Here is a 144179-nt window from a genome sequence, read left to right as displayed (position 1 = left end):
TCCAAAGTAAACCCAGAGAATGTGACTTGGTTTCTGCTTACAGCTTATAGCAAAATGCTAGACGAGAGATATATACTGAGGAGTGAACTGACAGGCACAAAGAAAACAGAAACTGATTCTGGAAATTCCAAGCTTCCAGAAATCAAAATCCCAGATGAAAGTGTCCCAGTGGAGGACTTAACTAAACTTGGAACTGGTAAATCAAAATTGAAGATGTAGTTATCTAGGAAAGACTTGTGGAAAGTCTTACTGTCTGATGGTTTGGACCCCTGCTTCCTGCATGCTAAACCAACAAGGTTTTTGAGAGAGCTGTATGAGGAAAACCACTGTCAGCCTGGAATAAAAAGGACATGGAAAAGAGAGATTGAAGGAGAAACAGCTTTAAGAAGAAAATCATGGAAGCTGAGATCTGGAATTAGAGCATCACTTCAGGCCAAGAGAGGAACCCAACTCATATTGTGAACAGAGAGGGTGAGTTTGCCCCAGCAGTTGAAGAGAGTGGATGTTCCTGTTCAATGTTCTGAGCGAGTTTTGCTGCCCCAGGGTATAGAGAGGGTGGAGCAAGAACATTCCCTGAGGATACGGTCAGCACCCCAAAGGTCTGAGAGGGGTGGACCTGTCCCCAAAGGTTAGAGAAGGCCAGATGGTCAACTCGATGCTCTGAGAGGGTTGAATCTGTATGCCAAAGGTTAGGGGGAATGTTGTCTTCACATCACTGTACTAGGGAGGTAAGACTCTAACCCAAAGATTGGGTAAGGTGTGACAATCACCCCAACACTCTTGGAGGGAGAGGTCTGGAGCTTGGTCAACACCCAGATACTTGATGAGGGTGGAACCAAGAAAATGGCCATTGGGCAAGCAGGTGGAAAGGGTACGTCCCCAGGAGAAGAAATCATCATCTTAAGCATTATTCTCAGACTGAAATCTAATGAAGGATGCCCTGCAGGTTTACTGAACAGTAGAGGACCAATGACTCATGTTTCCCCCCCAATTTATCCTTATTATAATGAAAATGTTTATCCTTTGTCTGTCCATTTGTGTATTGGAAACAGATAAATGGCTTTATAAATTTCAGAGATCTAAGGCAGACAGGACTTTGCCCCAAGACAAACTGTATGTCTCTAAATTGATTGTGATATGCTTTAGTACTTGCATTGTAACTGATTTAAGTTTTTTTTTAGTATTGTAATGTCTTTTTGGAATTCAGAGGATGGAGTATAGCAGTTTGATATTATTGATGAATTCCAAAAAGAAATATTGGATTATGTTTGTAAACTGGTCTTTTCCACTGGGCATATGCAATTATATTGGATTCAGAGGTTTACTTAATTAAGTAACCTCTTGTGTCAGTAGGCATTGAGTACTCACCCCTTGGTGGATGGGGACTCTCAGATAAAGACATGGCAAAGGAAAGAGTTGAGCATTTTTGATGTTGGCATTTTGATGTTGGAGTTTGGTGCTGAAGTCTTAAGCTCGAGCCCCAGGAAGAGAGGAACCCTAAACCTGGAAAGAAGCAAGCCCTGGGAAAAGAGGAACCCAGGAAGCCAGAACCTACATAGATGTTGGTAACCATCTTGCTCCAACATGTGAAAATAGACTTTGGTGAGGGAAGTAACTTATGCATACAGCCTGGTATCTGTAAGCTCCTACCCCAAATAAATACCCTTTATAAAAACCAACCAATTTCTGGTATTTTGCATCAGCACCCCTTTGGCTGACTAATACAGTTACCAAAAGAGCAGAGAGATCCTAAAGGGAGGGATGCTGCCTGAAAAGAAAAATTTGGAGAAGAGTTTAGAAATGAAGATTATTAGGAAGAATAAACTAAAAGATAAGAAGAAAGACAATAAAATGATATGATAACAGAAAGCTAAATGACAAACTGGATGAAATAAATAATGCCTTTATAGTAATAACATTGACTGTTAATGGCTTGAACTCCTCAATCATAGGACATAGATGATAGAATGGATGAAAAAATATGAGCAGTCTATATGCTGTCTACAAGAGACCAAACTCAGATGCATGGACACAACCAGGAAAAAAAAAAATGAAAGGATGGAAAAAGGTATTCCATGCAAATAGTAACCAAGAAAGAACTGTAGTAGTGATTCTAATATTGAAAAAATAGATTTCAAATGCAAAACTGTTATAAGAAATGAATAAGGACATTACATATTAATAAAAGGGTCAATTCACCAAGAAGAAATAACTATGTTAAATATTTATGCACCTATCCTATGTGACCCAAATACATGAGGCACACACTGGCAAAACTGAAGGGAGAAATAGATTTCTCTACAACAATAGTTGGAGACATCAATACACCACTTTCAGTATTGGATAGAACATCTGGACAGAGGATAAATAAATAGAAAACTTGAATAATGTGATAAATGAACTAGACTTAATAGAATCTATAGAGCATCACACCCAAAAAGCAGGATATACCTTATTTTCAAGTGCTCCTGGAGCTTTTTCTAAGATAGCTCATATGTTTGGTCACAAGACAAGTCTCAATACATTTAAAAAGATTGAAATTATACAAAACACTTTCTCTGATGATAGCAGAATGAAGGTGGAAATCAATATGGATGAAAAAAGGGAAAATTCATTAAAAAATGGAGATTTAAACAACAGATGCAAATAATCAGTGAGTCAAAGAGGAAATTGCAAGAGAATTCAACAAATATCTTGAGATGAATGAAAATGAGAGAACACAGCATGTCAAAACCTATGGGACTGCAAAGTCAGTGCTGAGATTGAAGTTTATAGCACTCAATGCTTACATAAACAAAGAAGAAGAGGTGAAATCTAAGATCTAAGTGCACACCTGGAAGAACAGGAAAAGAACAGCAAAGTAATCCCAAAACAAGCCAAAGGAAAGAAACAGTAAAGATCGGAACAGAAATAAATGAAATTGAGACTAAAAATCAATAGACAGAATCAACAAAACCAAAAGTTGAATCAGAGGAGATCAACAAAATCAACAAATCCTTAGCTAGACTGACAAAAAAAAAAAGAGAAAAGACTCAAATAAATAAATTAAAAATGAGAGGGTGTCATTACCACTAACCCTGCAGAAATAAAAGAGCTTATAAGAGGATACTATAATCAACTGTATGCCAAAACTCAAGACAATGTAAAGGAGATTGGCAAATTCCCAGAAACAACCAAACCACCTACACTGACCCTAGAAGAAACAGAAGAACTCAGCAAACCAATCACAAGTTAAGAGATTGAAACAGTTATCTAAAACCTCTCAAAGATGAAAACCCACTACCTGATGGCCTCCTAGGTGAATTTTACCATTCAAAGATGGTCTAACACCAGTCTTACTCAAGCACTTCAAAAAAGTTGAAAAGGAAAGAATACTATAAAACTCATTCCATGAAGCCAACATTACCTTACTACCAAAACCAGATTAACCACACTCCCTCCCCACAAATTAAGACCAATATCTCTAATGAATAGAGATGAAAGAAACCTCAGCAAAATACTTGGAAACATAATTCAAGAGCACATTAAAATAATTATACACCTCAATCAAGGGAGTTTTCTCCCAAGTTATGCAAGGATTGCTCAACACAAGAACATCAATTAGTTTAAGAAACCATACTAATAAATTGAAGAAGAAAAATCACATGATCATTTCAATTGATGCAGAAAAGGCATTTTACAAAGTACAGCACCCTTTCTTGACAAAATCACTTAAAAGGATAGGAATAGAAGGAAACTTTCTCAATATGGTAAAGTGCATATATGAAACACCTACAGCTAGTATCGTACTTAATGGTGAAAGACTGAAAGCTTTCCTGCGGAGATCAGGAAGAAGACAAGAATGCTCGATGTCACCACAGTTATTCAGTATTGTGCTAGAGGTTCTAGTTAGAGCAATTAGGCAACATAAAGAAATAAAAGACAACCAAACAGGAAAGGGAGAAGTAAAACTTTCACTATTCACTGCTAATATGATCCTATACTCAGAATCTCCTGAAAATTCCACAAAAAAAGCTGTTTGAACTAATAGACAAGTTCAGTAAAGTGGCTGGATTCAAGTTTAATAAGCAAAAAACAATAGTGTTTCTATACACTATTGATGTGCAATCTGAGGAGGAAATTTTAAAAAAATTTTATTTGTAATAGCAAATAAAAGAATCAAATATTTAGGAATAAACTTAACCAAGGATATAAAGGGTCTGTATTCAGAGAACTATAAAACATTGCTAAAAGAAACTGAAGAACTAAACAAATGGAAGAACATTCTGTGTCCATGGGTTGGAAGACTAAATATTTTAAGATGTTAATTTTATCCAAACTGATTTATAAATTCAATGCTATCCAGAAAAAAATCCCAACAGCCTTTTTTGCAGAAGTAGAAAAACAAATGATTAAATTTATTTGGTAGGATAAGTGGCCCCAAATTGCCAAAAAGATCTTAAAATAGAACAACAAATTTGGAGGACTCTCACTCCTGGACTTTAAAGCATACCACTTAACTACATTGTAAAAAAGCATGGTACTGGCATAAAGAGACACACTGACCAATAAAATCGGATTGAGAACTCAAAAATAGACTCTCACATCTATAGTCAAATGATTTTTGACAAGGCTGTCAAGGCTTCCAGCTAAGTCAGAACAGTCTTTTTAACAAATGTTGCTGGGAGTATAGGATATCCAAATCTAAAAGAAAGAAAGGGGGCACCTATCTTACACCTTATACAAAAATTAACTCAAAATGGATCAAGGTCCTAAATATAAAAGTAACAACAATAAAGTTAGAAAAAAATATAAGGAAACATCTTCAAGATCTTGTGGTAGGCAGTAGTTTCTTAAACCCTACACAAAAAGTACCAACAACAGAAGAGAAAATAGATTCATGGGATCTCCTCAAAATTAAACACTTTTGCACCTCAAAAGACTTTGTCAAAGGGATGAAAAGGCAGTCAGCTCAGTGGGAGAAAATATTTGGCAATCACATGTCCAATAAAGGTTTAATATTCATGATTTACAAAGACATCATAAAACTCAACAACAAAAAGAAAAACTACCTGATTAAAAAAATGGACAAAAGATGCAAATCAAAATTACAATGAGATGTCATCTCACACCTATTAGACTGGCTGCTATTATAAAGTTGGAAAGCTATAAATGTTGGGGAAAATGTGGATAGATAGGATAACTGTTTATTGTTGGTGGGAATGTAGATTGAATGGTACAGCCACTGCGGAGAACTGTTTGGCAGTTCTTGGAAGTGAATATAGACTTGCAATGTGACCAGGCAATACCATTACTAGGTATATACCCAGAAGAACTGAGAAGAGAGACATGAGCAGACATCTGTACACCAATGTTCATAGCAGCATTATTCATGTTTGCCAAAAGCTGGAAATAATCCAGGTGCCCATCAACTGATGAATGGATAAATAAATTGTGCTGTATACACATGATGGAATATTATGCAGGAGTAAGAAGAAATGAAGTCATGAAGCATATGACAACATGGATGAACCTGGAGAACATTATGTTGAGTGAAGCAAGCCAGACACAAAAGGACAAATACTGTACTTGTGCTATTATGAACTAAATATATTGTGTAAGTTCATGGAGTAACTATTAGAATATAGGTTACCAGAAAACAGAAGCAGGGTAGGGAATGGGAAGCAAAGGGTTAATCTGTGCATAATTGGTGGAATGTTTGTAAATTTTGGAAATGAATAGACATAGCAAAGCATATCATGGTGTTTGTATCTAACAGTGCTATTGTATGAGTATGACAGCGGTTGAAAGGGAAAGCCTAAGGTCATATATATTACTAGAAGGAAAGCTAAAAACTAATATGGGACTGTATAAAATCTTAAAATCTCATTTAAAACACGAATATGGATGATATTGCATATTTAAGACTGTTTTGACAAAATGTAAATACAAATACACTGGAGAGAAAGAGAAAGAATAGCAGCTATTATGGCAGAGGAAGGATCAAGAAATTGAGAAGTATCAATTTTGTTTATTTATTATTATTATTGGAATAGTGAAAATACTTTAAGAATGATTGAAGTTAATGAATGCAGAAACATGATTACACCAATACCATTAATTTTAAACTTTGGATGGATTTAAGCTTTATTTTTTAAAGATTTACTTATTTATTTATTTCTCTCCCCTTCTCCCCCCTCCCCCCGCCCTGGTTGTCTGTTCTTCTGTGTCTATTTACTTCATCTTCTTCTTTGTCCACTTCTGTTGTCAGTGGTACGGGAATCTGTGTTTCTTTTTTTGTTGCGTCATCTTGTGTCAGCTCTCCATGTGGGCGGCGCCATTCTTAGGCAGGCTGCACTTTCTTTCGAACTGGGCGGCTCTCCTTACGGTGAACACTCCTTGCACGTGGGAGTCCCCTACGTGGGGGACACCCCTGTGTGGCATAGCACTCCTTGCGTGCATCAGCACTGCATGTGGGCCAGCTCCACACGGGTCAAGGAGGCCCGGTTTTTGAACTGCAGACCTCTTATGTGGTAGACAGACGCCCTAACCACCGGGCCAAGTTCGCTTCCCTGCTTTATTAATATATGTCAATAAAACTGATTTGTTAAGGAAAAAAATAGCAAAATAAAAGGGAGTTACGCAAGTTAAAAAAAAATTTACCCCATCATACAATAAGTTTACAGGTTAGGGAATACATTTGCTTTAAGAACAGGATTTTCTGGGGACCACTGAAGTCTCAAACCCAGACATGAGGTACACCAACAGAAACACAGAACTGTAAAAATAACCAAATAAAAATACTGAAGGGTAATACAATAGCTGAAATGAAAAATTCACCAGATATAATTATTAGGAGATGAGAAGTAACAGAAGAAAACATTGAATTTGAAGAAATTGAAATTATACAATTGGAGTAATAGAAATACCAAGCACTCCAGTATAGGTTTCATTGGACTTATATAAGCAGAGTACAAAGAAAATTGACCAGAACATTATTTAAACATATATTATCACCCCAAATTCACAAATCTGAATACAAAATACAAAAGTATAGCTAGAAGAACTTGAACTAACTTCAAACAGTGTAAACATAGAAAAAATAACACATAGGAACTTAATAGTCTAACTAAAAATACCAAAAGACAAAGGGGGCGGGGGGAAGGAGAGAGACCTTAAATGGCACATTTCAATCAGGCGATCAGGAAGTAGAAAACTTCTGACTTCTGATTAGGAAAAATTGAGGCTAGGTCACAGGGAAAACAAAATATAAATGTGTTGAAGAAAAGAAAAGGAATAATTTTAACATGGAATGCTCTACCCTGCAAAATAATCTTTAAATATGAAAGCAAAAGGAGACATTTTAGATAAACCAAAACTTAAAAATGCTAATTGCCAGGGGACCTGAATACAAGAGATAATAAAGGAAGTTATTCATGATGAAGGGAAATACTACCATATGTTATGTTGAATATGCATGGGGAGTAGGGATGTTAAATGTGAAAAAATATAAAAGATTATATTGGCTTCCAGTGAAGGTAGAGTAAAAGAGCACAAATTTGCCCCATTACCTGAAATAACTAAAAATCCAGAAAAAATAAATTAAAAAAATGTATCACATAAATTAATGAGGAAATTATCCCTAAGAGATAGGCAAGGAATGGGGTGAGCCATAGTATTGCCCAGCTTACTGAAAAACTCAGTTATCTCTCTACAGGAGATGAATCTAATTTGGAGTCCAGGTAGACCAAGTAGTAAAGTTCACAGAGCAGAGTGTGGGAGGAGAGTGTGTTATAAAGCAAGAACTTCAGGGCTAATCAGATCAGCAGAATATTGGGCAGTGAAGTCATGTGAGGAAAATAGTGGAGTCCAAGAAAAGAACCACCCAAAATGATAGCAGTCTTCAAAGATCAATCTAGTGAGGAATGGTGCTGTTCACAAAAGCCAAAGTGGAGAACTGTGTAATTCATGGGGTAATACACAGAGCTAAGAAGGGTTTTCTTCAATGGTTTATAAAATTAACACTAGACTAAACACTGCTCTGCTCCCAACTAACAAAGCTTAAAGAAAATATCCACATGGGTCAAATTGTTTTCAAGTAACTTAATCAAGACTCAAAAGTAAGTTTAAGAATATTTATAGGACTACAGAAAATATCCAGGACATATTTACAAAGTCTAGCATGCATTCAAAAATTACCATGCATCAAGAAGCAGGAATATACTTCCCATAATGAAAAGCAAAACATTCCACCAAAGCAGATCCAGAAACAACACGGAGGATAGAGTTAGTAGATAAGGATGTTGAATACATAGTAATAGACAATACCCAAAATTAAAAACAGAATGAAAATAAGGCAAAATATTGAATAAAGCATCAATGAGATGTGATACAAATTCCAGTGACTTAATATACTTATATATTTCTGACAAAGGAGATGATTTTATAACTACAAAGGGTCAATTTCACAAGCAGAATCCTCAACATTTTCATTAAACTTATCAAATAATAGAATCTCAAAATTCTTGAAGAAGCAACTTAAAAGATAAATATACAAATTAACAATTAAAGTTGGAGATGCTCATACCCCTCTCTTCAAGGTAGTAAGTATATAGAATGCTAGTTTTTTTGTTTGTTTTTGTTGTTGTTAAATAATAAACCTTCCTTCCTTCCTTCCTTCCTTCCTTCCTTCCTTCCTTCCTTCCTTCCTTCCTTCCTTCCTTCCTTCCTTCCTTCCTTCCTTCCTTTTCTTTATTTATTAGCATAGAATCTTGCATTAGTGTGGTACATTTGCTAAATTTGCTGAACCAATATAGATAAAGTATTAGTAACTAAAGTCCTTAGATTATATTATTGTTCATTCTTTGTGTGTCTTGTTCTATGAGTTTTGACAAACACATAATGTCTTTTATCCACAATTAGAATACTATTCAGAATAGTTTCACTGCTCTAAAAATGTGATAGTTTTCTTAACATGTTAAACGTACAGATCTGTAAGATTCAGACATTCCACTCCTATATATTTTTCCTGAAATAAAAGTAAATATATATCCATATAAATACATCTACGTAAATGTTCATAGGATTGTTATTTCTAATAGGCCCAAATTTGAAACAATCCAGATGTCCATTGTGAAAATTTGAGATTATTTTTGTGAATACCCCCATAAATGAGAAGATTATATTTTTAAACTGGCCTCTTCCTCAGGATGTGATACCTTTGATTGTAATGAATTGAAAGCTTTTAAGTTTGCTTAATAAAATCAATTTACGGCCTTTGAGTCAGCCTCATTAGTGGGGCTTGACTCAGGGTTGAGTACCTGTCCCCTTGGGGGACTGATATAAACAGACACTCACTCAAGAAGACATACGGAAGAGGACAGAACTTGGTCATTTCCGACCTGCCATGTGACAGAGAGGAGAAGACTCAACCAGCTAAAGCCCTGGAAAGAGATATGAGTCATTTGCCTGATAGTTTGCAGTCAAAGAAAACAATGCAGCTGAATAGCTGAGAAGGCCTGGGAATAAACAAGCACTATGCCAAAGACTAAATATAGGAAGGCCTGAGAGATCAGGCAGCGAGAGACCAGGCAGCGATAGCCCACCATCTTACTTCAACATGTGGCAACTGACTTTGGTGAGAAAGCAAACCTGAATTGGACTCTTTAGGGCCTTGTAACTGTAAGCTCTTACCCTAAATACCCTTTATAAAAACCAACAGATTTCTGGTACTTTGCATCAGCACCCCTTTGGCTGACTAATACATCCATCAACAGTTAAATTGTTAAGAAAAAAAAAAGTGTGCAATAGCTATAAAATGGAGTACCATTCAGCAATAAAAATGAATAACTTATTGAGAGAACAACATAGATGAATGTTAAGATAATTATGCTCAATTGAAGAAGCTAGACAATATACATAAATACTGTATGAATTTATTTATACAAAAGTTTTAAAAAATAAACTATTCTGTAGTGTCAGAAAGCAGATCAGTGGTTGTTTATTTTGCTCTGGAAACTTGTGTGAGGATAAAATAACAAAGAGATGGGGAATCTCATGGAAGTGATGGATATGTTCATTATCTTAACATTTTTAATGGTTTTGTGGATGTATAAATATATCAAATCATACCAAACTATTAATTTTAAATATATCAATTTACTGTATATAAATTATACCCCAATAAAGGTGTTGAAGACATGACCAAACAGAAAGAGAGCAGAAATATATATATATATATATTTAATTTCTTGGAAAGCATCTTTTGTTTAAAGCATGAAAAAACAAATAACACACTTTTGGGGTTTGGACTACACATTGACATTATGTATATTATATAATAACAAAATAAATTGGCCAGAAAATGTATATAATCACGAAGTTCCTTTGTTTCATACAGAGTAATATAAATTTTAAATCTAAATGTGCATTGTGATATATTAAAGATGTATATTATAATCCCTATAGTGAGAACTGAAAACAAATGCACAGTATTCAGTAGAAAGATCAGAGAAAAGACTGTGCGATATTGGTTTAAGAATAGGCAGATAGGCCAATGAAAATCATTTAAAATCCAGAAATACATCCATACATAAATGGATATGTTTGAAAAATGGTACTGGGCCAATAGATATACTCAATGGTAAGCAATGAAATAGAACTCTTACCTTATACAATACATGTATATTAAAACAAGATGGATAGTAGACATAACCATAAAATCTAAAGCCATAAATTTAGAAGTAATTATACAAGGATATTTTCATGACATATCATTAGTCCTTAGAGAAATATAAATTAAATTCACAATGCCATACCACTAGCCATCCCAGAAAAGCTAAAATTATAAAGGCTGACAACACTCAACTGTCAATAATGATGTGGAGCCACCAGAACTCTCATATTTTACTGATGGAAATGCAAATGGTACACTCTTTGGGAAATAAATGGTTGGAAGTTTCTCACAAGTATAAAACGTTTAGTCTAGTAATTCTGTTTTACTTATAGATATTTAACCAAGAAAAATGTATACAATTTTTTCCGCAAAATAAAACCCAAAACAAACCTATACTCAATGTTCCCAGCAGCTTCATTCATAACAGCCAAAAAACTGGCATAGTCCTGTAGTGGAATAATATTATGCAACAAAACAACAAATTTCCAATACATAAAACAACATGGATGAAATTCGCAGACATTATGCTCAGTCAAATATGCTGGACTTAAAAAATACATAATTTATGATGAAATTTACATGAATTTCTAGAACAAGCAAAACTAATTGATGGTGGAAAAGATCCGAATCATGGAGCAAGTGATATGAGGCTGTATCTGGGGTAATGAAAATGTTCTGTATCTTGGTAGGAACTTGGGCTACATGTTTATCGAAATTATATTTTTAAGATTTATGCATTTGAATATATGCCAATTTTATCTGAAAAATTGAGTGAGAGGCTAAGGAGTGGTGGAGGTGTAGATTAAACAAGGATGTTGATGATGAAAGTTGATGCTTTGGAATGAAGTGATGGATGCATGATTGTTCATTATACTATTTTCTTTACTTTTAAATTCTCCATGTTAAAGTGTTTAAAAGGATTAAAGCACATGTGTTGCAAAACAGAGTGCCTGTGTGTTTGTATGAGGAAGTGGGTGTCAGTGATAATTATTTCAGAAAATTAAGGCTAAGTAAGGTTACCTCTATGGAGACTAAAACTGGAAACCTTGGGGGAAAAAAGAGCATACAAAATTATTATCTCTTATTTAATACAAGATGCTAATCAGGAGGAACATCACTGCGAATGTAAAGAGCCAGATAGATTTAAATATTATATAGATATGTTTTTTCCTCCTTATTAGCTTTGCTATTTTGTACAAATCAATTAGCATTTCTGAGCCACAGTTCATTTGATGCTAAAATGAGATTAATTATCTCTACCTCATAAAGTGGCAGTGAGATTTTGGCAACTTTCATATACTGTAACCATTTATTGCATTGCAATAAATTTAGTACATATTAAAGAAAATGTTGTTTTCCTCATTCTCCAGCCTACCCTTTGACCCCATCCTCAGCCCTCTTAAAGAAGCTAGTAGAAATTGGAATTTACATTTAATTATTTTAATTATTCCATTAATGCTTCCAGTCTTGGAAAACAAGGGCTGCGGATAGAAAAGAATAATGTGATAAAAAGAAAATGGAATTTAAAGTCAGACTGGAGTTGTCTTAATTACTTCTAGCTGTGCTGCTTTATATAAGACTTATTTCCTCTACTGTAAATGAATATTAAAGTGAAATTGCAGGACTAAAAGTATTATTGCATGTAAAATTCCTTGAACAATGCTCATTTGTGTATATTTGATACTCAAAATGGAAGGTTTCATTATTAACATCAAGTAAATGCTAAGACATTGTGCTTAGTTTACTATTCCATTCCTTGTGCTCTAAACAAATTCTAGAGGGGAAGCATAGTTTCATTGAATAGTCTGTTGAAGAGTTTTTAAACTGAGGAACTGAGACCTAGGGTTTGGTTGAGAACCATATATAAATATATGTCTGTAATTTTGAATAGATGAAGCTCTCTTTTGCTCATATAAGGACAGAATATACTTTTTGTCAGTTCTTCAGCCACTGAATCTTAGGAGTTACAAAATTTGGCCAGCCCATTTGTTCACATAGTTTAAACATAGCAAAGGCAGCAAAGCTATCTGCTATGTAAGGAGATTTAAATGATTGAGCATGTTAGCAGTTTAATATTATTAATGAATTTCAAAAAGAAATATTGAATTGTTTGTAAACTGGTTTTTTCCTCTAAGCATATGAGATTATACTGGATTCAGAGGTTTACTTGATTAAGTAATTGTGTCAGTAGGATATTGAATGCCCCACTCCTTGGTGGGTGGGGACTCAAAGATTAAGGTTGAAGGCTTAAACTGAAGCCCCAGGAAGAGAGGAACCCTGAACCCAGAGGGAAGCAAGACCCTAGAAGGAAGGAACCTAGGAAGCCTGAACCATCACAGACGTCAGCAGCCATCTTGCTCCAACATGTGAAAATAGACTTTGGTGAGGGAAGTAACTGTAAGCTCCTATGCCAAATAAATATCCTTTATAAAAACCAACCAATTACTGGTATTTTGTCTCAGCACCCCATTTGGCTGACTAATACAAGCATATCTAGTAAAACAGGAGTCTGAGATTAAAGAAATTTGTCCTGATGAAGAATGCAGTTGTGGAGAGTTAAGAAATGCCACTGAAAGCAATACATGAGGAAGAAGACTTTTGAACTATCATTTAGGATTAAGTTGGGACAAAATCATAAATGGGTGAGAAGAACATTAGGGTAGTACACATGTCATTTTGTTGATGCATTTTGTGCCATCTTTAATAATAAAGTTTATTTTTACCTTTTGTAATATTTATCTATTTAGATAGCAGCACTTGATTTTGATTTAACCACATCTTTTCAGGATTGAATGAAAACCTAATATCTGAAATATTTTTGGCTTTTCTATCCTCAAAAATTCATTTCTTTCAACTTTCACAGCATGAAAAATAAGTATTTTTATTAAGCTTATAATAATTCAGATGACCATACTTTTAGTTCATTGGGAATGTCTGTCAGATTTCTAGGGATAAATGGGACTCCATTAGATACTAAATAAATAATTTTAAAAATTAGCAACTACAAGAGCACCACAGTTGAGAAACAGAAGACACATGAGTATCTTGAAATGTGGAAAAAGATCTCTAGGTATCACTTTTTTAATACTCATAAGAAAAGGAGGAAATATGACTCATGTTTAAAGCATACACATACACAGAAAAACACACACATGCAAAGCACACACACAAATCAATATATGCAACAATAAACATCACAATAAAAAAACAAAAGAACAAAATGAAATTTCATTTCAATGCACATGATCAGTTATTTTTAATTAATTAATTATTAATTATCTTTATTTAGAGAATTAGTGGTTGTACCGAAAAATCATATATAAAATTCAGGACTCCTATACACCCACCCACCAGCAGCACCTTTCATTGGTGTGGAACCTTTGTTACAACTGATGATACAACATTTTTATAATTGTACCATGGTTTAACTTAGGGTTCACTGTTTGCATAGTAAACAGGATTTTAAAAAGATTTTTATTCTGTTATCACACATATAATCTAATATTTCTTTTTAAAATCCCATTTAGATATATATAATTCAGTGCTGTTAATTACATTAACATTATTGTGCTACCATCCCCACCATCCATTACCGAAATGTTTCCATCATTCCAAACTTTGTACATTATGAGCCTTAACTTCCCATTTCCTATCCCCACCCCATTCTCTAGTAACCTATTCTCAAATGTGACACTATGAGTTCACTTATTCTAATTGTTTCAAGTTAGTGAATTCATACAATATTTGTCCTCTTGTGTCTGGCTTATTTCACTGAACATGATGTCTTCAAGATTTATCCATGTTATTGCATGTATCAGGACTTCACTCCTTTTTAGGGCTGAAAAATATTGCATTGTATGGAATTGAAGGACAATTTGGAAGCTTCCATCTTCTGGTAATTGTGAATAATGCCACTATGAACATCAGTGTGCAAATATCTGTTTGAGTCCCTGTTTCATTCTGAGGTCTAAGCTGAGAAAGTCTAACTAATTTATATGTTCTGCAAATTCCATTTAATAATATGCCTTTACATGAGGGCAGGGTGTGATTCTCATTTACTATTTTATTCTGCAACTCACACCATAGCATATCGAGGAATGTCAATGTCTGTTACTAATGGGGTAGTATATGCTCAAATATGTACATGCATTTTTGTGTTCTATTAATTTCTTGAAAGTATATTGTCATTTGATAATTATTCTTATTTTTAGAAAGCCTTTGCTAAATTTTTTCTCTACCATGTTCGGTCTCTAAAACATCATTTTTAATTGTGACTTTCAATAGAGAATATCAGCTCATTAACAAGCTATTCAGAATTGCAGCTGTGCCTACATGGGATTCTGAAGCACAAACACAAATGCACACATACATACACACACTGATATTACGTGTATATGATGGCAAACTATTAAATACTGTTGCCTTGGAAATTACCCTTTTCAAAATATAAGCATTAATAGAAACAACTGAGAGTTATGTTCTGTTGGTTAATTAGTACCAGCAATTTTGATACTAACTATGGCCAAAGAAACAACTTGAAACTTTCATAAAGAAATTTAATCTCTCTGTGGCTCATTTTCATCTGCTGATAACATAATGAAAAATAATGTTAGCCACATGTTTGCCAAGTTTGGATGGAGATATGAGGTTTTTAGGAAACTTAAAAATCTTTCGGAAAAAAATGATAAAATAAAATGTATTTTTATTATAATAAAGGAAACTAAAGGCATAGAATATATTTTCATTCAACAGAGTTTTCAAATTTGCTCTATTATTAAGTAAGACTTGATATTGCTAAGTTATATTGAGATGGTGTGGTGACAGTGTGTAAAATATTCGGCTAGGAGTTGAAGAATTAATGTTAGCTCTACATTCAACGTAGAATTTCATAACTTGGGGAAAGACATTTCCACCTCTTTGGATTTCAACTTTCTTCAACAGTGCCTTTTAGTCCTACATTTCTATTATTTCAAAACTATGAGTACTGAAGGAAATAAGTTAAAAATTCCTAGAATTTTTAATCCATGAAAATTAGCCTAGAACAGCCTATGCTCAAGTATTCAGAAAATGGGTTGATAAATAGACAGGTGATTAGATAGACAGCGTTATATGACAAATGTTAAAATCTGTGCATCTGTTTATCTGGGGGGAGTGAAGGTGTATGCTGGAATTCTCTGTATAGGGCCTATATTATTTTTGTAACTGTCCTGTGAGTAATTCAAAAGAAAAACTTAAAATTATTGGACTAGAAAATTAGATTGCCACTAAAATGTGAAGGTTTGGGAATGCATATACAATATTGTGATAGACATTTTTGTGTTATTTGCACTTTTCATGATGAAACTACCCACTCTGGAAACTCCTCCACTTCCTAGGCTTATATGTATAGGCCCCAGAAACTGCATTGGTAAATGACACAAATGATTCTACACCTTGATTAAGAATCCTAGGACCCAGGGTGGACACCTGGGCCAAGTGAGAACGATAAGATTTTTAAATGAACTTTTTAGGTCTGAGACACTTCCTTTGCTGAGGAGATAGGACTATATAACATGCAAGCCTGGGAATCTTGGAAGATCATAGTTCATTGTCTCAGCTGGAGAGCACAGCAAATTAAGAGAGAGACAGTGAGGAAGAGAGTGAGAGGAAAGGAAGAAGAGGAAGAAGAAGAGGGGAAGAGAGGTAGAAGGAGGAGGTGGAAGAGGAGGAAGAGGAGGAGGAGGAAAAGGAGAAGTAAACAAACAGAGACAACAGTCAGGAGACTGAGAAAAGATATTTCTTGGGCTCTCTTACCTTTCTATTTTCAGTTCCTGTTATTCTCAAAGGCTGGCTGCATTCTTTTCTTCGGATTCAATGCTTTATCTGTGTGCCCTTCTAATAAACTCACTTTATATTTTGTTTGATTTTTGCTTACTGGTTTGTTAACTGCTGCTGTCTTTGGTGTTGTTTTGAGAAATTATATATAAAGAACGAGGGCCAACTAAAATTAGACAAAAAGAAAAATCACTTGAAAAGTATTTAGGGTAGAATTGGCAAAATTAAAATTATTTATTTTTGTAAATATATACCTAAATCTTAGAAAGAGAGTATAAAAGAGGTATTTCATTTATCTCTAGAGGCTAGTGCTAAAACAAAGCTAAAAATACATATTTCTTAATCCCAGGTTTAGGATTATCTGGTAAAGTAAATGTAAAATCCAGCCTTCAAAGATATATTTAAATCTTAAGTTAAAATATTACTTTAAAATCATAGCCTTTTAACTGAGAAGGAACTTTCATATTTATTTTAAAGTGTCCACTTTATCTTCAAAGAAACAAGTTTTAACCAATGTCATATCTTTTTTTGTGCATTAAAGTGTAGTTCTATGATTGAGTTTTCTTTTCAGAATTCAAGAATTCAGTATGGTCAACAATTCAAATGCAATTATATTATTATGAAAATAGAAAAATATAAAGCCATATTTCAATTGTATTGGTTATTTCTGTATATAATATAGGAAAATATTGCAAGGGTAAATTTCACTTTCTCTTTAAAGCAGGCATTATATATACCTATTTTCAAATTTTGAGGTTTATGTTACTCCATAATTAATTAAAATTGCATTTAGAACAAAGACACACAATCTTCTTTGAAGGTGGTTTTATTGCTGGCCTGTTTCTTTTCATAAACCTGTGTAATAGATTAGATTCCAGAATGCTACTGGAACCTTTCTATGTGACTACTTTAAGTATTTCCACTTTCCTTAATTCCACAAGTATTTATTATGTGCCTATTAATTGTCAGTAGGGTGAAATTACTTAACATCTTTGTATATACAATATAGAGGTTTCACACAGAGAACTGAAAGTGATATTTTCACAAAGGTTGTCTAGTTCCAGAGTCTGTGGTCTTAACCATTATTCTACACCTAATCTCAAATGAAAGAACAGATCTCACAATGGCTTAGAATGACCCCATCATCTCCTGCTTTCTTAAGTACTGTACAATATTGATCATGAATTTCTTTTGCTTTCTTTGCATATTTTCCCACTTTACTCAACTCTTGCTAAAGACATTTAGACGTGATCTAGCCTCCTTTAACTTAATAATATAATTCCCTCCATTCCACTTACCCTTTTATATAAATGCTATTGTCACCTTTATTTCCTCTTCTTCATAGCAAAACTTATCAAGAAAATTGCCTACACTTATTCACACTTTTACCTTAGGGCTATTTATTCTCCAAACACATTACAACCTGTAAAATATTGGTGAAACTCCTTCCCAAATTTTCCTTATAAGCTAATTTTTGCTTTTTTGTTACTGAATATGATGATATTTTTAAAAAGTTTTTCTAATTTGACGCCTCAGTAGTTTTTAAATCAGTAAAGACTTTTGTTCTCTTAACTAAAATTTTTTTGTCTATTTTTTTTGGCAACTCCTTTTCTATTAATATCATTTTGCTGGTTTATCACTCTTAAGCATTTACATCTGGAGCCAAATGCATTTTGGGCATTATATGTGTTAAAATTTATTGCCATTTAAAATGTCTTGAGATTATCCTGTGGCTCTGCATTAAAGCAAAAAGGATGCTGTGAATGGAGAAATGAGTGGGAATATTACTGTACCAGGAATTTGATAGTGCACCAAGTTCTACGAAATGACTGCAACTCCACACTCACCTGCAAAGCAACACTGAATTTATGATACTTGAAAAATAATTTTACTGATAGATAAATGAAGATGGGTTATATTTTGTTACCAAGCTATGTGCACAAGGATTGCCTCTCGCATGCTAAGCTGGGATCAAAATTGCAGAATGAATTTCAGTGGCCTGAAAGAAAACGTAGGATGCATAAACAGTACATGTTAAAGCAATGTTACAAAATTAACATTTTTGAGAGCACAGAGAATGTTAGTTTATGTGTTGGTGGCAGGGATGAAGCCAGCATGACTAAGACGAGCTTGATTGTAAATACAAAAAAGAGTCAAGAAAATATTATCAGTTTCATTTCATTTATGTATTTTTCTATGTTTGACAAAGAGTGATATGTGATGAAAATATGTCTAAATAAAACTTTAGAAACAAAATATTTTAAAAATCTAAGTGGTAAGAAAGCATTGTTTAATTGACAGTGTTTTTTTAGGTGCAAAATAATACATCTTACAATTAATGACATTTCAGATTTAATGAAATACAATATTATAATATACATAATGTATGTGATTATTTTATTGCTATCCATCTTTTCCACTAGATTATAAATTCCATGAGGGTATAGATTCTTTTTTATTTACAGTTCTGTCACAGAGACTGTCACAATGTTGGGCACGTAAAATGGGTGAACTTCCCATTGTACAAAAGTACAAATAAGGATGGCCTCAGCTATTTCATTATTTTAATTTTTAAATCTAAATATTCTCATGGTTAAAACCCACTACCCCAGTGTGTAAATAATTATGCTTTTTAGAGTGAGTTGGTCTCTTGAGGCTTCTATTGACCATACAGTCCCCTGAGTCAGGCAAATTATGAGGTTTTTGCTCTTGATACCTGTAGCCCATTTCAAGTACTAGGCATAGTGACATTAACAGATACTTCCTGAATTTAAGAAGTAAGTGTTCTTGCAGTCCACATTTCTGGGTTAAGTCATATCATAAGCCAATTCTTCTGACTACTGTTTACTCACAATCCTTCAGGCACTTTTAAATGTGTATATTACTCTCTTCACTGTTCATTTGGCTTTTGTATTTCTTTGACTTTCTTGAAATATTTAAAATATTTTCCCACCAGCCTCTAAAGACCTCTTAATGCCATTTAATTGGATACTTTATATTCCTATTTAATTCCGCTCTACCTCTTTATTTGTTGATAAAATCATGTACTCTTCTCATACTTATTTTTATTTCTTGCATGCCAGAACCACAGCTATGATAGATATTACAATTACTAATTACTGATTGGATTCTGGATATTTTTCCATAACATGATTTTGTCTAACTCTGTAATATTGAGATCATACTGATAATACATGGTATGGCACGGACTTGTCACAACATAGCTCCTGAAGAGAATGGGTTGGGGTAGCTGCAAGACCAAAGAACGCACTCAGCAAAGTTTAAGACATGAGTTTTATTTATTGGGACTGAAAGACAGGTGAGATGTTCTCTGGTGGCTGTGGTCCAGAGAATGAAGATAAGCGCTCTGCAAAGAGGCAGGAAAATGAGGGGCAATATATAGGTTCTCAGAACAAAGACATTTCATAACAGAGTTTCTGCTAGAGTCACATGAGGCACATAAATGGGGTTTGGTGAAGTTACTGTAGGAAGAAATTGTACAATCTGGAAAATATTACAGTCTACTATACTACCTGCGCATCGTTTTCCTGTGAGGAGTTCTGTTACATTTTAACTTGCGTCCTGGGGTATGTAGGCAGCTGTGTATTGCAGGCTGAATTTCCTTGCCAGGGCTAGGGACTCACTGGACCTCCACGCTTTTTAAGTAAAGTCAAAATCAGAAGTTGTAAATCTCAAATGCATGCAAATGCAGATAACTTCTAAATATTACAGCTAAATGGAAACCAGTGACAAGACTTATTCTATCAGTCTGGGGATAAGGAATCACAAGGGCTGTTTACCCCTAGAGCAGATGGAAGAATGTTACTTTCCATGAAAGTCCCTGGCCCGGCATTTCGGAGAGTGTTTTGCATTTTCTTCAAAACAATTCTGCTCCCACCAACTGCCACCACTGCTGCTGCTTCTGACTCCCTCTGGGCATTGGCACTGCCTTATTCACCTTTATGTCATCCTTTTGAGTCTCTGTTAATGTACTGATGCTTTCCTGGGTACCACAATCTTCTGCCATGAGCTGAAGTCATTCTGCCAAATGCTCCTGCTTATGTACTGAAGTCTTAGTGCCAAATGAGCAACATGCTCTGTGGGAAGCTGGGAGAGAACACGGTGCTATTCTCTCAGCTACACTGTGTTGGTGCCCAGAGGAGCCATGCTACTAATCTCTTAATGATGTAGCATTGCCTTCTTAATGTATTGTTCCATGTTCTTCACAGAACATGTAAGGCACTGAGATAGAGAACTGTATCAGAGGGGTTACTATTCCAGAATCACCCACTGTTTAATGAGAAAGCTGGCTCATTTCTCATTTAATGAGAAAGAGGGTCTAGCTCTCTTTGATGGCTCTTTTTTCATGTAGGACCCACCTACATGAAGCCAGCCCCACCTGTTCCCTGGAACACCTTTATTTCTTAGACTCATGCTGGGATCCTGCTCATAACTTATGACAAGGAACACTCACAATGCTGACTGACCAGGGGACACAAAACAGTCTGTTTACCTTTGTTTAGTGGCTTAAATTCTACATGGATAAATTATCTTAAAAACAATTCTGAAGAATTCATACAACGTTTATGCTTTTGTTTTCACCAGGAAATGCGGTTTACTTTTGATTTGGTGGTTGGGTTTGGCCTAGAAATTTCTTTTTTTAAAAAATGCTCTTAATAGCTAAGAATGTCACTCCACATCAGTTAAGACTGGCATAGGCTAGTGTTTTGAGCACAGGTTTGTTGTGTTAGAATTCCCTTAAATTCGACTGCCATTTCTCATATAGATTCTTATTGTGATCTTAGACCATCTGGTCTCCCTCTCTGTGATGTACCTGAGGCTTAATTATTTACTTTTCATGCAGAGCTTAGAAGTAGTCCAGAAGATCTTATGTGCTCAACAATATCATCTCCTTGTTCCATGGAGAGGCTATTTTCTGGAGTTAAAACAAACACAATCAAGCCTGAGATGAACTCTCCCTTAGCAATTTTTCCTGCAATACTTTGGCACTTCTGTGCCAAGTAAAAGCATGCAGCTTAGCAGAGTGAAGAGCAAGCAGCCAGGGGAAAATGATCCCTGCCTTCTGTATGGCAAGGATTCCTTACTATAGTTTCCAGATTAATTGTTCCTATTAAGTGAGAGTTTGTCTCTTCAGAACAATGAAGAGGTTTTTGGAAAATTATTATTTTTTCTGTTATCTGACATGAAAGAACATTGAAGGTGAATATGTGTCCTGCGAGAATGAAGTTATATAACTACTAACAATTAACTTTATCTGCTTATATGCAATACATGGAGATGGAGAACCTTTAATACATTAAAGACATCTCATTCAAATTTTTCCAGGATTTTAACATAGATTTCCAGAAATTCTCAAAATGCATAGAAAAATAATTAACATTTAAATGTTCTTCTCAAGAATCTTACAGTCAGAATAAAGAAATATACAATGTAAATTTAAAAAGAAGATAAGCGTATACATATACACAAAGATGCAAAGTGTTATGGAAGCTAAGAAGCACAAAACACTATTTCTGCAGAAATTTCAAAAGGGAGGTAATTTTAAAATGTTTTTAATGACTTGGGCTGATTGATAAGATTTTAAGAGATGGGGAAGCAACTTCCAAGCATTGAATTCAGTTTTGGCAAAGATATGCCAAAAGAAAAAAACAAAAACAAAAACACTTGGAGAAGAATTGAAAGAAGGAATTCAGATTAAGTGGAGGGTTTCCTGAAGAGGCTGGGTGGCTGTCTAAAAGCTTCACAGGTGAATCTGCTGAGATTCCCAACGTGGGTGTCATATTGCAGATTCAGATAGCTTGATGCTCATGAGAATGTCTTTTTGGTTAAATTCATATTTTCTGAACCCAGATTAAAAAAACAGAATGTTGACTTACTAATTTACAATGAGAAGTGTAAAAGTCACATCAATAACATGACCTCTATAGTCTCTACTCATAGGCAAATCTATGCAATTAGCCAAATTTTATTTAGAAGTTTGCTTATTTATTACAGAATCATGGGAGTTAGGGGTGACCTTCAAAAATGAGTCTATTAGCAGCAAGCTAAGAGAGAGATGGCCTTACCAGTGTGCTGTAATACTGAAGTGCTTGGCCAAAATTTTCACTCCCCTGGACAATGGTTGGCAGAGATAATGAGCTTAAGGCGTTTGCCTCTGTGACAAATTTCCTCATTTGTTCTTTCACATTTTTATTCTTGAATGACCTGCTATTTCTTTAGTTCTATCAATTAATTCTATCAAAATTTATAGAGACCCACAACCCCTCTATTCCTTTTACTTGATTCTGCTTTTACTCATTTTCTAGCTTGTCATTTGGGAGACATTTATTTCCTTTTCCTCCCCTTTTTCCTTTTCCAGTTTGATGGTAGTACTTTTTACATGTAAGTGTTCAACACATGTCTTTGAATGAAGGTAACTTTATTAATGTTCTAGTTTGCAGGTACTACAACTCCTTTAATCAATTCAAATTCATATATTCTGAGTTTTTCACTGTTACTTCCTAACAAATAGCTGCTGGGAATCTATGTTCTCAATTAATTTCCAAACACTTAAAATATGACAAAATAATTTTATAGAGGTAAAGGTAAAATGTGTGTCTGTTTAAACCAATATAACACATTATTTCAACTTGTATTTTTAACATGTTACATATATGCAAAATTTCGTTGGGACGTTGACCTAACACAGTGATGGAAGCTGATTTAGAGAAGAATGATAAGTTCAATCCTAAAAACTTCAAGCTGGACGTTTCTACCCTTTTCCTTTGGCAAAACTGTAGAGTGATTATTTTTTAAAATTTTTATTATGGCAACATATATACAACATGATTTGTCCCATTTTAACCTCTTTCAGGTATGTATGAATTACATTCACAATGTTGTGCTACCATCCATTACCAAAACATTTTCATCACCACAAACAGAAACTCTGCATCTATTAAGCAATAACTCCATACCCTACCCCCTTTCCCCAAGCCTCTGGTAAATTGTAATCTATTTTCTGTCTCTATGAATGTGCTTATTTCAGTTATTTCATATTAGTGAAATCATTCATTAATTTGTACTTTTGTGTCTGGCTTATTTCATTCAACATAATGATTTCAAGTTTTATCCATGCTGTAGCATGAATCGGAATTTTATTCTTTTTATGTGTGAATAACATGTCATTTTGTTTATCCATTCACCTGTTGACAGAAAATTGGGTTGCTTCTACCTTTTGACTGTTGTAAATGATGCTGTTATGAATATTGTTGCACAAATACCTTTTGAGCCTCTGCTTCCAATTCTTTTGGGTATATGCTTATATTTCCAGGGCCCTCAACTGTTTCTCTATCAGAGAATTTCTCTCTGTAAACATTTCTAATCCTCTTCACCCATCATTTTCTAATAGCATCTATCATACTGACTGCCTTCTATGTGCCAGATGTTACATGATAGCCTTACAAAAACTGTATATCAACCAAGTTTCAAGATTTGCATTATGAACAAACACACCAGTGCAGCTCTTATTCAGGATATCTGTACAACTATCATGCTGCCTGAAATGCTCTCTCCCAAAATATTCTCACGGCTTATTCTGTCTGTCATTTCATATGGGCATATGGGTTTTTTTTTTTTTTCCAAATGCTACCTTCACTGAGAGAATTTGTCTGATCACACTATTTAAATTAATTCTCTTTCCCACTGCCCAACACTCTCTATATCCTTGCCAAGCTATGTTTAACATTGACGGCTATCTGTATTTTATTAATTTTTTAGTCTGCTCTCCCTCCTCATCCAAGAATGTAAATGCTGTGATGGTAGGTGTTCAGAATGTTTTGGTCTCTATCTTCAGTGTCTTATCAGGATCTGGTACACAGTAAGTTCCAACAAGTATTTGTTAAATGAACAAATGAATGAGTAAATCCCTAATTAAAATGAAAGAAGTTAGTTATCCCAGATTATGGAATAGTTACTGTTTATTACTGTGTTACTTCCCCATATAAAATATATACATTTTAATAGGGCCTTCTGTATATAATAATTCATTACTTCAAAAAAAGTAGGCCAGAAAGTCCAAATTCTTCCATTTTCATCACATAATAATAAAGAATACAAATAATAATCATGATAACTGAAATAAAAGTAAAGATAAAATATTTGAGTGATTTCTCTGGGCTGGGCACTATGTGCCTCTCTCTCTATTTTCTCTTAATCTGTCTCTCAGTTGAATCTTCCCAATATTCTTATAAGCAACATTATGCAGATGAGAAAACTGAGGGGCAAAAGTGAGATTTCCCAAAATATATAGCTAATGAGTGGTGGGCAGGAATTGAACCACAACAATTGGATTCAAGAGCCTGAGTTCTGACACTCTGCCAGGGCTTTTTTTTTTTTTTTTTTTTTAATTGTTATCTACAGTTGAAGTGGTTTCTGTTTTTGTTTTTATGCCAATCCATTCTGTTTGTCTTGTAGAGGAACTCCTTAATTTTTTAGTTACATGAAGAAATCAGAGAGAGAGAGAAAGAGAGAGAAGAGAATCAGTGTTTTGGTGCTTTCTTTATCTTTAAGTTAAAGGAAACACTCTATTCATAACAATGCAGAGTAAAATGTTTAATTATTTCCTATAAAGAAGATATATTGGTATCATAGCTTAAATTGCCTGTGGAATCCAAATAATAGCCACCCTATATTGAGATTTATACTAGTAATTTTGTAATTAAACTCCCTTACATAGGCTTGAAAATGGACCCAGTTTATTTGAAAATCCCAGATTTACATTATGATACAGTTTTATTTTCCAATTGTTCTGAAATTATTCTAATGAAGATAAATGACTTTGACTGTTATTTTATAAATTCATGACAGAAAATCCTCTTCTCTGGATGACTGGGCTTTCCTATAAGGAATTTCATCAAAGACCTCATAATCTTGTTGCAAACCTACCTATACTTTTATGTATTTTCTATATGCAAGCATAAAATATTTTAATTATATACTTGTGTTCTTCATTTATGATGGATGTTCCATAATGACATAAATTATAGAAATATCATTTTCAGGGCATGCTTACCAAAAGCTTTATTTCCTCTTACCATCTTGTGTTATTTCACTGTAAGGCAAATAAACAGTAAATTTCTTTTCGAATATTCTCTTCTACACAGAGTAAATTTAAAACTGCTTTCATAATTAATGTACATTCAACATGCCTGCTTCTTCAGGAATTTGATTTTTCCCTCAATATAAGCTTATCATTGTGTTATTAGATAGAAGTAGAATTCTAGAATGGCTTTCTTTGGGAACTAATATTTCCATGAGGACTTAGGAGAGCAAAACCATTATATCTAATATATAGCTTAACTCTGAGACTTTAATTTGACTATATTTTATACTACTTTATCTACTTGTATAACAAGGAAAAAAGCAGATTAAAATACTTGAGAAATTGGACTTATGTTTAAACATTATACATTTGAGTGTTATGATCGAATTGATAAAACTGACTGCATAATTCATAGACTCTAATAACTTTTAAAATTTCATGGTATTAATTTATTTTCCATATAGGTAGGATGATATTTAGTTGCTAACTGATCAATCACAGTTGAAAAATACTCATATTTAGTATCTGTGATGAAAGACATAGACAGAAAAAGAAAATCGCAAAAGATAATTTTTTCTATAACGAGTTAATTATATAGTGAAGGAAATAAACACACAGATAGGAGGCCTCAGTCAATATGGTAAACTGAACTGCGGTAGATTCACCTCTGAGCAATCAGAATCTTAAGCCTCATCTGGAAAGAGTTGCTGTTTCCAATTGACACTACCCTCAGTGGACTGACATCCCCATCCAAAATATAAATGGTCTGGCATTAGTAAAACGTGGGGATCTAGCAGAATGTAGCGTAAAACTGCTGCACAAAATGCCTGTAAAACTTTGTGTATTTGAGCTTCCCAAGAAATAATTACTGAGAATAAGCTCATGATTAAAAATTACAAAATGATTATCAAGAGAAAAAAATTATCAAGGGAGACAGAGTTCAAAGATACAACAAAATAGAGAAAATACATTAAAATAAGTCTGTCAAATTGGAAATAATATTGTTGTTATGCAAAAACAACAGGTACATGTAAAAAATTGAAATTTTTAGAATTGAAAATCATAGTAATTTAAAAAATGGATTAGAGTGGGTTAACTGGTATTTACTATAGAATTATTGTGACTCTAAACAATGGAAGAAATTATATCATTGAATCTGAGCCTCCTCTTGACATAGAGGTGCAATGGACACAACCAATCCAATGTCCACATAGAAGAGGTGGCATTGGATTGGGAAAAGTGGACATGGTGGACGATGGGTATGGGGAAAGGCAGGAAGAGATGAGAGGTGGAGGCGTCTTTGGGACATGGAGCTGCCCTGGATGGTGCCTCAGAGGTAATCACCGGACATTGTAAATCCTCACAGGGCCCACTGGATGGAATGGAGGAGAGTATGGGCCATGATGTGGACCATTGTCTATGAGGTGCAGAGGTGCCCAAAGATGTACTTACCAAATCCAATGGATGTGTCATGATGATGGGAACGAGTGTTGTTGGGGGGGGGAGAGGGGGGGTGGGGGGGTGGGGTTGAATGGGACCTCACATATATATATATTTTTAATGTAATATTATTACAAAGTCAATTAAAAAAAATTATATCATTGATGTGGAGACTGTGGGCACAGGAGTTGCTGAACGTAGGGAGAGGGAAAAGGAGGAGTGGTATGGGGGTGTTTTCGGGAGTTGAAGTTCTCCTAAATGATATTGCAGGGACAGATGCAGCATATTATATATCCTGCCATAACCCACTGAATGGACTGGGAGAGAGTGTAAACTACAATGTAAACTATAATCCATGCATGTAGCAGTGTTCCAAATGTATTCATCAAATGTAATGAATGTGCCACACTGATGAAAGAAGTTGGTGATGTGGGAAAAGTAGGGGGTGTGTGGAGTAGGGTATATGGGAACCTCTTATATTTTTTAATGTAACACTCTGTGTGATCTATGTATCTTTTAAAAATAAATAAAAAATATATTATTACCAAAAAAATGACTGGTGAAGAGTAAACTAGCATAGTTAAAGAAAAACATTAGGACCTTCAAAAATCTGAGTAAGTTCTCAGAATACAACATAGGAAAGTAAGGAACATATAAAGAGAATTTACTATCTGCATTTATTAGGTGTTCAAGGAGGCAGAGAATGAGGAAGAAGTACAATTCAAAAATGAATGGCAAAAGACAGGGACATGAATCTTTAGATTGAAAAATTATCTCTAATTCTAAGTAGGAACAATAAAACCAAACCCTATGTGCATATGTTGTAATAAAACTTCAGAATATCAAAGTCAAATATGTTTGATTTGTTCTTTTTAAATTACAAGGAGGAAAAGCAGAGTCCTTAGAAAGGAATGACTCTGTTTGATGGCAGGTTTCTCATAATCAACAGATGCCAGAGGTGTCTGGAAGATATTATGAGTAAACCCAGAATTCTAAACTTTCATTGAAAGGAACAGTGAATTTTCAGATATATAAGACCAGTAGATTTTGTTACTCACAGAAAAGAAGCACTAAATGATGTCTGTAACCAAAAAGAACAAGGCAAACGGAAGGATGTGTGAGCAAAAAGCAAGGGTATGCAAATAAAGAAATAAAATACTTGGTAAACAGAATTGCTAGTTATTATTTTTAGTAGCAGTAATAGTAATAACAATAATTTAAGACAAAAGTTAGTGGATCTAAAATAATAAGAAATAAAGACCTGGAGAATATAAAAGGAGTATTTGTAATACTCTTATTATTATTATTTCTGGCTCTCTGACATGATCTCCTGCTAAGTCTTTATTATCTAGAAACTTGTCTCAAAATTCATAACTATCAAAGCTTTGCACTTGATTTTGAAGTTGCTGTCTTGTTACTGCTTGTCAAGGCACTATTTCTGTAATTGTTGCCCAGTGATTTCTGCCCAAAGAGTTACAGATAAATGACATCATCTTTTCTGATGTGTTTTTATGTCAGATGCCTGTCTTTTGTGTCTGAACCCTATAGAATTATTTAAAATTACCCAGAAGCTACTGAGATGGTCCTGTTTTACAGAACTGAATATTATAAATTTTGTAGATGCGAATAAAGCTACAAAAAGAGAGTCAACATGATAGATAATATTAGCTATTGCTTTAATCTGTATACCATGAAATTATTAATTAATGGACTTAAGAATAGCATTTTGGACCTAACCTTTTAGCAAACTAATAAATAAGTATTGTTAATATTAAAAAGCAGCACTAGTGAATGCTTCATATATATTAGGTATGGTACTGGATAATTTTCCTGAATTGAGTAATTTATTCTTCACAATATACTAATATTATTCTAACTAAGCAAAATAAAAATTAAGTAAACCTCTCAAATGTTGCTGTTAGTGAGTGATAAATTCAGTATACAAATACAGGAAAATGGTCCCAGAAACCAGTTTCTTAAACATCATACTTCTTTATTTTTTGTGGACTTCTTTCTGCTCACTGAATAATATGTTACAAAGCAGTGCTTATTCGATCCCATGTTGACACTAGCTCTTGATTTTTTCCACAGATTTAGCCTCCTTATCCCACTTAGATCAAAATTCAAATACTTGGCATTGACCTAAGACTTCCTCTCTGGTCTTACCCTTATTTGCCTCATAAATTCCTCCCTTCACTCATTCTACTTATTAGTGTCCTATTTTGCTATTTTTTCTACCTAGATAAACTTCACTTGATTCCAGCCCTTTTCAGCCATTACCTCGTCATAAAGGCATCCCAATTTAACCTCACCTTAATCACTGATTTCTGTCCCTTTTCTATTCTCTTCCCATGCTTTGTTTCCTATAGCAATTGTTTATTACTGATTTTATGTATGTAACCATATGTGCAACTGTGCCCCTCCATCCATGTAAGCTCTTTCAGGGTATGTCACAGTAGGCCCTTAGTTGTTCTGTTCTGTTTTGTTTTGACTGATTCACTACATACCTGAATCTAGAACGGTGCCTAACACATGTAGAATATAAAGAAAAAATTTTTGAATAAATGAGTTTCATTGAATGAACTTTATGGGAGTTTCCTTAAGTATTATCTGATCTGATAATGTGCTCAAGATACACAATGTCTTTCTCCTTCCTATTAGCTTCTGAGTTTTGACTTTCTTCTCTTTGGAGGAGTTCTGTCCATGGAAGAAACCACATAATGCAAACGGGAACTTGATACACAGACCCTGTACTCATGTCCAGACAAGTCTGATTATAGGTCTAGCAGACCTTAGGTTCATGTTAAGTTTCTGCTTGGTCAAGCTGAGGTAGACTCAGAAAATTTGATCCTCACTTTTGTACACTTTTGAAAATTTTCCTTTGAAATGGCTGTGAGAACTTGTCATTTGTCAGTCTTAGTTCATTTAGAATTGTATTTAAGGCAAGTTCATTATCTACTTCCTGAATTTAAGTAAGAATGAGTGGTACACTGGTCCATGCATTAAACTCTTCTTCCTTTCCATTTGGCTCCTGGTTTTAGTTATAAAAATCCTTCTTTTGTTTGTTGTTGTTTTAATTTAATTTAATTTTTCCTTTCTTTCTCTCCATGTATTTTCTGATTTATTTCTTTGGAGGAGAAAACATACAAGGAATTTTCTCTGTGCTACTTCTATAAGTGTTTTCCTCATCCTTTTAAGGTGATGATAGAAACTTCATATTTGAAGGAGAATGAGCAACCTACTGGGTTTAACCTACAGTTCTTGAGGAAGCCTAATCTAGATCTTATTCCTAGCTATCTCCAACAATGGAAGGAAAATCAGAGTTGAATATTAATATCTAATTTTATTTTCACTTAGTCAAACCTGTCCAGTGTTATTATTAGATTTTCTCAAAATTTGATCTGCAGATGAGAATAATTTGAGGTTCTTGTTTTTAAGCCCCATTCAAGACATAGCAAATCAGAAGAAACTCTGGATATTAGATGCAGAAATTTGTATTTTAACAAGCTTCCTAGGAATCTCTCTATCACACTAAATTTGGGAATTATTGATCTATAGACATTTTACTATGACAAGATTTTAAACACATATTTTTATAAATCAATTTTATTGATACATATTAATAAAACATACAATTCATCCTAAGTGTACAAACAATGGTATGTGGTATAATTACATAGTTGTGAGTTCATCACTTCAGTCATTTTTAGAGCATTTTCATTATTTTGATAATAATAATACTAATTAAGAAAAAACAGACAGAAAATTCCTCACCTCTCTACATGTTTTTTATACATTAAACAGTTTCTCTGTAAATGGCAATAAGAAAGAGAATCATAGTGTCTTAGTTTGCCAGGGTTGTTATGACAAATAACGAAAACTTGTTGGCTTAAAAAACATGAGTGTATTGGCTCACAGTTATGTAGCTTAGAAGTCCATAATCAAGTTATTGGTAGGCCATGCTTTCTCTGAAGTCTGTAGCATTCTGGTGTTGGCTTGGTGGCAAACTTCGGCGCTCTGTGATTTGTAAATGCATCTCCAACTCGATCATATGAAAATCTGTCTCTTTCTGTTTCCTCCCCTGGCTTCCACTGACTGCGTATGAATTTCCTCTGCTTATATGGACTTCCGTCATATTGGATTAAGGCCCATACTAGTGCAAATTTGATCTCATTTAAATACAATTTCTGATGCTCCCATTTACATGTGAGTTCATGTGTACAGGAATGGGGATTAGGATGAACATACCTAGTGGGTAACATAATTCAATCACCAAAACATGGTTTGTAAATACTCCATTACCTTCACATCAGATTATTTTTTTAAAAAAGTATTTAGTTGGTGCTTGAAGAAATGTACATACTAAAATTCAAATTTCTTTTCAGCATTTGCATATTTTAAGTTTTGAACTCAAAAGGCTTTATTCCCAAACTGGCATATTGGATTTTAATTGTTATGATTCCATGCTATCTATGTGCCTTAGTTACATGAAGTTGTCCATACTTTGTGGTATAGCTCTGTAAACTGTTGCTATTTTAAGCTCTATGTGGGAGTATGGAAAAATTATATATGGATTTTTATGACACTGTGTTGTATTATTTTAGGCTACAAAACACACTTCCTGTGGAACAATAAATCAAGAAGCATCAATCATTGATCGTAAAAAATCCAATGTATCAATCAAGAAGATGATGCTTTTGTTTGGATGGTAGAGTCCAAGGATAATCTTTCCTCATTTATCATCTTGAGAAAAATATTGCAAACCCATGTCCTTCATTCCATCTATAAAATGTAACTGCATGTAAAAAAAAATCATTTCATTTTGGATGCCTATATATTCACATGTTTTGATATATTGAACTAATAATCTCTTTATTCATAAACGTATAGCTTGGAGGATTTTTGTAAATTTATTTGATTGTTTTATTGAATGAATTTCATTCAGCCTCGTTTAATATAAGAGTAGCAACTCTGGAATTCTCTTTACTACATTCATTTATATTGATATTTAAATTAGAGAATGATGGACATAAAATTATAAAAACAAATGACACTTTTGGGGATTGTATTGCTGATGAAAAAATATCTTGCATTTAAAAAAAATGAATGGTCAGTGGGTTGTAACATGCTCATTGCTGTGAACCTGCTCACTGCAGATGTTTCAGATGACTTGTTCCTTGCAATCAAATTCACATTGAACTTAGGTTGTGTTATTTGGGTTAAGTTACCTGGGAGGGCATTGACTATATCAAGGCCTAGGAATGCCAGTTAGAGAAAAAATTGTAGTAATAGATTTTAGATACCTGAGTGCTATAGTAGAGACTAGTTTTTCAACCCAAAAAGGGCACACTCTTTTCTTTTTTTCCTAGCAGTTGTAAAAATTGAGTACAAACTACCCCAAACTATCAATCTATTATTCTCCCTCCCTTTCCAGTTCATCTGTTCCCTAGGCACACAAGGAGAGATTTAAGGTTCTCATCCTCCTCTGTCACATCATTATCCTTGCTACTTTCTGAATGGTGAAGAAGTTGTTCTTTCCCAGCTCTAGGAATACCAGCTATCAAATATTTTGAGTTATTACATACTATTAATATATTACATTATATTGCATTATAATATATTGTTATATGATATGATACAATTTCTAACTTAACATTGAGTTATAGCAGATTTTAATAGAAATTTGATATATTAAAGAGAGCCCTTCATTAAGAGTCAGCACACTCTGACACCAATTCCATTTCCTTGGGAAAATATTGTAACATCTATAATAACTGTCTTGTCTACCTTCTGGGATTTTTTTGAGGTTCAAAATAGAGTATATATTGTACAGAACTATAGAATTAAAATACTTAGAGAATTCACAATAATAACATCATGCTGTAGTTTACTTATTAAACATTTGGACTGCACACTTTGAATGATTTCTTCCATAGTGTTGAAATATCCTGAGTGTTTATGAAAACCAGGCTAAAATTACATTTGGTTATCATGGACAGACTTAGTTATTACTAACAGAGTTAGGGTTTGAATCCTAATAGATTCAATTTAACAGTCTTGTGCTGTTTTATAAAGTGAGTTTCCTTGTTTATTTATGATTCAATCACTCTCAAGGATCTTAAAAGTGCTTTTGTAATTTTACATGAGACATTTCATGCTGACCCTTGAGTAAGACACACAATTTAAGAGCGGTAGCTTATATGAATAAAATGTAGCCTATAAAGTACCATCTCTGAGATAAATTTCCTGTCTCTGTTATGCTAATCAGTCCACACACACACACAAAATAGAAGCTACCACAACCTAGTAAAATAAATCATACTGAAGGGTGGCATGGTAACTATTTAAAAATGAGTCTTCGATCCATGACAATATAAGCAACATTTACCATGCCAATTGTATTTGAGATTATGAGAAAAAGAGGATGTTTCTCCAGCTTGATACCTATTGTAACAGGCAGAGGAATATGATTATTTCAAAACTGTAATTTAGAAATTCAAATAAAAGAAAGAAGGATGTTTTAATATGGGGGACACTGAAGTTAGGTGGTTTGGTGTGAACACAAGCAGAAGCAGATATAGAGATCCTCCGAGAACTCAGCACAAACAAACTAATCAAAAAATTTGTACCTTTGCATTAGAGTAGGGAGGGGGAAAGAAAAACATCACACATGGTGAAAAATGGCTCCAGATAAAAGTCTGTGGTCATTTGCTCTCGTGATCTTTTTCTTGGACACTTTTAAGTTTTGTCTTCCCCAGAAAAATTAGTTTAGGGTTCTTGGCACAATAAGGCTACTTTAGAGAAAGAACAGAAAAGTTCCAAAAATATATATCAGGAAAATGAAATCCTGGACATTATTTAGACAGGCAACAAGAATTCAAGAATTTGTCCAAATAATATTTCTATTATGCATAAAACAACGTTGTGCATCAAAGTAAAGACAAATTTTAAATATTATATTAAAAATAGAGGGTAACTAAATGTAAACAAGGTTAGATTAAGCGTCTTTAATTACTGTTTGGGCAGTACTCTCTCTTTTGGACCTAATTTTACACTGTATAATGATCCCCTGTGCCTATAACAGTTATTGGCTCATCATTAAGTATTCAATAAATATTTTCTGAATTGGTGAATTTATGAATAAAACAGGGAAATGAAAAAGAATACCTGGAGTAAAACAGTATTTTCAATGTGCTAATTGTAAAGATTCGATCTTATGAGCAGAGACTCAACATTTCCCAAGTACTTGTCCATACAACTTCACAGCAAGCATTTTCTATCTCCCTGGGATGGCTACCCCTCCAAAATAAAAAGAGATATGATAGATAGATAAATAGATAGATAGATGATACACAATAGAGATAGATTCATTTCATTATTCATTGCAGAATGAACCACTTATCTTATCTCTTTTGAATTCCTAAGAAGTGATTTAGTGAGTGATGCCCTTTTATTGTTTTCCGGTTTGAAAATTTACTTAATTATAGGAAATTCCCTTTAATAAAACCACATACTATGAAGAAATTATGCTATCTAAAGGATCATCACCTTGCTGAAATTGACAAATTCCATTAGTAATTACTTTCTGTTCACTTTGTTCCTACTTGACTGTGAAATAATAAAGGGTAGTTGTAGAAGCACAATCAAATTTACAAGATTGTTACCTAATAATAGAGGAATATTATATGGAAATTTATCATTTTTCCATGCTACATGTGGAATCCTAAATTTTACCTATTAAATTCCAAATATCTTTTAAGGGCTTTTACTGATTTAAATCCCAAACTAAGCACAATGCAATCTTCTGCTCACTGAAAAAAATTCCCTAATTCCAATTTACCTAGTTCTCACATGCTAAGTTATGGTCTTTATTGGAAACTGGTGGGAAAAGTGCTGAATATTTTTGTTTTAAATTTTAATTTTTAGGGTTATAATATACAACATAAGTTGGTGAACTTTTCTGTAAAGGACCAGGTAGTAAATATTTTAGGTTTTGCAGGTCATGTGGTCTCCTTACAACTACTCATCTCTATCCTTGTAGTACAAAAGCAACATACTCAAAACCTAAGTGACTGAACATGGCTATATTCCAAAAGCTTTATTTACAAAAACAGATGGAGATATGAATTTGACAATGAGTCATATTTTAATGACCCCGATCTACAGAATATTTAAATTTAAAATATGGAAGGCATTTCAATGTGTAGAAGTAAAAGGTACAAAATAGTTCTCTGAGCCCTAGAATTATTATCTCTTTGTTAGGCTCTTTTCTCCACTAGACTACGTATTCCTTGAGTGTTGACTATCAGTTCCTTGAGATTGAAGATGTTGCCACATTCTCCTCGATATTACTATAATCTACAAAATATTATTTCCTATTCTTAGCAATATATATCCTTTATTTACTTGGATTAGAATCTCTGTTTTGATAAAAACGTTCTTTATTTTAGATGTATTGTGTCTATTTTCTCTTTTCAGATGGCATCTCAAAGATTATCAACTGTTTGAGTAATAAGACATGGGGCCATAGAACTAAAAATGTTGGGATATTTTCTCATAATTTTAAATAAATATTTTTAGCAACCATCTATATTAGATTGCAAGCTATATTAGATTACACCATATCAAAATCCATCTCTTCATATATAAGTGTCAAGATAATTGAGCCAATTTATTTTCCCCTGTAGGATCTAAACATCTAGCTTCTACCCCGTAATCTTTAGGTTCCACAAATTGTGTTGCTCCTGGTCCAACCCTGCATACTATTCTTATATTAGGACTTTGGGGAATAAAATAACGCTATGGGTTCTTCTTCTTATTTTAAATTTAAACTTCTATTAAATTGCCTTCATTGACATGGAACTCTGCACCTTGTTTTATGAGCTATCATCCAAAATATTGAAGTCCTCACCTGTATCCATATTGCTAAATTGACCCTGCTATATTTGTGTAGGATTCCCAATTTTTAAAATGTATCTGGATTCATTATTTCCTTGTAAAGATACCTTAATGTTGGGCTATATGCATTTAGCAGTTTGATATTGCTTATGAATCCCCAAAATAGATATTGGGTTATGTTTATAAAGTGAACTGTCCCTCTGGGCATATTAGATTATATTGGATTCAGAGGTTTCACTTTTACTTGATTAAATAATGATTAGGGATTTGACTGGACCATGTCAGTAGGACATTGCATTTCTACCCCCTTAATGGCTGGGAACTCAGGAAAAAGACATGGTAAAGAACAGAGTTGGGAGTTTTTAATACTGGAGCTGAGGAAGTAAACACACAGGAGAAGAACACAGAGGAGACATCTCCATAGACACATCTCCACAGACAGGCAAAAGCCCTGGGAAGAGAGATAGCCATTCACCTGATAGTTTACAGCTGAGTTTGTGGAGAGAGGCAAGCCTGAGCCCTGGGGAGAGGGAGAAAGCCTAGGGAGCCTGATGGTCTACAACTGATACTGGAAGAAGCTGGGACCATGAAGCCTTAAGAGGAAGAGGAAGAGGAAGGCTGAATGTTGGCAGCCATCTTGCTCCAACAAGTGGCAACAGATTTTGGTGAGGGAAAGTAACTTATGCTTTATGGCCTGGTAACTGTAAGCCTCTACTCCAAATAAATACCCTTTTTAAAAGCCAACAGACTTCTGGTGTTTTGCATTGGCACCCCTCTGACTGACTAATAAAATGCCCAAAATCTATGAGTTGGTGCTTTTCAGTATGTGTATTTCTAGTCTTCACAACTCTCAGTAAGCTTATCTTGAGTCTTAGCCATAATTACAGGACAGTAGGAAAATACCCCTTTAGTCATCATTGTACAATAATAGGATTTATAGAATAATTTTCACAACTTACTTCCTCACTAAAGTCTATTTCCACATGTTGGAGCAAGATGGCTATTGACGTCTGTGAGGAAGGCTGGACTCTTGCAGACATCAGCAGCCATCTTGCTCTAACACATGGCAACAGACTTTGGTGAGGAAGTAACTTATGCCTTATGGCCTGGTCACTTTAAGATTCTACCCCAAATAAATACCCTTTATCAAAGTCAACAGATTTCTGGTATTTTGCATCAGCATCCCTTTGGCTGACTAATACCATGCATATATTGGAATATTTGCTATTTTATCTGAAATTCCCTAATGCTAACTTATTCATCTACACTTCATCTGAAGATTGTTGAAACTTTTAGATATTTTTCTTCTTGATCAGATCTTTTCTCATTTCAAGCACCAGGAGCAGGTTTAATTGAGGAATATATGTTTGATTCCAGGGGATCAATTGAGTGATAGATATTATCCTCTTGCTAGTATCTTTATTTGGTTATAAGTTAGTTATGAGTGTTTCTCTATGAGTCACAACATATTAAATAAAGTATGATTTATAATATCTTAATGACTTATGGCTTTATGTTATAACTCTGTCTTTACCTAGCCATGATAAGGTAAAATTATTTTACATATTTGTAAATAATAAATGAGAATTTTCTATTTTGGGAAAATACTTATACCAATTTGGATTATACTTCCTGCCAATTAGTACCAATGAACAACAATTTCCCATATTATAATGGGCTTTGACAGATATTACAACTAAAGATGAAAATGCAAATACATGATTTATGGTATGTGAAGGAATGGAAACAATTTCATCCTCATGTCTCATTCCTTTGTTCAACAGAATGTTTTATTTTTATTTATTATAAATTCTGAGATCAATCCACATTTATTAAGTTCTTTCAAAAATATGGATTTTATTGGTACAAACATTTATTTAACCAGACAAATTTAGGCTTAATTGGGATTAAGCAAAAAATTATCAATACTCTGAAGATGAATGAAAATATGTGAAGTGTAGCTCAAGGGAAATCCAAGGTGCAAAAGCCCATTTTTCAGGACTATGTTACCAGGTTTAAATTAACAGCAAAGTAACCTTGGTACTAGAACCATAATTTTGGGGACTAGACCCATTTAAATATATCTTGCCTTGAGTTGGGATTGGTGCTGGATAATGTGGAAGTTTAAATCTGCTGTTTGATATATGTAGAATATCTAATATGAACATATTCTAAATAAATAAAAACTCGGGAAATGTTTACCTTCTCTATTCTGCAGTTCTCTTTCCACAAATGGGGAAAATAAGTGGATAAATGTTTTGGTTTCTGAAAACTGACTTGGCTCAGTATTGTTTTATCAAAATGTCTTATAGCTGGGCTACATGGAAATGTTAGAACGTTTGCTTTTTCATCTGAAATTACTTCTTACTAATTTATGTGATTGCATGAGATGTTAAGATTCTATGAGATGTTACAGTTCCATGAAGTTATGTATGTATAGCCCTTAGCCAAAGTATCTGATTCATTCTAAGTGTTCAGTAGTTTTCATTATTAAATATTATTAACAGTAATTGTAGCTTAAGGGTCTCTTCTAGCAAGGAGAAAGATCTAGTTTGTAATGAGTATTTCAATGTTCCTTCATTGCTTCTTCAAGACATTTTTTCACAGTTTTAAAAGTATCTGGCAAGAAAATTTGTCAAGGTAATCATTTACTTAATAAAACACATATATTTAAGGAATTTACTTTCAAGACTTGAGATATTGAGTGAATGCATGACTAGATTTTGGCAATAGGTTAGACATCTTCAGAATAATTCACTCTAAGAAATATTTTAGTTATATAATTAATGTGCTTCCCATGTGAGGAAGAAGATGAAGATGAAGGATGAGGAAAAGAGGGCATGAAAGAGAAGAAAGAGAAAGAAAAAAAGCAGAAGGAGTAGAAAGAGAAGTGAAAAAGAGCAGGGAAAAGAATAAAAACAATACCAATAAGACGAATGGAAAATAAAACTTTGTCAGTGGGACATCAGCATGGTTTAAAGGATACTCTCCTGAACAGTCATTATGGTTGGTCTACTCTCTCTGACAATGTCTCTAAGACCTTTCAAAACAATTTTTTGAAAACGTTTTCATCATAATTGAAATAACCTTCTGATACTAACTTGGGTTCCCAAAATAATTTTCCTACAGAGACAGTGTTAAAAATATTCTGTCCTGCCATTATGATCTTTTCATGTGTTAATTTGGCTAGGCTACATTTCCTGGTTATTCAATCAAACTACTAATCTAAGTATTGATATAAAGATATTTTGTAGGTGTGATTAAAATTGATAATCAGTTGACTTTAAGTAAGGGAAATGATTGTAGGTAATCTGGGTGCACCTGATGCAACCAGTTCAAATGCATTAAATGCAGACCTGAGGCTACTTCTTGATGAAGAAGAAATTTCACCTGTGGACAGCAGCTTCAGTCCAAGGTCAAAAGTTCTACCTTGCCTCCGTGATGGCTTGCCTTATGGATTTCAGATGTATGCAGTCAGCCCCACTGTTTTAGATTCTTAGGTGCTTGAAGCAAATAAAATGAAATGGTTTTGCTTGAACAATAGAGGTTTATTAATGTACAGTTTTGAGACTGAGAAAATATCCAAATGAGAGTATCAGCAAGGTGATGCCATCTTTTCCAAGATTGACTGCTGGTGATCCCTGGCTCCTCTGCCACAAGACAAAGTGCATGGAAGCATTTTCTGATCTTTCCCTTCACTTTTGGATTTTGTTGATTTCAGTTTCTTGCTTCCATGGCTTTGTATCTCTATGTATTCATCCCATTTATAATGCACTAAGAGGATTAATAATCATCCTGAATATACCTTAACTGAAGTATCATCATCAAAAGGTCCTACTTACAGTGGATTAACACACAGACAAATGGATTAACATTAAGATCATGTTTTCCTGGCATACATACAGCTCCTGACCACCACAGTCCATCTTCAGGGCCCAAAAAAGGCATGTTCTTTCCACATAGAAAATACATTTATTCTATCATAAGGTCCCCAAAGCCTTAAATAATTTCAGTAACAAAGCTTAGTACAAAGTCTCATAAAACCAATTAGAGGTACACATTTCCCCATGTCTGTGGACATGTGAAACAAACAACAAAAGTTATCTGTTTCCAATACACAATGGAGGCACATGCACAAGATAAACATTCCCATTCCCATTGGGAAAAATTAGAAGAAAAAGATAGGTCACAGGTCCCAAACAATTCCAAAATGCATCAGGACATACTCCATTAGATTTCAAGGTCCAAAAGTCATCTATGGAATGATGTATTGTCCTCCCAGCCTGATTAGCAGCAGCCCCAACCCTTCCAAGTCATTGCACAGAGCCATGCTCTCCCCAGAACACAGGGGTGAAGGCTCCAAACTTTGCAAGCTTCGGGATAGTGGCCACGCTGTCTGCCATCTCCAGCATATAGGGTCTACCCTTGTCAAGCATTGGAGTGAACATCGAGAAAACTGGAGTCGTACACTTTTTTGAACAATGGGGCAGAAGGCCTATCTTATCCAAGTGCCAGGGCATACTGACTCTTACCACAGAGGGAGAGGTCTACTCTCTGCCCAAAAAGATGTCTTGTTCTAGAACTCAGCTGTCATAGTTCTTCCCTTGAAGTGACATTCACTTCAATCTGTCACTTTTCTGTCCTGTTTAGTCCAGACTGCTAGTGGTTCTGCTCATACAGAACTTTAAAAAACTTCCTGATTTTGCACATAGTACATAGGAGGTGAAACCAGAAGACAAGAAACATTCCACAGATCCTTTCTGGATAACTGCGTTTCCAATCCTAACTTACATTAAGGGCTGATTGGGTCCATGTTCAGTTAAACTCTTACATGGAGCACTATTCTCTGGGGTCTTGCTTTCTGGAAGCTCAGAGTTTTCCAAACAATCAATCTCTGCTTCCTTTGTGTCCAGGAGTGCAATTCTCAACTTATCCCTTTCTTCTTCTATTTTACTAGAAGTTGCAAGGAAAAACCAGGCAGCACTTTTCACATTTAGCTTGCAAATACCCTCAGTTATGTGTACAAGCTCATTGTTCTCAAATTCTGCCTTCATCCAACATCAAAATTCAATTTCAACAAGTCCTCTTCCAACTCAAAGCAAGGATCACCTTTCTTCCAGTTTCCAATAATACATCCATTATTTCAATCTAAGGCCTTAGCCAAAGTACCTTTATGATCTCTTTCAGTTTGCTAAAAGCTGCTGGGAGCAATATACCAGAAATGGGTTGGCTTTTATAATGGGAATTTATTAGGTTAAAAACTTACAATTCTGAGGCTGGGAAAATGTTCAGGAAAGGCATCATCTGCAATGCAGTCTCATTGAAGTTCAGCTGATTTCAATCTTGGAGTCCTGCCATGTAGCAAGACACAATGGCAACTCTCCAGTCTGGGACTCTGCCTTCACCACCATGCTTATTTCCTCCCTGAGCTCAGCTAGCTGTGAATGATCAGGCATATGACTCATCTATTCCCTCTCCCTAGATTTTGTCTCTGTAAGCCTCTTGGGGGTCTATTTCAATGCCTCTGAGCTCTGCTGATTCCAGCCTTTGGCCTCTGGAACCTCTCATCTTCTTGGGGTTTCCTGTTTCTTCCACTTCTTTCTGTATGTCTCTGACTTTTTCACTACCTTATTTATAAAGGACTCCTGCAAGAGGACCAAGATCCATCCTGGGTCATGCCTCACTGAAGTAATCCAATCAAAGACTTCCCAATTAGATTTAATCCAAACAAAGGGTCCCACACTCACAGTCATGGATTAGCTTTAAAAACATGATCTTTTCTGGGATCCACAAGATCCTCAAACTGTCACAGCATCCATATTTCTAAACACAATCTCTTCAAATAAATCTATTCCATATCTCTCAAGCACCTTACAATCCTTCCAGCCTTTAACCATTAAATATTAATAGTTCCAAAGCTGTTTCTACATTTTTGGCATTTGCATTAGCAGCACCCCACTCTTAAGGTTCCAAAATTAATTTTGGTTTCTTAGACTGCTTATAGTAAATACCATGAAATGGTTTGGCTTGAACAATGGAAGTTTATTAGCTTACAAATTTGAGCCCAAGAAACTGTCCAAATCAAGGCATCATCAATGTGATGGCTTCTTTCCCAAGACTGACTGCCAGTGATCCTTGACTCCATTGCCACGTGGCATGACACATGGTGGTATATGCCAGTATCTCTCTTCTCCTCCAGATTTTGTTGCTTTTGGTTTCTTGATTTCATGGCTTTCTCTCTCTCTCTGTATTCATTCCAATTATTGAAGATTCCATTTAAAGGATTAAGATCCATCTTGAGTAAGGCAGATCATACTTTATCTGAAGTAGCCTCATCAAATGTTCTACTTACAAGGGTTTACACTCACAGGAATGGCTTAACTTTAAGACCCTGTTTTTCTGAGTTACATACAGTTCTGAATGACCACACCCACAATGACACAGACAAACACCTCGAAATAAGTATCTTGATATATGTCTCCTACTAATTCTTTTTCTTTGGGTGAAAACTGATTCATACACCTGAGTAACATGTATAATTTATATTATGCAATAAATTGTCTGTGTGGAATACAGTTCAGTTGATTAAGAAATATATTAGTGTAATTGATCCTAGTGAACCAATCTGAACTCACAGACCTCAGAGGCATCATAAAACCAGTGACTTAAACTTCATATATTTCTTCATTCCCTTTATCTCTCTCCATCTGTCCCAATATTTTACTCTATCAAGGCAAGGGTAAGATAAGTTGCAAACTCAGCTGTGTCTAAAAGCATACAACTTCCATACATCATATGCATTTAAACTTCACTTCATGTAGTAATAATAAACACAATAAGGAAATAAAATATGTATTTACTGTACATATTGTTGATCTTACTCTCCTACATTTACTATCCTATTTCTCTGCTCCTCTTTAGAGGAAAAGATCTTGAAATAGAATTCTCTATTTGTCTATAATATCTGCATATACTGTCTTTTGAATAATTTCCTTCAGGCTTTTGCTGCCAACTTTCTACCAAAATTGCTCTTACTAAGGGTATAAGCAACTTCCACTTTACAAATTCAACAGTAAATCCCCATACTTCATACTACTTCAAGAATCAATGAAAAATTAAAAGTCTCAAAATAAAAATGAAAATGACAAGAAAAGTATATAACAAACAGCTAAGTATTTCAATAAATAATTTTACTAACAAAAAGAAAGAAAATTATAAACAGCCATAACAAGATTTTTTACTACTCAAAGTAGCAAAGTATTTGCTTTGCTTACTCAGTGATACCCCCCATTTTTTCCAAGGGTAAGCAATAACTATTACTGCCTGCCAGGGAAAAAAAAATGACTGAATGAAGGAATAATTTAAAGGATTTCATGTAAGTTTTTAAAGCCATTCTTAAAAATAAATAAAACAGGAATGAAGAATCTTTTTTAAATTTTATTATTTTTAAGTTTTTTTTATATCAAGTTACAAGCTACTGTGTTAATACAAGAAAACAATAACATTGATTTATTTATGGGCAGTTCAGTTTCTTCCATCTTTTGGTAATTTTGAATAATGCTGCTATGAATATTGGTGTGCATATATCTGTTCATGCGTCTGCTTTCAGTTCTTCTGGGTGTATTCCTAATAGTGAAATTGCCAGATCATATGGCAATTCTATACTTAGCTCTGTTCTGTGAGGAATGGCCAAACTGTCCTCCAAAGTGGCTGCAACATTCGTATTCTTGCCAACAGTGAATGAGTATTCCTATTTCTTCCTTTTCAACACTTGTCTTTTTAATAGCAGCCAGTCTAGTGAAATGACTGTAGTTTTGAGTGGTATTTTGATAATTTTGTTATTGAGTATCTTTTCATGTGCTTTTTAGCCATTTGTATTTCCTCTTTGGAAAAGTATCTGCTCAAGTCTTTTACCATTTTTAAAACTGGGTTGTCTTTTAATTATTGACTGGCAAGATTTCTTTACATATGCTGGGTATTAGACCCTTATCAGATATGTGGTTTCCAAATATTTTCTCCTATTGAGTTGGCTGCCTTTTCACTTACTTAATAAAACCCTTTGAAGCACAGAAGATTTTAATTTTGAGGAGGTCCCATTTATCAATTTTTTTTTTCATAGTTCACACTTTGGGTGTAAAGTTTATGAAATCATTGCTTACCACAAGATCTTGGAGTTGCTTCCCTACATGATCTTCTAAGAATTTTATGGTAATGGGTCTTATATTTAGATTTTTAATCCATGTTAAGTTAATTTTTGTATAGGACATGAGGTAGGGATCTTCTTTCATTCTTCTGGATATGGATATCGAGTTCTCCCAGCACTACTTATTTAAGAGGTCATACTGTCTCAGTTGAGTGGACTTGGAGCCTTTTTCAAATATCAGTTGATTATAGATGTATGGTCTATTTCTGAGTGTGAGTCTTCCAAATTTATTCTTTTCTTTCAAGGTGTTTTTGGCCCTCTGAGGCCTCTTAACATTCCAAATAAATTTGATAATTGACTTTTCCATTTCTGTAAAAAATGGTTTTGGAATTTTTATTTAGTTTGTATTGAATCTTTTAGTCAATGTGGGTAAAATTGACATCTTAATGATATTCAGTCTTCCAATCAATGAACATGGAATGTCCTTCCATTTATTTAAGCCTTATTTGATTTCTTTTAGCAACACTGTGTAGTTTGCTGTGTATGAAACCTTTACATCCTTATTTAAAATAATTCCTAGACATTTGATTTTTTTAGTTGCTATTGTAAACACAATTTTTTTCTTGATTTACTCCGTGGATTGCTCAGTTCCTAGTGTATAGAAAAACTACCCATTTTTGTATTTTGATCTTATATCCTGTCACTTTGTTTAACTAATTTATTAGCTCTAGTAGCTTTGTTGTAGATTTTTAAAGACCTTTTTGATAGGATCATGTCATCTTCAAATACTGAAAGTGTTACTTCTTTTCCAATTTGGAAGCTTTTTATTTCTTTTCTTGCCTAATTGAAAGAAACTTCTAGTACAATTTTGAATAAGAATTGTGACAGTGGGCACACTTGTCTTGCTCTAGATCTTAGAGGGAAAACTTTTTGCTTCTTATCTTTGGGTATGATTTTTTCTCTGGATTTCTTATTTTTGCACTTTATCCTGTTGAGAAAGTTTCCTTCTATTTCTGTCTTTCAAATATTTCTTTATTTTTTTTTTTACCAAGAAAGGATGCTGAAGTTTGTTGAATACCTTTTCTGCATTGATAGTTGTGATTATGCAATTTTTCTCCTTGATTTCTTAAGGTGGTGTATTACTTTAATGATTTTCTTATGTTGAACCATCCTTGCACACCTGGGATAAAGCCCACTTGCTTATGGTATATATTTGATTTAATGTGCTGTTTGATTCACTTTATATGTATTTTGTTGAGGCTATTTGCAATTTTGTTCATTAGGGAAATTGGTCTGTAATTTTCATTTCTTGTAGCATCTATATGTTGCTTTACCATTAGGATGATGTTGGCTTCATAGAATTAGGTAACGTTCCCACCTCTTTGATTTTTTGGAAGAGTTTGAGTAAGATTGGTATTAGTTCTATTTGGAATGATTGGTAGAATTCACTGTGAAGACATTGGTCTGGGCTTTTTGTGGGGAGAGGTTTTTGATGCATGATTCAATCTCATGAATATGTTTGTCTATTGAGGTCTTCTATTTCTTCTTCCATCAATGTAGGTTGTTTGAGTGTTTCCAGAAATTGGCCCATTTCATCTAAGTTGTCCAACTTGTTGGCTTACAGTTTTTCATAGTATCCTTTTATGATCTTTTTATTTCTGTGAGGTCAACAGTGATGTCCCATCTCTTGTTTGATTTTATTATTTATTTACATCTTTCTTTTTTTCTTTGTTAGTATACTAAGGATTAGTCAATTTTATTAATCTTTAACAAAAGCTTTTGGTTTTGATAATCTCTCTATTTTTTAGTATTCTCAATTTCATTTAATTCTGCTCTAATCTTTATTATTTCTTTCCTTCTGCTTGTTTTGGGATTAGTTTGCTGTTCTTTTTCTAGTTTCACCAAATATGCAGTTAAGTCTTTAATTTAGGTTTTTCTTTTCTATTAGTGTAGGTATTTAGGGGTATAAATTTCCCTCTCAGCATTGCTTTCATTGTGTCACATGAGTTTTGGTATGTTGTGTTCTCATTTTAATTTGTCTTGAATTATTTACTTATTTATCTTATAATTTACTACTTGAATCACTGATTGTTTAAGAGTTTATTGTTTAACTTCCATAGATTTATGATTTTTTCCAGTTCTCCACCCATTATTGTTTTCCAGTCACATTCTATTGAGTTCAGAGAAAGTACTTTGTATAATTTTAAACTTTGTAAATTCCTTGAGACTTGTTCTATGACCTCTCATTTGATCTATCCTGTAGAATGATCCATTACAACTTGATAAAAATATATTATCTGCTATTCTGTGTTACATGTTCTGTGTATGTCAGGTCTAGTTACTTTAAATTAATTATTCAAGATATCTGTTTCTTTATTGATCCTCTGTCTAGATATTCTATCTATTGCTGACAGTGATGTATTGATGCTCCTACTTTTATTGTAGAGGCATGTATCTTGTCCCTCAGTTTTGCAAAGTTTGCATCATGTATTTTGGGGCATCACTATAATTATTCTTTCTTCTTGGTAGATTGCCCCTTTTATTAATATATAGTATCCTTCATTATCCTTACAACACTTTTGCATTTAAAGTCTATTTTGTATGATATTAATATAGCTACTTCAGCTTTTTTTTTGGTTATTGTTTGTGTGGAAAATCATTTTCCTATCTTTCATTTGCAACCTATTTTGGTCCTTGTGTCTATGGCGAGTCTCTTGAGGACAGCATATAGATGAGTCATATTATTTTATCCATCCTGCTAGTCTGTGTTTCTTAATTGGGGAGTTTAATCCATTAACATTCAATGGTTTTGCTGTAAGGTAGTACTTATGCCAACCATTTTATCTTTAGGATTTAATGTCATATCTTATTTTTGTTCTCCTTTTTATCTTATCAGTTAACCTTCTTAATAATTTCCTTTATATACTGATCTAGACCTCTCTCTTCTGTCTTTTCCTTTCAACCAGCAGCATTCCCTTTTGTATTTCTTGAAGGGCAGGACTCTTGCAATTTATCTCAATTTCTGTTTTCCGTGAATATTTACTCTATCCCTAATTTTTGAGGACACTCTTGCTAGCTTCAGAATTCTTCACTGGTAATTTTTCTGTTTCATTGCACTAACTGTGATATACAACTGCCTGCTCACCCCTGTGGTTTCAGATGAGAAATCAGCACTTAATCTTATCAAACATCTCTTACATGTGATAGATCTCTTTTCTCTTGCTGCTTTCAGAATTCACTCATTATCATTGGTGTTTGACAATCTTACTAATATGTGTCTTGGAGTATATCTGTTAGGATTTATTCTCTTTGGAGTATGCTGTACTTCCTGGACAAGTGCATCTGTGAACTTTACAAGTGTTGGAAAATTTTTTGGCCATTCTTTCTTCAACTACTCCCCCTGCTCTTTATCTTCTCTTTAGAAAATAATTCAATTTTGAGTTGTCATTCAATTCCCTGAGACCCTGATCAATTTCTTTTCTCTAGCCATTCTTTTATACATGCAATTTCATGTGTTCTATCTTCTAATTTGCCATATCTTTCCTCTGTCTGTTAAAGTCTGCTCTTGTGTGATTCTACTTTATTTTTAATTTCTTCTAATGCTTTTCATTGCCCTAAGTTCTTTTTTATGCATATTTAAAATTTCTTCTATATAAGCACCCAGTGTCTTCTTGTTAGCCTTTATCTCTTTCTTCATCTCCTTAAATTTAATTAGAGTATTTGTGTGGATATATTTTGTGACAGTTTGAATTTTGTGAATCCCAGGAAAAGATTATGTCTTAAACACTCTGATTGCATAAGATTCACTTTAGATCACTTGGTCAGATTGTTTTGGATTGGACTACATTAGTCAGGCTTCAGCCAGCTTGGGTCTAGGCCCCTTTCTGGGTCTGATATAAACGGACACCCAGAGAAAGAAAGAAATAAAGAGGAAAAGGAAGCTGCCATGTTGATCCTGCCAAGTGAGACAGAGGACTGTGGAGCAGTTTTGAGGGTTGAGAGAGGTCCTGGATTCTGAAACCAGCAGAGCATAAATGCATGGAAAGAGGTCCTTGAGGGACTGGGCCCATGGAGCAGCTCAAGTGTCCAGATATGAGCCCCACCATATGCCTGTAGCTTACAACTAAACTTGAAAACAGAGCAGTAGAGATTGAGAGAGGAGGCTGGAAAGAGAACAGCCCTATGCCTGGTTGTTCATAGATGAGTTCCAGGAACTGGGCAACAAGAAACAGTGAGCCTGGAGGGGAAGACAGAGACCTAGGCAGAGATTGGCCTCCATCTTGCTTTATTATGTCCAGCTGACTTTGGTGAGAAAGCATCAGCATCTTTGCTGATGCTTTTATTTGGACATTTCATGACTTCAGAATTGTAAGATTTCCCCCTAATTAAAATTCTTATTATAATGCCAACCCATTTCTGGTACTTTCCATTGGCAGCCCTGTGGCAAAACTAAGATATTTTTTATTAGTTTTTCCAAATTCTGCTTCTCTTCTGGCTGTTTAGTTTGTTCTTTTGACTGGGCCATATCTTCATCTTTCTTAGTATGATTTGTAATTTATTGCTGATGTCTAGGCATCTGTTTATCTTAAGAGGTTTACTCTGTTGTTCATTTTCTCTCTCTTGTTTAGGGTTTTATTTTTATTTGGCTCTGTATTAAGGCTCTGTTTTTTTAATTTATTTTTTAATTGACTTTTTTTTTAAGATTCATAGATCACAAAAAATGTTACATTAAAATATATGAGGTTCCCATATACTCCAAACCCCCTCCCCTGCTCCTCCTACATCAACAACCTCTTTCATCATTGTGGCACATTCATCGCATTTCATGAATTCATTTTGGAGCTCTGCTGCACCAAATGGATTATAGTTTCATTGTAGTTTAAACTCTCCCTCAGTCCATTTAGTGGGTTATGGTAGGATATATAATGTCCAGCGTCTAACCCTGCGATTTAGGACAACTCCAAGTCCAGAAAATGCCCCAACATCATATCTCTTCTTTCCTCTCCCTACTACCATGCCACTGTCTCCACATCAACGATACAATTTCTTTGATTGTTAGAGTCACAATAGTTCTATAGTAGAAAACCAGTAAGTCCACCCTAATTCATATTCTATTCCTCCATCCTGTGGACCCTGGGATGGTGATGTCCACTCCACCTCTAAATCAAGAAGGGGCTTAGATCTCACATGGCTGATGGAAGTGATTCTCCTGTTTGCACTTGTAGGCACCCTCGGTTCCCTGGTGTGGTGGTTAACAATCTTCTCCTTCCTGTTAGCTGATCTGGGTAAGTCCAATGAACTGTAAAGGAGGATTTGCAACTCTCCTGAGGCTCAGGGCCCAGCTGGCAAATGGCCAGTTCAAAGATTCAAGTCTCCTGAGTATACACCAACCCGAGCACCAACCACAGTTTCAGTAAAAGTGACAGAAGAGGCATGTATAGAAAGGTCACATCTGAGTCCAACTCCATCATACTCAGGAGCACAAATTCCAAAGTAGGGCCCAATGACAAGGCACTGAACTCCAGAGTCATCTGCCATGACTGTCCTGTCGACCCTGTGTGTCTCCATAGCTTTCAGGAGCACAACTACCTGGGGTTGTATTTCCTTTGGCTATCTCTGGGATCCTGCTGAGATATGTGTAAGTGCAACCCCTTTGATGACCTCCTGACTCTTTTTTTTTCCTTAAAGATTTGTTTATTTATTTATTTTTCTCCCCTTCCCCGCCCCGGTTGTCTGTTTTCTGTGTCTATTTTCTGTGTCTTCTTCTTTGTCTGCTTCTGTTGTATTCAGCAGCACGGGAATCTATGTTTCTTTTTGTTGTGTCAGCTCTCCATGTGGGTGGCAACATTCTCGGGCAGGTTGCATTTTTTTCACGCTGGGTGGCTCTCCTTACGGGGGCACTCCCTGTGCGTGGGGCTCCCCTACGCGGGGGACACCCCTGCGTGGCACGGCACTCCTTGCACGCATCAGCACTGTGCATGGGCCAGCTCCACACAGGTCAAGGAGGCTCGGGGTTTGAATCGCAGACCTCTCATGTGCTAGACAGAAACCCTAACCACTGGGCCAAGTCTGCTTCCTCCTGACCCTTAGTCATCTAAGCTCATTTGTCTTTACCATTTCCCCCTTTCATTCAAGGCCTTTTTCTAGTTGCATCACCAGCTGGTGATTGGCAGTAATCCCTCGGCATCAGGGGTGCTCATTCCTGGGAGTCATGTCCCACACTGGGGCGGGGGGGGGGGGGGGGAGTAATGCATTTACATGTTGAGTTTGGCTTAGAGAGTGACCACATTTAAGCAACATGAAGGCTTTCAGGAGGTAACTCTTAGTCACCCTGCAACTCTAGGCCTAGTTGAAATTTCAGGCACACAGGTTCATAAGCATAGTCATCAGTATCAAGGACTCATCATTGAACCATCCTTCTTTACTGCTCTTTGCCCTTGCACTTGTGGGATTGTGGCTATTCCATTGGGGAATGTGACAGAGCTCTCCTGGTTAGGAACTCAGCACTTCCTCAGTTGTCATTTGTAATTTTAACTGCAATGAAAATACCCAACGAATATCCAAACATTTTTATGTCCTGTATACACAAGCCCTGGAGAGCTCCCTCCTAACCACATGTCCCCTGCAATAACATCCCATACCAGTGTTCCTCCCCTGCCATAGCTGAACCCCTCTGTGGTCCAAAACTTCTTAAAAAATGAAGCCTAATATATGTTAAGGCTCTTTTTTGATACTTGGTTCCTTTTATTCTAAATCTTTTGAATTGTCTGTGTTTAGCTGAAAAAAATAAAAGAAAGTAAAAAGAAACATGGGGGAAAAAAAAGAAAAGGCAAAAAGAGAAAAAGGAAGAGGAAAAAATGTAAGAAAAAACAAAAGAAGAATAGAAAAGAAAGGAAAGAAAAGGAAAAAAAAGAGGCTCCCTGTCAGGCCACTGGAGTCCATATAAATGCCTTTTTGCCAATCGTGCCTCGTGATTGCTCCACAGTCCTGCTTCTTCTCCCAGAAAATTAGAGAAAAAAAAATCCTGGGCTTCAATCTCAGGCCACTAGTACCTAGCTGGGTACCACTTTACCAGTTATCTGCTTCAATTGTCTTGTGGGCTGGCTATTTCCCCTATGTCCTGCAAGCCTGCCTTTCCTCTCTCAGCTTCTGGAGGATTAGTGCAGTTTGCCACTCCCTACTATGCTCAAGAATTGTAAACTATTGAAAATCTGTGATTTTAACTTAAGAAAAGGCAGAAATTATGTAATAGCTAATACGCACAATAATATTCATTGAACATTTTAAATAGCATATAATAATAATAAAATAATAAATAATAAAATTAAATGTATAACATATTCAGTTAACTTTTCAATGGGGACCAAAAATATAGTCTGAAAGAACAGCATTTCTTAGGTGGAAAGGAAATTGCTACTCTTCAGAAACTAAGTAAAGGTCAAAGTAGCTGAAAGGAAAAATGTTGTAACATGAAACTGATCATTCAGGAATTTTAATCCAAGTTTAAATGCTGGAATTTATCCAAAGAGCATGAGAAGTCATTGAAGAAATTTATACTGGAGATTATGGACTAAAATTACTTTTTTTTCAAAGATCATGCTGGTTTCTGTGAGAACTGATTATAGAATAAGAAGAGAGGATAAAGGGAGACAAAAAATATGATATTATTATTGTCCAGGTATGTGAACATTATTTTTGTTCATCAGTAACTTTTTTTCCTCTCTTGGGCACTTGTGTGGAAGACTAATTCTCAGCTTCTTACAGTTGAATGTTTCTGGACAATGTGTTATTCACAGAAGTGTGCATGGTGCTTTTAGGTTGAAGCATATATTTTCTGGTTTGAAAATTTTCAGTGATCATTTTTCCTACCATCATTATTGAGAAAGAAGGCCACACATTAAGATAATTGAGTTACAAGATTGAAGCATCCTGGATTAAAAATTTGCAGCCAGGAGCAAAGATGCTTAACAGTGTTGTCTTAATCCACAGTCAACTAACTTTGCATGAGCAAGAAATAAGTCTTTGCTTGGGAAGCCATAGAGCTAGAGTGCTGCCTGATTAACTTAGACTAGCCTAAAGTAATATATCAGGTGAAAAAGTGGTTTTCATTTCCGGTAATGGAAAATTATGGGAGAACATGAGACAAACCGGGGGAAAGTTTTTAAGGGGAAGAAAAGAGAATCTGGGACCCAGCCACCATGAATCTCTGTGAAGAACTACAAACTCAAATGCTTCTAGTGCCAGGCAAACTGTGGTAAGAACTGGAAATCAAATAGTTCATCTATATTTGGTATTTACTGAATAAACGCACGTTTTTGCCAGATAGAAAAACAGGGCCAAGATTAACCAATTCCTGATTTTCAAGGGAAGTTGTAGGTGCATATTTTTAAAATGATCTCTTAATTTTTAAGTTGCAAAATAATTTTATTAAAAATTAAAGAAAACCCCCCAAAAGTCAACATACGTTTGAATTTTTTATTGGATCAGACCACCATAAATAAAGCCTGTGGTCTAGTGATTGACAACATATGAACATATTCAAATATAATATTCGTGTTTATAGATTTATATACATACAGATATACACACATACATATATGTATTGCACACATATGCATTACATTATATATTTTATGTGTTAAGCTATTTCTATTTTTTGTGTGTGTGCTAGGTGGCACAAAAGAGCATAAGAAGAAAAGAAACAGAGAGAAAGAAAATTTTAGCATGTATTGTTCATGGACAAGTGGTAAAAAAAGTAACTGATTTCTTAAAGAACTTAGTGGTCCTTTATGCAGTCTAATCAGAAAGGCAGAGAAGGGGCTGAACTGATGCTGGTAGTGATACTTTCCCAAAATTATAGACATGTCACCTGAATTCTGGAATTGTTATGTGAAGTTGTAAATTAACTGTCTGAAAACGGTTTGTACATTCAGATAACTCACAGTGATTGTGTACGTAAGTGTGTATACATGTGAATGTGTGCAACTGCTCCATCAGAAACATGCAGTAATTTCATCATGTCATGTAGAAGGGATTCAAAAGAGAATGAATTAAGATGTAGAACCTTACCCCCAAGGCAAGATATACATTGGACAATATTTTTAATTGTTAAAATTATAGAAATAGAGCTTATTACAATTGAAATGAAAGTTTTTATATCTCAGCCATGGTTGAGTAAAGGATTAGAGTACTGGACAATGGAACAGATGGAACCTGCTGGCACAGCAAGAGACAAAAATTAAAGTGAAAAAGATGCTAAGAGTCATGAAGGATAGAGTGAGGTACCCAAACATAATTCAATAAAGTTTTCATAATAGATGATAAGGAGAATGAAAAAGCAATATTCAAATTGAAAATTGCTAACAATTTTCAAAAAACAATAGACATTCTCAGATTCAAATGCTCCACTCAGTGCCAATAGAATAACATTAATAAGGAAATCCACAATTCAACACTATATAGTAAATATGAGAATTTTTTTTTAGAAATTACTAAGAATAAAGAGAAAAATCCTAAATGGCTCCAAATGGAAAAACAAATCACCTTAAAAAGTATGGCCATGAGATAAAGATATTAAAAATGAGCAATTAGGGAAATGGACTTGGCTCAACGAATAGAGCTTCCGCCTATGATATGGGAGGTCTGCGGTTCAAACCCAGGACCTCCTTGACCCGTGTGGAGCTGACCCATGTGCTGTGCTGCTTGTGCAAGGAGTGCTGTGCCACGCAGGGGTGTCCCCCACGAAGGGGAGTCCCATGCTCAAGGAGTGCACCCCCTAAGGAGGCCGTTCAGCACGAAAGAAAGTCCAGCCTGCCAAAAAGTGGCGTTGCACACATGGAGAGCTGATGCAGCAAGATTATGCAACAAAAAGAGACACAGATTCCTGGGTCACTGACAAGAATAAACATGGAAACAGAAGAACACACAGTGAATGGACACAGAGAATAGACAATTGGAGGGGGGGAAGGGAAGGGGAGAAAAAGAAATAAAAAACCAAATCTTTAAAAACATGAGCAATTAGTTTAAATTTAAAAAGTAAATTCAGAAATTCAGTAATCTATGTCCAAGTCATAAAATACATGGATCACTTGTGTCAATAGCATAAAACACATGGATTACTTGTGCCAATAGCACATATTGCTCTTCAGTCACAGCATGCTTTCCCTTGAGCTGAAATGCAGCCTCAGCACATTCCCCAACATTCTGCTTGGCAGTTGAGAAGAAAGCTATTTGCCATCCAGGCCAAGAGAGAGTATAGAGGAGGACAGATTTACAGGCAGTCACAAAAAATAGCTTCCCCTCCGTGCAAACAGAACTGGTTGACATAGCATTCAAATAGCTTCAGGACCTAGTGATATCTCTACTTCCTCTTGGCATGGTTTTCCAGAAGCTGGATGGCCTCACTCAGGTATGACAGTGACTACAACCAGCTGTTACTTTGTCATTCAGCCACCTTTACCTCTCTGAATTACTGAGTATCATTGCTTTTCTATCTCTTATACTTATGTTCTGATTCATAAGAGTAGCAGTAAAAAGTCTAAGCTTTTTATTTGTTTTAGTAGTGTCTTATTATGGGGTCTCTAGCAGGTTTTCCTAGTTTTCAACACATGCACAGTTTTAAACCAATTTTATATCATGTCCATGCTCACGAAACTGTGGAAGTTAGAGGAAATGCTGTCACATTCTTTCCAGTGTCTACTGTTAATATTCCTACATTATGCAAAGGTTTTTTATGTTTGCATGTTTTGAGAAAATTTTATTCTATAGCCAAAGGCTAATGGGGTCCTGGGATTACTATATTACAGTGCTTCTTAAACAGTTTCATCAATGTAGTTGAGAGTATGAATGCTTATCTCCAGTAGTCTGGAGGCATATGCTAAGCAAGCAAAATAGTTTTTGAAATTAAAATTTTATCTTAGAAAGCATGAAAACATTTCCAAATAAATACTATATCAATGTAGTTTACTATAAAATATTCTAAATCATTACTAAATTTGACACTCCAGAAGTATTGAGACAGTAACTGCCATGCATGCCACTAGTTAACTCAATCCTAGAAAGTAGATTGAAAAGCCAAGTTGTGTAGCAATCATTAAATATGAAGTAAAACTTTATTGTAATATAATGTTTTTTCTGAATTAAGAATACTAAAAATTATCAATTTAAAGAAACACTTAACATTTAACAAACTATTTAGAAAAGTCCTGAAACTATAATTACTGCTTTCAACTTCATACAAATTTAATATAAATTTCCTTGTCTTACATTCACAGCATGGGATAAAATGGGATATCATTTCACATCTATTAGACTGACTTCTATTAAAAAGTCAGAAAGCTATAAAAGTTGGAGAGGATGTAGAGGAAGAAGAACACTTATTAATTGTTGGTGGGAATGTAGAATGGTACAGCCACTGTGAAGGACTGTTTGGCAGTTCCTAAGGAATTTGAAAATGGACTTGCCATGGGGCCCAGCAATACTATTACTAGGTACATACCTAGAACAACTGGGAGCAGGGACATGCATAGATATCTGTACACCAATGTTCACAGCAGCATTATTCACAATTGCCAAAAGCTGGAAACAACTCAGGTGTCCAGCAACCAATGAATGAATAAAAAATTGTAATGTATGTACACATTGGAGTATTATGCAGCGGTAAGAAGAAATGAAGTCATGAATCATATGACAACATGAATGAACCTGGAGGACATTATGTTGAGTGAAGCAAGCCAGATGCAGAAGAACAAATAATGCATGATTCCCCTATTTTGAACTAAATATATCATATAAACTCATGGAATTAATAATTAGAATACAGGTCACCAGAAAATAGAATGAGGATAGGTAATGGAAAGCCGATGGTGTATCTGTATAGAATTGGTTAAAAGGTTGTTTGTAAATCTTTGGAAATGAATGGAAATGGTGCAAGCATATCATCGTGTTTATGACTGACAGAGCTGTTAGATGGGTATGACAGCTGTTGAAAGGGGAAGTCTAAGGACATGTACATTACTAGAAGGAAAGCTAAAAAATGTAATATGGGACTGTGTAACATAGTGAAACCTTGTGTAAAATATGAATATAGGTGATATTGAATATATGACTGTTTTTACAAAATATAAATATGGATAAACTAGAGAGAAAGAAACAGAATAGTAAGTATGTAAGACAGGGGAAGCATAGAGAGATTGAGAGGTGATGAGTTTGGTTTGGTTTTGTGTTTAGTATTATTACTACAGAATAATGAAAATGCTCTAAAAATGATAGAAGCAGTATATGCACAACTATGTGTTAATATTGAATATCATTGATTGCACACTTTGGAAGAATTTATGCTTTATATATTGATAAAATCGACTTGTTTAAAAATTAATGTAATGGTAGAGTATATCTAAGCATTATGTTTTACAAAAAGCAACAAAAAAATCAGCTTTCTTTACTTGTACATTCATTTTCAGAAGAGATTTCTTAATTCATGAATAATATAAACTAATACAAACTATACAAAATATATTCTGATACAAAACAAAATTATTAATAATTAACATATTTTTTCACAATTGTGTAAACTGTATTGAGAAAAACAATTAGCAAGGAGTACAAACTGATATTCCCTAACAATATTTTCTAAGTTAGGTAAGAAAGCTTTTTCCTAATATAACATGTTTTATGTGTCCTCCAGTCTTAATTTTTGTTTAGTAACTATGTTTGGAAATGTACCATTAAGGTATATAATTTGTTCACATGGACGTAAAAACAAATCTGGAAATGGTGCATTTTATATCTGTAAGCAATTTATTGTGTGTTTTACATGGCCTGTTTATTTTACTCACCAATCTGTCCTTTGGTTTGAAATCAGAATTATTGTTGAAAAAACAATACAATTAGCTCAAAATTCCAATTTTCTTTGTTTTGCTCATTGATGCATATGTACTTTGAAGCTTTGAAATAGAGTACAGTCAAGAAACATAATTTACATTATTGCTAATTTTTCAAGATTTACAAAATTTTAAATTTTAGGGTCAACATTGTGAAGATGAGAAAACTTTTATAAGTAATGCTTTATCAATGACTATAATTTTTACAAAATTACTTACCCTAAACTTTCACACCTATACTGTGGTTGGAGATGAGCTTTTTTCCCTTCTAGCACTCAAGTTCCATCTGTTGATACAAACACACTCTTGTAGAGGCATTGACAATTTTCAGCAATCTGATGACTTACAGTACATTGCTTTACATAAAGTAAATCATCAAAAGAATTTTGCAAAACCATGTTTTGGCACCTTGTTTTGTTTATTGGAAATTTCTTGACAGTTGAGTTCATCATAAGTGACAACTAACAATTAATTGTACTTTTCCTCACTACATGTTCAAAGAAAAGCACTGGCTAAAACCAGCATTTAAGACCCCAGGACATGTTATTGTTTTTTTCTGAAACAGACATGGTGTTTGAATTTACCAAAGCACTGTGGGTTAATATCTTCACATGCACAGTTGAAGGAATATGTGAAGATATAGAACCAGCAAAAACAATGAGGGAGCAATATTTAAACATGGCTTAAAGTCTTCAATAATACTCTGTATTTTAAAATACAATTCAATTCTCTGAAAAAACCTTAAACATGTTCTGTATTATTACAACTTTACTTCATTTAATAATGTCCTTTGACAGTCTAATTTGGAATCTTTAAGAAAACTGTTTTCCAAACTTTAAAATGTAAATACTAATTTCTTGGAGTACACAGTTAATAGCACGGTATTATAATTGTAGACTTTGATTTAGAATTTAATGATTTGGCTTTGAAAATATAGGCTAATCTTGCATGATGAGGTGGATTTTCTCCTTGTAAACGTTATTAAAAGAGCGAAAACTTTTGAATATTTGGTCTTAAGAAGGACCACAGTCTTTTTTGCAGGGCCATATCCATCTAAACTGAATTACCTGCTGACATGGAATATTAGTAATATTCAATTTTACTTTGGATTAGAGCCTCAATGCTTGTTTCAAAGACAGAGCACAATTGAGAAATGATATTAAAAATAAATTCTCATAGAGTTCATCAAAGTAAAAAAGATGTGAAATAATCAGATCGTACAAAATCTAATAACGTTAATATCTTTGGCAGCTGTAGGGTCCATGGGAGGGGTAGAAATGACAAATACTTTAAAAATCCAGCAAAATCAAGTGTTAATTCACATGTCTTAGATGGCTTCCTTCTTGTAACCTATAATTGTGTTGAAGGATAGTGATTTATAAATGTAAATCTCCATTGTTTTCAAAATCTCTTGACACAGTATCTTGATTTGTCTTGTCTTCTCTGCTCCTCCCCTTTCTCCACGTGTGCTAGCTCTGTCTCTGGCTCTGGCTCTCATTCTTGGTCTCCCTGACTTCCATTCTTGCTCTCTCCCTCTCTCTCCCATTCTCTTTCTCTCCCCCTTTCCCTTCTCTCACTCACTCACTCACTCATTCACTCACTCACTTACACACATGCAGAATCCTAAAAACCAACAGGGGGTACAACCTCCATATCCATTTAAACACAAATCCTTAGGTTTTGCATTTGTATCAGAAATGAAGCTCAACTGAGAGCAGAAGAAAAACTTCATACTAAAAATGTAAGAGGGGCAAATAAAAGAGCCACAACAACAAACTGAAAAACTGCAAATAATAGAAGTAGCTGAGCAAAGTATATTTCCCTGTTCACCCAGTATTCAAACATTTTTACTACTCTCTTGTTTCTATGAGGTTTACCACTAGAAATATTTTAATCTGTTTTGCTCTCTTTTTAAATGTTTGGAAATACAATCAATTTGGTATTCTCGTTTGGAACCCTATTTCACAGTAGCACTTAGTGAAGGAGGAGATATAACTTTCTATATTTTTGTATTATTTTATTTTTATAGTAGTGCTTATATTATAATATTACAAAAAAGTAAAAAAGGAATAGATCACCCAAATACGTCTCTGGGGTAAATCCATTTTTACCTTTTGTTGAACGCCATTACAGACATTTCTCTACACATTTATACCTAGAGAAAAATGGCAATATGCATGCATGCAAGCAAGGATTGATGGCTGGCTGGATAGATGGATGGATAGAACAACAAATAAACAGATTTTAATATTACATTATAATCAAAAGAATTTTTAAAATGAAAACTATCAAATAAAACCAATATCTTTCTTAGAATAGCATTAAAGCTGTGTATTGTTAACTGGGCAATTTCCTTTAACCTGAGCAATATGTCCTAAAAATATAGTGGTTGCAGATAGGATGAGCTTGTCTTAGACTGAGTGTAGCTTTCGATTTTCTAGGGGGCTATACACATTGTATTCTACAGAACTGCTTCGCTCATAATGTTAGGCATTGCTATGATCCTGCCTGCCTTTTCCTGCTATTTCTTTCTAGAGTCTATGATAGTCTATGTCATCTATTCTAGTCAGCCAGATCTCTATTTCAGTCTCTTGAGCTCCTGCTCACTTGACCATTTTTATCATGACTTAAAAATGAAGCTGGTGCTAAGAGAGTAATATGGCCTGTGCATAAATTCAAACTTATTCTATATCCAAGTATGCCTAGTTCCTGGAAAGCCAATTAAGTGATACAGGCTCTATAGGTTTTGGATATTCAGGGAGGATGCAGACTAAATATGTTAATTCAGGCTTACCTGGTACATGGGGGATATGTGTTAATTCAAGACCTATCTGAAAAAAAAAAAAAAAGACATATCTGGTCTCCTCCATTCCAATTAACTCTGAAATAGGAAGGCAGTAGGATGTGTTCCATTCATCTGCTTTCAAAAACAGTTTTTGTGGAGGAAGCCAAGTAGTCCTGATCCTGACTTTTTATTTCTCTCCTTGACAGCTAGATTTCCCTCTTGACAGTTAATTTTTCCCTCTTATTTGTTTAATGTGATTACATATGGAACATTTATATATTAATGTTTTTTATTTCATTGTGTATAATAAAAGGAGCACCTATAATTCTATTTTGTTGTTTTACCCACTCCAGGTCCAAGTTTGAGTATTATGATGTTTGCATGTATGAAATATAAACTATAGATCTAAGAGCTATACTACTTGCTAAGTCCTATTTAACACTACTTGCTATAATAAAATACCATTTTGCTCAAATGGAAAAATGCTCACCAAGTTATATTTATGCTTTGTCACCCCTTTATAAACTTGCTTTGTACATCAATTTAACCTGGTGTTGGCAAGTTAATCATAAACTCAGCATGCTTAACTAATTTTAACATTATTTTGGAAGTATCATTAGTTCCTCCCTAATCCAGATCTTAACATACAGCAAACACTATAGCATTCATTGACTAAATGTAATTCAACAAACTACTATTTTATTAGTTTGTTGATGATGAACTAAGTAAATAGAACTGTTGGATGAACTAAGTAAACAGAACAATAAAAGTCTATAAAACATAATGTTAAAATTAAACTGAAATCCAAGTAATAGTTGAAGGGTAATGGTAGATTATATTGCAGTAAGGATGGCAAGAGTCAAGGAAATCTTTTTTTCTGTTTTCATATGCAAATGACATAGCTCTACATGCCTTATGCCTATAACTATTTTATACTGACATCATTAATCAGCATAAAATATTTTTGCATTTTTAATACTCTTTATGTCACTTGGTTGAATTGATTTTTATATTTCCCCTTTTTTTTGTTTTTTTTAATGTAATGCTAAAATTCTTGTCTGTCTGGAGTGTGGGATGAAGCCAATGTACTCTACCCTATGCTCTTTACACCGGTACTTATTTCAATAATGTTAAGCATCTCACACATTAATACACATTCTACCACTAGTTAAATAGGCTGGAGATACACTGTATGCTGAAATCCACATTTGAATATTCACAAATCATTAGCATATTAAAAAGTCAGAATATGTCTGCTTTAAAGAAAAAACTTGGTTCAACTTGACAGTCACATATCTTTTTGACTAACAGATTTTGTGTACTCTAGAGGTAATTATGAATGGTTACTTTTTTGTTTTAGAGAAGTTGGCCAGAAAGAGAGCCTTCAAGTATAAGTACATCTAAGATGCTATATGAAGATTAAAAAATGTTAACTAAACAAATGGGGGCTGAAATAAGGAGGGTATTAACAGTCAAGAAGTTTAACCTCTTGTTTATCCAAGGAACAGGAAGCCCAGGTTGTAAATGTGGGGCTAGATCCTAGAGAAACCCTATGTTGAACTTAGTTCCTGGGTCATAGGCATTTCACAGTCCCAGGGAAGGTGTTAAGGTAGCCCAGGCAGTGGGTGGGAAGGCAGGCACTCAGGATCTCAGGGTTGGCTATTTGCCAATCAGCATAGCTGACTGGATATTTTAACAGCAATATTGGGATATTTCAGCAGAAGTACCAGTATATAGCTGAATATCAGGTCTGGATAAGATTGACTTGAACTAAAGGGACAATTAGAGAAAAGGAACAAAGACCAGAGATATTTTGTCTTTTCTAATAACTTTTCATGAAATTAAATAAGCTCAACTTTTTGTCTTATGAATGTTCACTGAGAAATCCTCTTATTAAGGCCAATATTTTTCTGATCCTATCAAAGATAACTCTGTAAGAGTCTTTCTTTCAAAATTAGTAAATGAGGACTAGGTAGATAGGTTTTTCTGGGATACGAAGTTTCTGGCTGAGGTACATTAAATTATGGATCCAACCAAAGACATGTACTTAATTATAATATGAATCCCTGTGGGTGTGAGTCCATTGTAAATAGGGCCACTCAAAGTTGTCATTTTTAGTTAGACTGTGACGTGTGAAGCAGGGTGGACCTTAATACAGATTACTGGAGCCTTAAAAAGAGAAGCCTGCAGGAAGAAACGGGGAGTCAGCAGGAACCCAGAAGGGAATGGGGAGGACATTGCCACGTGATGTGAAGCAGAGCTGGAAGCCAAGGATCCCGAAGGACTGTGGCAAGCCAGCACCAGACCCCAGGAAAAGCTTTCTAGCCTCCAAAACTGTGAGACAATAAATTCCTGCTATTTAAGCCAATCTATTGTGTGGTGTTTGTCATAGACGTTCGGGTAAAACTAAGAAAGGGATTTTTCTTTGGGTTCCTCCAGGAGATAACTCTGAGACAAAGACTTCAGTACCAGTAGTTTTCAGGAAAAGGTACAAGGACTCCTGCAGGGGAGGGAGGCAGTCTTAGAAGGAAAGGAAGGTAACTAAAGTGAGTGTTATTAAGCCATTCTCTCCAGTAGGAAACAACATTCTAATTTTTTCTGTAAAACATATGCCTCAGAATTACTCCTCTTTAGGGGTGATAGACCAACTTCTGAAGTTCAGTGGTTGAGAGTGGCTCCAGGTGAAAACTGGGGTTTAATTTATGGGTGTTTCTTGCCTGCTTTGCATGCACGCAGATCTACCTTCCACTGTTCTGGAAAAAAATGCATGCAGGCGCAGAGAGCAGATGCATCTGGTAGCCATTGCCTGCTTCAATTATTTTATGGCCAGCAGAGTTGGGCTGACCTGGGGATGCCTCAATCATATCATAGGGGAAGAGACATACAATAGGATATTTTAATCAAATTTTCTTTAAGAAAGGACTAGTGACCTATCTTACGTTGGTGATCTAAGCTCAAAACAAGGAACTCAGGGTCATGGAGAGAAAATACTTTAGTAAATCAAATAGTTACAAAATCTCTTCTAATCCCATTCTCCTGACACAGTCTGTGTTCTTGATAATAATGCATAAGGATGGGAACAGAAAGAGAAGAACTTGGTGGTCTGTGCAGGGAGTGTAAGCTGTGAGGAGTCACTACAGAGTGGACAAAATACTTATCTTAATGCAGAATATCAGCTTTCAGTGATAACATAACTGATGAGCTAATTTAATGAATATCTGGCACAATAGCCCTTGGAATTTTGATTAATTCCAGATGAACAAAGTATAGTAGTACTTCCTTTTTTATGAAGTATTCGGTTACATGAAATGAATTTGAGTTGAAAAATATAGATGAGGGGCTTATCACATATATTCTGGAAATAACACTTAAAAATAAATCATAAAAAGACAACCCACTACAAAAGTGGATAAATTTTTCTCAGAGAAGATATCCAAATAACCAATAAACATATTAGTGTAAGGTTAACATTATTAGCAAGTAGAAGAATTGCAAACAGTCATAATGAGAAATTACTACTGCACAAATTTAAAGGATTGAAATTTAAAAGTCTAACAATAGAAAATCTTCTTGAGGACATATAGAAATAGGAACTCTTATACTTATGGTGACCAAACATCTTGGTTTGCCCAGGAAAATCCTAGCTAATGCTACTTGTTGCAGCTGATTTTTTAAAAAAGGTACTTTTTCATTTTTAAATGTGCTATAGATTTTACAATCAATTAAATAGAAAAACTGGTTGAACTGCTAATTGGAGTAGAAATTGGTGTAGCCAGTTTTGAAAAGTTTTACATTATTTATTATACAGGAAATCGTATATAGCCCATTCTTTTTCTTCCTTTCCTTTCCCTTTCCTTCATTTCTCTTTCCTACTTTTTTCTTCTTATAAATGTCCAAAAGCCTTTAAGTGAGGTCAAGAAAGGTGGATACAAAAGAGGGGAGGCTTGTGACCTAAATCAGAGGATAAAATCCCAGGCAGAGGGAGGAGGGGCACCTGGAAATGATGGTGGTCTCCCATAGATTATTAAAAGCACAATGGGAGTAAAAAAACTTTCATTTGTGGGTGTGAATGAGAGTGCTGTGTTGGAACCCAAGTGGGGTAAGCATGACTTTTGCAAGGGGATGGAAGTTGTCATTAATGCCATAGATTTAATATATGAAAGGAATTTCAACATAAAAACAAGTTTAATAGGGTAATATGGGAAGATTTCTCAATATCTGGCAAGAAAATGAAAAATATGGTAAGTCAGAAAACTAGAAAGAACCCTGAGGCATTGGATAAGAATTAGAGTATTGGCTTGAACTCACGGTACTGAAATCTGGGGAAAACTCTAATGTCCAACAACTGGTAAATAGATAAATAATGTTATATTCATGAAATGGAATATTAAATTCCAATAAAAATAAATAATCCCTTGCTTTTAGCAACAATATATATGAATCTTACAAATAAAATGTCAACCAAAATACACTAGAAACAAAAAATTGCATATGGTGTAATTCTATTTATATAAAGTTAAAGATCAGGAAATAATAGTATTTAGGGATACATGATCCATTGGTAAAAGTATTTTCAAAGTAAAGAAGTGAATTAAATTAAAATAAAAATAGTAGCTACCTTCAGAGAGATGGGAGGAGTGAATAATCAAGAATGGAGACATTCTGGGATTCTGACAGTGTCCTGTCTGGATGGAAATTACAAGAGTGCTGGCATTTCAATAAATCATTGAACATTTTTGCACTCTTTTCTATACGTGGTATGTTTTTACAACAAACATAAAGGTGATATGACTGTTGAATAAGGCAAATTGTTACATTAAAATATAGTAATTTTATGCTTGTCTAAGGTGTTACAGTTTTCATTATTTTAAACCATTTATTGTCTAATTTAATCTTTGATACACTTAAAAACTATATATTATTTCCATTGCACACATGAGTATTTCTCAGTAAGATTAAGTTACTTTCCCATGATTCCTCAGCTAGGAAGTAATAGATAACAAATCTGTTTTAAGGTGCAAATTCAATATTCTTATTACTATAATATGACATGAAGTGAAGTTGCCTGATACATAGTGAGCTCTCCATAAAAGTTGTTCAATTAAAACATAAGACATGGGAAGCAGATATGGCTCAACCAGTTGGGCTCCTACAACATGGTAGGTTCTGGCTTTGGACCCCCTTGCCTCCTAAAAGAGCATGAGCAGATACCACCCCTGCCACAAGGAGCTAGATGCTGCTCCTGCTGCAAGGAGCTTGGTGCCATCCTCACTGCAATGAGCAGATGCAACAAGTACAGATGCAACAGCGCATGGTGGATATGGGTCAGGCCGTTGGACATGTGCCTCTCAAGTGGGAGGCCCCGGGTTTGGTTCCCAGTGCCTCTTAGAGAAGGCACGCAAACAGTGAGCAGATAAATGAGAGAACCATCTGGGGAGGAAGAACATAAATAAAGAAAAATCAAAGTAAATAAATAAATCTTTGGAAAAAAATACATTATAACTTCTGTAACCATTAAAAAAACAAAGGTAAACATAAGACATGGATATGAGTATCTTTTCTGTGCTTTTATAGTCCTCTGTTTATTCATCGATCTCTGTACCTACAGCATTTTTTACATAAAATTATCTCACTCCATTTGATTTAATATTTTTCTCCAGTTATTAAAAGAAAGATGTGTCTTTACACATGTGTACCAGTTCAGTTTTAAAAATAGACAGCACATTCAAAGAGGAAAAAAAACAAACTTAACATTTTTCTGATTCCCTCCAAACAGCATCTGTACACAGGACTCTGGGTTTGGGCAGGGGAATCTTACTGATTGAATTAAATGCTTTCCCTACAAGCCCTACTCCAAAAAAATTTTTTTAAATCAATCTATCTAAACATAATTCTGTAATTTTCAGGTATGCAATTTATAGACTGGCCAACCTGGAAGCATCTGCCCCACCAGGGACATCAGGCTGGGGCAGGCAGAAATACCTCCCATGTGCAAACCATCATTTTGCCTCTTTCAGAGGACAGCAAGCTCATGCTGGTGGTGCTGAGGCTGGGAGGGGCAGTGCTGGACTTACCCTGTCTCCATCCTCTTCACCTCACTCCTGTGTTTCTTTCCTTTATCAGTGCAACACAGACAGTGCACACAGCCAAGCAGAGGCTAAAGGGCAAGGGCTGGGGGTGTATGCATTCAGGAAGAGCAAGAGGAGTCAGCAAGAGGGGCAGTGAGGATTCCATGTTGACTGAGGTGGCTACTGCTCTTTTTACTGGCTTCTGGGAGTCCCTTGGGTGGGGCTACTGCTACTGTTGCTGGTGAGACCAGAAAGTTCTCTGGTGTGAACGATGCAGGACAGAGAAGGAAATACTGGAAAATCAACCGCATATGGATAAGCTCCCTCTAGCCTTCTGTTATCCTTAAAAGCCACCACCTTCTCTTATGCTCACTGCTCTCTTCAATTTTGATACTCTGGCAAATGGGGTTTGGAAACTCCTAGAAACCAAAGATGCCAGGTACATAGTTTCCTCCCTTCCTATCCCTACAGGAAATCACAACCCTAAGAGAAGACTTTACCATGGAAGCTTGCCACAGCATTTGCAGAGCCTTTGCAAGGGACATGGACAGAGTCAGAGTGACTTTCCAAGTCAGAGGGTGCAGATGACCAGTTGGAATAAGGGAAGGACAGGTAAGTGGTTGGTGCAAGCATTTTTATCACCTGTGTCTCCAAAGGAGTGTCCTGGGGTTGCCTAAGGAAAAAGACCCAGGGACAAGGGGTCAGTCTCACCTATATCTCAAATGAACTTTACAGCCAAGTCTTATGCCTCATACTGGGGAAAACCTGATACAAACCCTTCTCTAGATGCTCAGGGACACTGTCTCCAGTCCATGCCTACAGCATTTTATCATAAGTGAGTATTTTTTATTGCCTTCCCTTCTCTACTGCATTCCTTGAGAGCAAAGACAGCATCTTACTCTTAAATGCATTATAGTTGCTGAGTATGGAGATCATAAAGTGAGTGTCCAAAAATATTTGTGGAATTAATAAATGAATTATCTAACTGGAAAAAAACAATGATGATATGCATGAAAACAAATCAAGAACAAATATTTGTTCAGCTTTATGGTGCTGATTTTAAATGTATAAGTATATGGGCACTATATAAATGATTTCATTCCCTTTAAATACACTTCTTAATTAATTCCTTGTTTAAGGCTTTTTCTAGAGATTTGAAGTTTAAACTATAGAAGAAAGTGATTCTGGATTACCTATGTGTCAATAAATTATCTTCCAGCAATTAAAATCCTATAATTACTTTCCTTACTAAATTACATAATTGAGCTTCCAAATTTGTTTTTTCTCATTTGAAAAATAGAATGAAAGAGGATATGGAATTCGATTTAAAAATACATGTATAATTTTTGTAACGTGCTCATATTTTTAACTCAGCTTCAAAATAAAACAATGGTATATAAAGACTTTATAATAGCAGAATAATCCTTGCAATAAACTTTAGATATCATCTTCATTAAGTGAATTTTTTTAAATGTTCCTAGTTTCCTTCTCCTTTGTCATTCATCTTTATATGGAATTCTTTTGAAATTAATTTTAAGGTGAAAAATCAATGTAAGGAGATAGGCCCTAAAATATGAAGGTTAATGTTATTTAACTGCAAAAAAAAAAAAAAAAAAAAAAAAAAAAAGCCTTGACTCTACCCAAAGAGTAAAGAAGATTAAAATTGAATTTGGTTTTCTCTCTGGCCCTCAAAAATCCATAAGCATGAGTATAGACAAAATTATAAGAATATTGGGACCAGTGACAGTGTTGATCAATATGACATTTTTATTGTATGTCCTATTAGCACAACATTACTACAGGTTATAGTAACAAAGATACCCCCATATAATAATGACACTCATTTGTATTAAATTTGTGGCCTGATGGCCTGAACATTTCTTAAAATTGCTCACCTTCTACTAAGTTAACATACATTCAAAGACAATGGGCATAATCTTCCCATTCAAAATTTTGTACCTTTTAATATAAATGCAACCAATTTAAACCTTAATAATTTATCCCAGATGTGACAAAAGCATTAACTTGAGACGTCTGGTTCTGGTCAAACGGGATCATGCACTTAATCTTCATTTGTAAACAAAAAACTGGACAAAACATATTTGTAGTCATTGGACAATAAGCAGCATAGGACTGTGAACCTTGAGAAAAAGGAAGCATGACCTGAGCTCTATCTTACTCTGGCTTTCTTCATAGGGGTACATTTGAGTCCACAGGACAGGAAAGCGGAGCTCAACTGGCAAGGAGGTGAGGACAGACAACCACTATACCAAGGAATCCAAGGTGAGCGTGGACAACCACCATATCAAGGTACACAATTGCAATCAAGAAAGTTCCATCCATTAGCCATATGGGATTGAGGCCCCCTCTCAATTAGAGGTGGAGTAACCATCACCATCTTGGAATCCTCAGGATTGGGGAATAAAATATGGATTGGAGTGGGATTGCTGGTCTTCTACTGTAGACTTGTAAAATTCTAGCAATGGAAGAAATTGATTTAGAAGTCATTGATGTAGAGGCAGTGACCACTGGAGGTGCTGGAGGCAGGAAGAGGGAAAGTGAAGTGTAATATGGGTGCATTTTCAGGACTTGGAATTGTCCTGGATCACTTTGTGGCAACAAATGCAGGCCATTGTATATCCTGCCACAACCTGTGGAATTGGGTGGGAGAGAATGTGGACGACAAGGCGGACTGTGGTCCATACTTGGTGGCGGTGCTCCAAATGTGTTCATCAATTGCAATGAATGTGCTACACTGATGAGCGAAGTTGTTGATGTGGAGAAGGGTGGAAGGTGTGGGGAGCAGCATTTTGTGTGGTCTGGGTATCTTTTGAAAAAAATAAAAAATATAGATAAAAAAAAAGAAAGCAGTTTTCTTCTGGATGGAAGAAAGAGAGTTGGAATTCAGAGCTTCTGAAGCTGATAGAATTTATAGAAAAGGGTGCATGAGAGGAAGGAGTGGCCCAAAGAATGGGCCACAGAACTTTTTATAAAGGCTCCCTTGTGTCTTTAGCCAAATATTAAGTTACACCCACCTAGTATAAATTTCTGCTAATCCTGGCAGAAAGGAAATACTTGGGGACTGTGAGCAGAATGATGATTCTAGAGGCTACATATTATTGGAAGTATTAGATTTCTGAACCGCTAGAATGGAGAAAACAAACACCAAGAATTCAGTTGGAACCCCAGGAAGACCACTCCTCAGGTATGTAAATGTGTCTTATAACCAGGAGGGGATAAAGTCCACAGAAGAAGAATCAGATGTTGTAACTGTTAGACAAGCACTTTAAACAACTATTAAAAATATTTTCAGTAAATTAAAGGGAAACATTGATATTATATGTGAACAGATGTGGTTTATCAAAAGAGGAATAAAAAATTTATAAGTATCAAATGAGAATTCTGCCGTGGAAAATATAAACCTAAATGAGAAAAAAAAAATCACTTGATTTTCCAAACTGTGTACTAAACAATGCAGAAGAAAATAGTGGTAATCTTGAAGAAAGGTCAATAGAAACTACTCAAACTGAAGCACTGAGTTTAAAAGAATATCTTGAAAACCACAAAGAGACCTATAGACAATGCTAAGAAGTTTAACAAGCTTGTAATTCAAGGTCCAAAGGAAGAGAGAAAATTTGGAACAGAAAATAAATTTGAAGAAATATGGCCAGACATTTTTCAAATTTGGTGAAAATATCAACACACATATTCTAGAACAGCAAACCCCAAGTCAGAACCACAAAAAATTAACCACAACTAAGCATATCATAGTAAAATTTCTAAAACAAAGATAAAGATAAAACTTACATGCATCTAGAAGAATAACACAATTTATATACAAGGCAGTAGCAAAATGTATTACTGCTGACATCTTATCAGAAAAAATATAAGCACTAATCCTATGTAATGGCATTCAAAAATGTTAAAAGATAAAATGTGCTAAACTAGGATTATATGTCCAGTGAAAAAAATCTTTCAAAATATTAAGATGAAATATTAATAAAATATTTTCAGATGTAAAAACCATTCAGGAACTTTGTCAGCAGCAGAACTGCTTTACAAGAAATATCAATGGAAGTTAATCATTCTGAGTCAAAATTACATCAGATGAAAACTTGGATCTATTTGAATGATAAGTGCTGTATATGGTAAATATGTGGGAAATAAAATATTTTTTCTCTTTTCTTATTTTTATCAAAATGCAATGACTGCTTAGAGTAAAAATAAAAACATTGCATTATGGAGTTCATAAAATATGTAAAATAAATGTAGGACAATAGTGATAAAAAAAAACTGAAACAGGCAAATGGAAGTATTTGTAAGGTTCTTATATGTTGAGTGATATAACAATCAGTCAAACTATAATGTGATAAATGAAGGATGAATATTGTAATTATTGAAGTAACCAATAAATAAAAATTAAAGAGATATAGCTAAATAGCTGATAAAGAAATGAATTCCAATATTAAAATTTTGAATAATGCAAAGGAGGGTAGCAGAAAGGAAGAAAGCAGGAAAAAGAACACAGAAAAATAAAGAATAATTAGCAAGATGACAGAGCTAGACCCAACCATATTAATAATTTCATTGTAAGCAAGCACTACATTTAAAAAGCAGATATTTATCTGAATATAAATAAATCTATAGACAGAATTAGAATAGTGTTTATGTTAGTCTGGGAAAGGATAGAGGGATTGAGAGGTGATTGCTAAGGGGCTTGGGGTTTTCTTTTTGGAAATGAAAACGTTATAAAATTGTTGTGATGAATGCACAAATCTGTGATCATACTAAAAGCCATTGATAATACAATTTGAATGGATTGTATGATATGTGAACATATCTCAATAAAACTGCTTTAAAGCAATGCAGATTTTCAGACTTGATAAAATAGTATGTCCCAACTATATGCCATTGCAAGTAATTCATTTTAAATGTAAAAGCACAGATATGTTGCAATTAAAATGAAGAAGGAAATATTCCATAAAACAATAGCCATCAGAAAACTGGAGTGGCTAAACTAATATCACAATGTAGACTTCAATACAAGGTGTCCCAGTGATGAAGACAAGCATTTTGTAAAGTTTAAAGTTAAATTTATCAAAAACTCATAACACTCCTAAATGAGTGTGCCTAGTAATGAGCCATGCAGTAAATAAATAAAGCAAAAAGTGCAAGGACGTTGATGTGTGTAGAATTGGACTATAAAAATTGTCAAAAAAAAAAAAAAAGATGTTTTAGTTGTCTAGGCTGCAATATATCAGAAATGAGTTGGCTTTTACAATGGGGATTTTTTAACTTATTAAGCTTATAGTTCTTAGGTTATGAAAATGTCCGAATCAAACCTTCACCAGAAGCCTCTTTTCTCCCTGAAGACCTGTTGAAAGTGATTCTGGACTTCACTGTCATATTGCAAGGTGCATGGCAGCATACGCTGATCCTTTTCTCTTCTGGGTTTCATTGTGTCAGCTCTAGCATTACTCTGGCTTTCTCTCTGAGCTTTAGTGGATTTCTCTCTCTTTCTCTCTCTCTCTGTATTTATTCCATTTATAAAGAACTCTGATAAGAGGATTAAGATCCATCTTGGGTTATGCCTTACTGAAGTAATCTAAGGAAGAGTTCCCATAACAATGGGTTCATACCCACAGGAAAGGATTAGCTCTAAAAACATGATTTTCCTGGGGTCTTTAAAAGCCTCAAACTACCACTTATGCAAAAGAAAGTTTTCTGAGTTTAGGAAAAAGGGTATTTTAATGTGGACTTTTAGGGAGCACTTTGTCATCTCAGAGGAGACAGGAGATATATAGAAAATGAGATGGAAAGTCATCCTGAAATATCAAGGAGGTTAAAAAAGTAGAAGTCAGAGTTAATCGTAAGGTAAAACTAAAGTGAAATATATTATTATAAACATAAATATTTATAGTTAGAGAATTTTCTTTTATCTACATTAGAGACTGATAATTGAATTTAAACTTAGCATGTGGAAAAGCACGTGGTGAAGGGAAAGTACTCTTCCCCTAAACAGAACCTTTAAAAAATATGCGATGGCCAAACACATGAATCCTGATACTTGACAGATGAGACTGATAGCAATTTATTAGCCACATATACTCATGACCCTGGAGAGGAAAATGATATGTGCTGTCCAGGGCCATATGGTCATTGCACACAAGAGCAGAGTGAACCAGTAGGGACTGTGTGAGGAAAGCTTTATAGTAACAAGAGGGTAAGGTAGCGCCCAATTCTCTTGGGAAGATGTGATTTATTTTTGTCCGCATAACTCCTTAGATTGGTAGGGAACTGAAGCCCTCCCCACTCATTTGATGGAAGAGCTGATGGGAACTAGCCAGGTGGGCAGCCTTTCCTTTTGAGAAGGGACAGATCTGGTAAGAGCAGGAGAATGCATGATAAAGCTCTGAGGTCCTGTGAGACTCAATGATGTCAAGGCTGTTCTTTAATACTGCATCTTAATCCCAGGCGTTGGAATACATTGTCATTAGATTGCTCATTCTTTACTGTGTACAAATCCATTCCACATATCTGTGGCAGACAGAATTAAGAGTGTTCATTAATATTTCAAATACAAAAATATTCATATAGTAAACATATATACACATATATCTTATGTTATGTTTATATTATAGCTTGTCGCAGTTAGAAATCAAAAGTATTAACCAACTTAATTTTCTTTAGAACCAGGCTTTGTTTAAAACATGTACAACTAATGTAATTAATATCTGTATAAATCAGATAATTTCAACATTTTTCTCAGCTATTAATAATCATAGCTGATTATAAAACATAAAATATCAAGTGCTAATAACCAACTAAAAAATTAAGCTAAACTAAAATGGTATAACATAGAAGAGTAGAAATAGACAGTCATGGCACACAGTAAGCAACTAAGCCATACAATTATTTAGTTTTATCAGACAAGACAGAGAAATACACATAATGAAATAATTCATGGAAACTATAAAGAAAGCAAAATATTTGTAACCAAAGACTATCATTAAAAAACATGGCTAACTGGCATTGCTATTATAGATACTTACTTTAAAAATTTTTATTATATTTCTTACAGAAAATATGACTATCTTAGAAATGTGAAATAGAAAGATATAAACAAAAAAATCCCCACAAGTTAAAGAAAAAACACCTGTTACTCCTACCATTTTGAAATATGAATCATTAAAATATTGATAGGCTTATGGTCTTAAAAAACATGTACTTAACTACAAATTAGTAAATTGTTTTAAGAGTCAAGCTTAAAATCTTTGGAATCTTTTAAAAAAGTTCAAGTTCTGTATTATAGACAATCATATATAGCTTTTTTAGAATGTTCCTCTTATCAAACTTCCTTTTCTCTGATTATCTCAATAGTGTTTTCCAAACCATTTAACCACATATAACATTTAGAATTTTGCCATAAATATAACACCTATACTAATATTTAAAGTTCATTTTCTTTGATTTTATTAGCATTTAAAGATTACAATAGTATTTATTTTGAAGGATTTTTTATATCATTAGAATAAATATAAAGTCAGAATAGCTTGTAACTAAAAGAATATAGCCGTAAACATTAAAACTTATCTTTAGAATTTTAAAAATAAAATAAGATAATAGGAAAAAGTGAAGTATAAAAATAAAAATAGAGTTGCTTGGAAACTCCTGAAATTATCTAGAGATCCACCATTTAATTTGTAATATATTTGGATTAACACTAGCCTCAAAAATTATTAATCATTTTGTAGCACTCAGGCTAAAGATCACTTCCTCAAGATTAAATTAATTTTGCCTCTTATATGCACCACTATGATCCCGTCATGTTATCACCAGGAACCTCTGTAATTACTTGTTCCTTTTCTGTCTCTGTGCCAGACTCCAAGTTCCAGGAGGGCAGTGTCATGACTGTCTTAGTTACTACTTTAATCTCAGTGCCTGGCTGAATGCTCTCTATTTAGTAAATATTTAATAAATCTCTGTAAGGATAAATTATCAAATGAATAAATGAGTATTTTCATAAAACTCCCATAAGTTAACTTATTTTGTTCATGATGCTATTACTTTTAAAGTATTTTTTATGGGTGAACTAAGTGTGGAAACCCATTATTTTTAAAACTCAAACATTAGTAATTAAAACAACCAAACTATCATTAAACTTAAAATCTGAATGGTCATTTCTGGCTTCTAAAATTTATCTATGTCACAAGGTGTGTGTGTGTTGGGGAGGGAGGTGGAACATGCAAGTGCATGTGTTTATACCTGGAAAACATACGTCTTTCTATCTAAAGAAAGACTGAAGATTTAAAAGATCTGCCAATTCTTCTGTGTTACTAAACAGTGAGAAATCTAGTGAGTGAACTTTTGTTTAAGTAGAGATTTTAAATAGTCTCAGAATAGGCAAAGTGAGGTCTGGGTCTGAGTAGGGGGTAGAGAGCTAAACTGCTGTAGGTAATAAATGAGGGACTCTGAATTTTGTTTTCTTAGGTCTGGGCAGGAATTGGAGGGACCAGAAAAACAAAGGTGAGGGGGCTCTGGGCCTTTGGAAGGGGTCCTGGAATCTGAGGTGAAGTCTAGAGAGAGCTGGATGAGATGCCCAGTAGTTTGAGTAAGAAATTCTTCCTTATTCAAATGGTGCTTTAGACACACATACTTTTAGTGTTTGTTATATTTAATTTTAATCATGGGAATAAGCCCAAGTTCCACCTATTAACTTGCAGACTAAAAGGAAACAAGACAACTGTGGAAGGAGTTCCGAAGCAGAAGAAATTGGGTCCTCGGCAGGAGAGGGAACTCAAAGTCAAAATTACATTAACTACGGTGATGCCCAATATGTGTCTGATTGAGAGGGGTTTAGATACCATGGGGCAGATGGATGAAACTGTCTTGCTTGCAGTTGTAGATATTCTCTGTTTTGGGGAATGGGCATTGTCCCTCATCATCCTTTTGTTACTTGTCCTGGGTGAATCTGAAGAACCGGGGAGAAGGTGTTGAAACTCTGCTGAGATTCAGGGCTCAACCAGTATATGAACACTGTAGATTTAAGTCTCTGGGACAAGTATAGTGCTAATTATAGGTTTAAACAAAAGGGGCAGAAGAGCCATGTGTAGAGAAATTATAAATTGGTCTAATTCTTTTACACAGGGGAACATAAATTCCAAAGTAAGGCCTACTGATAGGGTGCTGGATTCCTAGATTGTCTACCTTGCTTATAATGTCTGGATGTCTACAGAGCCCCCAGGAGCCCTGCTGTTTGAGGCAATTTACAGTGGCAGTCAATGATATCCTGCTGAGACATGCATAAGCATAACCTCTGGAATGAGCTCCTATTCACTTTGAAATTTCTTAGCCATAAAAACTCCCTTGTATTTATTATTTCACCTTTTTGCTCAAAGTCTTTTCCAGATGCATTGATAGTTGGTGCTTGGTGCCAGGGAGTCATGTCCCACACTGGGGGAAAGATAGGGAATCAACATGTTGAGCTCATCTTGGAGAAAGGCCACATTTGAGCAGTAAGGAAGTTTTCAGGGGGTATCTCTTAGGCAGTCCTCAAGATTGGGGAATGAACAATGAACTAAAGTAAACATTATTGTTCTATTGTTATTCCATTATTCTATCAATGGAAGAACCTGTATCATTGATATAAAGGCAGTGGCCACCAGAGGTTCTGAGGGGAAGAAGAGGGAAGAATGGGTGTAACATGGGGACATTTTTGGGACATGGGAATTGTCCTGCATGACATCACAATTGCAGATACAGGTCATTATACACTTTTTCAAAATTTATAAAATTGTGCAGGGCAAAGTGTATAAACTATAATGTAAACTTTAGCTCATGGCTCCTAACAATGCTTTAATATTTGTTCATCAATTGTGACTGATGTATTACACTATTGAAATATGTTAATGTGGGAAAGTCAAGAAAGAGAAAGGTGTGCTGTATATGAAAATCCCTTATTTTTTTTCTGAAAAATTTATGTAATTTAAAGCTTTTTTAAAAATAAAAAATAATTTTTAAAAATTATATTAATTATAGGCCTTTAAGAATTCTTTGGAATGTTGAAAATCCTATTGTACTGGAAGTAGATATGTGAATACATCCAATTTTATTTAAATTTCAAAGAACAGAGTAACATTAGCTAATACCTGGGTCACAATTCATTGACTAATGTTATAAATCTCATAACTATTTAACTTATAGCTGTTAATTGGATTTAATGTAACAGATATTTAGGTTTATTAAACATCTCCTAATCTTTTGTTCATTTAGACATTTAACATTTCTTCAGAGGCTACTATGGGTAAATGCTATGGGGAATGGACAATTAAATCAGAAAGGATTCCACTGGTAATGAACATGCATTAGAGTAAAGAAATTTCCATAATTGTATGAAATGGTAATACAAAGCAGAAAGAGTTAAAGGCCATGAAAAGGGCTAAAAATGTGTAATAGGTGTTCAGAGGAGAGGGGAATTATTTCTAGTTGTAAAGAAGAGGAAATTTTGATAGGAAAGACAAATTTGCATTAGGCCCTGGATAATGGGAAAAGTTTAAGCAAATGGGGGATGGAGAGAAATGCATTCTATACTGAATAATGTTGGGAAATATAATTAAGAACAAAATCTTTTAAAACACAGAAAACTTCTCCAAAGAGGTAGAAGAGAAATCAAAACAAATTGATTATCAAATAAACATGGCACCAGGATGTGATGGATCACAGGAAATTAGCAAATAGATTGCAAAGGCAGAAAGAGAGCTCATCATATTTATGTGGCTAAGGGATACAACCCACTACAACTACAAATGTATTTTCAAGATATTTCAAAAGGGGATTTACAACTGAGAGCCCCCTGGAAGTTATGCTAATCTCTTTCCAGGAAACTGGAAAATAGGGGTTATATTTTCCTTGTATACATTTCAAAAGGACAAAGAAAGAATTTCCAATTAGAGGTTTTCTAAAGTAAATATTAAGAGGTAGGAGGGACTAAAGAATCTTTTCCCTTATGTTCAACAGGAAGAATTAAGTCTTTTATTTTTCTAAAATGTGTGTCATTGCCCTTAGAGTAAATAGGTACAAAAGAATGGATATTGGAAAATGCAGGACAGATAGAGAGAGTATCAGGTTTTCATGGATTGTAAGGTGTATAAAGAACATAAATAAGTCATATATAACTTCCAGTCAACCAAGATGGCAGGATAAGATGCTCCAGTGTCCTATTCCCACAGAGAATCTTTGAGTAACAAGCAAACAGTGATAGAGCCTTTTCCCTCAGAACTTCAGAAAACAGATAAAGGGTTGCAGTAACTGGGTGAGTGCTTAATCAAGAAAGCAGAGTTTTAAAAACAGTATGAAGGCGGCAGACTTGGCCCAGTGGACAGGGCATCCGTCTACCACATGGGAGGTCTGCGGTTCAAACTCCAGGCTTCCTTGACCCGTGTGGAGCTGGCCCACCTGCAGTGCTGATGCGTGCAAGGAGTGCCGTGCCACTCCCCATGCAGGGCAGCCCCATGCTCAAGGAGTGAGCCCCGTAAGGAGAGTCACCTAGCGTGAAAGAAAGTGCAGCCTGCCCAGGAATGGCGCCGCCCACACGGAGAGTTGACACAACAAGATGATGCAACAAAAAGAAACACAGATTGCCATGCCACTGACAACAACAGAAGCGGACAAAGAAGAAGATGCAGCAAATAGACACAGAAAACAGACAACAACTGGGGTGGGGGGTGGGATGAAGGGGAGAGAAATAAATAAATAAATAAATCGTTTTTAAAAAATCAGTAGGAAAAGCTTGTGTGACCCTACAGACACCTCCTCCAACTCTACCCTGGTGCAGCGTGAGTTGTCTTCAATCCCATTGGGGGTCCCTGGCCCTGTTCCAAAGGAAGCAAAACAACACCTGTGGACATATTGGTGGCTTTATATTGGTGCCTATCATACTGACCCAGGAAACTCATCTCAAGTTCACCACTATAGTAGTTTGGATCTGTGTAACCTAGAAAAATATGTTCTTTAACTTAATCCATACCTGTGTGCAAGTAGAACTTCTTGATGAGGTTTTTTCAGTTAGGTGTGGACAAATACAATTGGGAGGAGTTTTAATTCTATTACTGAAGTTCTTTATAAGGAGAATGAAATTCAGACTGATAGGGATGAAGCCAGGGGAAGCAAGATGCTGGAGTTCAACAGAAGCCAAAAGAAAAGGGAGAGGCCAGCAGAAGCTGCCATGTGCATTGTCATGTGACAGAGGAGTCAAGGACCAACGATCACTGGCAGCCAGCCTCAGAATGCCAGTCTTTGGGAAGAATTCATTGCCTTGATGATTCCTCTTTTTGACTTTTCCTAGCCTCAAAAACATGAACTAATAAATTCCCATTGTTTAAGTCAAACCATTGCATGGCATTTGCTTGAGTAGCCTAGGAAAACTAAAACTGGGGAAATTCTATTTCACAGGGAACAAAGGAGGCACTCAAATTCCTGTAGAGATGGGTAGGCTAATGTGTCAACTCAGCCAGGTAATTGTGTCCAGTTATTTGGTCAAGCAATTTGCTTGCTTGACCAAATAAACAGTTGTAATTCAAGGCTAATTGTAATTCAAGGACAATTATGAACTTTAGTCATCAGTGAGTTTACGGCATAGATGGTTGATTACATCTACAATCAACCAGAGAGATTGCTGTCAGCAATGAGTGGTGTTTTATCCAATCACTTGAATGCCTTAAAAAGGGAAGTGATTTCAGCATTTGGAGAGAATTTCCCAGCTTGTCTTTGGACAGCTAACATCTCCCAGGAATTAATAAAAGACTTTCATCAGAGCCCCTGGTTTGCAACCAGCCTGCAGAATCTGGATTTGTGCATTCCCATAGTCAAGTGGGAGAATTTCATAAAATCTCATACTATTTATAGATATCTCCTGTTGATTCTGTTTCCCTGGAGCACTCTGACTAATATACCTGTAAACCAGGGAATTTCTAATGCTACAAGCAAGAAGAGAAGCCTAGGAAAAGATGTAGGCTCAGAAGAGATTTAGAAGAACCTGCACTTCACATTTTCCTTGGGCTGTTTTTCTTAATAGAAGGGTTAGGAGAGGGGGCAAGATGGCGGCAGAGTGAACATCCTTGTTAGGGTCTTCTGCAGGGAATCGGCTGGGCGGCATTGGAGACTCTTTGGGACCGGATTGTTTCGGGATTTTTGCTGGTCCGGAGGTGTCTGGACATCGATTTGGAGGGAAGGTAACAGAGAGGATCCGTCTGTGAAATATACACGGAGATCCCAGCTACCTGTAGAGGATTCCCTCCTTGGGTAGGCGGAGACGAGGCATCTAGCCCCGCTCGGTGGGGCTGAGCCAGGCCGGGCCACAGCGGCGGACGCCGGAGCTGGGCCGGGCTGCGCTGGCGGCGAGCAGGGCCGGGCGGGGCCGAGCCGGGCCGAGCCGGGCCGCGGCGGCGTGCGGAGCAGGGCGGGGCCGGTTCAGGACGCGGCGGCGAGAGGCGGACGCCGGAGCCGGGCCGGGCCGCTGTAGCGAGCGGAGCCGGGCGTAGCCGGGCCGGGCCGCGGCAGCGTACGGAGCCGGGCGGGGCCGGTGCAGGCCTGGGCGGCGAGAGGCGAACACCGGAGCGAGGCCTGGGCCGCTGTAACGAGCGGAGCCGGGCGTAGCCGGGCCGTGCCGTGGCGGCGTACGGAGCCGGGCGGGGCCGGTCCAGGACGCGGTGGCGAGAGGCGGACGCCGGAGCCGGGCCGGGCCACTGTAGCGAGCGGGCCGGGCGTAGCCGGGCCGGGCCGCGGCGGCGTATGGAGCCAGGCGGGGCCGGTCCAGGCCGCGGCAGCGGGAGGTGGACGCGGGAGCCGGCTGGGCCGCTGTAGCGAGCGGAGCCGGGCGGAGCCAGGCCAGGCCGCGGAGGCGTAAGGAGCTGGGCAAAGCCAGTCCAGGCCTCTGCGGCGGGCAGCGGCGGGCGGAGCCGGGCCTGCGGAGGGGTTTCTGTTCTTTGTTTTTTTTTTGGAGCATCTGCAGTATTGGGGAGTTCGTGGGCCCTGGGCGGCCTATTGGGGGTTTGTGGGAAGGGAGGTGCTTGCAGACCCATTTGGGCAGACAGACAGGGGGTTTTAGGGCAAAGCGGGGGGAAGTTGTTGTTTTAGGTAGTGTTGCAATTGTGACACGTGTATACCTGTATCTCTCTTCCCCCTATGCGTTCCCCACCGTTTGCCCATCCTCTTTTTCTTTCTTCCTTTCTTCTTGTCTTTCTTTTTTTCTTTATTATAATTAGTTTTTTTGTTTTTCGGTTTTCTCTTTCCCTCTTGTCCCTCATCTTCCACTTATTTTATTTTAATTCAAGTATACAATAGGTGCTACAGGGAACACCTCACATTTGCTGGGGTTTTCCCATCCTCCACTGTCTCATTTCTGTGTGAACTGATTTAGGCTACCTACACTATCCCCCTTCCCCTGCATCTTGATATCCACTATCATCTACTGTCTCTCCTATATTCCACCCCTCACCTCCCGTTCTTTGATCCACAAAGTGTCTAACTCTTAATTTCTAATACCTTTGTTCTGTTTTCTGTCTGTTATCCACTCTTGAAACTATTACCTTTCTTTTCTTTTTCCCTCTCTCATGAAAACAATAGCTTTGTAGTTCATACCATATTCCTCCCATATTCAATCATCTACTTCATAAAAGGTACTCTACCTACAGCTATAACTCTATACAATCTACACGAATCTAACCTCCATCCTCCCAGATCTCATATTCTTGCTTTGTTAACATACATCACCAATACTACTTTACATTTTTCCCTTGCTTACACAATTGCCTTTCCCCAACACTAATACTTTCCTCTAAAGTGAGCTTAACCAACAACAAGTAACTAGAATAAGAAGAAAAAAGTGACAAAGAGAAGATATAACACCTATGCAAAAATAACAACTAATTAACCTCCAAGAGCAGACAAAGAAGCTAAGGAACTGATTAAATTCGTCAAAATAAAGAGATGACCAGAAAGCAACAAAAATCTACAAACCAAACCAATAATCAGGAAAACATGGCTGAATCCAATCAACAAACCAATAATCACGAAGGGGAGCAAAACTTGGCACAAGCAATGAAAGAACTCAGAACATTTATCACCGACAAATTTGATGCAGTAATGAAAGAGGTTAACAACATGAAGACATCACTTGGAGGGGAAATTGCAGACATACGCAAAAACATAACAGATATGATGGGAATGAACACCACAGTTCAAGAAATCAAAAATACACTTGCAGCAAATATCAGCAGACTAGAAGAGACAGAGCAGAGAATTAGTGATGTGGAAGACAGTACATCAGAAATCAAACAGATAGTAGAAGGGGTTAATAAGAAGATAGAAAAAATCCAATTAGGATTTAGGGACCTGAATGACAATGCAAAACGCTCAAACATACGTATTATAGGCATTCCAGAAGGTGAAGAGAAGGGAAAGGGGTCAGAAGGAGTGTTGCAGGAAATAATGGCTGAAAACTTCCCAAATCTACTGAAAGAGACAGATGTACATATCCAAGAAGCACAGCGCACTCCACAAGTCATAAACCCCAACAGGCCCACCCCAAGACATATACTTGTCAAATTATCCAAGGCTCAAGACAAAGAGAAAATCCTAAAAGCAGCAAGAGAAAAGAAAACCATCACATACAAGGGAAGCTCAATTAGATTAAGTGCTGATTTCTCTTCTGAAACCATGGAGGCAAGAAGACAGTGGTATGATATAGTCAAGGTACTAAAGGAAAAAAATTTCCAACCAAGAATACTCTATCCAGCTAAACTAGCATTCAAACATGATGGAGAGTTCAAAATATTCGCAGACAAACAGAAACTGAAAGAGTATACCAACAAGAAACCTCCCCTTCAAGAAATTCTAAAGGGAGTTCTGCAGGAAGAAAGGAAAAAACAGGAAAGGCAAAGTTGGAGGAGAGTATAAGACCAACAACAACAACAAAAAAGACAAAAAAAATATACTAACAAAATATGACAAACACAAATCCAATCAAAATATGGCTAACACAAATAATTCCTTGATAGTAATAACACTGAATGTCAATGGATTAAACTCACCTATCAAAAGACTCAGACTGGGACATTGGATAAGGAAATATGACCCATCCATATGCTGTCTACAAGAGACACATCTTAGACCCAGAGACGCATGGAGATTGAAAGTGAATGGCTGGAAAACAATCATACAAGCTAACAATAACCAAAAAAAGGCAGGAGTAGCTATATTAATATCAGACAAAATAGACTTTAAATGTGAAACAATTGTGAGAGACAAAGAAGGATACTACATTTTAGTGAAAGGGAAAATCTGTCAAGAAGATCGAACAATCATAAATATCTATGCCCCTAACAAGGGTGCCTCTAAATATGTCAGGCAAACGCTGGAAAAACTAAGTGAAAGAATAGATACATCTACAATTATAGTGGGGGATTTTAATACACCACTATCAACTCTGGACAGAACATCTCAAAAGAGAATCACCAAAGAAACAAAACATCTGAATAGTATATTAGAGGAGCTCGATCTAATAGACATATATAGATCGCTACACCCAAACACAGCAGGATATACATTTTTCTCAAGCGCACATGGATCATTCTCCAAGATAGATCATATGCTAGGCCACAAAGAAAGGCTGAACGAATTCAGAAAGATTGAAATCATACAAAACATTATCTCTGACCACAGTGGAGTCAAGCTGGAGATTTGCAAGGGACAGAAGCCCAGATTTCACACCACGATTTGGAAATTAAACAGCACACTCTTAGAAAAACAGTGGGTCAAAGAGGAAATCTCAAAAGAAATCAATGACTATCTTGAAACAAATGATAATGATAACACAACATACCAAAATTTATGGGATGCAGCAAAAGCAGTACTGAGAGGGAAGTTTATAGCCATAAATTCATATATCAAAAAAGAAGAAAGAGCAAAAATTGAAGAACTAACTGCACATTTGAAGGAATTAGAAAAACAACAACAAAGTAGCCCAACAGGAAGAAGAAGGAAGGAAATAACAAAGATAAGAGCAGAACTAAATGAAATAGAAAATAAGAAAGCACTTGAACAGATAAACAAGACCAAGAGCTGGTTTTTTGAGAAGATTAACAAAATTGACAAACCTTTAGCAACACTAACAAAGAAAAAAAGAGAGAAGATGCAAATACACAAAATAAGAAATGAGAAAGGCGATATCACCACTGACCCCACAGAAATAAAGACTATCATAAGAGGATATTTTGAAAAACTATATTCCAACAAAAATGACAATCTAGAGGAAATGGACAAATTCCTAGAAACACATAAGCAGCCCATATTGACAAAAGAAGAAAATGATGATCTTAACAAACCAATCACAAGCAGAGAGATAGAATCAGTTATTAAAAATCTCCCAACTAAGAAGAGCCCAGGGCCAGAAGGCTTCACAGGTGAATTCTACAAAACATTCCGGAAAGAACTGACACCAATCCTGCTGAAACTATTCCAAAACATCGAAACAGAAAGAACATTACCCAACTCCTTCTATGATGCCAACATTACCCTAGTACCAAAGCCAAACAAAGACATCACAAGAAAGGAAAATTGCAGACCAATTTCTCTAATGAACCTAGACGCAAAAATACTTAACAAAATACTTGCTAATCGTATTCAACAACACATTAAACGTATTATACACCACGACCAAGTGGGATTCATCCCAGGTATGCAAGGATGGTTCAACATAAGAAAATCAATCAACGTAATACACCATATAAACAGATTGAAGGAAAAAAATCACATGATTATATCTATTGATGCAGAAAAAGCATTTGACAAAATACAGCACCCTTTCTTGATAAAAACACTCCAAAAGATTGGAATACAAGGGAATTTTTTGAACATGATAAAGAGTATATATGAAAAACCTAAAGCCAATATTGTTTACAATGGAGAAATTCTAGACTCCTTCCCTCTAAACTCAGGAACAAGACAAGGATGCCCACTGTCTCCGCTCCTATTTAACATTGTCTTAGAAGTACTTGCTCGAGCACTGAGGCAAGAACCAGAAATAAAAGGCATTCAAATTGGAAAGGAAGAAGTCAAAATTTCATTATTTGCAGATGACATGATCCTATACATAGAAAACCCTGAGAGATCTACAACGAAGATTCTAGAACTCATAAATGAGTTTAGTAAAGTCACAGGTTATAAGATCAATGCGCAAAAATCAGTAGCATTTCTGTACACCAATAATGAGCAAGATCAGGAGGAAATCAAGAAACAAATACCATTCACAATAGTAAATAAAAAAATCAAATACTTAGGAATAAATTTAACTAAAGAGGTAAAGAACTTATACACCGAGAACTATACAAGATTGTTCAAGGAAATCAAAGAAGACCTAAATAAATGGAAGACTATTCCTTGTTCATGGATAGGAAGACTGAACATTATTAAGATGTCTATCCTACCAAAACTGATCTACACATTCAATGCAATCCCAATAAAAATCAACGCAGCCTTCTTTAAGGAACTAGAAAAACTAACTATGAAATTTATTTGGAAAGGAAAGAGACCCCGAATAGCCAAAGACATACTGAAAAAGAAAAACGAAATTGGAGGAATCACACTACCTGACTTCAAAACATACTATAAAGCTATGGTGGTGAAAACAGCATGGTATTGACATAAGGAGAGACACATAGACCAATGGAATCGAATTGAAAGCTCTGATATAGAACCTCACATATACAACTACATAATATTCGATAAAGCCACCAAACCCTCTCAACTGGGAGAGAGTAGCCTATTCAACAAATGGTGTCTGGAGAACTGGATAGCCATATGTAGAAGAATGAAAGAGGATTACCATCTCACACCTTATACAAAGATCAACTCAAGATGGATCAAAGACCTAAATATAAGAGCCAAGACCATAAAAACCTTAGAAAGCAGTGTAGGGAAACATCTACAGGACCTTGTAATAGGAAATGGATTTATGAATATCTCACCAAAAGCATGAGCAGCAAAAGAACCAATAGATAAATGGGACTTCCTCAAAATTAAAGCCTTCTGCACCTCAAAGGAGTTTGTCAAGAAAGTAAAAAGGGTGCCCACACAGTGGGAGAAAATATTTGGCAATCATATATCTGATAAGAAACTTATAACTTGCATATATAAAGAACTCCTATATCTTGAAAATAAAAAGATAAACAACCCATTTAAAAAATGGGAAAAAGACTTAAACAGACACTTCTCCGAAGAAGAAATACAAATGGCAAGAAAGCACATGAAAAAATGTTCCAAATCTCTAGCTATCAGGGAAATGCAAATCAAAACTACAATGAGATACCATCTTACACCCATAAGATTGGCAGCTATGAAAAAAACAGAAGAATACAAGTGCTGGAGAGGATGTGAAGGAAGGGGAACACTCATCCACTGCTGGTGGGAATGCAGAAGGATCCAACCATTCTGGAGGACAGTATGGCGGTTTCTCAAAAAACTAGCCATAGATTTGCCATATGACCCAGCAATACCACTGCTGGGTATATACCCAGCAGAACTGAAAACAAGGATACAAACCGATATATGTACACCAATGTTCATAGCAGCATTGTTCACTATTGCCAAAAGTTGGAATCAACCCAAATGCCCATCAACAGATGAGTGGATCAATAAAATGTGGTATATACACACAATGGAATACTACTTGGCTGTAAGAACAAACACACTACAAACACATGTGATAACATGGATGAATCTTGAGAACCTTATGTTGAGTGAAGCAACCCAGACATTGAAGGACAAATACTACATGACCTCAATGATATGAAATAAACAAGCTGCCCTAGATAGCAAGAGACTGAACGATAGGCTTACAGGAAATCGGAGGGTGGAGGAAGGATATGAGCCGATGTCTGCAGGGGTGGAATTTAAGACGAGATGGTGGTAAGTATGAACACAAAGAAGAGATAAAATTGGGGCAAGGGGGTGCCTTTGGTTGGGTTTGGTTGGGTGCCTTTGCGGGTTTGAGGGTGGCTGGGGAGGGACGGATGGGTAACGTTCCCCAAAAGTGGGGGGAGGGAGGGGTAGCATATGAACACAGGAGAGGGTCAGGTGTTGGTGGAGAGTAAAATGCCGAGAAAATCATATCAAAATATAATAAAGAGGGTTACCTGTTTAGAATGCTCAGAGGGGAGGGTCTGATGCAGGACGGTCTCCTGGGGAATGTCTAAATGCTCATTCTGCCAGAGTGGGTGACACCATGGGGTAGAAACCCAAGTAGTGAGAGTGGGGGTGGACCCACATCCTGGGGAGGACTAATGCCATCAAATAGAGGGAACTCTATCCCTCGAGAGAAAGGGTGGCTCCCAGGGCATTGGGGCAATTGAGCAAGTTAGGCCCTGAACACTATTCCATCTATCTCTGGAAGTGGCTCCTCGGGAAACGGAGGTTGGCTGTCACTGTGGGCACCAAGGTGGAAGGGAAAATGGACGTTAAATGTGTGGAACCAAAGTAAATGGGGGGTAAGAGAGGAGTTTCTTGAGAGTACACAAGGATGGATATAAAACATGCAATATTACACCATAACATATAGGAGATGACAGACTGATAATGTAAACCATAATGTAAAACATAGGATAACTAAAAATGTAAAGAACTGTGTATCCTAAAGTATGCACCTTAATGTAAGCACAGATGTCACCTTGTTAGAAAGCTAATGTCTCAGACTCTGTACATCACTTTAAGTAAATATGATATGAATAGGGCGTAAGAGTATCACTGTGGAAGGGAAAAGGTTTTCTGGTGGATGTGTGGGAGTGCTGTATATTATATATATACATTGCTGTGGTCTAGGACTCCTGTGAAGAAAAGCTGAATAATTAGGGGGGGGGGGGAAAGAAAAAGAAAAAGATAGGATGTGTAATTTTTTCAAGTCAACATTCTTTATCTAAGCTCTTTTTCTAACTTTATCCAAGTTCTTTATCTATCCTTTAAACCCATTGCTATATGCCATTCCCTAGTAAGGGACCATGACATTATATTGGGCTTCAAATTTCGGGGAGTTCTGGATCACAGAGTGTTTCAACAATGGCAATGGAGGGATACTGGTATGGGATACCAATGACAGGTGATATATGGCTGACAGGGAGCTGTACAGAACATATGTCCAGGGTGCATGGTAATGTTTGGATATACTCATAGTGGCAACAATTAAAAACCACAGCAGGGGAGGTACTGGGTTCCTGGCCAGTGGTGCTCTGTCGTGGTCCCTAGGGGAGCAGCAACAGTCTCCCAGGTACAGTGGTGGGGACCGGGAGGGAGTGAGGGTTCAACAGTGAGCCCCTGATGCTAATGACTATGCTTGTGAGCTGATAAACCTAAAATAAGAACAAGGCCTAGAGCAACATTGTGCCTGGGAATTTCCTCCTGTCAGCCTTCATGTTACTCAAATGTGGCCAGTCTCGAAGCCAAACTCAGCATGTAAATGCAATGCCTTCCCCCCAGCGTGGGACATGACACCCGGGGATGAGCCTCCCTGGCAACGAGGGACCACTATCAACTACCAACTGATGATGCAACTGGAAAATGACCTTATATGGAAGGTTCAATGCGGATCAGCAGAATATCCATGTCTACATAAAATACCATGACTTTAAAATGCTGTTTGACCTAAAGTAAGGGGGAAATGGAAAGGAGAAATGAGTTTATATGGCTACGAGTTTCTAAAAAAGAGTCTGGAGGCTGGCAGAAGGATTGCCCTCATGCACAACTGAGCAGAGTCAGAGAGACAGATAAAGCAGATACAACCCCAGATATTGGTTCCTTTGAGGGCTAAAGAGACCCATGGGAGTTATGGTCATGGCCGATGGGGTTAACTACCAGGGCAGATGGCCCCTCTTTGGAAATGGTGTTTATGTGTGATGAATCTGGACTCAAATGGGATCTCCCTTCATAAGACTTTCATGCTAATGTGCTGGAGGTGCAGTTAATGTTGGGGTTTAAGATATATTTAGGGCATTTGAATCTCTGGACTGACAATGTGATAGCAGGTCCTGAGCCTCAACAGACTCCAGCACCTACAATCTGACTTATTGGGCTCACCACACTCAGCTAAGATGGCGTTGAAGAAGGACAACCACCACACCATGGAGCCTAGAGTGATTACAACTGAAAATGGGAGGATTGCATCCAGCATCCATGTGGAATCTGAGCCTCCTCTTGACATAGAGGTGCAATGGACACAACCAATCCAATGTCCACATAGAAGAGGTGGCATTGGATTGGGAAAAGTGGACATGGTGGACGATGGGTATGGGGAAAGGCAGGAAGAGTTGAGAGGTGGAGGCGTCTTTGGGACATGGAGCTGCCCTGGATGGTGCTTCAGAGGTAATCACCGGACATTGTAAATCCTCACAGGGCCCACTCGATGGAATGGAGGAGAGTATGGGCCATGATGTGAACCATTGTCTATGAGGTGCAGAGGTGCCCAAAGATGTACTTACCAAATCCAATGGATGTGTCATGATGATGGGAACGAGTGTTGTTGGGGGGGGGAGAGGGGGGTGGGGGGGTGGGGTTGAATGGGACCTCACATATATATTTTTAATGTAATATTATTACAAAGTCAATAAAAAAAAATAGTAATAAAAAAAAAAATAGAAGGGTTAAACTCTGAAGTAGAGCACTAGCCAATGCAGAACCACATTACAAATACTATGAAAGGGTTTTCCCCCCTCATTGGTTTGTTTGTTTTGTTCACTACTGACATTCAAGGAAATTTCTGTTATACCGTAATTGAATAGAAATATAAGGAACAGACTTAATATATGGAACAGGCCTAAATCCCAAAGTTAGCACATTAAAATAATAAAATGTACACTGTGTAACAATTCACTCCTTATGCAAAAATAAACTAAAAATGGATCAATGACCTAAAAATAAGATCCAGAACTATAGAAGAAAACTTAAGGAAACATTTACAGTGTCTCCTGTTGAGCAATAGCTTCTTAGGTTTTACACCAAAAGCACAAGCAACAAAAGAAAAAACAGATAAGTGGGACTTCAGAACTTAAAAATGCTTGTGAATCAAAGGATTTCATAATGAAAATAAAAGGACAACCATGGAATGGAAGAAAATATTTGAAAACCACATGTCCAATAAGGGTTTAATATCCAGAATATATAAACAAATTATACAACTCAACAACAAAATGACCAAAACAACTATTTTTAAAAATGGTAAAATATTTGAAAAGGCATTTTTCCAAAGAACATATGGAAAAAAAGTTCAAAAAAGCACACGAAAAGTGGTTAATTAGGGAAACATATCAAAGCCATAATGAGATGTTTCCTCACCCCCACAAATGACTACTACTTAAAAAAAAGTGATGGAGAAGATGTAGATAAATAGGAAAACTCATTTATTTTTGGGAGGAATATAAAAGATTATAGCTGTAGTGGAAAACAGTTTGTTTATCAGAAATTTAAATATAGAATTACTATATTGAACTGACAATTCAGCTTTTAAGTTTATACCCCAAAGAATTGACAGTAAGGACTTGGATATTTCCACAATGTTGTTCATAGTGCCATTATTCACAAATGCCAAAATGTGGAAGCAACTCAAGTGTCAATCAACAGATGAATAAATAAAATGTCTTATAAAGGTACAGTGGAATATTATTCACCTATGAAAAGGAATGAAAATGTGATACATGTGACAATATGTATGAACCTTGAAGACATCATGTTCTGTGAAATAATCCAGGCAAAAAGGACAAATATTTATAACTGGTATAGAATAAGCAAATTCCTAGAGTCTGAAACTAGAATATGGTTACCATGTGATAGGTTACAGGGAGTTAATTGTTAAATAGTGCATAATTTCTCTTTGGGGTGATGTAAAAGCTTTGGAAAGTAATGGAGTTGATAGCAGCATGACATTGTGAATGTAATAAAAACCACTGTTGTATTAGTTAGCCAAAGGGGTGCTGATGCAAAGTACCAGAAATCTGTTGGCCTTTATAAAGGGCATTTATTTGGGGTAAAAGCTTACAGTTACAAGGCTCTAAAAAAAAGAGTCCAACTCAAGGCTGCTTTCTCACTGAAGTCTACTGCCACATGTTGAAGCAAGATGGCAGGTGATCTCTGCCTGGTCTCTTGGGCCTTCTCAGCAGCTCAGCTGCTCTGTTCTCTTCAGCTGCAAACTATCAGGCAAATGTCTCATATCTCTTCTGGGGCTTTAGCTGTCAGAGTTTTCTCCTTTCTGTCACATGACAGAACCAAAATGACCAAATTCTCTCCTCTTCCATGTGTCTTCTTGAGTGAGTATCTGTTTATATTCTGAGTCACCCCCTACAGAAGTTCGAATTGAAACCCTCAGCTTAACAGGTAATTTAATGTCAACTGAATCTAGTGCATTCAAAGGGTATCACACCCAGAGGACTAGATTAGTTTACAAAGATAGTATTTTTTTTTGAAATGCATAAATAATCTCAAACTACCACAACTGTGTTGTGTAATTTTAATGTTATTAAAAGGGGAAAATTTAGGTTGTATGTACATATTAATATGAGAAAAAGTTAAAAAAAACTCAAGACCTTACAACATGAATGTAAACTTTGGCCTATTGTTAATATAATTATGATGGTATTGTTTTATCAATTGTGACAAAGTTACCATACTAATGCATAGTGATAATAATAGGGGAAATTTTCATGTGTGTTGGGGGTATATGTGATTTTATATTTTCTGCATGATTTTTCTGAAAGCCTACAACTTCTCTTTTAGAAATAAAAAGAAATATGTGACAAGATTAGAAGGCTAGAAGGGAGTCACATTTCAGAAACCATGATTGCCCACCCTAGGATTTCCATCTTTGGGCAAGAGGAATTCTTTGCAGGTTTTTCTGATCCAGAGGAGACAGTGCTTCCATAATTCTACCCCAGCAACATAAATACTTTACCTGTGTTTTGAGTATTTTACATAAGGGGAAACCATTGATAAAGTTCATAAAGAAGGTATTCAAATTATGGGTATGCTATATAAATCACTTGTGTGGTGGACTCATCAGAAAGAGAATAGACAAGGACTATTCTTAACAAGGACTGCATGAGCTTGAATTGAAATGCAAAAAACATTTTTGTGTGTGGGGATGTGTTGGTGTGGGTGTGATAAATTTATTAAATAATACACAGTTTAGTGTGGACTTAGTAATGGTTCTGTGGTTTTCACCTGACTGGCCAAGGGGTCCATGGAACAAAAGGTTAAGAACCCCTGGAATAGATTAACAAGTCAAAGCCAGTCTCCCATCTCAATTAAAGTCACTGACACCCATTAAAACTACTAAAGGTAAGTCATTCCAGCTTTCACCCTCTTCTTCTTCTACTATAATAAACCCCATAAAATAGATCTCTTGTGCTTTCAGTGCTTTCCTTTCCTAACAATACCACCTGGACCAGAGTCCATATCAACTTTCATGCAAAAAATATCAGTAGCCTTTTAGCTATTTACCGCAATTTCCCTCTTCATATCCCCTACCAGCTTATCACCACCAAACATCCAGAGAAAACATAACTAAAATCATATATTCCCCAGTGTAAAATATGATAGTATGTTGTTTGTGGACTTTGGAGCATTCGTTTGTTAAAATCATATGTATTATACATACACACATATGTGTGTGTGTGTGTGTATATATGTATTTAAAACTTGCTATTGCACTGAAAATATAATTCTATTCCCTTCCATTGGAGTAGAAGACCCAGCATGACTTGGACTGTGTAATTCTACAACTCTGTTTAATGTACTCACTCATGTTCCAGTCTTACTGGCTTTCTTTTTGTTCTGGAACATTGCAAGCCTTTTCCTACTTTTGGGCCTTTACATTGGTTTCTCTCTCTGGGTGAAAGGGAGGCTCTGGCTCATCCTTTAGTTATCAGTACAGATGTTATCTCTTCAGAGTCACTTTTCCTGATGATACTATTTAAAGTACCTACTCCATTTCAAACAGTTTATTATCTATCATATCTTTTTAAAAATCCTTTATGGAACTTATCACAAATTCTCTTTCACATCATTGCCTTTTTCCTTCTTAGTATTTTAGCAATCTAAAACTGAACTGTTCATGGATTTGTTTGCTATCTTTTCTACTTTGATGTAATCTACCATACTTTGTGGTTATCTATATCCACAGTACATTAAAAATTGTCTGGCACATAAGAATTACTCACTGAACATTTTTAAAATAAGTGAATGAGCAATTCTAAATAGTATGCAATCAAACAAGGGAAAGTTATTAAAAGCTTCTATACCATATTCTGTCTCAGTGACTAGGAAAATGTGACATCTTTTAGGTCCCAAGAATTGGTGATGGAAATGTTATGAGGTGGAGAGAATAGCAAGCTAAGTAGGAGAGGCACAGTTTTAAAAGAATTGATCTTAGTGGCAAAGTTTTAGAAGTACAAAGCACTATAGAGAAATAAAGGTAAATAAAGCTTGTTCCAATTCCTGGTGTTTCCCATTTAATTATTAACATAGCTTTGTATATATAGGTAATGGTGTAGAGGCAAAATGGAGATGTTTCCAATTCCAGTTTCAGCTCCACTGAACCTCAATATCCTTGGCTCCCAGAGTGCCCTGATCAAGAGTAATTCCCTGGCACATAAGAAAATTCAACTCCCAGTTTTGGAGAGAATAAATCAGGGTCTAAGCATAAAATGAATTGCACATTCAAACAGGTAATGGAAGGGGCCATATTAAAATTGTAGGCATGGTTAATGAAAATCAATATGGGATGGTAAAGTGCACTAAGGACTTGCTTCCATGCATAAGCCTGTAATGGGCAAACTTGGGGTTTAACAAAGAGGAAGCTAAAGGAATAAGCAACCTCATTTTACTCTTCTCTGTCTCCGATCATTGGCCAACTTAACCAAAAGTCAGAGAGCAAGAAAACCTGATATTTTATTCTACGGAGTTTTGCCTCCTGGGAGACAAACATCCTACATCCCTGAAATAGATAAAACTATGATGTTTTGTTTTATCTATATCCTCAATAACTAGGAAAAAAGATCTGTCACATAGTCATTGCTTACTAAGCATTTTAAAAACCATGGCAGTATGATTCCAAATAGGATGTAATTAAAAAAGTTAAAGTTATTAAAAGCTACCACAGGATATCTTGTCAGAGTGATTAAGAGGATTTTGATATCTGAGAGAATATCTGTGGGCTTTGAATGACAGATGAAAATGGAGATTGTCTAGTAAAATTATTTTCCTTTAGCAGTAACTAATTAACAATATAATCCTGTGCAAGTTATAGAGTGTTTACCATGTCCACAGCATCATTCTAAATATTTTACAATCCAGTGAGACAGGAAGCTGAGACAAAAAAAAGACTATGTAATTTGTTAAGGTTATAAAATGCCAAATGTTGAATCTAGGGCTTGAACTCACATCTTTTTAACTCCAAAATCAATGCTCTTAACCAGGAGGCACTGGCTTCTTGCACTTTATCCTATCTCTCTCAGTTTGTTGTAGGGATCCTGATGCAAAGTACCAGAAATGAGTTAGCTTTTATAGTGGGAATTTCATTTGGGTAAAAGTTTACAGTTCTGAGGTATCCAAATCAAGGAACAATCAAACTATACTTTGTCACTAGTCAGCTACTGTTGATCCTGGCATGCTGTTAAATGGTGATGCAAGATGGTGGGCAATCTCTGCTGAGGTCTCTGCCTTCCCCTCCAGAATTTAACATGTCCTGGAGCTCACCTGTGTGCAACCAGGCATAGGGCTTATCTCTTTCTCGGCCTCCTTTCACAGTCTCTCAGGGCTTCTCTGCCTTTCTCTAGCTGTAGGTGAACCTGGATTCCTTTCACACATGCCAGGATAAAACATAGGATCTTCCTTTTTCTCCCTGTGTGTCTCTTTCTATGTGATTTTGTATCAGACCCAGCAAGAGGGTGGAAACTCAAGGTGGCTCAGGTCTCACTGACTTAGTCCAATAAAAATGTCCAACACTCATGGATTAGTTTAAAAACTAATGGATTAGTTTAAAAATGCGATACTTTTCTTTTTGGGATGTATAAAAAGAATTTCAAACTATCATACTCCAACCTCTCAATTACAGTTTGTCCTGGGGCAATGTTCTCCTCAGGCTGTAGACCTGTAAAACTTAGAAAACAAGTTATCTGCTTCCAGTATACAAAGGACGGACAGTCAAAGGATAAATATTCATTTCACTGTAGGGAGGTATTGGAAAGAAAACAGATGTCACAGGTCCCAAACAGATCTGAAAACCTGCATACTCAAGTAGAATTCAAAGTCTGAGAGTCATCTCTAGAACAATGTCTTCTTCTCTTAGGAACTTGTGGGGGCTCACCCCTTCCAAGGACTTGCCCAATGGCTATCTTCTTAGTTCCATCCTTATCAAGCAGCTGGGTGGTGACTGAGCTCTAGACCTCACCCTCCAAGAACATGGGGTGCTGGCCACACTTTCCCCAATCTCTGGGGGACAGCTCCAACTCCTTGATACAGTAGGGTGGCAGCAGTATTCTCTATAATCTATAGAATACAGGTCCAATTCACTTAATTCAGTGGGGTAATCCATCTATGAGCTCCCTAATCAATGAGCAGAGGCCCAACCCCCTCAGAGTTGTGTGTGGTGACCTAACTCTCCCCAACCACTGGGGAATGAATGTGCTTTACCTTCTCTATAACCTGGGACAGACAAACTCTCCCTGAACAATGGGCTGGAACATCCTCCCTCTTCAAATACTGGGGCAAACTCACCTTCTCCATACACATATGGTTGAGGTCCCTTTCTCAGCTCAAGAATATATCTTAAGTCCAAACTTCAGCCTCCATGATTTTTTTCTTTTCTTTTTTTAAGATTTATTTTCTATATTTATTTTTCCCCACTCCTTCATTGTTTGTACTTGCTGTGTCTGTCTTCCTTGTTTCTTTAGGAGGCACTGGGAACTGAACCCAAGCCCTCCAATTCTGGGAGGGATACACCTAATCTCTTGAGCTACCTCCATTCCCTGCTTTGTTATTTCTCTCATTATGCTTTCCTTCTTGTGCCTCTTGTTGCATTAGCTTGCCATGCCTACCAATCACAACAGTTCACTGCCTTCTTTAGGAGGCACTGGGAACTGAAACAGGGACTTCCTTTATGGTAGGTGTGAGCTCAATCACTTGAGCCACACCTACTTCCCCATGGTTTTTTCTTGAAGATATTTTTTTCTTCAATCTCTTCCCTCCCTGTCCCTTATAATCTAGACTGACAGTGGTTTCATTCATACAGATTTCACAAAAGCTTGTTGGATTAGCATGCAGGAAACAGGGTCTAAGATATCAGACAGTCAGGCATTCCATAAGTCCTTCCTGGATAACTACATCTCCAATCCTGACTTATAAGGAATTGGCTGGCTAGTTCCAAGTTGAGTTAAGTTCTCACTTGGGGCACTATCCTCTGGGGGTTTGTTTTCCAGAAACTCAGTGTTTCCCAAACCATCAATCGCTGGTTTCTTTGTGTGCCAAAATTCAGTTCTCAGCTTATCTTTTTCCTCTTGCATTTTATTATAAGGTGCAAGGATAAGCCAGGCTGCATTTTCTTTGGAAATCTCAGATAAATGTCCGAGCTCATTATTTTCAAATTCTGCTTTCCATCTAACATCAGGAGTCAATTTTGCCAAGTTCTCTGCCACTTCAGAACAAAGATCACCTTTCCTCCAGTTTCCAATTATACATCCATCATTCTAAGTCTAAGGCCTTATTAGAACTATCTTTACCAAAAGTCTGTTAAAAACAATTTAGGCCTTTTTATGAGGCATCTCACAATTCCTCCAAAAATACCCCTTACCCATTTTTAAAGCTGTTCCAACATTTTCGGTAATTGCAATATTACAACCACACTTTCCTGGTACCAATTTCTTTCTTAATTTGCCACAGGACTGCTAATGCAAAGTAACAGAAATGGGTTGGCTTTTATAATGAGAATTTTATTTGGGGTAAAAGTTTGTAGTTCTGAGGCCATGAAATGTCTCACCAAAGTCAGCTACTGTTGATCCTGGCATGCTGCTGCATGGTGAAGCAGGATGGCAGGCAATCTCTGCTGAGGTCTCTGCCTTCTTCTCCAGAATCTACTGTCTCCTGAAGTTCAGCTGTGTGCAACCAGGCATAGGGATTGCCTCTTTCTGGGCCTCCTCTCTCAGTCTCTCAGGGCTTCTTTGCCTTTCTGTAGCTGTAGGTGAACCTGGATTCCTCTCTCACACATGGCAGGATCAAATATGGGAGCTTCTTTTTTCTCCCTGTCTCTCTCTATCTCTAGTTTATATCAGACCCAGCAAGAGGGCAGGGACCCAAGCTGGCTTATACCTCACCTATGAGTAGTCCAATCAAAAGAACCCACACTCACATGAATGACATCACCATCCCAGGGTCCACAGGAAGAAGGAATAAAATATGGATTAGAATGGGTTTACTGATATTCTACTATAGAACTAATGTGACTAGTAATGGAAGAAATTGCCTTGATATGGAGAGAGTGGCCATGGTAGTTGCTGAGGGCAGGGAGAGGGAAGTAGAGATGTGATGTGGGGCAGTTTTGGGACTTGGAGTTATCCTAAATGATATTGCAGGGACAGATGCTGGACATTATATATCCTGCCATAACCCATTGAATGTACTGAGGAGAGTGTAAACTATAAAGTAAACTATTATCCTTGTGGTACAGCAGTGCTCCAAAATGTATTCACCAAATGCAATGAATGTGCCGCAATGATGAAAACGGTTGTTGATTTGGGAGGAATGGGGTGTGGGGTGTGGGGGTATATGGGAACCTCATATTTTTTAATGCAACATTTTTTGTGAGCTATGTATCTTCAAAAAATATAATAAAAAATGATGGGGGTGGGGGGTGGGGAGTAGGGTGTATGGGAACTTCTGTTTTTTAATGTAATGTTTTGTGAGGTCTATTACCTTTATAAAAAAGATAGTTAAAAAGTAAAATAAAAAAACATAATATTTTTCTTTGTGGGATTCATAAAAGAACTTCTATCACACTGTCCATCCCTTTTTTATCTATGATAACATACTCCCCAAGTTACTCTCATTCTCCTTTTTTCTTCTATAAAACAAAGGATTTATATTAGATCATCTCTAAGATTCATTTCAATTCTAGGATTCCATGAGTCTAAGTTCAAATTATTTGTGTGAAACAATATGTGAAAAAATGAATAAGAATTTGGAGGCAAACCAAGCAAAATACTTAGGGAACAGAAAGCATTAACAATTACTCCTTGGCATAACCTGTAATCCTGAGAAAATATCCAGGAAGAAAAACACCAAAGGATAAGTCCAAACTACCTTTACTTTAGTGAAAATGATTATATTTCATGTAGCTACTTAGGTTTATGAATTTAAAAGGATTTTTAATGGATGATCTATCACAAATACAATGAAGCTACGTACCAATGAAGCTTATGAATGATGTAATAGATGTTATCAAACTTGAATCTCATTGAAGTCTGTCTTTTTAATTATACTGATTTTTCAGAAATAGGTATTATGTAATGTCAGAGGATCATCCAAGAGATAATTTGGTCTGTCTAAGAGTTTCATGGACCAAGCAAACACTATTTGTGAGTTTCTAAAAAATATTTAACAAAAATAGTGTTTTAGCACATCCCCCTTTACATTAATATGAGTCCAGGAAAAATTTCAGAATTAGACCAAAATTAAGAGAGAGCTGTTTATAATGCTGGCTTTGCAGTTTCTAGTCTGGTAATATTGGACATTTTACTTAGCCCTTCTATACATACTTTAATGAGTTTTTGTGAGGATAAGATCATATAAGTTATGTTAATTGCTTCACATAATGCTTGGTCCACTGAATGTATTTAATAATTTAAAGGTTATAATAATAATAGTTATTATTATTAATATTGGACAGAAAATATCACAATCATTATAACATATAACTCCTTTCTTGTAACTGAGCATGAATTCTTACAGTTTAATTCAGTTTCCAAATAGTCTGACATGTATTTAAGGGTCACAATTTACTTGAATTCAATTAATTACTCATACCAATGCTCTTCTTTAATTTGTTTACCAGCATTCTCTTTCATAGTATAAAAACAAACAAAAAACTATTCCTTTAGCGTTTTTAATATCTCTAATGAACTCTCTTCTAGATAATTTATATATACCTAAATATATAAAGCAAAGGGTAAAACTGAGCCCTATCCCTCAAAATCTCATTCTTTACTGATTGTGTATTATCTCATTATATATAATGAAGTTCAGTCTTGCTTTGTATTCATCCTTCCAAACATTCTCATAAATCCTAGGGATTATTTTTACATGTTATCTGAATAAGACCTAGACTTCACCAGGTCATTTTCAAATGAAGGAAAGGTCATTTTTCTACAAGTAGTTTCAGTGATGATTGTGCAGATATATGTATGTGTGACTCCTAATGAGTGACAATTTTGTAGAATTATTTCCTCTTGAATGCTGAAGAACCAGTGGCTTGCTTTTATTTTTTTATTTTTTTAGTGTTTTAATACATATTTTATTTATTTTTAAAGGATATAGAGATCACACAAAATGTTACATTAAAAAATATAGGAAGTTCCCATATTCCCCACTCTCCACACTCTCCACTTTTCCTGCATCAAAAACTTCTTTCATTAGTGTGATAAATCCATTGCAATTGATAAATACGTTTTGGAGCACTGCTACACAGCAAGGATTATAGTTTACATTGTAGTTTACACTCTCTCCCAGTCCATTCAGTGAGTTATGGTGGGATATATAATGGCGCCCGCACGGATGTTGGTTTCGCTTTCCCCGCCACAGCCGTCGCGTGGCTGCTGGAAGCCTTCCTCGCACCACCTTCGCGAGCCGCGGGCTGTCGACACACCTCACCAGCCGTGTGCCGGGGACTGCTGGCCGGGGCTGCTAGTCAGCGAAGGGGGACCGCGCTACAAACTCACGCAAGCCACTGGCCAGAAGTAGACAGCTTTATTGGCAGAAGCAGGGAAGCCAGGGTACGCCGGCTTATGGGCGATCTGCGAGCGAGTCCCGGGAAGGGGTAGTGGACAGGAGTTATATAGGGTCAACGCGGAAACATTATCTGATTGGGTGGGACAGCAGTATGTCTATATATGGTAAGTATAGATTTACTAGGCAAAATGGCGGAAGGAGATGAAATGACGGTGTGGCGCATGCGCACTGTCCTCGCCCCGTGACTCAGCGCTTTGAAGACCATCCCTGAGTTTACTCAAGGGCATGTAGGGGCTAGAGTTTACTCATAGTCCTGTGTCTTGTAGCGCAAGTCTCATGGCTTGGACGACTGCACTGTCGGGCCTTCCCTTAGCCTACATCTGTCCCTCCAGCATCATTCAGGACAACTCCAAGTTCTGAACATGCCCCCATATCACACCTCCTTTTCCCTTTCCCTGCCTTCAGCAATTCCCATGGCCACTGTCTCCACATCACTGATATAATTTCTTCCATTGCTAGAGTCACAATGATTCTGTAGTAGAATATCAGTAAGTCCATTCTAATCCTGAGGACCCTGGGGTGGCAATGCCCACTCCACCTCTCAAGTGAGAGGGGGCTTTGATCCCACACAGTTGGTGAATGGGACTCTTGTGCCCACAGCTGTAGACTCTCTTGATGTGGTGGTTGTCCATCCTCACCTTCTTGTAAGCTGACCTGGGTAAGTCCAACAGACTGAAGAGTAAGTGCTGCAACACCACTGAGTCTCAGCTGGCACATGGACAGCTCAGATATTCAAGTGTCCTGGGCATATAGCAACCCCAGCACCAACCACAGGTTTAATAAAAGGGACAGAAGAGGCATGTGTAGAGAAGTCATATCTGAGTCCAACTCCATCACACTCAGGAGCACAAATTCCAAAGCAGGGTGTGACTTGCCTTAAGCAAGGAGAACATAGCAAATGTAGTAGGACAGTTGCTTCCATAATTACCTTACATTTTGTAAGACTTTGTTTTAGCAGACATGAGTAAGAAAGTGTCCTGCCAGATTTGAACAAGAAAGCTGCAAAGTTGTAAAAAGACCTGTTAAAGGACCGTGTGGCAAGTTGCTGTTGAGTGACCTCTAAAAGATGAACTTTGTGTCCATCTGACAGCAATAAAATCAGAACATCAGTCCTACAGCTGCAAGAAACTGAATTCTGCCAAAACCATGTGAACTTGGAAGAGGGCCTTGAGCTCCAGAATGAAACATAGCCTGGCCGAGACATTGACTGAAGCCTTTGGAAGTACTGAGCAGGGATCCAGCTAAGCTGTACCTGGAATCTAGCCCAAGAAAACTGTAACATAAAAAACATATAGGCGGCGGACTTGGCCCAGTGGTTAGGGCATCTGTCTACCACATGGGAGGTCCGTGGTTCAGGCCCCAGGCCTCTTTGACCCTTATGGAGCTGGTCCATGCGCAGTGCTGATGCGCGCAAGGAGTATCCTGCCACGCAGAGGTGCCCCCCACGTAGGGGAGCCCCACGTGCAAGGAGTGCACCCCGTAAGGAGAGCCGCCCAGCGCAAAAGAAAGTGCAGCCTGCCCAGGAATGGTGCCGCACACATGGAGAGCTGACATGGCTAAAAGAAACACAGATTCCCGACCACTGACAACAACAGAAGTGGACAAAGAAGACACAGCAAAATAGACACAGAGAACAGACAACTGGGGTGGGAGGGGGGAGGGGAGAGAAATAAATAAATAAATAAATCTTTAAAAAAAACCATATATGTTACTTTAAGTTCTTGTGGTGTGAATTCTACTCATGACCTTCTCAAACTGCTTACTAATGCAATTCTATGGATACCTAGACATACCTTCTGATTTTCATTACTAGCCCATTCAGAATTCAGTTCCCATAGTGGTACTTTTTCCCCTCCACATAGGTTCTTACAAGTGATGAAAGTGGTAGAGATAGGAGTAATTGAGGGAAGGTACAAGTTGTATACTCATTGTTCCTAGAGCCAATTCAACAACCCAGCTCTACGGTCCATTCCACCAAAATACTTTATACTGCTGACTTTCTATCAGTGTCATGAATTAATTTACTTCCTTAATTTCTTTTGAGGCTTTTCAGTGAATCACATAGGTCTGTACAGCTCTGACCCAGTATGGCAATATGGATTAATTTATATCTCTAAACAATTTCTGGGCTTTCTACAGTTTGGGATATTGGACTTTTCACTTCATTTTTAATTTATGGAAAATTTACTATGTATATTAGTCAGAATTCTCCACAGAAACAGAACTGACAGGAGAGATCTGTAAATATCGTGAGACTTTTATAAGAAATCGACTGTGGAGATGAGCTAGTTCAAATTGCATAGGTAAAGCCACAAGCGGGGATCTCCAATGAAAGTTTTCAAAGAATTCTGTAGAAGAAAATGGCTGGCTACAGTAGAGATGAAAATTCTCTCTTCTGACTGTTTAAATCATCACTTCTTTAAAGATTTAGCTGTTTGGATGAGTTCTTGAAGGCAAGCTCCTCAATTGATTCTTGACGTAATCAGCCAAAGGTGCAATCAACTTGCTGATGATTTAATTCCATGAAATATCCTCACAGGAAGAATCAGACAAGTGTTTGTTTGACCAAAAAATTGGATACCATCACGTAGGCAATTTGACATGTGAACTTAACCATCACATTATTAGAAACTAAGGTTTTGTTATGAATTATATAAATTAAGATGCTGAATTTTTAATTTACTCTTACAGTTTACTCTCTGATACTCATCGGTTGTGAGTTAGTAAAATGCTATCCATGTTGTCCAGCAACAAATATATTATAGCTTCTTTCCAGGTCAGTGTAAGTAAATAACTACTGTAATTTTATTGGCTGCATTGTAGCCTATTGCAAGTATTTACACACACACAAATTAATTTTTTTCTTTTTTGTTGTTGTTTTTTTCTCCTTTAAAAACTATATTCTAGAAGTAGGATCAATTAATGCATTTCTAAAAATTACAAAAATAACATATGCTGCCAAATTCAAATACTTTAGAGGGATGTTGAGTAAAAATCCTTCCTAAAAAATAAATAACTTGAGTAAGATATTTTATACAATATTAGTTAATATTGTTTGATTTAGAGACTACTAGCTCTTCATTGTCTATACTTAAAAGATAACACTTTGGAATAATAATTTCTTTTTACAGGTTTTCTTTGGACAAAGCCAGTATGTTCCCTTCCTCTCATTATTCCTCTTAGATTGTTTTTAAACTTTCAGCTATGACACTTGTGATAAATAACTTTATACCAGCAGCTAGAAGAATATGAACAGCATTTTGGCTTAAATTTGTCTATGTATTGATTTAAAGGGAAGTATATGACTCTGGCCTTCAGTTACAACCCCTTATCTATTACATACAGTTCTCTTGATTGTCCAATATTTGAATTCTTACAAAGTAGTAGTATTAGGTATTAATTATCTTGCATTTGTAAAGTATGCTTATGCATTATCCTATTGTATTTCTGAGAAGATGATAAAAAGCTTACATTGTTTCTCAACTGATCTTAAATGAAAGGCATGGCTTTTGACACCACAAGCTGCAAATTTCTCTTTGGGCAGTAATTCCTCCTTCCACAGGGAAGGATTTTACCAATATCAGAAATAGACCCAATCCCCCGACCTCCTCCCAAATTTCAATTTTAATTAATTAATTAAATTGACAACCATACAAACACAGCTAAGAGGTCTTATAAAATCAGAAGAGATATCAGTCCCAGATGTCAGTCCCAGAATGAGCAAGAATCCCAGAAGACAAACTATCATATTTTAGTTTAGTGTAGAATGTGGATTGGGAAGTTTGTTAGCTTTCCAATGGGACAACCTACCTACACAGAATTACATTTTTTGGAATTCTCTTTATGTATATTTTCATTATTTTGATCAATAAGGGTGACTCTTGGGATATTAGGAAGTTGGAAGGGAAGTAGTCGCCATGCTGTAGCTCACAAATTTATTGCTTATCTGCTGACTTGCCTCATTGTCCTGAAGTAGCAGCAGGGTTTGCAATGGCTCTATTTTCCCTTAGATTCTTCTTCAGCTTTTCTGATCACACATGTATGTTTAGGTCTGTGACTGAGGGTAACTGTATCTACAGGTTACCGTTGACCCCAAAGTCAGAGGCTATAAGAAAGGACACAGGTTTCAATCTGTCTTTGTGGGATTCTTGCTCATTCTTGGGCATTCCAGCTTTTTCTTGACCTTCCCTTCTTGACTGCATGTTTCAGCAGGAGACTTGGAGGCAACAGTCTTAAAGAGAGAGCTTACTCAACTTCCATAATTAAGCCAGATCTTTGTGACAGAAACACGTGCACACACACATACATTTTGCTGCTTTTCTCCTGCAGTTGAACCATGACTATTACAGGAAGGAAAAACAATAGTTACACATAATTCTTTAAAATAGTTTTTCTAGGGAGGGGAACAGAGAAATGAGATGTATCTGGAGGAATTATGAGGTCAAAGGATGATTACACGGACTTTGGCCCAGTGGTTAGGGCGTCCGTCTACCACATGGGAGGCCCACGGTTCAAACCCCGGGCCTCCTTGACCCATGTGGAGCTGGCCCATGTGCAGTGCTGATGCGCGCAAGGAGTGCCGTGCCACACAGGGGTGTCCCCCGCGTAGGGGAGCCCCACGCGCTAGGAGTGCGCCCATAAGGAGAGCCGCCCAGCGCGAAGGAGGGAGCAGCCTGCCGAGGAATGGCGCCGCCCACACTTCCCGTGCCGCTGACGACAACAGAAGCGGACAAAGAAACAAGACGCAGCAAAAAGACACAGAAAACAGACAGCCGGGGGAGGGGAGGGGAATTAAATAAATAAAAATAAATAAATCTTTAAAAAAAAAAAAAAGGATGATTACAACAAATAAAGATGACTTTGACCTGTTTTTATGTTGATGGGGCCATCCTCAACAAAAAGAAAGCTAATGATGCAGAAGAAAAAGAAAATAATTTCCAAAACAAAATCCTGATAAAGTGAAAAGAATTGCAATTCTGTGAATAAGTGGAAAGGTTTGCTTTTAATAGGAGTGTGGGGAATCATCAATAATAACTCATCAGTGGAAAAAGAGGAAAGGCAGAGATTATAGGCCCAATATCAGATGTGATAGTAGATTTTGTGGTGGAAATGTAAAGAAGTTTGTGTCTGTTTGCTTTTCTTCTTAATGAAATATAATTCAAGGTTATCATTTGAGAATAAAGATGGGGAAAATGATAAATGGGTTTTGAGAAGAGTTAAAAAGGTATGAAAGAATAAGTTTTGGGAGAGAGGGAAAGGAAACAAATGGGAAGTGTTGTAGCATTGTTGACCATTATTAAGTATTTATTTAAGATGGGTAACCTCAGATGAATGAAAAGTGTGAACTGACTACATACTTAAGAAATTTTTATCTACAATATTCAGCTACAGAGGACAAACACAGCGTAAACAGATAGTTGGACTAAATGATGTGCCTTCCCAAGGTATGTGCAGTGGAGAAACAGTGTTCACAAAGATGGACCAAGGAATCCAAATGAGTAGAGAGATGCATGGACCAGAGTAGAGTACTTAATGCTAAGACAGTTGTAGAGTTAATGAATTGGAAGTAAATTGGTGATTTTGGTGAGGATGAAAAATTATTTGAGTGGATGCACTAAAATAGATGAACTTCAACACCAATAACAAAAATAAATTATCTAGATTACGTGAAATCTGGATTAATTGTTAGGGAATTTTACAACAGATTCCCTAGGATATAATGATTTTCTGAATCTGAATAGTTTTGAGATTACCTTGTCACTTAAATATCTTCATTTTAACCCAAGTAAAATTGTCCTGTATTAGCATCAATTTTTCTCTTTCACACTTTGATTCTTGATTATTTTCTGGAAAAGAGTAGTTTTGAAAATATTGCAGTTGTTTAATTTAGTATTGCTTTTGGAAGACTGTGTATTTTTCATTTTTATTCATTCCTCCCCTTAAGGCTTATTTTTTCCTTTCTTCTTTTCTTCTCTTTTCATTCATTTTCCAAATACTTAATGAACATGTGTTATGCACTGGGTATATACTAGATGCTACTACTGCACACAAAATTTATGCATTCAGTTGTAGAGGTAGGTAGTAAAAAAAAGATAGCCAATAAATGTGAATTATGGTAAGTACTATGAAGGGAAAAAAAGTGGTACTGTAAATTAGAAAAACATGAGGTGGTAGAAAATATTTCAATAAAACTGTCAGAGAAGCTTTCTCCAAGGAGAAGTTTCAAGCTAAGACCTGAAGAATGAAAAGATGTTCATATACAGAGCATGTGCAAGCGAGTGTCTTATGACACTTGCCTGGAGCCTAGAGTGTCCTAAGAGAGGCTGGAGATGTAAGAGGCTCAGATTACACATAGCGTTATTCAAAAGTGTTGATCTTTTTGAAGCATATTTCTTTTAGGAATTCCCTAAACATGGTGTTGTGTAAAGTCAATAGCCAACCCTCACTTGAATGCTTCCAGATAACAATAAAGGCAACTGGTTTCTCAATTGTCTACAATATTCTGATGTAAAATGTTAAATATATATACATATGTATTTGTTGGATTTTGTATCTCAAAAATACTCTTATAACCATTAATTCTTAAAGTTAGATATAATTTATTATGTAACAAAAAAAGACAAAATGCTTTTCCAACTTAGATGAGTAAATGTCAGACCAGGACAGCAACATAAGTATTTTAACTGCTTTTACATTATATCCCAACTGGTATTACTTAAGAAATACAATTGTTTGACTTTTTAAAACCAAGTACTTAAATATATAAAAAAAGAATGTCTTTGGCATTATTATGACTCTAAACAATTTTTTTTAAAAAGAAATAACACAAGAATTTTTTTTTCTTAAGTAGGGCAATGAAAACTTTGCATTTGATATAATTGTCAATTATAGTAAGCAAAATGCTAAATGATCAGAATTTTCATTATCATTATCACTATCATTATCATCAAAAGTTTCCAAAAACATTACAGTACTAGAAAATATTAAACTTAAAAGAATTGTGGCTAAGTGTGATCTTAATGTTAAAGAAATTTGAGTTTCTCCCATCTCTTAAAATCAGTGCCTCCAATTTACATAAACATATTGTATTTAGAAAATTTCATCTACCAATATGAGGTTTAATGGGTTGGGTGAAAGAAAAAACTTATAGGAGGAAATTTAGAAAGGAATCCTTACCATTCTATTTGGAGAAATAAACTTATTTTAAAGATAGAAATAATACCATGAAACACTATTTAATAATTATACTTAAATCAAAACACAATTGATAAAATTATTAAACCTTGAGAATTAATCAGAATGTTGGTTTACAATTTCTGTTTTCTGTAAAGGACTCATAAATGAACAGGTCATTTGAACTCTACCCCCACCCCTGTACCTTTACAATGAAATCGACAAAATAATTAAAATTATCCTTCTTCTAATAGGTATTAGTTAAGAAAAGTTAACATAATCAAGTAATAGCCAATAGTTATTTACAATGCAAATATGAAAGGCTGATAGAATTTATGCACTGGCTGATTTTTCTTTAATTGAGTTATCCCTATTACTCCACTGTATTATGAAATAAGGTCCCTAAACTAACATACTGATTTCAACTAAGTCCCTTCTCAAAGTTTCACCATGTGTTTTTATCAATCTAGAATAAAATCGGACATTCTAATACAAAAACCAGAATAATATAATTTTTCTATTTAACAGCGAAGTTAACAACTAAATGCCTAGAAAGTCCATAGCATAATTGTTTCAGAAAATCCAGGGATAGCCAATATAAATTATGAAACAATGACATGAGAATTAATTGATCGAACTTGCTGTTTCTTAAGCTTACCAATTTAGGACTCTTTAAAAAGAGCCTTTTGTTTTTTATCTCTATGTCATTTTTCACATTTAACTGTTTGCTGAAGTATATTTTCATAGAGATTTGTTAAGAAAGAAATGTAGGGCATTTGTGATGCTGCAGTTCAGATTTCCTTGTTTGATAATATAATACTTTTTATCCCCATCGCCATTGTCAAACATCTACAGCTCCATTATTGATTAATACTGCTTCCTAATGATACTCCCTCTGAAATGGTACACAAGGCATAAACTTATCCCACAGAGAAATCTTGAAATAAAAACGGGTATTGAAATTTAGAGTTTATCATCATAATTTGTACTTAGCTAACATCATGCCAGATATTTAATGCCATGACAATACTGAATAACAAACAACCACAAAGTTTCCATGAAATAAAAACTTACCGAGTTCACACATCTGGATGGTGCATCAGAAGGGAGCTTACTAATGACTGTGCAATCATCTGCTGCAAGTCATGTGGGTGGCTCTATAGATCTTGGCTCACTCACATATTTGTGGACCCAGCTGGCTTGTTGTACGTATACGATGGCTTCAATTGAGAGGGTGTGGAGCACTTGACTTGGCCCTTCTTTTTTCTGTAGCTCTGACACACAAGACAGGACTGCCCTCATGTCAACTGCAGAGTAGAGGAAAAAGAGGACAATCTCAATCACTCAAATGCTTTGTAAACTTCTGCCTTTGTTACATTTACTAATATCCCATTGGCTGAAGAGTATCACAAATGGCTAAGCAACATGAATTTGAGTGGGAGTGCACTGTGTGGTAGAAGTTATGCTCCACTCAGATCCTCCATCAGGAATGTAGTACAAATTACCTCAGATTCTGTGAGTGCTGCTGGCAGGAAGCCCTCAAGTGTCATCTCAGTTCATAAAATGCTTTAGTTGAGGACAGCCACTTCCTTTCTTAGCCATGCTTCCTTCCTTGGGCAGTTGGTATTCAGTGATTAATTAACATGGAAATGTTAGGGCTTGGCTTTTTTATATGACCTGGAAAGTTGTAAAAAGAGTAACCTTTTAAAATAGCAATAAAAAAGATATTTTTTCATTTAAAAATTTCATTGAAGTATGTTATTCACACATGGACCTACATACAGAATAATTGTATAATAAAAGCTGTGAACTTAGAAAAATCATACATATCATACAGGGTTCTGATACATCACCCCACCACCTTGCATTGTTGTGAAACATTTGTTACACACTCTGAAAGAGCATCGTTAAAATATTACTATTAACTATAGCCAATATATTACATTTGGTCTATTTTCCCCCAACCCAGCCAATTAATTACACCCTGTTTAATATTATATATTTGTTATATTTCATGGAAAATGTTCTCATATTTGTTCTGTTAACCACAGTTCATCTTCCACTACAAGATTCATTGTTATACAGTCCCGTCCTTTGTACATTCTATTCAAAGTGTACACGCAGTAGCTCTCATTTTTACCACAGAGTTATGCTATCACCTCAGTCAATTTTGGAATGTTTTCATTACTCCAGAAGGAAAAGTCCCATACCTCTATATACCCCCCTATTTTTGTTCCTTAGAATGAATATGTCTTCTTTGCCATTACTACAAAAATATTACAATATTGCTGTTAACTATTGTCCATAAGTTACATTAATTGTAATCTTCCCATGTTTCATCATATTAATACTTTTTAAAAAAACATTCTTCTATTCATACTATTAACCACAATTTTCATCCACCATCAAAATCACTGTTATACATACCTTACATTATTCTCTAGTTTCCTTTTAATTAACATTTATATCTACCAACTATCCTTTTCAGCCACAATCTGACATAAATCAGCAATGTTAGTTACACTCACTATAATGAGTAACCATCAACTCTATTTATTTCCACACTTTTACAATAAATCTTAATAAAAATTCTACATACATAAGCAAGAGTTCTCATTCTCAACCCATATTCTATCTTCTTTTAACCTATACTCTAGAGTTTACCTCTGTAAGTTTATGTGTCTTATAAAGTTCATCGAGACCATACAATATTTGTCCTTTTGTGTCTGGCTTATTTCACTCAACGTAATGTCCAAAAGTTTCATCCATATTGCTCTATGCATCCTGATTTCATTTCTTCTTACAACTGAATCGTATTCCATCATATGTATATACCACATTTTGTTTATCCATTCATTGATTGATGTATACTTGGACTGGTTCCATATTTTAGCAATTGCAAATAATGCTGCCATGAACATAGGTGTGCAAAGGTAAATTTACATCCTTGCTTTCTGAATAAATTCCTAGTAATAATATTGCTGGATCACACAGTAGTTCTGTATTCAGATTGAGGAACTGACTGAGTTCCACAGAGATTGCACCATTCTACATTCCCACAACAGTGAAATGTGACTATTTATCCACATCCCCTCCAGCACTTGTAGTTTTCTGTTTTTCATTTTTTGTTTTTTAAATAATGGCCATTCTATAAGATGTGAAATAATATCACATTTTGTTTTGATCTGCATTTTCCTAGTAGCTAGTGATGGTGAACATTTTTGTGTACTTTTCAGCCATCTGTATTTGCTCTTTGAAAAAATAAATCAAGTATTTTGTCCACTTTTAAATTGTGTTACTTTTATTTTTATCATTCAGTTGTATGATCTCTTTTTATAACATGGATATCAAACCCTTATTGGATACATGATTTCTAAATATATTCTCCCATTGAATAAACTGCCTTCTTACTTTTTTGACAAAATCTTTGGAAGACCAAAAGGGTTTAATTTTGAGGAGGTCTCATTTAACTATTTTTCTTTCATTATTAGAGCAATACTGTTACTAGGAATATGTTCAGAAGAACTGAAAGCAAAAAAGGGAATTGACATTTGCACAGCAATGTTCATAGCAACATTATCACAATTGCTAAAACATGGAGCCAACCCAAATGTCCATCAACCAATGAAAGGATAAACAAAATGTGGTAGATACATACAAAAGAATACCTTTCAGCTGTAAGAAGAAATGAAATCAGGATGCATAAGACAACATGGATGAGCCTTGAGAATATTATGTTAAGAGAAATAAGTCAGACAAAAGGACAAATATTGTATGGTCTCACTAATACGAACAAAATATGATGCATAAACTCACAGAAGTAAACTCTAGAGTATAGGTTACTAGGAGATAGAATGTGGGTTGAGAATTGGAGATGCTGCTTAATGTATGTAGAATTTTTAGTAAGGTTTATTATTGTAAAAGTGTAGAAATGAATAGTTGATGGTAAGATATTATAGTGAGTATAACTAACACTGCTGAATTTTTTAAAAACATGTTTTTTTTTAAAGATACTTAGATTACACAAAATGTTACATACAAAAAAATAAGGAATTTGGTATATTCTGCTCACTACACTTCCCACCCTTCCCCACATTAACGACTTCTCTCCTTAGTGTGGTACAGTCATTGCAATTGATGAACACATTTGGAGCATTGTCGCTGAGCATGGATTATACTTTGTACTATAGTTTACACTCTCTCCCACTCAATTCTGTAGGTTATGGCAGAATATATAATGGCCTGTATCTGTCATTGCACTGTCATTCAGGACAATTCCAACTCCCAAAAATGCCCCCATATTATATCTCTTTTTCCCTCTCTCTGCCTTCAGCACCTTCAGTGGCCACTGTGTCCACATCAATGGTATAATTTCTTCCATTGCTAGAATGCCAATAAGTCTATAGTAGAATGCCAGCAAGTCCACTCTTCTCCATATTTTATTCTCCAGTCCTGAGGATTCTGGGATGATGATGCCCACTACACCTCTAATTGTGAGGGGGCCTTGATCTCACATGGCTGATGGATGGGACTCTCTTGCTTGCATTTGTAGATTCTCTCAGTTTCTTGGTGTGGTGGTTGTCCAATCTTACCTCTTTGTTAGTTATCCTGGGTGACAGCAATGAATTGGAGAGTAGGAGCTGCAACTCTGCTGAGGCTCAGGGCCACTGCTGATTTATAACTCAGATTGTGGCTAAAAAGGGTAGTCTGTGGACTTAAATGTTATTTGAAAGGAAACCAAAGAATAATCTAGTGCTGTATAACATAATGATCTCAGTGGTAGATGAAGATTATGGTTAATCGTGTATATATAAGAATGTTCTTATTTTAAAATGTGTTAAAATATGGGAAAATTATTATTAATATAACTTATGGATGATAGTTAATAGCAGTATGGTAATATTTTTACAGCAATGGCAAAGAAGATACATCAATTCTAAGAGATGACAATAGGAGTGTTTAAGAGGATATGGTATTTTTCCTTCTGGAGTAACGAAAATGATCTTGACTTGACTAAAGTGATAACAGCAAAACCCTGTGATGAAAATGAGAGCCACTGAGTGTATACTTTAAATGGATTGTAGGAAACATAGTGCTGTATAACACAGCGAATCCAGTGATGGAAGATGAAATGTGGTTAACAAGATAAATATGAGAATGTTCTCTCATGAATTATAACAAATTGATAATGTTACTATAGAGTATTTATAATTAGGTGGATTGGAGGAAACATACACCAAATGTAAAATATTAGCTATAGTAAGTAGTAATATTTTGACAATGTTCTTTCATAGTTTGTAACAAATGTTTCACAACAATGGAAGGTGTTGGTGTCATGGTGATGTATAGGAGCCCTGTATGATGACACGCATGTTTTTTTATAGATCACAACTTTCACTATATATTTATTCTTTATGTGTATTCATGTATGAATGGTATACTTTTCTAAAATTTTATTAAAACAAAACAGCGATGTGTAAACCCATTGTCTTTCATTAACCTTTATCCTATGGATATACGTGTCAATAACCATCAAATTTGACCATTTTTTCAACAAAGAATATTCATGATTTTTCACAGTTCAAACATATATAAGGAAAGCTATAGCATTGTATATAATAAAATTAAACAGGTGATTATACCACAAGCAAAAGATCTCAATTTTTCTCTCATTGATTAACCTTTAGTGTTATTTCTCATAGTGTGTGTATGTGCATGTGTGTGCATTTATTATTTTTTTTTTGCATTTTTCTTTCCTAGACCACATGGTTCATATCTTTTACAATGCTGTCATGGAGTTAATATATAGGCTGGTCTCAAGAAATACTTTCATTATGTATTATTTATTCATACTGACTCAAGAAATCTATGCAAGCTATTAATGCAGCCTATCTTCCCCCTAAAAAATATCCACTTTAATCAACAAGCTGTTCTTCTTATTAATAGTATATATGCATCAGCTTTTGGCCCTTTGGCATAACTTGTTGATTTATTTTTTAATCAACAGCAGCCCACAAAATAACTTTCTTGACAAGGTAATAGTTATATAACAGTTATTTCTTTTACTAGCCACTTCTATCAAAACACATTCTATTAATACAAGTGCAAACATAATTATTTCATGTCTTTGAAATTCCGAAGTTTCAATTACTCATATATTATTTCAATTACTCATCTGGTTTCAATTAATCAAGAGTTTCACCATACAAGCAAATCACCAATTATTTTTAATTGGACAGGATATTGTCATTGTGATCTAGTAAGTCTAAACCATAACTCTTTTTTTCTCTTACATGGGCATTTTAGATTTGCAAGCATGTGGTTTCCTGTTGAGATTATAGAATATATGTCAATCCTACATTGATGCATTTTCTAGCATAGGCAACATAAACTCATTAACATTAACAGAAAACCCATAAGCTTTTATAGAGAGGATGTCAGGGAGCAGTGAAATAAAAACGCCCAAAAATCCTCTACTCCATAAAACTAATAAGAACTCTGGTTAAACTTGTAAGAATCAATGTTTTCATAATTCTTCTAATTAGCCTGTTTTACAGGAATACAGGGAACATTTATTCAATAAAAATGTTGCTGACTTTCAATAACAGCGGCATTTGTGGCATTTTAACTTACTCTATTCTCATTCCCCCTCCATATCTTCACAATAGCCTTGAATACCCCAACCCACAATCATGGTAAAAATAAGCAGCCTGATAGACATTGAAGGAGGCAGAATGGAGTTGGATCTTCAAAGTCTGATTGCATAGATTTGACATTATTTGGCTTATTTTTTGGTTTCCTGGAAAACCATCACTGACAAGAATGTCTTTATTTGATTTGACTTGAAGCTCATCCAGTATGTGCAGAATTTTCCCCAGTGGCATTTGTTGAAAACAAGGAAAGAAACTTGTTTAACCCTGAAAGTTCCTGAGGCAGTGAATAAAAATGAGAAACTAAAAAGCTTAAAAGGAAAGTCTAGAGAATGAGAGATCCCAAGAGACTCCGAAACCTCTGACATATTCCTGGGAATTTAGAAGTCCATAAACATACACAAGACTCTTCATATGTCCTGATTTCTATACATACTCAGGAAAGGAATGAGAAGGCTCTTAGTTCTTTCCTGTGACTGACCTTGGGCCTCTATCCAAGTGGGAAGAGATTATGACAAATTTGTCAACTACTTGTGTAAATCTTGAAGGTGCTTCCCAACATGCGTTAGAGACTTTGGCAAGGAATGGGAGATCCATGGGTTCCAGGTATTTAAGGAAATAGATGTCTAATCGTTAGCTGACTACTAACTTAACTGAGAAGAGACTTTATATCCCACACATGCCAAAGAATACAGACTTCTTGTAGAAAAGTCACAAAACAAAACAAAAAAAATCATCAAAGTAAATACCAACTAAACCTAGAGAGGCAGGATATATGATTTCTAAAGTTTCCACATTATGTTATTTACCATGACCATTTTTAAAGAAAAAAAATATAGATAAGACATGCAAAAAAACCTAAGAAAATATGGTCTATACCTAGGAATAAAGTTGTTGTTTGAAACTGACCCTGAAGAATCCCAAATATTGGATTTTGTAGAAAATTATTTAAATAAGCTGTTATAAGTATATTGAACACACTAAAGGAAACAATCTATTTAGAACTAAAGGAATGTATAAGAACAACATCTTTCCAAATACAGAATAGCAATAAAGTGATACAAATTATAAAAGTAAACAAATAGATAGGTTGGCTTTGATAAGTATAATAACAAATGAAAAATTAAATAAATGGTCCAATAGCAGGTTTCAACAGGCAAAATTAAAAGTGAGAAAACATTGATAGGTCAATTGTGATTATTCAGTAACAAACAGAAAATGCAAACAATAAAATAAATGAACAGAATCTCAGAAAAATGAGTGAAACCATTAAGTACACAAACATACAATGATAGGCCTGGAAAGAGAAGAAAAAAAACTATTGGTAGGAAAGGACATAAAGAATATTGGTAGGAAGCAGATGTGGCTCAAGTGGTTGAGTGCGTGTTTCACACATGGGAAGTCCTGGGTTTGGTTTCCAAAACTTTAAAAAACAAAAAAAGAAACAAGAGTAAACAAACAAAAAGAATTAGGGGAGTTGATATAGCTCAGTGGTTAAGCCTGATTTCCCATAGTTGAGGTCTTGGGTTGAATCCCCAGTCCCAGTACTTAAAAAATAAAATAAAGAATTTTGGTAGAAACAGTGGCCCAAAAACTTAATGAATTTGAAGTAAACCACTAATCTACATATCTACATATTGAAGACTCTCAATGAACTCCAAGTAGAATAAATTAAAGAGAACCACAACTACACACAATATAATAAAAATTAATTCAAACAGAAAATCTTGATCATGTACAAGTGAGCCACAAAAAGATTGACAACTGACTTTTCATTTAAAACCCTGGAGGCCAGAAGACTGAGAGAAAAACACTATCAATAAACAATTCTATAACCAGCAAAACTATCTTTCCAAAAAAAGTCACAACAATCAATAATTCAAATGTCAAAAAAATGTTGAATGGATAATCAAATGTGGTTTACCCATATGAAGGAATATTATTTAGCCATAAAGGGAATATAGAACTAATTCATGCTACTAAATGGATGGAATTTGAAAATATTATGCTAAGTGAAAGAAGCCATACACAAAAGTAACATATTGGATGATAATGTTTTTATTTTTTAATTAATTAATTAATTTAAAAACCCTTTAGATTACATAAGATTGCATAAAAAATAGAGCAGATTTCCATTCACCCCACTCCCTTGCCCTTCCACATGCTGAATTTGGCTTAGAAACAGGTCACATTTGTACAACGAAGAGAGCCTCAGGAAGGAACTCTTAGGCAACATATCATAATAGGCTAACTTTCAATTTCAAAAGAAAAGTTCATAAGTACAATCATCAATATCAGGGGACTGGTGCAATGGTATGTCCTCCTTCAGTAGGGTTTCACTCAGGGATTCTTGCTGTCCCATTAGCGAATGTATCAAAACTCCTCAGAAGGGGAATTGATATTCTTTCATTTATTGTGTGGATTTCCACCCACCATGACAATGCTCTATGAACACTTGGCACATTCATACTCCTTAGAGTGATGCCTCAAATGAACCTTCTCCCATGCATTCCCCCATCACTAACACCCCACACCAATGATCCTCCTCTGCAACAGTTGTGAGCCTTCTGTGATTCAAAATTTCTCCAAAGATGAAGCCAAGAAAATAACCAAATAAAAGCAATAAGAAAATGAAATAATAATGATAGTTCTAAAAATAACAAAAAGCAAAAAGTCTAAAAATTTAAATAATAAAATATTTTTTAGACATATCTTTCCATCTGTTGTCTTGTATGCACAGTGACATTTTCTTCCATATATTCCCCCAATGTCTTATTTTTTTTCATTTTATCTTCAAAGAAGATTTAGGATACAGAAAAGTAAGATAGGGAATACAGGTGATTCCCATATACCCAACACCTTTTCCTTTCTCCCTTATAATTACATTTCACATGTGGATGGTATATCTGTTACAATTGATGTACAAATATTGAAGCATTGTTTCTAATCATTGTCAAAGGTTTACATTACATTTTACATTTTGGATCATATACTTTCATAGGTTTTGACAAAATTTGAGGTGAGCTGTATCCATTATGCATTATGCTGAACAATTTTAGTGCCCTAAAAATGCCCTATGCCTGATCAATTCTATTCTTTCCTCACCCTCCCTGCAGAATCTCTGGTAATCTCTAAATTTCAATTTTTGAAAAAGAAGATTTATGGTTACTTGCAATAATATTGTTGGCTTGACATATTGATCTGTTTTTTGTTTTGTTCTGTTTAGTTTTTATTAGGCACTGCCTATGTTCTTGAGGAATTCTTGTCCCTCTAATTGAAAACAGAGTAAGACTCCTCAGGATGGAAGTTTGATATTTTCTTCATTATTGTGATGGTCTCCACCCACTGATATAACACACTATGACAAAATGAACACTTACATATTCCATAGAAACCTGCCTCATATACAACCCCCACATCGAACACCCTAGACCAGTAACTCCTCTGCCACATTTGCAAAAAAAGAACATTTCCAACATTGTAGTTTTAACCATAGACTGCAAATTGCAAATCACCTGCTCCTTCCCTTGACTCTCCTCCCAGTTCCATGTATAGCCCAACCCAACCCCTACACCGACCTTCCCCTCAAAGACCAGCCTGCTAAACTCAATCACATCATTGCAGCACTGTCATTCTCAACCACTGCACAACTCACTTCTCAGGGCTTTCTATGTACAGGATCATATCATCTGTAAATAGTGAAAATTTTACTTCTTCCTTGCCAATTTGGATGACTTTTATATCATTTTCTTGCCTAAATCCTTGAGCAATTATTAATACAATGTTAAATAAGAGCAATGACAGTGGGTATCTTTGTTTGTTCCAGATCTTAGAGGGAAAGCTTTTAAAATTTCATTGTGGGATGTGATGTTAACTGTGAGTTTTTCATATATAGCCTTTATCATATATACCCTCTAGAGGAATTTTCCTCTATTACTATTTTTGAAGTGTTTTTAAAAGGAAAAGTTGTATGTTTTGAATGCTTTTTCTGCGTCTATAGAGATTATCATGTGATTTTTTTTCTTTCGATCTTTCTGTGGTGTATTCCATTGATTGATTTTCTTATATTGAAACATCCTTCCTTGCATATCAGAGATGAAACCCACTTGGGCAGATGGTGGATAATTTGTTTGCTGTGTTGCTGAATGATTAACAAGTATTTAGTTGATGATTTTGCATCTAGGTACATTAGAGAAATTGGTCTACAATTTTCCTTTCTTGTGGCATCTTTGTGTGGCTTTGCTATTAGGGTGACCTCAGCATCATAGAATAAATTACGCACTTCCTTTTTTTTTTGAAGACTTTAAGTAGGATTTTTGTTAGTTCTTTCTGGAATGTACTCTCAGTCATCACTGATACTGCTACCAATAGCTGTACCAATAGCAACCTCAGAAGCCTACACCAGAGTTACCACAATCTTTTCTAAAATCCAAATGAAAAAGAGGCATTTTTCTTCTACTTTTCACACTTGATATTTTGCTAGTTCCTCTGATTAGCAGTACAGAATTAGAAGCAAGTTGGCAAAAGAGCTTGAAAAATGTGTGTTGTGGGATTCCAGCCCCTTAAAATGCAGGATGGAACCCAGCTGGAAGGGAAAGTTTGGGGAGCAAAAAAAGGAAGGATAAAATCACTTAGATTACTAATGGAATAAAATACTGCTCTCCATCCCAACCCCAGGCAAATGCAGAGAGCCCAGGATCAAAGAGCAGAGAACAAATAGGCAAATGATGAAAACAAATACTCAGAGTAACTCAGTATCTATTCATTGCTTTCTCCTCATGTTGAATGCAGCACTGTACGCAATAACAATAAAACAATATTCTTTTCCATTTTAAACGATGGAGCCCATAGTTTTGTCTAAAGAGGATAAATGCAAAGTCCCATCAGTCTCCATATTCAACTGTGAATATTGTTAATTCCTCTTTAAATTTAGTCCCAATTCCACCCAAATAGTTTGTAACCCCAAACCTACATTTGTAAAAAGTAACAAACTCCAACATTAAATCTGTGAAAATAAAAAATATAAGGGGTAGAGACTTCTGGGAAGATGGCATCAAAGTAGGTAGACCAGCCTCAACTCTCTCACAAAAATAAAGAAGGAAGGGCAAAAAGCTGCTCAAGGAAGCTGCTTTGGGGATCTGCAGACTAGGAAGGTGCTGTGCATCATCCAGGAGGGAGAGGAACAGAGACAAAAAGAGGCCAAATGAAAAACATGTTACTCACCCCTGCAGTTGGGAATGGCACATACACCCCACCGTCAAAGGACATAGCCTTTGGTTAAAACCCATGGCTCAGTATAACCATCTGGAAAGGGAAAATGCATCCTACTTCCTGGGAGGAAGGGTTTTCTAAGGGAATGCAGAGAGTGGTTTCTCGTTAATGAGTTTGACTAGTGGAGCCAACTTTGAATTTCAGCTGTAGCACGTCCTGCAAGTGGAGGTTGAATGATACCTGTCCATGAGAGAACTGAAGGACAAATAGCTATGGGACTGACACCCAGCAAACTCAGAAAGAGAGTGAGAGGTGTAAGGGTGAAGGGAGATAGAAAGGATGAGGGGAGTGAACAGAGAAAAAGAAAATGACCCCAGCCAGTGCTGAAGCAGCACCAGGAAGAGGAGAAGGGAATCTATCAGGCAGGTTGTCACAACCACCAATCCTGGATGGTAGAGGAACTAGGTCAGTGAGGGGGTAAGCAGGCCCTTAACAACATGGGAGAGAAGAAAGCCAGGAAAGATAGCTAGCAAATATTAGAAACCCAACTTGCTTGAGGGGAAAAAGGGCAGAGAAAGCCAGATAAGCTTTCAGAGCCTACTTAATCTGTAGATGTGTGTGACTCAGAGGAGGAACACCTGCCTCACACCCTAGGTCCCTGGTTCAATTCCTAGTACCTCTGAAGAGAAGGGATCCAGAGAGTGATCTAGTGGGTTGTCAGGCACCCAGATGCCAATTTGTGATAAGGAAGTTAAAGACTGAAATTTTTTTGTTTTTGTTTTCTTAATCTATTTTATATGTTTTATTATTGTATTTTACTCTCTAAAACTGGGAACCTTATTTGTGCAGGACAGGCTGCAGAGTGACTGATGAACACTGGCAACCTGAGATGGTTCCTAGGGACCTAAGAGGAAAACCTGTTTTTTCTCTGTTTTAATTTTTTAATTTTTGTTTTTTCTTTCTTTGTTTCCTTATTTTCTTTTCCTTCTATTTTCTCCTTAGTATCTTTATTTGTTTTCTTTTTTTTTTCATTCCACCTTCTCTTGTTTGGTTTTCTTTTTACCTGTCCCATCTTTTCAGTCTTCTATTTAATTCTATTTTTTTGTTTCACTTTTTGTTCCACCTTTTTTATTCTTCACCTTTGTGATTTTTTTAATGATTTTTCATGCTTATTACTTATTTTTCCTCATTCATTTATGTTTTATTTTTAAATCTTTATTATTTATTATTATTCTTTTTCCTTCTCTCTTTCCTTTTCTATGGTCTTAATATTTTTTCAAGGGAACACGGACAACTACAGGGATGTAAAATAAGTGGAACCAAGTGTCAAAGTGGAACCTTAGCACACACACACAAAAACAACAAAATAAAACCGTAGAGTAGAAAGAGAAGCTAACCATCTGAATAAACCCATCAGGAAAAACAGATACCTAGAAACAAGCAAATAATTACAAGTTATACTAAGAAACAGGAAGATATGACCCACTTTAATGAACAAATTAAAATACAGGAGGAGATGCAGAACATGGAAAAACAAAAAAAGGATATCCAAACAAATATCATGAAATAATGAAGTGAAAGAAGAGATAAAGGATATTAAGAAGACACTGGGGGGAAGCGAACTTGGACCAGTGGTTAGGGCATCCATTTACCACGTGGGAGGTAAGTGGTTCAAACCCCGGCCTCCTTGACCCATGTGGAGCTGGCCCACATGCAGTGCTGATGCACGCAATGAGTGCCTCTCCACACAGGGGTGTCCCCCATGTAGGGGAGCCCCACACACAAGGAGTGTGCCCCATAAGGAAAGCCAGCCAGCATGAAAGAAAGTGCAGCCTGCCCAAGAATGGTACTGCACACATGGAGAGCTGACAAAACAAGATGATGCAACAAAAAGAAACACAGATTCCTGTGCTGCTGACAACAACAGAAGCGGACAAAGAAGAACATGCAGCAAATAGACACAGAGAACAGACAACTCGGGGGGGGGGGGGGGAGGAATAAATAAATCTTTTAAAAAAAAGAAGACACTGAGGAAACATATGAAGGAATTGTAAAAAATATAAAAAGATAACAGTTATAATGGTGATAATGGCAAAATGCTAGAAATAAAAATTATGCTGCAGGCACAAACAGCAGATTTGAACAGACAGAGGAAAGAATTAGTGAAGTTGAAGATAGTACATCTGAAATCACACAGATAGTAGAACATGTAGATGAAAAGAGATAAAATTCAGCAGGGACTCAGGGAATTGAATGACAACACAAAACACACAAATATACAGGCTTATCAAAGGGATAAGAGAAGGGAAAAGGGGCAGAAGGAGTGTTAGAGAAAATAATGGCTGAAAATTTTCCAACTCTTTTGAATGGATGTACAGCACACTCCAAACAGTATAAAACATAACAGGCTTACCCCAAGACATATACATATCAAATGGACAAATGCTAAAGGCAAAGAGAGAACACTGAAAGCAGCAAGAGAAAAGAAACCCATCACATACAAAGGAAGCTTGATAAGATTAAGTGCTGATTTCTCATCTGAAACCATGAAGGTGAGAAGGCAGTGATATTACATAGTTAAGGTAATAAAAGAAAAACTGCCAGCCAAGAATTTTGTATTCAGCAAGGCTGGCATTCAAAAATGAGGAGAGAGTTCAAAATTTTCACAGATAAGCAGATTAAAAATGTTTGTTAACAAGAAATTTGCCCTTTAAAAAATACTAAAGGAAGTTCACAGGATGAAAGGAAAAGTAGGAGAGAGAGGGTTGGAGGAGAGGGTAGAAAGGAAGACATTAGTAAGAAAAACTTAAAAGATAAAAACAGAAATAAACACTAAATTTGATATATAGAAACCTAAAGAAAAAAGACTAATGTAAGTAATGCATTGGCAGTAAATAACATTGAATATTAATGGTTAAGCTCTACATTCAATAGACAGATTGACAGAATGGATAAGGAAATATTACCCATTATGTTAGTCAGCCAAAGGGGTGCTGATACAAATACCAGAAATTGGTTGGTTTTTATAAAGGGTAATTATTTGGGGTAGGAGCTTACAGATACCAAGCCATAAAGCATAAGCTACTTTCCTCATGAAAGTCTATTTGGAGCCAATGTCTGTGAGGGTTCAGGCTTCCTGGGTTCCTATATTCCTGGGGCTTGCTTTTCTCTAGGTTCAAGGTTCTTTTCTTCCTGGGGCTGGCTTTTCTCTCCTCTGTGAGCTTACTTCCCAGGGCTCCAGCTTAAGTCTTTAGCATTGAACGCCAACATCAAAACTCCAACATCAGAAAATCCCCAACTCTGTTCTTTTCCATGCCTTTTATCTGAGTCTCCACCCACCAAAGGGTGGGGATTCAATGCTCTAATCATGCCCAGGTACAGATCAGATTACAATCATAAACCAATATTTCTTTTTGGAATTCATCAATTATATCAAACTTCCCAACCAATCTCCATGCTATCAACAAGAAAGTCACCTTATACCCAGGGACACAAGGAGATTGCAAATGGATGGTTGGAAAATTATTATACAAGCAAACAGTAACCAACAAAGGGTGAGGGTAGCTATACTAATATTGGACAAAACAGACTTAAATGCAAAACTATTGTAAGAGACAAAGAATGATAGTATATATTAATTTAAAAAAGGGATTCAAGATGAAAGAACAATCATAAACACTTATGCACCTCATGAGGGTACCCAAAATACATGAGGTAAACATTGGAAAATGAAGTGGAGAAATAGATACCTCAACAACAACTAGGTGGAAGACTTTAATACATCATTATCACCATTAGACCATCTCAAATCAGGATCTTGACTAATACATTAGAGGAACTAGACCTAATGGATATATCCAGAACATTACACCCAAGTACAGAAAGTTATACATTCTGCTGTACTGTACATGGAGCATTCAACAGGATAGACACAGAACAACTCCTAATGAACTCAAAAATGAATTCAGAAAGCAATTTCTCTGATCACAATAGAATGAACCTGGAAATCAATCAGGGGCAGAGAACCAGAATAGGAACAAATATATAGAAGTTAAACAACACACTCTTAGGCAATCAGTGACTTAAGTAGGAAATTGCAAAAGAAATCAGTAACTACCTTGATATTAATGAAAATTAGAACACAACATATCAAAACCTATGGGATGCAGCAGAAGCAGTGTACAGGACAAATCAGATATATCAATCTCAGCCATGCTAGGCCATCTTTTGGCCCATGTTTCAGTCAGCCACCCAAACAAACTGTTAGAGCCCTTTCTAACCCCTTGAGCTACAGCGTTGAGTCCAGAATTTCTGCTTGATATAACTTTATATTTCTCCCACCGTTATCCCATGCCCTTAGTATCCATTCCCACATATATTCCCTTGATTTCTCTCTATATAAGTTGGAAAATTCATGCACTTCTTTCTGTGTATACCTTACTTCCTCATGGATCACACTTTGTATTTCACCTTTGGGGGCTTATTGTGATTTTAGTCTAGTAACAGTTCTCAAATGTGGCCGCCGCTGCGGTACCGCGGGCGGGTCACTGCCGAGCGGGCGGGTCGCTGCCGCGCTGGCAGGTCGCTGCCGGGAGTCGGGCCGAGCCCACGGCCGGACTGGGGCGGCAGCGGGCGGCTCAAGGCTCGGTGGGGACGCGCGGTTCAATGGAAGAAGAACCACGGCGACGAGGTCTATGCGCAGGTCTGATTTTATTAGGGAAGTACATGGGGTTTTATAGTCTCGTGGGGGCGGGGAGGTTGTGGGAGGGGCATGTCCGCGGGGCAGCTGAGGATTGGCTGCAGAGGCAAGGGCGGACCTGCGTTTAGGCCGTAAGCAGTTGATGGCAGAGGAGGTTGTTTCAGAGGTTGTGCCGGGGCGGATGCGGGATGAGGGCGGTTGGAATGAGGCGGGGAGAACAGCAACGGCTGGGAGGGGGAAGATAACAGTGGCTGGGAGGAGGGGCGGAGGGAGGCAGCAGCGTAAGCTGCTGCCGAGAAGGACCATAATACAGAGAGGTTACGAAGAACAGTCGGGTAAAGTATAGGGAAGCGTAGAGCAGGGTGGGAGCAGGGGGCACTCAAAGACAAGAGAGATGGTGGGGGTGGGTAAGGAGAAGGATTAGAAATGCTTTGCAAGCTACTAACCTCAGGGCATTCTCTTGCATTTTCTCCTAGTGAGACAGGATTAATCTCATCAAGCATGTTTGGAAGGCAGTTTCCTCAGGGCAGACTGGAGGCTCAGCAGTGCATGCTGGAGTTTGGCTGGACTGTGCCTCATGTCTGGGAGGAGGTCCAGACTCCAAGGGGCAGGCCCGAGACTGGGTAGGGGGCTTTAGTTTGGCTTGTACCCACCTTAGGGCTGGTAGTTGTTTCAGACTCCCTGGGGAAAGCTGGAAGCTGGATGTGACAAGGTTGACAAGATGTGGCCTAGACAGGGCAGGCCATGGCAAGTTTATCTGCTAAAGTCTCAGCAGAACTCAGGGTTCCAATGTTTCCATCAATATCATTATCATCTCATATGTCTCCATGCCAATTCTCTGGATTCCAATCTTTTCCAATAAATGCCTTCACTTTAACTGGGAAACCCTGTGGTGTTGAGATTTGTAACTCCGCTACTTATACAATGAAAGTCTGAGTTTGGTTCTCAGATATTTCAAGCCCATGGCTACAGGAGACAAGGTTTTCTTTCAGAGTACACATAGAAACTTTCACATCATTCATGTGGTGTTTAAGTTTCAAATTTGAAGCCTTTAACTCATCTCTTTTTTTGGCAACAGTATCCAGAGTATCTAGGAGGAACCATCCAACATCATTATACCATTTGACTCCACAAATCTGTTAAGGTGTTGAAACACTCTTGCCCAGATCCTTGCTTCTTACAGGCATGGAAGTAGGGGAACCCAGTGATGCTTTTGCAGATCTTGATTGCCAACTCTCACCATGGACTGTTAGCAGCCTCTTCATTATTGGAAATGGAGTTATCAGTACCCTTGAATCCAATTAGAGTAGAAAGACAATTGCAAAACTCCCAGAACCACCTCAGACACCCCACATTTAAGACTGTTCTTCAAGAACCACTCCTGGTACCAAGCTGTATTAGTCAGGGTTCTCTAGAGAAACAGAATCAGCAAAGGATATCTGTTGATAGTAAGAGATTTATTAGAGTCTCTCACACTGCCATGGTGAGGCATAAGTCCAGGTTCTGCAGGAAGGCTGGAACCAGGAGCTCTGATGAAATCCAGTGAAGAATCTTGATGAGTTCTGGGAGATGCTGGCTGTCCAAAGATGAGCTGGGAAATTTGCTCTGAATGCTGGAATTACTTTCCCTTTTAAGGGATTCACATGATTGGGTTAAGTGTCACTCATTGCTGATGACAATCTCCCTGATTGATGTAATTATAACCAGCTCTCTATGATCTACCACTGCAGTAAAGTCAATGGTGACTAAAGTTCATAAATGCCCTTGTATTACAGTTAGCCCAGTGCTTGCTTGACCAAACAACTGGGCATAATTACCTGGCCGAGTTGACACAATAGCCTAACCATCACACAGGGATGCACTGATTTTCTCTTGTTGCTTTTAAGTTTTCTTTCTGTCTTTGAAATTCAGTACTTTTACTATGATACATCTGTTTGTGGTTCTCTTTGCATTTATCCTGCTTGGAGTTTACTGAGATTTCTTGATGTGTATGTTATGGCTTTCCAATAAATATGGGAAGTTGTGTGGCATTATTTTTTAAAATATATTTTTATCCTTTCTTTCCTCTCCTGTTACTTCCATTATGTACATTTTAGTGTACTTAGAGGTGTCCAACATATCTCTGAAGATTTATTTATTTTTTTAAATTCATTTTTCTCTCTGTTTTTGTGCTGCATGATGGCTTGGAGCTATGTACCACAGACAAAATGTGTTCTTAAAATCAGTCCATTCCTGTGGGTATGAATTGTTGCAAATGGGACCTTTTGATGAGGTTACTTCAGATAAAGTATGTCAGGGCTGAATCAGAATGGGTCTTAATCCTATTAGCTGAAGGCCTTATAGGGAAGATCACAGAAATAGAGAAAACTACCAAAGAAGTAGCAAGAAGCTGAAAATCAATGGAACTGAGAAACCAAGAGAGGCTACCATGGGCATTGCCATGTGATAAAAAGCAAAGGACAAAAGATAACTGGCAGTCACCCCAGAAAACCACAGTTTTCAGGGAGAATGCATCACCTTTACAATACTCTGATTTTGTATATCTCTTAGTTTCAAAACCAAGAGTCAATAAAGTTCTGTTATTGAAACCAGCCCATTGCTTAAGCAGCCAGGAAAATAGTTTTTAGTACTTGGGACTGGGGTGTTGTTATTGAAAATACCTAAAATGTGGAAACGTTTGGAATTAGATAATGGTTAGAGGCTGGAAAAATTGTGTGGTGCTTGATAGTAAAGACCAAGCTTGCTTTGAAGAGACTGTTGGTAGAAATATAGACACTAGTGACACTATGAGGCTTTTGGAGGAAGTGATGAATATGTTATTGGAAATTGAAAGAAAGGCAATCTTTTTTATAAAATGATAGAGAAATTGGCAAAACTATGTTTGGATGTTGGATTCAAAGTGAAACTTATAAATGATAAACCTGTATATTTAGCTGAGAAATTTCCAAATTATATGTGTATTCTGTAGCCTGGTTTCTTGTAACATATAGTAAAATGCAAGAGAAATGGAATAAGCTGAGATTTGAACTCCTGGGCAAGAAGATACAAGAAATTGATGGTTTAGAAAATTCTGAGCCTCCAGAAAGTGAGTTCTTGGAGAATAGCACTCCATGTGAGGATTTAACTGAACATGGAAGCAGTGAGCCACTTTTGAGGGAGTCAAGATTAGAAATGCAGTTATGTAAGAAACATCTGTGAAAAGTTCTGCCTGATAGATTGGCAACTATGTACTACATGCAATGCCAACACGTTTTTTGTGAGATTCGTATGAATGGAACCACTGCCAGCCTGGACTTAAAGGGACAGAAAAAGGACAGATCAAAGGAAGAATAACATCATGGACAGAAACATGGAAGCCATCGTCTGAAATGCAGACATCTTCTCAGGTCAAGGGAGCAGGCCCACTCATGTTTTGGGAAGGGTGAGTATGTCCTTGCACTTGGAGAGGACAGTCTTTCTGCCCCATTGTTCAACAAGAGTGCTGCCACCCCAACATTGGGAGAGTGTGGAGCCTTCATTCCAGTGTCTGGTAGATCATGACCACTGTGCAAGCACTTGGAAGGAGTAATGTTGCTTCCTCATCAGTCCCAGAAAACAAAACCTCATTCTACAGATAACTCTCATGCCTGGATATCTAGTGGAGTATGACTTGATGGGTTTTAGAGTGTTTGGGATATATGACCCCCATTTTCCTTTCAATTTCTCCTTCAAGAATGGAAATGTTTACCCTATGCTTGTCCCTCCATTATTTCCCAGGGAAGACCACCCATAATTGGCTTTGATGACACTTTCTAAGTAATACTTTTTTCTAAAATGTCTAGGGCTTTGGGATGTTGTGAGAAAAACAATTTTACATGTGGAATAAACATACCTTTTTGGAGTTTAGAGTAAGGAGTATGGTGGTTTGAAGCTGTGAACTGTCGGAAACTGAGGCACAGTGGTCTCACAAGGAGAGATGTGCTGTTTCCATGGCTATGCTTACAACCTAAAGAATGCAGTAATTAAGAGTTCTGAGCAAACAGGATGAAACTGTGAAAGGCAGAAAGAAAAGATGAGCAGATAACATTTGTGTAGTAAATAGAACACTTAAACTTTGTACCTTGAGATAAGATTTTTTTAATTCCTTAGATTATGAGTAATGTTGATGGTTAACTGCACGTTGTTGCTTCTGCCCATGTGGACTGGGGTATATATAGAATCCCTTGTGAACAGTAAAGTTGTCTGATGAATCTCTACTTGCAAACCCCCTGATCCCAGCTCTCTCTTTCTCTTTCTCTCTCTTTATTTCACTCTCCTTTTTCTCTTTCTTTCATTCCTGATACCCTTTCATTCCAAATCTCCAACAGTGAACATGACAAATATTATATGATTTCACTAATTTGAAACAAATAGAATAAGCAAATTCATAGAGTCAAAATCTAGAATATAAGTTATCCCCAGGATGGGGTAGGGATAGGAAATGGGAAGTTCATGCTTAAAATGTACAAGGTTCTTATTTGAAATGATGGAAATGTATTGGTAATGAATGGTGGTGATGGTAGCACAAAATCCTGAACATAATTAACAACATTGCAATATATATCTGAATGTGAGTAAAAGGGGAAATGTTAGATTGTATACATGGTAACAGAAAAAAAAATCCACAGAACTACACTACACAAGCAGTGATCCCAAATTAATCCAAAAACTTTAGTTAATACTGTAATCATTAAAATGTGCTATCTTTGGGGAGTGGGTGTGGTTTAAGTGATTGAACTCTTGCTTCCTACATAGGAGGTCCCAGGTTCAATTCGCAGTACCTCCTAAAAGAAATGAAAAGAAAGAGCAAAACAAACAAAAATCAAACTCAGGAGAGCCAATATGAATCAGTGGTTGAGCACCAGCTTCCCACATATGAGGCCCCAGGTTCAATCTCCAGCCCCTCAATACCTAAAAAAAAAAAAAAAGATTATCTTCAATTGTAAAAATTATTCTACCAGTGAAAGGTGTTGTTATTGGTGGGTTTATGGGAATCCTATATTTTATGCACGTTTGTTCATAAATCCACAAATTCTCTCGTAAAGAAAAAAATATGATCCATTTCTGTGGGTATGAAACCATTGTAAATATTATATTTTGATTAGGTTACTTCAGTTAATGTGTGGCCCAGCCCAATCAGGTCAGGTCTTAATCCTATTTCTGGAATCCTTTTATAAGCAAGATCAAAGTGAGACAGAGAAAGAGAGAAAGCCACAGGAAGAACGAAGCTGAACATCAATAAAACCTGGAAGACAAGGGAGAGACCAGGAGACACCACCATATGTCTTGTCATTGACAAGGTAAGCACCAAGAATCACTGGCAGCCAGGCCCAGACACCACAGTCTTCAGGAAGAAAGCATCAACTTGATGACACCTTGATTTTGACTTCTTCCTAGCCTCAAACGTGAGCAAATTCATTGCTATTGTTTAGCCCAACCTGTTTCATGGTATTTGCCTAAGCAGCCTGGAAAATACTTTTATGTTTATGCTATGGCTATCTCTCAGTTGTATATGGAAGCAGATAACTCTTTTTTCTAAAGTTTTCAAAAGTCCGCAGGCAGAGGTTATTGTGTTCCAGTGCAGACTACATTATAACTGATTTCGATGAGACTTTGTACTTAGCATTGTTACTGAAATGATTCTAGGCTTTTGCAATATTGTGATGGATTAAATGTATTTTGTTTGTTGAAAGAATATGTCTTTTGTGGGTCCAGAGGCAGACTATGGTCATTTGGAGCTATGTACCCCAGAGAGGCATTTTCTTAAAATTAATCCATTGCTGTGGATATGAACCCTTGTAAATAGGACTTTTGATGAGGTTATTTTTTTAAGGGGTGGTTTAGCTAAATCACAATGAGTCTTAATCCATTACTGAAGGCCTTAGAAAGACAACTTCCAGAAGTTAGAAGTCAATGGAACTAGAAGTCAGAAGAGGTCACCAAGCCACTGCTAGATAACCAAAAATCCAAGGACCAAGTATCACTGGAAGCCAGCCCCAGAAGGCTACAGTATTCAGGGAGAAAGCATCACTTTCATGACAACTTAATTTTGGACTTACAGCCTCAAACCCAAGAGCCATAAAATTCCCATTGTTTAAGTCAGACCATTGCATGTTATTCGCTTAAGCAGCCAGAAAACTAAAAACAGCCTGAATGATCTCTGTTGATCTAACTTAAAGTTCACTTTTTTTCATCTGCCAGTTCACATCTACTGTTAAGCTGCTTTAGTGGAGTTTTAAAATTTCAGTTATTGTGATTTTCAATTCCATAATTTTGATTAGGTTTCTTTTATATAATTCCTATCTCTTGATATATATTCTCTATTTAATATGATATTGTCATCATGCCTTCCCATAACTATTTTTTCACATTTTCCTTTAATTTAATGAACATATTTACAATGTCTACTATCAAATATTTTCCTGTTAATTCAACAGCTGGTCACTCTCACAGTTTCTGTTGCCTGTGTTTATTTTCTAATGTATGGGTCATACTTTTCTCTTTCTCCCTGTGCCTAATAAATTTTTTGGAATCTGGGCAATTTAGATAATTTAGCAAATTTGGGTACTAGTCCCCTCTCCCCATTCCATGGCTGGTTATTGTTGTTTGCTTGTTTATTTATTCAGTGATTGGCTGAATTATTTTAATGAACACTATTACCGCCTCCTCCCGCCACCACAGTGTTAAGGCACTGATGTTGCTTCTCTGGGAGGCATAGCTTTGGGTATGCACACGGTCTCCCTGGGATGACAGTGTTGGTGGTGAATTCTCTTCTACGTTTTCCCTGACCACACCCAACTACTAAACTCTATTAATTGTCAGGGTGATTGCTCTAGTATTTTCAAAAAGTGTCCCAGGACTTAATTTCCTCTGCAAAATAATCAAATTGCAACTCTTTCAATGGAATTATTTCTTAGGTGAGTGTTTGATAATTGTTTTGACTCCTGGAAGTCTCCTTTCAGAGGTTTTACCGCCAGGTTCTCTCCTGTGAGCTAGCCAGCTAGTCATCTAAGGCTGTATCTTTATTAAATCCTTTAATCTCCTCCCAATTGCTTTTCACTAAAATGTCCATTGTTCTTGAAAATGCCCTCAGGCTTAAACTTCTTCTCAGATTTAAACTTCTTAATGCTCTGTTGCACATGAAGTCAGTCCCAAATTTTCATACTGTACATTGAATAGATATTTTTCCATTCACTGCCCCTCTTATTTCCAAATGGTTGATTTTTTAAAAAAAACGCATTTTCTTCCAGATATCTAAGTGTTTCTGTTCAGTGGAGATTCTCATGCTGATGTACTGGAAGTCAATCTTCTGCTTGTTCTTTTTTTTATGTCTTTTTCTTCCATCTCTACTGTGATGATGTAATTCTTTACCAATTCTTCTCTTATCATTCTAAATCCTTGTATCTTGTGTTCAATCCTATGGCATTGGTTTTGCTCAGGATCTTGCCAAAGCTCTTCTACATTAATGATTTATATGTTCTTCCCTTGGTTATTCCCTTAATCTCCATGCCTTTAAATACTATTTTTGATTTGGTGACTACTTCCAAATCCAAATCTTAAGTTTAAGTACTTTTCAAATATTTGAAGTTTATTCCCAAGTCTTTATTTGGGATATTTATTTTGATGTTTTAACAAATTGATTACAATAAAAAATTTAAAACTCTGCCCCTATAACCTGTTTGTCCTCCTAATTTTGGGGAATGGCATCACCACCCATTCAATTTTTGGAGCCAGTCATTCTTATTTTTTTCATTTACTAAAATGCATTTCATTTAAGACAAAAATTGAGTATATTCTACTTGCTATGGAGCATGCTAAAATATAAGAAAAAAATTGAAAGACATAAAATATGTGCCCTTAAGTAGTCAGAAAATAATAGAGAAGGTGTTTAAAAGAAGAAAAGCTTTCTCTGTAAAATACCCAATTGTTTATTATTGGTGCCTGAATAGTCATCAGTCTCTTTAGAGAAGAGATACAAATAAAATAAAATTTTAAGATTTTCCCAAGTGAATAAAACATGATATGCTAAAACAAGCAGTTGGGAAAAGTATTTTGTATTTTCTTACTATCTTAAATCAAATATAAAACTAATTATTTCAATTGTCTCTCCAAAACTTAAGTAAAATTCATTTATCTTCTTTCTATAATAGCTACAAGTAGTAGTTTTTCAGCTATCAACATCTCATCTCTTCATCTCCAAATTTTGTTTTTTCTCTATTTTCCTCTGCTATATATTATTTCCATTATTAACTTAGAAAAGATTATGCCATTGTCTTATTTTAAAATATCTGTTAACTCCCATGTTCTCTGAGATAAATGTACATCCTTTACCTAATAAGGACTACACATCTAACATAATTTCTTCTTCTCTTCTACTCTCACTAAAAATACTTTTAAAAGCAGAGATCTAGAGTATCAGTGGGAAATTCAAGAGCTTTGTAGTAACAAGTGAACCATTGGTTATATGATCCTGGATCTGCTCACCTTTTCAGACAATCTCTCTCTCTCTCATCCCCTCATTCTCACTCTGTCTTTCTCTCTCTCTTTCACACACACACAAACAACTATTTAAACTCCTTATAATTTTTTTCAAACAGGATGGTTCTAATCTTCTTAAAGGAAAATACTCATTTATTCTTTAATATTTAATTGAATTCCTATCACCTATGTCAGGACATCCACTCAACAAACCATTACTATATTTTTTTGTTTCCTTGAGGCAATTATTACTCTCTCCCCTAGACAACATTTTACAATAAAGATAAAGACCCTTGTAATATTGTATTATATTTATTAGTTGATTTACCATTTTTTTGCACATTAACTAAGCTCCTGAGGTAAGGACCCTTGTCTTACTTAAGACAGTGTTTGGTTCATTGTGTATGTTCAATAAATATTTGTTATATGAGCAAATAAACTATAGCTTTGCTTTAAACTGTTTTTAGGAATCAACTACATTGTCACATAAATAATCACTTTTTTTAGGCATATAACATCTGATTTGCTAAAATCTAAACAAATTTAACAAGTTATGCAAAATATGCATTAAGAAGATAGACTAGTAAGCAAGGTAAGCAATGCTATCTAGCATAACTCATCATTTCCCATAAATGTTTTCTATGATTTTAATTGATATAATGTAAAGTGGTGTGTAGAATACTTGCACATACACACACATATACAAACAGAGGCCGTAGAGCTAGCAGTTTAGTAATATGCCCTGGATCATATGGATATTGAAAGTTGGAAGGATGAAGAATGATTTCTTACTCCCATAAGGAGCTGGAGTAGTCAAGAGATTTCAGACATTTCATTCCCCCCACTTAGAATTTTAGGTAAAACGGATGCCTTGTTATAGATAAAATAGTTCCTCAAAACATAACTTGCTCTTCTTCATGGAAAGAATCATCATGATATATTTCACAAGAATACTTGTAGGAAGTCCTGGTATATTATATGCTCACTGATAGTGTCTACTCACATACTCAAATCATAGACATTCCTTTCCACACAGTTGTACCAAATAAAATATCTTCAGATGGTTGGAATTCTTATCTGCAACTTTTCCCCATGTTTGCAGTCTTCAAAAACTTCTTCACCTGAGTAAGATGAGCAAGGACCTCCATATGAGAGCAATCATGGGGATATTGTCCTTGAAGACTTCCACCTCATATTTCTCTTGACATCAATCTATTCAAGTGCAGGTTTCTGTGCCTACAATACTAATTTAACTGGAGCAGAGTAAATGCTTTGATAGACAAAAATTTTATCTTAATTTTAAATTCTATACATTACTTATCTATTTAAATTACCTGGCATAATATTATATTTTGTCAGATATTTTTCAAGAATAAGGTACACTGAATTAAGTTGTACTCTATTATGCATCAACTGGAATTACAATGCATACGGTAATTCAATAATTTACAAAGGAATTAATTAGCATCTTATCAGATGTGATTGCAAATAGAACATTGCTTTATATTAATATAGGAAGAACTACATTCTTGAAAGTTTGTAACATTTTTGCTTTATGTTGTTTCATTCACAGCTAAAATGTAAGCTTATGAATAATTATATGTAGTAGAAGTTCCATTTTAAAGGAGTTGACTTATGAATTTAGGAAGGCAACTGGTTTGACTGACACTTTCACTGACCTGTTTTTGGTTAAAATGCTTAAATCAATAAAATATTCTGCTATAATTCTATGAACATGGGTTATAAGAAAGAATGTTGTTATTAAGATGAAGTAACACATTTTCCTCTATATATTTCAATATATTAATTTATCCATTTTTAATAGTAATAAATGCCCTTAGTTAGACTGGGAAAAGGATATTGAATTTATCAATTAAAGAATTAAAAGGGACTACAAATTAACGAAAAATACAGCAGTTATTCTGATTACTTAAAAATAGACAAAAATTACATTCTCTTACAGATAATATACGATTTCCATGTCACTAACTCATTGTCTTTTTGCCAATATCTAAATCAAATCTATTTCATGAATGCCTTGCACTTGCAAGTATACTGCTTTGTATCAGAGCTTATGAAATTACTAATAAGAAAGACAATGTTATTTGGAAGATACTTTATTTTTGAGGAAATAAAAACTATAATGTGATTCTGTTTTATAAGCAAAGGAAAGGGCTTTTTGCATAGGGAATTGGGAGAGGATCCTTTTTTACTGTTATATTAGATTCTACCTTTTCCCAATATTTATAGGCACAGGAAGAGAAATATACTAGTTACTCCTGGGAGTCATAAACATATATTCCTAGAATAGATGTTCACTCCTAATATGTATCAAGATCTGGAACACCTGACACAAAACATAGCATTAGCACTGTCCATAGCAGTACCTGTCTCTCTTTTTTTTTTTAAAGATTTATTTATTTATTTATTTCCCCTTTCCCCCCACCCCGGTTGTCTGTTCTCTGTGTCTATTTGCTGTGTCTTCTTTGTTTGCTTCTGTTGTCAGCAGCATGGGAATCTGTGTTCCTTTTTTATTGCGTCATCTTGTTGTGTCAGTTCTCCGTGTGTGCGACACCATTCCTGGGCAGGCTGCACTTTCTTTCCCGCTGGGCGGCTCTCCTTACGGGGCGCACTTCTTGCGCATGGGGCTTCCCTCCACAGGGGACATTCCTGCGTGGCATGACACTCCTTGCACGCATCAGCACTGCGCATGGGCCAGCTCCACACGGGTCAAGGAGGTCCAGGGTTTGAACCACGGACCTCCTAGTACATGTCTCTTAATACTCATGTTTCCTTCTTTGCATGTAGAGGGGTTGAGCACAGTCTGATTCTGTGAGGGTGTGACTTTGTGTATTTGTGCATGTGTATGTGTGTATGCATGCATGTTAGAAATATCTTTTTTCTCTATTTTTTAAAAATGTTACATTAGAAAAATAAAAGAGGTCCCCATATACCCCCCACCCCCCTCACCTCACTCCTCCCACATCAACAATCTCTTTCATCATCATGGCACATTCATTGCATTTGGTGAATACATTTTGGAGCACTGCTGCATTACATGGATAATGGTTTACATTGTAGTTTACACTCTCCCCCAGTCCACCCAGTAGGCCATGGCAGGACATACAAAGTCCAGCATCTGTCCCTGCAGTACCACCCAGGACAACTCCAAGTCCTGAAAATGTCCCCACATCATATCTCTTCTTCCCTCTTCCTACCCTCAGCAACTACCATGGCCACTTTCTCCATATCAATGCTACAATTTCTTCCATTACTAACCACAATATTCCCATAGTAGAATATCATTAAGTCCACTCTAATCCATACTCTATTCCTCTGTCCTGTGGACCCTGAGCCTCAGCAGACTTGCAACTCCTACCCTCTGGTTCATTGGACTTACCCCAGCTAGCTAACAGGAAGGTGAAGGTCAACCACCACTCCAGGGAGCTGAGAGTGCCTGCAAGCAAGAGAATTGCATCCATCAGCCATGTGGAATCGAAATCCTCTCTCTACATAGAGGTGAAGAAAATTATCTTTTAACACACTTATCCTTTATTTGAATTTCATGAACCTTGTCTCTCTCATACAAGGAACTTGAGTGAATTCTTAATGCAGTTAATGTGGTACTGAATTTCATCTTTCATCTTAAGTAGGTGTTTTAGCTTCTCATTGCTAAAGCAAATACCATGCAATGGACTGGCTTAAACAATGGGATTTTATTGGCTCATCATTTTAAGGATAGGAGAAATCCAAATCAAGGCATTATTAAGGCAATACTTTCTTCCCAAAGACTGACATTCTGAGGCTGGCTTCTAATGTCCTTGATTTTTGGGACCTCTGTCACAAAGTAATGCACATGGTGATCTCTCTTGGTCTTTCTTTTCTCTTCTGAGTTCTGTTGACTTTCAGCTTCTGGTTGTTCTACTGTGATTTTCCCTCTGACTGAATTTTATTCTGCTTATAAAGGACTCCAGTCATAGGATTAAAACACATCCGGATTGAGTTGGGCCACACCTTAATTTAAGAAACCTCATCAAAAGGTCCTACTTACAATGAGCGCACACCTACAGGGATGAAATGAGTTTTAGAACATTTTTTTCTAGGGCACATAGTTCCAAGCCACAAAAGTAGGCTTTTCTTTATTATTTATTATTATTTATTGTGCTCTTTTTTCTTCTTTTATTTCTACCACTTTTATGACACAAAATATACTATTCAGTACTTTAAAATAAATTTATTTGCTATGCCTTTGATTGAAACATATTTTAGTAGTATTACTAATTATTAGCCTCCCTGAGATGTATTTCTAGCACTGAGGATGCTCAGTTTATCATTCACTGAGGTTTGGGCCCCAATCTTTGTTTAGTTACATTCTCTGGTGAACTTTGCTGAGTTGTAATTAATATGATAAATATTCTCATCCCTTAGAATAAGAATTATCTAATGTATTAGTCAGCCAAAAGGGTGATGATGCAAAATACCAGAAATCTGTTTGCTTTTGTAAAAGGGTATTTATTTGGGGTAGAAGCTTACAGTTACAAGGCCATAAAGCATAAATTATTTTTTCACCAAAGTTTCTTGTCACATGTTAGAGCAAGATGGCTGCTGATGTCTGCAAGGGTCCAGACTTCCTCTTCCTCTTCAGGCTTCATGGTCCCAGCTTCTTCCAGTATCAGTTACTGGCTGGGATAATCTAATCTCTCTCCCAGGGCTCATTTCTCCTCAGGCTCAGCTACTCTGCTTGCTCCGCAAGCCCAGCTGTAGATTATCAGACTAACGGCTCATCTATTCCCAGGACCTCTTCCGTGTCTATGGAGCTATCTCTATTCCTCTGTGTTCTTCTCCTGGGCTCCTGGAAGAACTTTCCCTAACTCCTCTGGTTTGTTGTTTTCTCAGTGAGTTTCTACCCACCAAGAGGGTGGGGACTCAACTTCCTGCTGACATGGCACAATCAAAGACTTCATCATGATTTAATCAAGTTAAGAGTGAAACCTCTGAATCCAATCCAATATGATATGCCCAGAGGAACAGACCAGTTTACCAGCATAATCCAATATCTATTTTTGGAATTCATAAAAACTATCAAATGGCTACATATAAAATAAAATTTAAATAGTATTTTCCTTGACTTCTCCTTTTCAGAACTCACTTTTACACTTGGTCATTTAGGAGTTAAATGGTCTCGAGGTCATTTTACTGCACAGCCTCTTTGGAGAAAGAACCTGAGAGAGAATAGCAAAGGAAGCTTTCCAAAGTGCTGTCTTATCACAAAATACCAGCCAAATCAACCCAGACAAATATTCCTCTCATTAAAGACCAGAAACCTAATACTATAGAAAAATTCTTAGGCTTTGATCTAATGAGAACTCTTTCTCTCTGGATGGGGAGTGAGGAGAGGAAGACTTTCACTTTTACTTGAAGTTGGAATACCTCTCAGAAACATCCTCATGGAATTCTTCCTATTATACTTTAAGATCTGCACTAGGACATGAACAACTTATAGCTACATAACTCTATATTTCTAACCAGTGGGGCTATTTCATATTTTAATATAGGATCACTATGATGGGAAGTTCAAAACCTAAATAATTTGTCTGATTTTCTTGTAGCTATTTCCCTTAAAGCATCTAACAATTTCATAACATTACAACAATTAAGTGTGCTCTAAGAACATACTAAATATTTAGCCGAGACTGTCCACTGTGGTCTTATTCACTTCTCAAATTATGCATAGTTATAGCCAGATTTGCCAGATGTTGCAATCTGCATCTTACCATAAAGTGATATATATTATGCAGTTCAAGTAATACAATATATGCAAATTTTACCCTTTAGGTAAAAATAGCTTGAGAAAAGGAAGGCAGTGTAAGAAACAGTCAGAGTAAAACTGCCTGGGGCAAAAGCATACCTGCTTTAAGTTCTGTACTGGAAGATACAGGAGAGGGAGAAGATCTGTTTCCTGGGAAGTAGAGGGAACATTCAAAGACCGCTAAGCTAATCCTAAAACCGCTAGCTACTTAGCACACGCCCAGGACAAGACACATGCACAGAAAAGACAAGGAGGACCCTGCACTTTGCATTTGTCTTGGGCTGACCTTCCTGATAGGAGGGATGCCTCTCAATAAACTCTCTATAATAGCACCACCTAGTTACAAAATCAAGAAATGGATCCCAGAGAATAAATCCCAGAGTTAACATTTTAAAATATTAAAATGCACAGCATTGGGAAAAAGATTACAAGACAAACAAAGAAACTGGAAATCATGCCCCATTCAAAGGAAGAGGATAAAAATGCAGAAAACATCAACAAAGAATACCAGATTGTGTACATACCAGACAAAGAATTTTTAAAAAATAATCATCAATATACTCAAGGAGATGAAAATAAATACAGACAAAAAACTAAAGAATATTAGGGAAACAATGAATGAACAATATGAGAATCTCAACAAAGACATAGAAATTTGAAAAGAAACAAAACAATACTGGAGTTGAAGGCCAAAATAACCGAAGTGAAAACTTCCCAAGAGGGTTTAAATGGCAGCTTGGTGCTGGCAGAAGAAAAAAATCAATGAACTCAAAGACAAGACATTAGTAATGAGTCACACTGAGGAGCAGAAAGATAAAAAATAAGAACAAAAGAACAGAGCCTAAAGGACTTGTGGGACACCATCAAGTGTACCAATACACATATAATGGGAATCTCAGAAGGAGAAGAAAGAGAAAAAGGAGCAGAAGGAATATTCAAAGAAATAATAACAGGAATGTTGGCAAACATAGAAAAACATGAGATTATGCACATCCAATTAGTCCCAGAACACCAAAGAGGATGAACTTGAAGAACAGTACTCCTTGTCACATACTTATCAAACTGCTGCATGCTAAGGACAATCACAGAGTTCTGAAAGATGCAACAGAAAAGCAATGTGTTATGTACAGGGAGTCTCAATTAGGTTAAATGCCAATTTTTCATTAGAAACCATGCAGGCAAGAAGGCAGTGGGTTGAAATATTTAAAGTGTGGAAGAAAACAATTACCAATGAAGAACTTTATATCCTGGTGACATTTTTTTTTTTTTCAAAAAGAAGGGAAAGACTAAGACATTCTCAGATAAAAGTTGATAGAGTGCATCAATGCTAGAGTTGCCCTACAAGCAATACTAAAGGGAGTTCTTCTATACTAAAAGAAAAGGCCACTAGACAGTGAGTCAAAACTACATAAAGAAATAAAGACACTTGGTAAATACAACCATATAGGTAAGTATAAATGCCAGTCTTAATGTATTGCATGTTTGATATGTAGCTCCACTTCTTTCTTCCCACAGGTTCTAAAATGCAAATGCATCAAAAGTAATGGTAAATCTTTGCCTTAGGACATAAAATGTACAAAGGTATAACTTGTAGCATGTACAAAAAAACGTGGGGGATCCTCATGTAAAACACAAATATGGATGATATTGCATATATGACTGTTTTTACAAAATATAAATATACTAGAAAGAAGGAAAAAGAATAGCTACTATATATGGTAAGGAAATCATAGACAGATTGAGAGGTGATGAGTTTTGATTGTTTTTGTTTATTATTATTATTGTTGGAATAATGAATGTGCTCTAAGAATGTTTAAAGTGATGAATGCAGAAATATGTGATTACACCAAATAGTATTGTTTATATAGTTTGGATAGATTCATGCTTTATTAATCTGTATTGATAAAAATGATTTGTTAAAAGAGATGGGAAATTAGCATAAAAGGCTTAAAGTATTGAAATTGAAAACTGCCAGCCACGGATACTTTCCTTGGCAAAACTCCCCTTCAAAAATGAAGAAAACTATAAAATTCTTACAGAGAAACTAAGACTGAGAGAGTTCATTAACAAAAGATGTGCACTAAAAGAAATATTATAAGGAGTTCTGCAGGCTGAAAGGAAAAGAGAGGAGAAAGAGGCTTGGAGGATACTGCAGAAATGAAGATTATTTGTAAGAGTGACAGAATGGGTAAAAATAGAAAAAAAATTAAGATATGAAATTTAAATAACAAGGGATAAAATTGTTGAAGTAAGTAATAATGTTGGATATTAATGGCTTAAACTCCCCATTCAAAAGACACATATTAGAATATTGGTTAAAAAATCTACGATCCATCTATATGCTGTCTATAAGACTCAACTTGTACCCAAGGACACAAATAGGTTGAAAGTGAAAGACTGGAGAAAGCTATTCCATGCAAACAGTAATAAAAGAAAAAGCTGGGGTGCCTGTGTTAATTTTGGGGAAAATAGACTTGAAATGCAGAACTATTAGAAGAGGCAAAGGACATCGTATATTAATATAAGGGAAATCCACTAGAAAAAATAATGAACTTGAAATGCAGAACTATTATAGGAGGCAAAGGACATCATATATTAATATAAGGGAAATCCACTAGAAAAAATAACAAACTTGAATATTTATGCACCTAACCAGTGTGTCCCAAAATACATTAGCAATCTCTGGCAAAACAGAAGGGAGAAATAGATGTCTCTACAGTAGTATTAGAAGAAAAGAAAATTACAGACCAATTTATCTAATGAATATAGATGTAAAAATCCTCAATAAAATACTTTTTTAAAAATTTTTATTATTATTATTTTTAAAATATTTATTTATTATTATTTTTTTAAATTACATTAAAAAAAATATATGAGGTCCCATTCAACCCCACCGCCCCCGCCCCCCACTCCCCCCACAGCAACACTCTCTCCCATCATCGTGATACATCCATTGCACCTGGTAAGTTCATCTCTGAGCATCACTGCACCCCATAGTCAATGGTCCACATCATAGCCCAGACTCTCTCACGTTCCATCCAGTGGGCCCTGGGGGGATCTACAGTGTCCCGTAATTGTCCGTGAAGCACTATCCAGGACAACTCCACGTCCCGAAAACGCCTCCACATCTCATCTCTTCCTCCTGTTCCCCACACCCAGCAGCCCCCATGGCTACCGTTCCCACACCCATTCCACATTTTCTCTGTGGACATTGGATTGGTTGTGTCCATTGCACACCTATGTCAAGTGAGGGCTTAGATTGCACATGGGTACTGGATGCACTCTTCCCGCTTCTAGTTGTAGACACTCTAGGCTCCATGTTGTGGTGGTTGACCTGATAAAATACTTATGAATCAAATTCAACAGCACATTAAAGGAATTGGACACCATGATCAAGTGGGTTTTATCCCAGGTATGCAAGGGTGATCAGCACAAGAAAATCAATGTAATAACGACATTAACAAATCAAAGGGGAAAAATCACATGATCACCTTGACTGACCAACAAGATTGAGCATCCTTTCTTTATTAAAACATTTTGAGAGATAGGAATATAAAGAAACTTCTTCAACATGATAAAGGGCACATGTGAAAAACCCACAGCTAACATTGTACTCAATGGTGAAAAGACTGAAACCTTTCCCTCTAAGATATGGAACCAAACCAGGATAACAATGTTACCAATTTTATTCAACATTTTTTCAGAAGTTCTAAAGAGAGCAGTTGGGAACCAAATGGGAAAGGTAAAAGTAAAATTTTCACTATTTGCAGATGCAATGATCCCTTATTTAGAATGTCCTGAAAAACAACAAAGTTACTAGAGCTAATAAATGAGGTTGGCATAGTAGCAGGATAAAAGATCAACATGCAAATTCAATAGTGTTTCCATACATTAGTCATGAGCAATCTGAGAAAACCAAGTAAACTTTCCATTTACAATAGGAAATAAAGTAATCCAATATCTAGGAATAAATTTAACTAAGGATGTAAAGGACCTTTATACAGAAAACTACAAAATATTGCTAAAAGAAATAAAAGACTGAAATAAATATATTCATGGATTAGAAGGCTAAATATTAATAAAATGTCAACTCTACCCAAATTAACTTACAGATTCAATACAATCCCAATCAAAATTCTGACAGTCTATTTTTCAGAAAAGGAAAAGCCAATTATCAAATTTATTTGGAATGGTAAAGGATCAAAAACATTTTGAGAAAGAAGAGAGAAGTAGGAAGACTCACACTTCCTGGCCTTAAAGCATATTAGAAAGCTACAAAGCTACCGTGATTAAAACAGTATGATACTGGCAGAAGGATAGATATATTGATGAATGAAATTGAATGGAGAGTTCAGAAATTGACCCTCACATCTATAGTTGAGTTTTTACAAGGTTGCCAAATCTACTCAACTGGGAAAGAAGAGTCTCTTCAAAAATTGGCACTTGGAAAACTGGATGTCCATATACAAAGGGATGAAAAAGGATCATTATCTCACATCTTATATAAAAATTAACTCAAAGTGGATCAAAGACCTAAATATAAGAGCCATGACCATAAAACTCCTAGAAGAAAATGTAGGGAAGAATCTTCAAGACCTTTTGGTAGGTGGTGATTTCTTAGACTTTACACCCAACATACAAGCAATGAAAGAAAAAATAATGGATAAAATGGAACTGCCTCAAAATTAAATACTTTTGTGCTTCAAAGGACTTTTTCCAGAAAGTGAAAAGGCAGCCTACTCAATGGAAGAAACTATTTGGAAGCCACATATTTCATAAGAGTTTAATATCCAGAACATATAAAGAAATCTTCTAACTCAACAATAAAAAGACAAACTCAAATAAAAAATCGGCAAAAGATTTGAATAAACAATTTTCCAAGGACAAAATACAAACTCCTAAAACATACATGAAAAGCTGTTCAACAACAGTGGCTATTAGGGAAATGCAAATCAAAACCACAATGAGATATAATTTCACACTTTCTAGAATGACCACTATTTAAAAAAACAGCAATGTACAAGTGTTGGAGAGGATGTGGAGAAATAGGAGCACTTATTTATTGCTGGTTGTGGCATAGTAGAATAGCATAGCTACTATGGAGAACAGTTTTGTGGTTCCTCAGGAACCTAAGTACAGAATTCCGTATGATCTTGCAATCTTACTACTCCATGTATACTCAGATCTGAAAGCAGGGCTGTGAACAGATATTTGCACATGGATTTTCACAGTGGCATTATTCACATGGGCTCAGCAACATAAGCTTCCCCTCACCAAGGCCATGTTGGCTACAGCCACTGCTTAATGCCCAATCTGCCAGCAGCAGAGACCCACCATCAGCCCTTAATATGGCACCATTCCCCAAGGTGATCAACCTGCTACCTGGTGGCAGGTTGATTACATTGGACTACTTTCATCATGGAAAGGGAGGCAATTTGTTCTAACTGGAAGAGATAAATACTCCAGATATGGGTTTGCTTTCTCTTCATGCAATGTTTCTTCCAAAACTATTATTCATGGATTTACTGAATGTCTTATCCACCACAGTGGTATTCCACAGAGCATTGCTTCTGGTCAAGGAAATATCTTCACAAGTGATGTGTGGGAATGGGCACATGCTCATGGAATTCACTGATCTTACCATGCTCCCCATCATCCTGAAGCAGCTGGATTGATAGTACTACCATGCTCTATGATTAAAATCAATGGGAAATTGCAACCCAATCCAGACAGGATTAACAATGGTCAAATTTTCAGGAATGAAAGTTTGGGTCACCTCACTAGGCAAAGAATCAAGGCCAACTGAAGTGCTTGCTAAAGGTAAAGAGACCACAGAATGGGTAGTGGAAGAAGGTAATTATAAATATGAACTTCAGCCATGTAAGTAGTTACAGAAATGAGGACTGTAATGGTCATTGTGGTAGTTTGAGTAATTTTTTAACTCCCCAAAAGAGAAAGATTTTGTTTGTAAACTAATCTATTCTTCTGATTTCATACCCTTTGAGTAAATTGGATTCAGCTGAGGGGGTCTTTATTAATAAACTTGTTAAGATTAGGGCTTTGATTGGATAAAATCAATAAGGCATGACTCAGGTGAGTCAATTGACTCAGGTAAGTCAATATAAATGGACACTCATTTAAGATGACAAACTGAAAGAAGGAGAGCTCTGTCATTTTTTATTCTGGTGCCCCAGGGAAAGATGAGCTATTCACCTGATAGCTTATAGCTGATCTCCATGGAGCCTTAATATGAAGAGGAAGCCAAGGCATGAAGACCAGGCAGAGATCACCTGCTATCTTGCTTCAACATAAGACTGCTGACTTGGTACCTTGAGTTGGACTTCCCACAGCCTTGTATTGTAAGCTTTTAGATAAAATAATTACCCTTTATTAAAGCCAACAGATTTCTGGTATTTTGTATCAGCACCCATTTGGTAGACTAATACAACTATGAATATTTCTTCTTTGTTTTGTTTTGAGTATGTTTGTATATGTACATAAAATGAATATCTTTTCTTTCTACCTTAACACTTATGGCATAAGTTGTATTAGTTTCATTCTGTAGTACTTAAGAATGTCAAGTTTAAGAGTGAATATTACCCAAGGACTTATACCCTATTCTGAAGGGATTTAGTGCATTTCTGGTTGTATGCAAGACAGCTGAATATTGTTAGATGGAAATACATACATACATACATACATACATATATATATATATTTATTTATTTAGAGACTGAGTATGGTTTAAGGTGACATATATCGCTGCCTTTGACAAGGGCTGGACTGTGATGGTTAGGTTAATACGTCAACTTGGCCAAGTAAAGATGCCCAGTTGTTTGGACAAGCAAGAATGGGCTAATTGTAATACAATAGCATTTTATGAATTTTAATCATCAGTGAGTTGATTACATAGATGGCTGCTTACATCTACAATCAACCAAGAAGATTACTCTTGGCAATGAGTGACGTCTCATCCAGTCAGTTGAAGGCCTTGAAAGGGGAAGTGATTTCAGCATTCAGAGAGAGAATTCCTATTTCTACTTCAAACAGTCAGCATCCTCTGGGAAACTCATCATGGACCTTCATCAGAGCCCTTGGTTTGCAGCCTGCCCTATAGAATTTGGACTAGTACATCCCCACAGTTGCATGAGACAATTTTATAAAATCTTAGGCTATTTACTATCTCCTGTCTGTTCTGTTTCCCTAGAGAACCCTGACTAACACATAATCCAACTGTTCATCAATCAATGACTGGCTAAACAAAATAT

This window comes from Dasypus novemcinctus, chromosome 1 (assembly GCF_030445035.2).
Source record: "Dasypus novemcinctus isolate mDasNov1 chromosome 1, mDasNov1.1.hap2, whole genome shotgun sequence".
NCBI lineage: Eukaryota > Metazoa > Chordata > Mammalia > Cingulata > Dasypodidae > Dasypus > Dasypus novemcinctus.
This window is presented reverse-complemented; position numbering follows the sequence as displayed.